The sequence below is a fragment of the Ornithorhynchus anatinus genome, chromosome 3 (assembly GCF_004115215.2).
Source record: "Ornithorhynchus anatinus isolate Pmale09 chromosome 3, mOrnAna1.pri.v4, whole genome shotgun sequence".
NCBI classification, from domain to species: domain Eukaryota; kingdom Metazoa; phylum Chordata; class Mammalia; order Monotremata; family Ornithorhynchidae; genus Ornithorhynchus; species Ornithorhynchus anatinus.
Genome location: NC_041730.1, coordinates 51755619 through 51858017, shown reverse-complemented (window position 1 = coordinate 51858017; position 102399 = coordinate 51755619). Strand labels below are relative to the sequence as shown.

Here is a 102399-nt window from a genome sequence, read left to right as displayed (position 1 = left end):
ACCAGGTTTCTTAGTCATTATGCTGAGATTTAGGAGTAAAAGAAGGTACTACGATGTGGGGATGTTTCCTCCTAAAAGGAGCTGTCTGGAAGCTAGTTTTTTCTAAACTTTTCCTGAGACATACTCTGATTCGATCTGAGAAAAATGGCCAGGGATACCAGAATTCTGCTACCTATTTCTTAGCAAAGCAATTTCCTAAATCCTGAGAGATATTTTAAGTTTCAAAATACAAACTGCAGGCTGTAAAATCATCCTGCAAACTGTAAGCTCCTTGTGGCCTGGGATTGCGTCTACCAACTCTGTTGCATTGTACTTTCCCAAGCACTTAGTACAGTGCTCAGCATACAGTAAGCACTTAATAAATACCACTGACTGATTTGAATTAAATTTAACAGGAAAGTAAAATGAAAGACACCTGAAACGGGATTACATACTTTAATTTGACCGATATGAAAGGGAAGGGGAGTTAGGAAAAAAGAAAATATGTTAAGCCTAGCTTTATGCTAAACCAATCGCTCATTTTTAAACAGCACAGCAAGACATTAAAAATCCCTTTTATCAATACAACGCTCATTTTGGTAGCTTTGTGTGTGCAAGTGCGTTATTAAACACCTGATTTGTAGAAGAGAGAAATAGTCACGGGCATTAAAAGAATAAAAAGAGGAAAAATAACCAACAACCCAGGGCTGAGGTTGTTTGAAGGTGAGTATATCTGCCAGGGCAGCTGATCACTACTGAGACATGCTAGTGTTGCCTGATGCTTGGTCCATTTCTCAGACTTTGGGAGGGTGGGGGAAGACAGGATTCCTTGGAAGAATGTCAGGACTGGTACCTCACACTCCGAGTTTGTTGGCTTGAGTGAGAACAACTTTAAGCACAGGCATGAAGGCAGAGATCTCACTGAAGTTGCTGGTGCTGACTATATGGGTGTGGGTGTTGAGTCCCTCGGGGTAGTTCCGGGTTTCAATGCTCCGGGCAATGCTGTGTAAGCCACTGATGATGGCAGGGGAAAGCTGAAATAAAGGTGACAGACATGGGAATTTAAACAAAGATGGTTTTTCCACCAAGCCTTAAAGCACACCACACCCAGACTCACAAGGATTCCAAGCCCTAAGAAAACATAACCAATTCCTTGATGTAACTATCAAGTTTAATGGATCTGGGGGCCTTGGACCCTGACCGTGAAAGACGTAGTTTGTTTGCAGCAAAGGAAGCCAGTTTGAGTGAAAAGACTAAGTTTTTCCTTGTTTTTTCTTATTCTTGTGTTTATTCCTCCTAGTTGAGTAGTCACACTCCCCAACTTTCTCTTTCCTCATCCTCTAGCTTGTTGAGGCCAAGGAACATGTACCAACTCTGTTGTACTGTACTCTCCCAAGTGCTTATTACAGTGCTTGGCACATGGCAAGGGCTCAATAAATACTATTGAAGATGATGGTGAAGATCTGTGCATCTGAAGGGAAAAGGGTCCTTTGTCCTCCCTCTTCATCCACTCTCCCAACTTGGATTTTTTTCTGCAGAATTGGGGCCAGAAAGCAGAACCTGATGGAATCTCTCCCAATGCATCTGCCTGGCCACCTGGCTGTAGGTTTCAGAGTTGATGCCCTCCAACCTTGTCCTAGAGGACTTGGAACAGAAAGGTGAAGTAAAGGGGAATGGGCAGTGTTTTCAAATCTGTTTAGAAAATTCCAAGAAGTTTCATTCTGTCTAGATTCCAGACTTCACAAGGTCAGCCTGTCTAGGGCCAGCAAAAGCACTAAAAAAATTTTAATTCCCTTGATTCATGAAATCTCAGGACTTGGACAGTGAGAGAACTATCATCATTCTATTCCCTTCTTGGTCAACAGGTTCTGTGGACAATATGCTGGTGACACTTGGGAAAGATGTTTTGGAGAGATGAATGAGATGAATGATTTTAGACTCAAATGGCAGCATATTGGAATCAGCTTGGCCTTCTTCAATACTCCACCACATACTTAGCCCACATGGGTCCTCTTCTTCCCACTTTCCCCAAGAAACTTACTGTTTGCTCCCTAAGCTTATCATAGAGAAACTCCAGGCGTTTGTTGGCATCATCTAACTTCCTCTTGGTTTGCTGCAGAAGAAAACAAAGTACTGAGCAAAACATAGAAAGTAAGTTGGCCTAGGCAATATAACTTTCGTTCCACTGGGAGCCTTTTATACACGGCTTCACCAAACCTACAATGTTCCTTTCTCTAGATAGGAAAATTAAAGTTAAATGTGTCCAAGATCTCAGAACAAGATAGTTGTAGTTGAGACATAGGACCGACAACCCCTAGAAAACAAATCCCAATACCTGAAATCCTTGACATGCAGACCATAAAGAGCTCTGAAAAGTTGTTCTACTTTCCCACAGACATCCATTCTGCATCCCTACAGAGCTGCGTTCCCACAGAAAAGAGAGGTCGAGATTCCCTCCTTGTGAACACTTCGGGTTTCCTCATGCCCGGCTGAGGAAATTTCCTGAGAAACTGCTCTAAAGAAGAATCCCAGGAAGGTGGACAGATGACATTTTAAACCATTCCTGAACTACTCAGTCACATCACTTCCCTCTTCACTGAATATATCATGGGACAGCTTGAAAACTCAGAATCTTCTAGCTTCTGGGGAAATCAGAGTGAGGAAAAGTATATTTATTTATTCATCTATCTCATCTTCCATATTCTTACTCTGCCAGAGGCATAGTATTTGCAAATCATTTTGCTTGTCTGTTTGGATGAGTTTTTTATTTCTGGTATGCTCTCCCAAGTACTCTGAACACAACAGATGCTCAGTAAATACCACCAATTCAGGTAAAATAGGTCTTTCATGCTAAAGTACTGGGCATGTGGGGAGAAAGGGGGTATTTTAAATGGAGGATAATTGTAACAAGGCAAACTGATCTGCACCCCCACAAATAAACTGGCAGAGAAAGGCATCAGTTATTCAGAAGTAACTATGTTGTAGGTCTCCACTGATATTCACAATAAATGACTGGTTCTCAACTTGAGTTCCTGGTCAAAACAAAGTCCCAAAAATTTGGCAAGGAGACAGCCATTATGACTGGTATTTCATCCTGCTTGGTGCTGACTCCACTGATGAGTTTTTGCAAGGGACAGTTTCCATGGGATCATTTAACTCCATTGCATTAAATTGGACCACCAATGAAAAACTGACCCAACTAGTTCCCCATGGTGAAAAATATCCTTTAAAACCAACAAGAGAATAGGCTAAGCTAAATAAACTGATTAGCTAGTGTTTTCCTACAGCCCTCCAGTTTGAAGTGAGTTTTCCCTGGCTGTGAACCTGCCATTTCAGGTTCATTCTCCAGGGACTTTTCTGGTACACCAAGAAAAGGACTTTTGTTCTTTCATGATAGAATTCACCACCTCATCCCTTGCAGGGACTAGGAACTCCCTAATGGTCATGATGTTCAGGTTCATTTGTGCCCAGGTAGTGGCCCTGAACAAACATTTATACTTCCCAATGGTCTGCTTCAGCGGAGTAGCAGAGAAGACACATACCGGATCAGTGGCGGAGGAGAGGCATCTCTGGATGAGGGCCTCGAATGTGGTCTTGAGAATAAGGTGCTCTTCTGGAATAGGTTTCTTGGTAATCTTCTCTGTTGGCAATGCCTGGACCTGCTGCAAGAAATAACACGGTCTTAGAGGTTCCTAATCCCACAGAGGGCTCAGATTCTGACTGCAGTATGACATTTACTTGTTTAAACAGAGGGACAAATCTAATCAGGGGAAGTCAGAATAGGGTGAACACTGAATTGTTAGTCAATAAATCCCCCCAAGACCAGGACTAGGAAGAACTTATTGAAGTTTGGAGGTGAAGGTTCAAAATGAACAAAAAGAAACCATTTTCACATCTCATTAGAGGGGAGTAAGCACCTTTATTAGAAAATTCTACACCATTTTGGTCACCATACTTTAGACAGGAGAGGTTCCAGAGAAAGAATGAAAAATCAGTTCTATGGGTAAGACTAAAGGAATTGCAGTTACCCCTAACTATAATTTATTTCAATGTCTGTCTCCCCTACTAGACTGTAAGCTCTTCAAGGGCAGGAATCATATCTACCAAATCTATTTTACTGTACTCTCCCAAGCAACGCTCTGCCCATAGTAAATGCTCAATAAATACTACTGATCAATTGAGAAAGAAGGTTAAGAACTCAGCTGGCCATTTGAGGGTATAATTATTACTATTATTATTTTTTAATGGAGAGGATATGGACAAGCCAAGATAAGGAAGAACTTCTTGTCTGTCAAGGATGACCAAGGAAGGCTACTGAGCCTCCTTCCCCAAAGGCCTTTAAGAAAAATAATAGATACTTCTATTCTTAGAGAAGCAGCGTGGCCTAGTGGATGGAGCAAGGGCCTGGGTTCTAAACCCAGCTCTGCCACTGTCTGCTGTGTGACCTTGGCATGTAACTTTATTTGTCTGTACTTCAGTTCTCCTGTTTGCCCTCCTATTTAGACTGTGAGCCCCATGAGGGAGAGAGACTGGGTCCAGCCCAATTATCTGTATTATCCCAGCGCTTAGAATAGTGACTGGCACATAGTAATCGCTGAACAAATACCACAATTATTATTATTATTATTTCTCTGTCCTGGATGTTTTAGTCATTCACCCAGTCTCCTGAGAACTCTCCCAATTCTAGGAATCTCTGATTCCTAGAACATGCTACAATCAGGTGAAATTCATAATCAGCAGAAACTGCAGAAAATATCAAAAGGCTTAACAACAATCACAGGATTAAAGACCAAACTAGGGTTAAATAGCCAAATGAATGTGGAGTCACTATAGGAAGGGTTCTATAATTTGTTCTTGGGAGTTCAGAAGAGCAACCAGGACACTATTCCTTCAAACATCTTGAATTTCCTAACCAAGACAGCCCTGGTTGGACACTCTGAGGGCCTGACCCAGCGGGGCAAGACTTATGGGTCTTAGGATGGCAAATTCAGAGCTTTTTCCTGCCCCACATCCTCAGAGTCTTTGGTCTGTGAATATGCTGCATTTCCTGAAAAAAAAAGGTCCACAAATCCTTTCCTGCTGACATAAATGAAAGTGGCTATTAGAGACATATTCTGAAGACTGGTGTGGGTGATAGGGGCCAAAAGTTCAGGTACAAAGCCTTGAGGAAAACCTCATTTGGCATTTCATAAGATCAATCAATCGAAAGCATTTAATAAGTGCTTACTGTGTACAGAGCATTATACCAAACATTTGGGAGAGTACAATTGAGTTGGCAGACATGATATATGCTCTCAGGGAGTTTACAATCTAGTGGGAGAAACAGACATTAACATCAATTGCAGTAGGGGAAGCATTTACCATCCTTTAGAAAGTAAAGTAGCAATGAAGATGCTCATTACTGCTATCATTTCAGGTTTCAGACACCCTCCAATATCATGGTGTCCACAAAACTCTCACTCCCCTACACTCTGGAAAAGCTGCAGCCACTGCAAACCAGCTCTTGGGGGGAAGATGGGTGGCAGGGTCCAGTTACATTTTTCTGAAACAGCTGGCCTAGTGGAAAGAGAGTGGCCTGGGAGTCAGAGGACCTGGATTCGTAAGCTAACAATCTCTTACCCTATTTCCCTACCTACTGTATCACCTGTGCAATTGAGTCTCTACCCCAATCAACCTAATCAATCGTATTTATTGAGCACTTACTGTGTGCAGAGCACCGTTTGGGAGAGTACTATATAATAATATAGCAAACACATTCCCTGCCCACAGTGAGCTTACAGTCTAGAGGGGGAGCAGACATTAACAGTGCAATAAATAAATAAATTATGGATACGTAGATAAATGCTGTGGGGCTGTGAGGGAGGTGGTGGTGAATAAAGGGAATATATCAGGGCAACGCAGAAGGGAATGGGAGAAAAGAAAATGAGGGTTTAGTCAGGGAAGGCCTCTCGGAGGAGATGTGCCTTCAATAAGGCTTTGAAGGTGGGGAGAGTAATTGTCTGTCAAACATGAAGTTGGAGGGCATTCCAGGCAGAGGCAGGATGTAGGTGAGGGGTTGGAGACAAGATCGAGATACAGTGAGTTGGTTGGCAGCTTGGGGGCTGTTTATTCTCAGTCTCCTTTGTGGGCTCCTCTTCCTCCTCCCATCCCCTAGCTGTAGGGGCCCCTCAAGGTTCAGTTCTTGATCCCCTTCTATTCTCCATTTACGCTCACTCCCTTGGACAACTCATTCGCTCCAACGGCTATCATTTCTATGCGAATGACACCCAAAACTATATCTCCTCCCCTGTTCTCTCTCTCTCTCTCCCTCCAGGCTCGCATCTCTTCCTGCCTTCAAGACATCTCTACTTGGATGTCCTCTTGCCACCTAAAACTCAACATATTCAAGACAGAGCTCCTTAACTTCTCTCCCAAACTCTGTCCTCTCTCTGACTTTCCTGTCACTGTGGACAGTACAACCACCCTTCCTGTGTCCCAAGCCCACAACTTTGGTGTCACCCTTGACTCCACTCTCTCATTCACCCCACACATCCAATCTGTCACCAAATCCTGCCGGTTTCACCTTCACAACACTGCCAAAATCCGCCTTTTCCTCTCCATCCAAACCGCTACCACGTTAATACAGTCATTCATCCTATTCCAATTGGATTACTGCATCAGTCTCTTTTCTGACCTCCCAACCTCCTGTCTCTCCTCACATCAGTCTATTTGTCATTCCGCTGCCCGGATCATCTTCCTTCAGAAATGTTCAGGGCATGTCACCCCCCTTCTCAAAAATCTTCAGTGGTTGCCTATCAAGCTCCGTATCAAACAAATACTCCTCACTATTGGCTTCAAAGCTCCCCATCATCTTGCCCCTTACCTCACTTCCTCTCTCTCCTTCTACATCCCAGCCCGCTCCTCTGCTCTGCTTCTCACTGTGCCTCGTTCTCACCTGTTCCACAATTGACCCCAGCCCATGTCCCACCTCTGGCCAAGAATGCCCTCTTTCCTTATATCTATCAAACAATCATTCTTCCCTCTTTCAAAGCCCTACTGAAGGCTCACCTCCTCCAAAAGGCCTTCCCAGACTAAGCCTGCCTTTTACTCAGCTCCCCCTCCCTTCCACGTTACCTCGACTCGCTCCCTTTGCTCTCCCCCCCAACGACCCACAGCACTTATGTATATATGTATATACCTCTAATTCTATTCATTTATATTGATGCCTTTTACTTGTTCTGATGTCTGTCTTCCCCCTTCTAGACTGTAAGCCTGGTGTGGGCAGGAATTGCCTCTCTTTATTGCTGAATTGTACTTTCCAAGTGCTCTGCACTGTACAGTGCTCTGCACACAGTAAGTGCTCAATAAATACTACTGATTGAATGAATGCGGGGGGTGGCCATGTATCTAACCCCCTAAGCACTTAGGTGCTCGCCATATCTCCCACCCCAGAGCACTTATATATATCTGTATACTTGGCTACTTCCTTTACCTATAATTTATTTCAAGGTCTGTCTCTCCTGAAAATTTCTTGTATGCTTCTTGAGGGCAGGAATCACGTCTAATTACTATACTGTATTCTCCCAAGTGTTTGGCACATGGCTGGGCACAGAGGAAAATGCTCAGTAATTACCACTGATTGTAAGCATGTACTCATCTACACATCCAATTTTCCATTCTATTGCTCTGTTGTAAATAATGTTGTGTCCATCATCTTCGCTTGACTCTAAGCACTTTGAATGGCTAATTTGTGTCTATTGTATTCTCCAAGTGTTTAATATGAGTCTGCACATAACACTCACCCAATAAATATGACTGAAACCTTCTTTAATGTTGTGAATTGTTAATATTAATCTTGATTGTTGACTATAATTTGCTCATTGTTCACATTTTATTCCTATTTTTCTAATGTGTGTCTTCCCCAAACTTATGAGTCCCCCAAGGGACAGGGACCAAATCAATTCCCACCCGTGTATTCTCTCCCAGGGCTTAGTACAGAGTTCTACTTAATAAATGCTTCTACTACTTGTGGGAGAGCATCCAGAACCAAGTTGCTTATTTTGTACCAAACCAGGTTTAGTACACAGCTAAGCAACCTGTAGTTATCATAACAATGATAATTCTACTGCCAATGGCATCTATTTAAAATAGGTATAAAAGGGGATTGTCCTTCCTCTTCTGACTTGGGATACCTCAGAAATCTATAATTTCTCCCTCCTTATCATGGCCCCATGGGAAGGAAAAATTTGAACTGTTATAGGAATGTCCAGATAATTAAAAAACAAAACAACTCCGACCCCCACCAACCAAAAAAAAAAACCACCAAAAACCCAAACAGGATAAAAAAATCACCATCATTTAAATCTGGCACAACAGTGAAGTTTATCTATGGATGTGAATATGAAAGCACAGTACACTGAACAGTCCAGTGTGAGATCCATTGTTCTGGATCCCACTGTCCCTAGTTGTGTTGCCATGCTTGTTGTTTGCATTCCATGATCTTTCCACTAGGCCACCTTACCACTCAAAGCTTGTGCTTAAAATAAGCTGCTCCTTTCTGGATTGTACCGAAGTTATATCTGTTCCAACAAACTTTTCTTTTGAACTACAGAGGACCAAATAGAGCAGGGATTATTTTAGCAGGGCAGGCTAACAGATCAGAAAGTCACCTTTCTGGAGCTTTTCAGGCTTGTTTGGAAAATCTTAAAGTCATTTTAGGACCCCGGGAATGAGGCTGGGGGTGTCAAACAGCAGCGAGGGTCACCACTCCCACAGAGATGGTACCCTCAGATCAAACTGTACAAGTCGCCTCAGCAGGACTCTGTAGCATCCCATCAAATTATCTCTTCCAGGACCCCATTACCTGTATGGTGTTTCCAATCGGTGCTCCTGGGGCACCTTCTGTATTAGACTTGGAGACAGACGGTGGCATGAGTGGTTGGCCCAGGGATTGCTGCATTCCATGAAAAGAGTTTTGCAGAACTGGCTCCCCTCCTGGAAGGTGGGAGGGTGGGAATGTGGCCTGGGCTGGCATTGATGCAGCTGAGGGCTGCTGTTGCTGCAGCATCTGGGAGTGTGAATCAGCCAGAGGGTTCATGATTGGCGAGGTGATGGGAACAGGTGGCAGGAAATTTTCAGGCACCTTTAAAAAACAAAGGGCAGTGATAAGGACAATGTAACACCATACCAGAAAACAAGTAGATAGCTATCAATAGCAATAGTTTAATATTGGAGCTGCATATATGTCTAAAACTGAGCTCCTTATCTTCCCTCCCAAACACTGTCCTCTCCCTGACTTCCCTGTCACTGTGGATGGCATGACCATCCTTCCCGTCTCACAAGCCCGCAACCTTGGTGTCATCCTTGACTCAGCTCTCTCATTCACCCACACATCCAATCTGTCACCAACACCTGCTGGTCTCACCTTTACAATATTGCCAACATCTCCCCTTTTCTCTCCATCCAAATAGCTATCAAGCTGATACAAGCTCTCATAATATCCAGACTGGCTTATTGTGTCAGCCTTCTCTCTGATCTCCCTTCCTCTTGTCTCTCCCCATTCCAATCTATTCTTCATTCTGCTGCCTGGATCATCTTCCTACAGAAACGCTCTGGGCATGTCACTCCCCTCCTTAAAAACCTCCAGTGGTTGCCTATCAACCTCTGCACGAAACAAAAACTCCTCATTCTTGGCTTCAAAGCTCTGCATCACCTTGCCCCCTCCTACCTCACCTCCCTTCTCTCTTTCTACTGCCCACCCTGTACACTCTGCTCCTCTACCACTCACCTCCTCACTGTCCCCCCGTTCACACCTATCCTGCCGTCGATCCCTGGCTCACGTCCTACTGCTGTCCTGCAATGCCCTCCCTCCTCACATCCGCCAAATTAACTCTCTTCCCCTCTTCAAAGCTACTGAGAGTTCACCTCCTCCAAGAGGCCTTCCCAGACTGAGCCCCCCCCTTTACCCTCTGCTCCCCCCCACCCGCTGCTCCTCCCCCTTCACCTCCCCTCAGCTGAGCCCCTTTCCCTCTGCTCTCCCTCCCCTCTCCCCACCCTCTGCTCTTCCCTCTTCCCCTCCCCTCATCACTGTGCTCATTTGTATAAATTATTTATTACCCTATTTATTTTAATGAGGTGTACATCACCTTGATTCTATTTATTGTAATAATGTTGTCTTGTTCTTGTTTTGTTCTGTTTTGCTCTGCTGTCTGTCTCCCCCGATTAGACTGTGAGCCCATCATTGGGCAGGGATTGTCTCTATCTGTTGCCGAATTGTACATTCCAAGTGCTTAGTACAGTGCTCTGCACATAGTAAATGCTCAATAAACACTATTGAATGAATGAATAAATTGTCAGCAAGAGCCTTGAATAGTCACCAACCAAATCACTCACTTGGTTAAGAATTTTGAAATGAATTCCACTTATAGCTATTGCAACATGCCTAGAGATTTTTGAGCTTTTTTAAAACTACACTGATGAAGCACTTAAATTTCTCTCCTTCCAAAAAAGACAAAACAAAAAGGGGCTATACCCAAATATTTCTTAGTGAATGCCTTATTATCTGATTTTCAGAATCAATCTGTCTTGAACTTGGTTTAGACCAAGACCATTTAACTAAGACTCTAGGACCCTAGTTAGCAAGTATTTCTCAGGTGTATGATCTCTATTGTATTTAACACTGTGAGGTCTCAAAAATGTTACAGCTGGCTACTAACAAACCAAATCAGTTCATTGCTGGTGATGGGACAGGAATCCACTGCCTCTACAAATGCAAATTCCTTATACTAGGCCCTGAGAACTGGGCTTCAGCAAATCAAGTACTGAGAAGAATGAGAGGGCAGTTCAGCCCTGACTTCAACACAAATCTCTTGGACAATAAATAACTGCGGAGTGAGCAGGTGCTAAGTTACTTTATGGGGGCCAGGGGAACTAGTCCATAGAAGCTACTTACAAACCATCAGTGACTTTTCTACAGATCCTAAACAGCCACCATAGAAACCTGGGACAGGTTCAAGATGGTTAAATTATTCATTCATTCAATCACATTTATTGAGCACTTACTGTGTGCAGAGCACTGTACTAAGCGCTTGGAAAGTGCAATATGGCAACAGATCCCTACCCAACCCTACCCTAGGCTCACAGTCTAGAAGAGGGAGACAGACAATGAAACAAAACAAGTAGATAGACATCAATAGTACCAAGATATATAAATGGAATTATAGATATATACATAATTAGGACAAGTAGGCTCCAAGTCCTGCCCCTCATATCTGCATGTGGTTCTCTCACCCCAGTATGCTAACTGCTGATATCTCAGCATCCAAATTTCTTAGGGAGACTTTGTAGTGGAATTTTAACTGGGTGTGAAATCAAGAGGTATGCAGGTAGATTGGACTAGAAAACTGGCCTGGACAAAGAGGAGTTGAGAGAAGTCAGTGTCAAGATAACCCTCATCTCTGTTCTTACCTGACACTGGTTGTCCATTGATTTAACCCCATTCACAATCTTTCCATGAACACTAACTGTTCTGGATGGACTATTTAAGGATCTGAGAGGACTATACTCTAAACTCTGAACAGAACATTTCTTCTAGAATCTTAGTCTTTCAGAAGCCTGAAAAGATTTTTTAGAAGAGGATTTCCTGCTGGGAATTTATAGCTCTTCCTGTCTTATGGTTCTTTAAGTTCAACTGTCCACTTTAACTCTCTACTCCCATCACTGGTTTTGAAGGTATGGTTTCAGCATATTATTGTCCCTAGATCTCATAAAAAACAAAGCAGGAAGAGGAGAAGAGGGCACCGCTGTATCAAAAGTGTCTTCCACTACCTTCTTCTTCTTTGGAATTCTATTCAGAGCCGGAGGATCATTCCAGCCATTCTGAGGTCCTGTAATAGAGGAAGAGAACATTCTGTAAAGGAGCTTATTTGAGAAGCTTCAAAAGAGAAGGAATAGTCTGTTCTTGTCACATAAGCCTCTAAATCCTGTCTGAACCCTACCTGAAAACTCCTAGACAACAGTCTTCTGTTTAACAGTGGAGTTGTGTAAATTGTCAGTGAGAGCCTTGAATAGTCACCAACTAAATCACGCACTTGGTCATGAACTTTGAAATGAATTCTGCTTAAAGCTATTGCGATGTGCCTAGAGTTTTTGAGCTTTTTGAAAACTACACTGATGATGTGCTTAAATTTCTCTTCTTCCAAAAAAGACAAAACAAATATCTTAAATCTTCTAAATGAGGCTTCTCATATTCCTAACTAAAAGCCTCATTTCCCAAAAGGGCAATTCAGCTTCACTAAACTCTTTGCAAAGGCCGAATGTGGTAGAATAACCATTAAGAAGTCAAATGAATGCAATGAATTGTTCTCAGATTGCTGTCACTCACTAGCAACTTCTGTATGTAGGCTAAAGTCTATCAACCCTTAAGCCCACTTGGTGAAAATAATCCTTCTTCTGTCAAGGCAGAGAGGGCAGGAAACAGGAATTAGGATGACTGGTAAATCAATCATATTTATTAAGCACTCCCAGTAGAGGGGAAAATCATCTAAGTCAACATCTGGCTAGGATATGGGTGTTGTAATCTAGAGAATGCATTAGAGAACTCCACATCAGGGTCATCCTCAGGATCTACCTCAGTATAAAAACAAAGAGTGTCTTCGGGATGAGATTGAACAATCCAGTGAGGAGGCTTTCACTAGGTTTGGCAGGGATGGATCTTCTAAGACCAAAGGAGATAATAATGTTGGTATTTGTTAAGCGCTTACTATGTGCAGAGCACTGTTCTAAGCGCTGGAGTAGATACGGGGTGATCAGGTTGTCCCACGTGGGGCTCACAGTTATAATCCCCATTTTACAGATGAGATTGATATGTGCATTGAGTCTGAATTCTAATGCTCTTGCTGAGCCATCCTTCATTTTCAAAGATGACTTGTCTAATGGAGATTCGATCTGTTCTGGGTGAGGGTGGGAATTCAGTACATTCTTGACAAATAATACATAAAACCAGTTCCTTGCAGTGCTGGTGCACTTTCCATCTGCAGAGCTTGTGTGTTTCCAGGCTGGAGCCATCTCCCCTAGCCACTAATGCTATAATAGCATGTAAAGGGCTCTATAAACAAGGAAAAAGGGAAGAGAGAATGAGGGGTCAGAAGGTGAAAGAAAGAGAGCCAATGCTTTCCTAAGGGGAAAAACAACACTGTTTCCTTTATCTGAGCCTGAGCTCTGAAGACTGTTTCCACTATACAAATTTATTGAACAGAATCTGTGTAATAGCCCATCAAAACACCTCTTCCTATTGAACCTCTGTGTTTTACTGTTGCTTTTCATATCCATGGTGCTTTAGTCTTAGGATTTGTTTCGTATGATCCTTTATTACTATTAGAATCTGCATGGCTTATTGTTTTTTGAAATTAGAGTATTTTTGTCCATTATTTTATTGTTTGTCTTTTAGGAGAAAGATGAATGGCGATTACAGACTAGACATTAAGAGGAACTCTTACAGAGGAGCAAATTACTCAACTTATCAGCACTTAGTAAATATCATCAATTAATAGGATACTAGAAAGCAATCAACACTGTATGAGGAACAAATGGCCCTTGAACAAATTTCCTTCTAGCATAGAAAAAACAGACCATGCAGATAAGGGAGAAGCAGTCAGTGCAATCTACTTAAAACACAGGACAGCATTTGATTCTGCAAAGACACTGGGCACACTAGGACAGAAAGTCCTTGACAACTATTCTGTGGGGATGTACATGACTTGGAGGGTCAGCTTCAAATGGAAGGCTAACAAAGGTGTGTCCTTTCCATTGATGGAGTATATGGGAATATGATGTATGGGATATGGTAAAGGCCACTGTTTGAGACATTCCACTAACTAAATTTCCCTTTTCTAGGGAAAATATCTATCAGCAGTGGAAAAAGGTGGACTGGAAAACAGACCTCCCAACCTTTGAGCATGTTGGTAGGGAATGGGAGGGGCAAGGCGGCTGAGGAAAAGGCTACCAGCTTGCTGGCTCCCAGTACCCCACCATTTTGCATCCCAAAGCTGACAAATGGGTCACTGCCCAGCCACTTGCAGTTCCACAAGGATCCTGTTTAAGGCATCATCCATCTTTCCATAGGTGATGAGGCATACATCATCCCTCCCCTCCCTTTCCTGCAATGATTCTATTAAAATGAGTAAAGAATAACATTTGTGGCTAAAATTTCAGATGTGATTATTCCAGCAAATTAATTTATAAATTTAATTCAATTAGATCTTAGCAAAAAGCAACCTTGATCAGTTGAAAAGTTCACATGCAGTATTGAAGATGTCTATTCATTGTTTTCATTTGGTGATTTAAAGGTTCCAAAGACTTATACTATGGCCAATTCACCTTTCAGAATAGATCCCTGGTCTTCAATAAATAGATCCTCTGCAGACAAAATGCAAAAGTAACTGAAATATTAATGCTGAAAAAAATTTTAAGGACTCAAATTCATTTTGTTCTTTCATTTCCTCCTAAAATTGTGCACAAAACTTAACTTTCCCCTTTGCAATATGAAATGTCTACAATGAAGAAATATTGCTATTAATTAATCTGAGGATCAAAAGAATGCATTTATACCACATCAGGGTGAAATGACCCTAGAGAATCACTTTCTTCTAGAGGAAATGGGAAATTGAGACCATCCCCTTGTCCGAACCTAGTCCTCAAAAATGGCGAACAGCTCTGATGGTCTGAAATTTGGTAGGGGGGAACAAGGACTTTAAGTAGCTTGAAAATAGCCATCGATATAAAGGAGAGCTTTACAAAAATGGAACCCAAACTACAGACTCTGTTCAATGACCAAGCCAAAGATGCCAGCAATTTGTTTTGGCCACGGGTGAATTTTAAAGGCACATGATACCTGTGCTCCAAGCCAGACCCCTCCATGCTGCTGAAGTCGGCATCTACTCACCCCTCCCCGCCCCAGAACCCAGCAGAGGATTCAAAGGGATCTTCACAAGACACCCCATAATGGTGAGGTCTCCACCCCAATGTATTCTCTCTTTTCCACTCTCTACCCAAATCTCCGGTATCCTCTCCTCTCACCTCCCAAGACCTTTCAGCACTTCATTCCTGCCTTCGCTTACCCACCCACCATCCCCACCCTGGTGCCCCAATCCCATAGTTCAATATCCCTGTGGTCTGTGGAGACCTTGCTTCATCATGGGCAAAATGCCATTGATTCTTGACCTGCCCCTAGCCTGCTCACTCTACCTCCTCACTATCACTGAGACTTGTCTCTCTTCTAATGATACTCTCTCCCCTGCCTCCACTTCCAACACATTTTCTCTCAGAGGGGGAGTTATCTTCTTCCACTCTCCCCGTCTCAAAGGAAAGGGAGGCACCAACCAGCTCCATTGCCTAGTTTATCACTTTCATTCTTTCTTACCTCCTCCATGTCTCTCCTCTTCCTTAGAATCATCTATCCTCCATCTATACTATCCTCTATAGCTACTACCGCCACCCTGATCCCACTTGTGCATTCCTTGCTGATTTTGATGCTTTTTACATCTTTCCACTCTCACTCCCTTCTTTTCTGATCCTTGGGGACTTCAATGCTAATCAAACTGCCCCCACTTACCTGCTTCCTAACCCCCTTGTCCCCCATTAACCTCATTCCATCCCACCTTGGCCACTCACCAGCTTGGACATATGCTTCATCTAATCATCTCTAAACAAGGCTTCACTCAACTAATCAATGCTATTTATTGAGCATTTAGCATGTGCAGAGCACTGTACTTAGAAGAATACAGAGTTAGCAGACATGTTTCCCTACCCATGACAAGCTTACGGTCTAGAAGCTTCATCTCTACTGTCACCAACTCTGATGTACTGTTTTGTGACCACAAACATCTAACTTGCCTCCTCACTCACTCCCCATCCCCATCCCCCACTCATTCATTCATTTATTCAATCAATTGTATTTGAGCACTTACTGTGTGCAGAGCACTGTACTAAGTGCTTGGGAGAGTACTCACAACAATAAACAGACTCCCTTCCATGACATCTGCACTCTAGACCTACTGCATTTATCCCAGGTCACCTCACACCTCTTAGTCTTAGTCCAAGTCAGTCCTAGTACATGCCCTAAATTCTATTCTCTCCACACCTTCATTCCCCTTATCCCTTTCACCACTCTTGCACTCCCAGTCTCCTGGCTCACTAGTATAGTCCTCCTCCACTCCAAAGCTCTGGCAGCTGAAAACAGCTGGAGGAAAACCAGGCTCATGGCTGATTTCTGCCAGGTAAATTCACATTATCAATGCTGTAACTCACTTTGCTTGACAATTCCATCATTCTGCCCTCACTGATTCACATTCTGACAACCCCTATCAATTTTCCAAACCTCCAACACTCTCCTGAAGAACCCAATCCCACCCCTATGACTTCTAACTCTAATCCCCGATGACCTTGTCAACTACTTTATTGAAGACACCAATCACCCCTCAATGCTCTACTGCTTCTTCCTCATCCTTCACCTGCTTTCCAGCTGTTTCAGAGGATGTGTGACCTGCTCTGTAAATCCACCTCTTACCTGTGCCTCTGACCCTAACCCTTCTTGTCTCCTAAAATCACATGCTCCTATTCTCTTCCCCTTCCTTGCTGCCATTTTGCCTCTCACTCACCAATAACTCTTTCCTCTATGCATTCATTCATTCAACCAGCTGTATTTATTGAGCACTTACTGTGTGCAGAACACTGTACTAAGCGCTTGAAGAGTACAATACAACAATAAACCACAGTGAGCTTACAGTCTAGATGGGGGAGACAGACATCAATACAAATAAATAAAATTATAGATATGTACATAAATGTGGGGCTCGGGGTGGGGTGGGGGCAAAGGGAGCAAGTCAGGTGATGCACAAGGGAGCGGGTGATGAAGAAACTGTTTAATGGCAGCCTATTTCAAGGTCTTACTTCTATGGGTAGAGGAAAACAAAATGAAACAAGGCCCAAAAAAAGAAAGATCACTCCTTCAACTTGCTCTTTAGCAATTTGCTTTCAAAAAAGTCTAGCTTTTTTCGAGCAAATTTTATGCAAGGAAGGAGAGATGAAGAGGCAAAAGCTAAAACAGCCCCAGGAATTGCAAACATCAGACATAATAATAATAATAATGGCATTTGTTGAGCGCTTACTATGTGCTGAGCACTGTTCTAAGCGCTGGGGTAGATACAAGGTAATTAGGTTGTCCCAAGTGGGGCTCACAGTCTTCATCCCCATTTTACAGATGAGGTAACTGAGGCACAGAGAAGTCAAGTGACTTGCCCAAAGTCACACAGCTGATCAGTGGTGGAGCCAGGATTAGAACCCTTGATCTCTGACTCCTAAGCCCCGTGCTCTTTCCACACTGAGCCACACTGCTTCTCTGTTGAACCAACAGGACTTGGTGATGGATTGAATACGTGGGTTGAATAAGAGAGAGGAGGTTAGGATAACGCCAAATTTATGGGCTTGTGAGACAGGAAGGATGGTGGTGCTGTCTACAGTGATGGGAAAATCACAGGAATGACAAGGTTTGGGAGGGAAGATAAGGAATTCTGTTTTGGATATGTTACATTTGAGATGACTGCAGGACATCCAAGCAGAGATGTCTTGAAGGCAAGGGTAAATGTGACACTGCATAGAGGGAGATAATCCTGTATCTAAGAGATTATTCCAATGTTGAAAGAGGAATTGTAAACATCACACAAAACTGAATCTACTTTGATGCTAGGAGAATATTTAAGAAAGGGAAAATATGGGGGACTTAATCTTGTAAGCCATAGTCTCAGCTATGGCAGGAAACATGTCTACCAACTCTGTTTTACTGTACTCTCCCAAGTGTTAGTATTGTGCTTTGCACACAGTAAGCACTCAGTAAATATCATTGATTGATTGATATCAATCTGTATTGATCTTTATTTATGGACTGTGTGCACTAGATAGCATACAAAGAAGCCCTGGTCAAAATTTTGATGGGAGAAGCAGTTAGCTCTCAGTATGGTGCTACAGCTTTTCACCCCCTCCACCCACTCTAATCCTCACCCCTGCCTGATCTCACTGTCTGTGGGGGAAATGTATGAAGGAGATGCAAGAGGGTGTATGCCTACTGTAGTTTCAATGGGTTCAAAGATTTCTGAACATGAATTATTTATGGCAGGATCACGGCTCCCTCACTTTCTGGGAGGATATGGTTTCAAAGAGTCTGAAACTGGGAAGCAAAGGTTAAGAAGGATTCCTAGCCCAAGACTAATCTGCCTTTCCACATCCCACTCTGGCCCGAGGGCTAAGGAGAGACTCCTCAGGCTAGACCTCAGCTCGTGTAGGTCTCTCTATGCTACCCTCATCAAAGCCTTCTTGCCCAGATAATGTCTCTTGGCCCCTGAAATTATAACCCCTGCCAGCGCCCTGACGATGCCTATCTGAAAACACTGGCCTTTAGGGCCCTGTACAGAATCACAAACTACATTTTGTGACATATTAAAGCTAATTTCACAACCAAAATTACTCATCCACTCAATTCTCCCACAAAGTATGATTTCACTGCATGCTTTGTTTAGAACACTGTTAGGGAATTAAGGAACTTTCTTCTGGCAAAACACAACTGGCTTGAACTCAATGTGGTGTCTAAGAAATGATGGGACCCATGCACATAGATACGAGGTAGTGGGGGCGGTTACAATATGTACACTGTAGTACAAGTGTTCCTTAAGGAGGGATTTATCGGGGATGTGATCCTTGTTTTAAAGAACGGACTAGATGTTCTATGTTATAATGTTTGAAGACCCCCTAAAACAGAAAAATTATTAATAAATACAGCTTGTCATGCAATAATCATTTAAGCTTAAATATGGCTTAGCCTCCTTATGAAATGAGTTACTCTGTTGCTGTAAGTATACAACATGCCTTTCCTTTCTATTTGCATGCGCGTGCACACACATATACACGCCTCTCCGATAGATATTCATGCCTAACATGCACATGCCTCCCTCAATTTTTGAGATTCCACTGGGTGGCTGTTTCTGTGGACTATACTTTATTAACTCTGGCTCACACCTGGGGACAAGTGTTCCTATGTTTTGAGGAAGGAGGCTGCTCCACAAATGGAGGAAAGATTTATCTCTGATAAATGAACCAGTTTCACCCCCTGCTCTCAGGTAACTATGCGACGAGGAGAGAGAAGGGCAGATAGGGGCAGCTCAGCTTCTGATCTTGCTAGCCTCAGCACTGGGTTCCAAAACAGAAGTTGGCAATGGTAGGAAGCTTCAGCTTAAAAATGGTGCCAGAATGGCCTGGAGGTTATTCATTTGCAAAGAATGGTGGGAGCTACATTGAGCTTCAGAGGCTAGCTCAAAAGGCCCAACGAGCAAAAAGTCATGAAGATTTGAGGGGAAAAAAAAATCTTTTCTTGTGACAATGAATTCTAGGCTTTGCGCTACTATTGTGAGTGAAGTTCATCTGCAGAACATTTTTATCTTTACTTGATCTAAGATTTTTTGATACTTTTTAGACTATTTTTTTGTCCCCAAGGACTTGATTGACTGACCTAACCAAGAATATTCTTGAAAATTTTGGGACATTTTTTTCCAAATGACTGACTGAGGAATTGCTTGACTGATCTAATCATTTTTTCCCAAAGGCCTGGGTATTACTATAGCTTTGTGACTTGTTGAACCACTAATTTAATGCACAGTATCTGGTGTCTGAAGGAAACCATTCATTCATTTAATGAGTCCCTTTGGCAAGCTGCTAATTAGCACTTTTAAGAGAGGTGTAATTTGGGGGTATTATTGTTCCACATTTATTTAGTCAAATTCTAGTTCCTCAGTAAAAGTACTGGTTTGTAATTTGCTCACAGTAGCTAATAAGAATGGAAATTTGAGGCGTAAGTGATTTTGCTCAAAAGAAGAGCAGACTTCTGCTATCTTCTCCTGAGGTCCTCTAATTCTAGACAGCCCTTGTCCTCTGTTTTGTAGAAGTGACCATCTAACTCTTGGAAACATTCCACTCTCATTTTTCTTGGGATAATTTGCTTATTTACTCTCCCACGGAGACAGAGAATGAATTAACCTTGAATAATACAAATGTTTTCATGAAGAACCCACTGTCCCCAAGATGGGAGGTTTGTGAAGGACTTTAAATATTAGCTTCAAATTTTGAGGCTAATGAACCGTAACCCTCAGCCAATTGGGTGAGATCAGTCTGTTCAAGAGGCATGTAAGTCCATCTCTCCCAGTCCCACTTCTCACCACAAACAGCAGGGGACAAGATGGAGTAAGAAAATCTATGCAGTTGGGCTGCTGATGCACTGAAGTATCAATTCCTTAGCAGAATCAGTCTCTTAGCACCCAAGGTTCCAAATGAGGGAGACTTTGCTTTTAGAGGCACTCTGGAGATTATTTTTGAAAGTCAATGTCTCTCATTCACCAAAACTAAAACAAATTTGGATATACAAACACAATCAGAGCCCAACCAAATTCCTTCCAAGCGCAGACCTGTTCTTTGGGATGCAGGCAGCTCACTGGCAGCAGGCAGTGTACCTGTTGGTCCGGAAGGCAGTGCATAAGCTGAAGATGACGGTGGAGCCCCTGGACCGCCATGCTGGAAGGATGCACCAGAAGTAGAGGAAGAAGAGAAGGAAGAAATGGGGTTGGAGGTAGCCGGAGAGGCCTGGTGCTGTCCTGCATAGAGCTGAGACTGCCCAGGATGAGAAGCAGAAGCCATGTAAGAGGTGTTAGGGTAAGTGCTGCAAGCAGGAGGAGCAACTGGTTGCTGGGGCTGATACATCGCCGGCCCCCCTGTTCCAAATTGATATGGCTGGGCTGGTGGATAATCTACATAGAGGAGGAAGAAAAGGAGACTTCATTAATAACCATTTTATATCACAAGTAATTGAACAATGAAAACAATTTCTCACCTCCTGAAATGACCGTTTACCTCCTCTTCCCTTTAGCACAGTAGTCCGGGAGTTAATACGTCAGTCAGTCAATCAGTCAATCATATTTATTGCAGACAGTATATGTCTCATGCCGGTCACCTTGGATCCAGCTCTGTTTTGAGTGCTGGGATCTAGCCTCTTTCCATTGTTTTCAGCCATTAGGGACACACCTGGAGTTAACTGATAGTTTTGGTTGGTGATATAGGCCTACCAAGACAGTCATTCTAACCTACGCCCTTTTCAGCCACTGAAGAGTACTGTGCAGACAGCAGGCTTATTAAACTTCAACTGTGGGATAAGCATTGCTTTAGCTGTTATAGAAAGTTACAAAGAAATTCAAGATTAGAGTTTCATGGACCTCCCGCATGTCCTCTTCTCTAACAACTCCAATACCCCTCAACCTATCCCATTTTTGCAGTCAAATTCACCTCCGCAAATATGCTCATAGTCCTCTTTCTTCTTCAGGCCAATGAGTATCCAGCTTGTGGGGAGGGGGAAGAAAAAATTCACTCCTAAGCACCCACCCTTGAGGTATGTTTACTTATGCCTTACATGATAGTAACTTGTTACCCTCTGGACGGTAAGCTTGTGGTGGGCAGGGAATATGTCTGTTGTATTGTTACATTGTATTCTCCCAAGCTCTAAGTACAGTGCTCTGCACACAATAAACACTCAATAAATACAACTGACTGACTGACCAATCAGAGGGAAGTAAGAAGATGGGGCCATGGAGTTGGTGAAAAGACCCTTGAGCATCATGGGTGGAGAACTAGGTGTCTGGGAGAGCAAACTACTGGGAAGGCTCATTGCTGTGACTCTGGAGGGACAGAGGACACAGCGGGGGGTCAGAGATGATTCCAGTTTATGGTAAGGATACCCAGCTTTAGGGGCCAGTGTCTAGGACTCTGGAGGAGTGGGGTTTTTGTCTCTGACAGGGAGAAATGTCACTGAAAGACCCTGGCATTTATAGAACTTGCTGAGGGTGTGACTGGGACTGGGACTGGGACACCCTGATTGAAGAGGGGAAAAGGACTAGTGGAATGTGAACTCTGGGATACCTACAGGAAAGCAGAGGGTTATGGGGGAAAAAGTGTTAGATCTAGAGTAATGTGGTTTGAGCAGGATTTCTGTTTGTAATTCTTGCAAGGGGACTTTTAAATTTTATTGATTGAAATTATAATCAAAAGATTATCAAATTCTCATTTTGGGGTGGCCTATGGTAATAATAATGTTGGCATTTGTTAAGTGCTTACTATGTGCAGAGCACTGTTCTAAGCGTTGGGGTAGACACAGGGGAATCAGGTTGTCCCACGTGGGGCTCACAGTCTTAATCCCCATTTTACAGATGAGGTAACTGAGGCACAGAGAAGTTAAGTGACTTGCCCACAGTCACACAGCTGACAAGTGGCAGAGCTGGGATTCGAACTCATGACCCCTGACTCCAAAGCCCGTGCTCTTTTCCACTGAGCCACGCTGCTTCTCATTAGCCACGCTGCTTCTCATTAAAGCAGGTAGGGCTACCTACAGTGGTAGGGCTGGAGGAGAAGCTTCAGGTGCCAGGGAGATTTGTGGATCTGGGAAACCATGGGAGTGTTTTCACAGCCATCTTCCCACAGCCAGCCCTGGAAAGTAGTAGGATAGTCCCCAGTAACTCCCTTGTCTTCAGGGAGATGATGGGGGCAGGAGGGCCCTGAAGCAATAGTGGTATAAGGATTTGGGGTACGCTATGTAGAGGTCCCCAACCTGCAGCCCCAGGAAGGGAGGAACTGGAGGGTACTAGAACTCAGCAGAGGATAACAGGGGTCTAGGTGCCTCCTGAAGTGAGAAATTTCACTTAGTAGTCCCTGGAGTCAGGGGTTATTTTGGTCAGGATTTAGGACTCAGAACTCTTGGTCATTATAAACCCTGTCCCAGAGTCTTGCCTCCACTTCCCAAAGATTCAACCGCCACTCCAGATAGAGAGGGATCACTCCTTTCTGTCAGCTAATAAAACAATGGATGATGAGTAAACAGAGTGACTGGCACTTAGCTCTATAAAATTTCTCCCACTGCGGCTAGGGAGATCACTCTCAGCAACTACATTACTAACCACTGAAGCATAGGAATCTCTCAACTTCGGGTTTGGTCCATTCAGCTATTCAAAAAAAAGTGAATTACTGCATCTACCTATTTCTTAGAAGTAATAGGAAGAAAATGGAAGTTGCCTATCTGGGAGCATTTTGACCAAACTTTCAAAAATCCCAGATTACAAAAATGCTTCACTATTGTCCCCTTCATCAAAGGGAAGTTAAATTCCTTAAAACCTGGTTCCAGACTCAACCTCAGGTCCATCTCTTCCTTTTTGGCCTTACAACTGCCCCTCCAGTTGCATTCTTTATTATTATTGTTGATCATAATGGTCATATTTAAGTGTTTATTATGTGCCAAGCGGTGTACTAAGCACTGGGGTAGAGACAACACAATCAGACTAGACACAGTCCCCATCCCACATGGTGCTCACAGTCTATGGGGGAAGAAGAACTGAGGCGCAGAAGTGATATGCCGAGGGTCCCACTGCAGGCAAGTGGTGGGCTAGGATTAGAACCCAGTTCCCCTAATGCCCAAGCCTGCGGTCTTTCCACTAGTCCATAATAGTCCAACTTGCTACTCCCCTCCAGTATCCTTTCACTCTCCTGCCTGTTGAACTTCATCCTCCTAACTTCTTGCCCTTAGCTTAGGAGTTTGGAAAAAATCACTTTTTAACTCTTAAGGATATCTGTCTGCTTGCGAGAGGTACACAGTTGGATTAACTGTGGATTCCCCACTTTCTGTTTGGCACTCAAAACAAGGGTGATCCCATATCCACAACAATATAGAAAATTACATAAATACTTCTGAAAAGGATTTTCTAGCCAAATGGGTCAGCTGCCTTGAACCGGCCCCTTGCTCATTTAAACTGTTTAAATTTGGACACCCAGGCTGAAGCATGATCTCAGTTTACTTCCCATATGATTCTGGAACTTGGAGTAGGGATGCCCCAGACTGCTTTCAACATTGCCGGTCTCATCCCAACATGATCTTGGGAAAGGGTATTGATATTCTGACTTTTGATAAAATATATTCAGCTTACCCTGAATTCCTGCAGGGAGAGGTCTGTGGGCATAACCTTCCAGGGGGTGAGGTGGGTGGGGAGACAAAGGGTCATGCTCACAGTCTATATATCTCAAGATGTGTGACTCAAAATAAAGCTGTGCCCAGGTATGAGGAAATTCAGCAACATGCTCGTGCATGCCTATCATCAGCCATGTGATGTCAAGCAGTGTGGCCCAGTGGAAAGAGTATGGACTTGGGAGTCATAGGACCTAGGTCCTAATCCCAGCTCTGCCACATGTCTGCTGTGTGATCTTGGGCAAGTCACAGCTTTTCTGTGCTTCAGTTACCTCATCTATAAAATAAGGATTTTAAATCACTCTCCCCCTTAGACTGTGAGCTCCATGTGAGGCAGGGACTGTGTCCTGATTAGCTTGTATCTACTCGAGTGCTTAGAACAGTGCCTGGCACATAAGTGCTTAAAAATTATTATTATATTATTATTAACATGACCTATAGTGTCTCCCAAGGGGAGGATCTGGACTGGGGTTCAAAGAAGATGTGGTTGGAAGTCACCTATTTGAAACACTATTCTCATAATGCTGACTTTGCTTCCAAGAATACCACCTCATTTTCTAGGACATTAAGGAAAGCTGGTTCTTCATTAAATTGGTTTTCCAAATAAGGAAACAGAGGGCTTGTGCAGAATCTTGCAGCCACCAGAGGTAAACTGTTCTCCCTGCATGATGCTGGAACTTGGAAGGAGGCAGCCATTCCCTAAATCAGAGAGGAGCCCCATGGGAAAGTGAGGAATGTGGCAATCACTGCTACTTACGCTGAGGCTGTGGATATGGTGGTCGGCCCCCAGACTGCGGGTACCCATAAGCAGAAGATGTAGACTGCTGTGGTGCTGCATTAGGATTAACATTTCCTTGCATGATGAAACCTGGAGAAGGAGGGTTGTCTCCCTGGAAATAAGAATATCAAAGATAGAAAGGTTAGTATGGATGCAGAAAATATAACTAGGAAGATTTTAGGGGGATTGTGGCATATATGCTCAACAAAACTCTGCCGTAACCACAGACCTCCCAGTCCTTCTCTGAAGCATATGGAAAAGAACCTATGCTGAAATAAAGACAACTAGAAGCACAGATTGAATACTTCTGCCACCTTATTCTAATGAAAATGCAAAAGGATGTCTGTGACATCCCTGAAAAGGCTATTAAAAAGCTACGGGATGTCAATGACATCCTCAGAAGGTTTCGGAAAACTAATACCTAACTCCAGAAACTTTCCACTGTCTCCTACCCCAGACACAGGAGCTGGGATGCTCTCAAAGACCACTGGGAAGTCATGTCTGATAGTTTTCATCAGCCCCATGTAGATGCTTCATCCCGCCATAAGTTTGGCAATTCTGGGAACTGCCAAAAGAACCTGACCCACCCTCCCCAAAGCCCTGAAGGGGAGGGGATGGCAATATAGAGAAATACAGAATTACTTTTCAAGGATTCAGGGCTCTGTCCAGAGAGGAATAATGAAGGTTATACCTGTGTGGCAGAGAGAGAGTCTGCAGGTGGATGGCTGGGAAGGGCAGTAGGAGTTTTGTTACTCCAGGTAGTGACAGTAGGGGCAACTCTAACCTGAATTGAACAAAGAAATACCAATCACAGAAAATAAAAAAAAAAAAAATGTAAACCTGAAGGGTAATAATCAGCCAGATGCAAAGCAGGAAGTGCAGGTGCACTCACAAGAGGCAGACCTCTACTACTGCTGAACTACTAAGCACACAATCGGAAAAAACAAAACAAAACAGGAAGGGTAACAGTCCAAAATGGGACTTAATCCCTGCCTTTTGGAAAATGCCCCATGAATATGCTAGAGCTTGGCAAAAGCAAAGCCAACCAAGGAAAAAACACACATTTAAAAAGAATTAATGTTGGAAAGAGAGTGACGTTTTTAAGTACTCAAGCCACTATGATCAGAGTACTGACAACATTACCAAAGATCTCTCTGGGGGGGTGTTGTTCATGCTTCACTTTGATCTTACAGCCTCACATGAGCACAACCAAGACATTGCTAGTCTTAGTTTATGTAGGCTTCTTTTCTTTTAAAATTGAAACATTTAATTTTGATGACCTTAATAGATCAATGTATTAAACTTCAGGAGGTTATTTTCCCTCCTTTATGAAGGATAAAATGAACACTTCCCTCCTCAAACTGGGCCTTTTCAGCATTCAGGGGATATGGTTAGCCAGTCAATCATATTTACTGAGCTCTTACTGTGTGCAGAACACCTAGTAAGGGCTTGGGAGAGTAATATATAACAATAAAAACAGACTCCCTTGTGGTTCACAAGGAATTTACAGTCTAGACAGGGAGACAGACATTAACATAAATAAGAAAATCACAGCTATGTGCATAAGTGTTGTGGAGCTGGGAGTAGGGGGGGTGAATAAAGGGATGAATAAAGTCAAGGTGACACAGAAGGGAGTCCTCACTTTCTCCTCTGACTCCACTAACATAGATCTGAAAGAATTTCACAAATAAATACTTAGTATTTCTCCCCTTTTATGCCTGATGGTCTGTTTGCCTTTAAGCACTAGATTAAAGATTTTCACAGTTACAAAGAAAAACTATGAAAACTAGTGATCAAATTTTGTCAATGCTTTTAGGTAATTTGTAAGTACGGGTAAATGCGTACATTAGATTACTGCAGTATTTTATGTGCTTCTTTAAACTTTTAGGATTTTTATGTCAGTATAATTGTCATCTTTAATATGTTACAGTTATACTACTCTATAATCGACTTAGTATAGGTTCTGGTTAATTTTGGTAAAATTAATAATAATAATAATGTTGGTATTTGTTAAGCGCTTACTATGTGCCGAGCACTGTTCTAAGCGCTGGGGTAGACATAGGGGAATCAGGTCGTCCCACGTGGGGCTCACAGTCTTAATCCCCATTTTACAGATGAGGGAACTGAGGCACAGAGAAGTTAAGTGACTCGCCCGCGGTCACACAGCCGACAAGTGGCAGAGCTGGGATTCGAACTCATGAGCCCTGACTCCAAAGCCCGTGCTCTTTCCACTGAGCCACGCTGCTTCCCTGAATTAGGGAAAATTAGGGTACCCAGCCTTGGTTCAGAAATGAATCTCCTCATTTAAACATTGTCGCCTATGGGAAAATTGGTCATTTCAACTTAAAATGCAGTTTTCAAGCACCAATTATGTGTCAAACCCAAGGACTTCCCTATATCAGACAATATTCTCACCCAAACCCTGTCCTCTCCTCTGACTTTCCCATCATGGTAGATAGCCCCACCATCCTCCCTGTCTCACAAGTCTGGAACCTTGGCATTTATCCTCAACTCATCTCTCCTATTCACCCATATATTCAATCTATCACCACATCATGTTGGCTCTACCTTCACAACATCCCTATAATCTGTCCTTTCCTCTCCATCCAAACTCTTACCTTATCTCGCTTGACTACAGAACCAGTCTCCGTGCTAACCTCCTTACCTCCTGACTCTCCCCACTCCAGGCAATACCTCACTCTGCTGCCAGGACTTTTCTAAATCAAATTCAGTTCATGTTTCCCTACTCCTCAAGAACCTCCAGTGGTTGCCCATCCACCTTTGCATCAAACAAACTCCTTACCATTGACTTTAAAGCACTCAGTCACCTTGTCCCATACTATCTTACCTTGCTGATTTCCTACTACAACCCAGCATGCTCACTTCGGTCCTCTAATGACAAATTACTCACTGTACCCTCTCCCTAGTCTATCTTATCGACAACCTCTCACTTATGTTCTGCCTTTTGCCTGGCACTCCCTCTCCCTTTACATTCGACAGATTATCACTCTTTCCACCTTCAAATCACATCTCAAATCTAAGAGGATTTTTTCTATCTGTTGAGTGTTTGTTTGGTGCTTACTATTATACTAGGCTCTGTACTAAGCACTGGGATAAATACACGCTAATTAGGTTGGACACAGTCTCTGTCCCACAGAGGGGCTCATGGTTTTAATCCCCATTTTATAGATGACGTAACTGAGACACAGAGAGATTTACCCAAGGTCAAACAGCAGACAAATGGCAAACCCGGGATAAGAACTCAGGTCCATCTGTGCTCCCTCTCCCTTTTGCACCACCCCTGCACTTTGATTTTTGCCCTTTAAGTATTCTCCCTGCCCTCAGCTGCACAATATTTATGTAGATATTTGTAATCTCTTTTAATGTCTGTCTCCCCTATAGATTGTAAACTCTTTGTGGGTAGGGAACATGTCTACCAACCCTGTTACTCTGCTGAATGCTTAGTACAGAGCTCTGCATACAGTAAGTGCTCAATAAATACATTTGATTGTTCACTCCACTACTTTGTCATTATCTGGCTGATATGATCCAAACACAATCCTTTCTTAAGGTCCTTCTGCCAAACTATGATTTAGTCTAAAAGAGAACAATGTTTAGATGACAGGTGCAATCTGAATGTCTTTCTTTTATTTGACAGGTGGAAGATGATATTGATGACCATGAGATAAGGCCGTCACATGCACTGAGTAACTGTGGTCATAGCCCACTATTATTCAGATCACAGGTCTCATGTGGTTTGAAATAGCAATACCCAAACCTGAAAAAACAAATAATGAATTTGGACATTGAAATCTCCCATGATAAATCAGTGAGTCAGGGTAGGGAGTCAGGGTAGGGGCACTCCTACAAGAGTCATTCTAAATCACTGTTGAAGGGTCCTTTAACTTCACTGTAGCCTATTATGTAGGGCATAGGCATGACATTTGATATTCGCCCAACCCCACAGCACTTATGCACATATCTTTAAATTATATTATAAACTATTCACATTAATGTCAGTCTTCCCCTGTAAGCTCATTATGAGAAGGTAGTGTGTTTGCTAATTCTGTTATATTGTACTCTCCCAAGTGTTTAGTACAGCACTCAATAAATGCTATCAATTGATTTAGTGATTGACATCAAAGAGGTTTTGCTTCAGAGCCTGATGTATCAGCTGGTCACTTACAACTCTCGGTAGATTTGGGAAGACCAAGATTTAGCAATAATTGAGAACTGTCATTCATAAGAGGGAAAGTCTCTCCCAAAGAAGAGAAATCTGGGAACTATGTCAATGAGGTGACATTCATCACAGAGTCTAATTTCGATTAGAGTCTTGAAGACATCTATAGCTAGCCAGTTTATGGGCAATAAGTGCTGCTTTTTTTTTAATCAATTAATAGTATTTCTTAATTTCTGGGTGATGGCTCGTCCATTTCTAGGTAGTGAGCTGACCCAAAATGTAAAGATCAGTTTGCTATCGTTACCCTTTCTGTAAATGATTAACTACACTATTACTAATTATGGTCTCCTGTTGAGTTCAGTTTGGTTTGGGTGAGGCACTCAAGTAGTTGAATTCCAAAGTATTTAGAAATTGCCCAAGAATCAAGCAATAAGAGCTTCATGAGAATACAGAAGAAAGGTTCATGCTAAAAACATGAAATTTCAGGGCCTAAGAAAGTCCTTACAAATGGGAGTTTTTCAAGGGTGCTGCTAGACTCAGGAAAGAATGATTTTGTAAGAATACCTCAAGATTTCATGGAGTACAAACCAAAACCACAGAAGAGGATCCCAGCTATCTTTTCCTTTCTACTTTCTCTGTTTCAGTATATTTCAATGGCTGAAGGTCCCATTGTCCATATTATGGATCCAAGCCCTTATAGACTTATTTCTTGTTTTCCACCTTTAACAGGTCTTCAAAGCTTGACTTTCATTTCTGGAAGCTTTTATTATAATGCTTCTAAATGATGCTGCATGATTTAGGAAGAAAAGCTGCATATAGCAAGCATGTCCCTTGAACATCTGAATAGGACAATCAGCCCCAAGTTGACTTGATTCTACTTATAAAATGTCACTGCCTTCTTGCCAGTAATTTCTTTCAGTGGATTATCCCTCTCTTCCTCTGGGGAAGGGCATGAGGGCAAGGGAACCAATACAAGATGGATGTACAAGTAACTGAGGAAAGCCCAATCTTGAGGGCCTTTTGTTTTTACATTTGAAAATCTAAACTCTTTGTGCAAATCTGGGGAATGTTTACCAAAAAAAACCAAACAGCAAAAAAAACCCTCCACATCTCCAAAAAGCATAAGGATAGAGATGGTAAAGGTAACTCAGTCAGTCAAGTGCACTGCTGTTTTTCTGTAATTTAGTGCTTTTGAGTTCTTTAACTGAATCTTCCTGGTTTTCTTTCCAAGTGTGCATGCCTTTCCCCAACCTTTCAGACTGGAAGCTTCCTGGGGGCCAGGGACTGTGCCTGATTCAACGTCCTTGGACCTTTCCTCAGTGCTCAGCACAGAGCTTATCATAAAATGCAACCAATTCAAAAATAATCAAAATATTAGCCATAAGACTCTCTGCTAAAAAGAAGGTCCTCGTCCCTCCAAGGCTACAATGATGGAAACAGGCCGCCTTGAACATCCACTTTTAGATTTTTTTCGGTTTTTTTACGGTATTTGTTAAGTACTTACTATGTGCCAGTCAATGTACTAGCAGTAGGGAAGTTACAAGATAATCACATTGGACAAATATCCAATCCCAATATCTAAGTAGTAAGGAGTAGGATTTAATCCCCATTTTACAGATGAGGTAACTGAGGTACAGCGAAGTTAAGTGACCTGCTCAAGGTTACACAGCAGACACTTCTAAGACACTTAGTAAGAAATTTCTGCAAGCAAGCCTCCACTGCTGGACCATGTCATTTACCTGGTGATAATATTGTGCAGCCGGAACTTGGGGTGTTTGGACTTGACCAAGAGTTGATCCCGATCTTCCTTTGGGTAAAAATTGAGTCTCATAAGTGTTTCTGGGTGCTTCCTGGGTCAGCGATGGCTTCTCTTGGGCTCTACATAGACGATCTCGCAGTTGTACAATATCTGGCTGCAAAGAAACAATGAAATGAATAGGTTCTCCAACAGAAAACGTGGCAGTCGATTTATATTACTACATAATGGTTTTTCAAAAGAAACTTCGTGATTAGAAGCCTAGAAAATTGTTTTGGTTCACAAAAATACTGTATGTTTTGGAGGTTTAGAAAGTTGGTGAGAGGAAGGAAGGACCCCCAAACTTGTGCATATGGGTCAGATATTATGTCCAGAGAAAAACATGAACATGAGGCTGGAAACTAGGCTGAAAATTAGGGCTTCACAACTGCAGGACACGGCTATTACAATGCAAATATAACAACCAGCCATAACTTGAGATGCTAGAATACTCCAAGTTTCAAAGATATCAGCATGACTTTTGATTCTTTATCAAATAATACTTTCAAAACTACTCAAGTGCTTAGAACAGTGCTTGACACACAATAAGCACTTAACAAGTACTATTATTATTATTACTACCTGCATTTAATTATATGAAAAGAGAAGAAAAATGAGTGAAATTTCTTTACCTGATCAGTGTTTGCAGGAAGGAATGCCAAAGCAGCGGTAATACTACCCTGGGCTGCCAGCAAATTAGCATACTGACTCATCTTCTCTGCCAAAAGTGCCCCTATGGCATTGGTATCCTTATCTTGGGAGAGCTGTACGGCCTTCCGTAGAATGACCACCTTTTCAATCAGATCCTGAAGGAGTAAGTATAATGAAAGGGTGAGATAAGGTTAGGAAAGAGAATATGTTTACCAGACAAAAAAAAAACTGTTAATGTATTCAGTATCAGTAAAGAACTTTGCTCTAGCTTGGTTTAAATGAAAGGTGACAATAATTTATGCATTACTGCACTACTGTGAACCCCAGGCAGGACCGGGACTATCCCTGAATCTGTCCCAATGCTTAGCACAATGCTTGGTATATACAAAGACTTAGTAAATACCACAACTCTAATAGAGCAAGTCTTTAGGCTGTCAGCTCGCTGTGGGCGGGGAACATCTACCAACTCTGTTATACTGTACTCATTCAAACTCTGTACTGCATTCTGCACACAGTAAGCACTCAAATACCATTGGTTGATTAACATTATTTTAATAATGATATTATTAACAATAATAGCTTTGATAATAATAATAATAATAATAATGGTATTTGTTAGGCATAGTAAGGCATAGTTAGGCACTGTACTAAGTGCTGGGGTGGATACAAGCAAACAGGTTGGATACAGTTCCTATCTCACGTTCGGCTCACAGTCTCAACCCTCATAATACAGATGAAGAAACTGAGGCACAGAGAAGTGAAGTGACTTGCCCAAGGTCACAAAACACTTAAGTGGCAGAGCTGGGAGTAGAACCCATGACCTTCTGACTCCCATGCCTATGCTTTATATCCACTACCCCATGCTGCTTCTCACTAGATCAAGCAAAAATCTGTTCCTTAAGTATATAGGTGCTGTGTTCAGGTTTGACTATGAGGTTGAAAATAGCTGTAGTGCAATCTAATTTTCATGTCCAAAATTGGCAACCCCAGCCTCATCTGAGTGGCCATGATGAAGGATGTCAGGAGTTAGAGGCAACTAGACCTGAGAGGTAGGAGAAAGTGGAGAGGGAGAGCCAAAAAAAAAAGAAGCAGCACGGCCTAGTGGAAAGAGCATGGGCTGGGAGTCAGAGGACTTGAGTTCTCAACCTGGCTCCACCTTATCTGTTGTGTGACCTTAGGCAGTCACTTAACTTCTCTGTGCCTCAGTCCCCTCATTTGCAAAATGGGGATTCAATACCTGTGCTCCCTCCTACTTAGAATGTGAGCCCCACATGGGATCTGTTTATCTTATATCTACCATGGCACATGGTAAGCGCTTAAACAAATACCACAATTATTATTATTTATTATTTAAAAGACATGCTGTGTGTTGGGGCACCACCTAGAGGTGGCCAGAAAAAATTGACAAAACAGTCCAATTCAGTTAAACCTAGTACCAAATGAGGAAGAAAACAAGTCTACAAACCACAACTTCCTTCTGTGTGTAGGAGGGAAGGGGAGTAGGAGTCACTACCAATTCTACCTTTAAAAGAGTCCACTATAATTAATTAATGCTACATTGGCACTCCAGGGATGAGTCAGTCTTTGTAGAATCTTTCTTTGACACCATTTGTACTTATGATAATGGCCAAATGCTTTGGTTTCTGAGCATTATCACATAGCATTTCACATGGCATTATCACAGTTACATCTCCGGGCAGATTTGAAAGGCCCGAGTGTATTGACTGTCTAATTGCAAATCCATTGGCTTGACTCAGGACAGGGGAACCCCTGGAAAAGTACTGTCCCTGGCCCTTAACCTACCATCATGAAATAGAGTTTTGTCTACATTGGCATTGGGCTTGTCAGCAGGTCTCACTGGAGAGAGAGAGGTGTGGTTTAAGAGGAGGGCTTGAATACAAAAGGGACAAGAGGCCTTCTTTGGTACTAGATCAAGATCCACACAGCAAGAAGGCAGCAAACAAGTCATTCCTGTTTTAATATTTTATTTTTCCATCCCACTACTTCACAATTCCCAACTAGCACTTCCCCACCTAGCCCACTTTGGTCTCTAACACTGTCAACAAGATGGCTGTAGCCCAATAGGGCCTGCTACAGAGAAAGTGAGCAGAGATATTCTGTTTCATAATCCTGTTTCACATCGAAGACCTCAATCATTGGTTCAGCAGATGTGAGTGTCCAATCAACAATGATGTCCAATCCGGCTGCAAGGATGGCAGTCTGTTGCCTGGAGAGTGCATGGTGATGCTGGCTTCATGGCCACAAATGGCACTCATACCCTTACCAACCATCACTAAATACATGCTGCCCATCATTAAAAACATGCTGCTGGCTACAGGACTGTGGGGGTGGCTCAGTGAAACTGTGTTACTGTGTTACTCACCCCAGCCCAACAATACTTACAGAAATATTCTTATACTCTACAATCCCTAATCTACTGTAATGTTTGTCTCCCCATGTAGACTGTAAGCTCCTTGTGGGCAGGGATCACATCTATCACCTCTGTTGTAGTGTACTTTCCCAAACACTAATACAGGGCTTTGCGCACAGTAAGTGCTCAGTAAATACCATTGTTTCACTGACTGATTACCACTACTGAAGAACAACTCAACTGCATACTCTGCACTCAGAAGAGCTCAGCACAAGGTGGTTCAGGATACCGGTTACTGAAGAAGCAAACAGCACCACTTAGCAGTTCCCTGAATGTCTGAGCAGTCCTATTTAGGGCCTAATGAGGAACGCTCACCCTAAATGGGAAAAGGAACTAGAAAAGTGTCCTTAAAATTCACTCGCCTCACCTAAACTGGCCCACCAGTAGACTGTGACTGGTGAAGCGTACATTTGGGGCATAAAAATAAATAGCATCCGTATACACAAGTACACACACATACACACAGACACACACATCTTCTGCTAAACAAAACCACAAACTATTATGGAATAACAGAACACTACGTGACGATGAAAATTGTCATTAGCCTTGTGGAAGCACAGTGGTCGGATCTTACATTTACCCTGTCTCTTCAGACCATCCCCTCTGAGTTGTTTTGCTTCTAGGCCCACTAGATTGCCTCATAACCATCTAAGTGAAAAGAGTAACTCTGGTGACTAAAGTCACTAGAAGTGGTATAATGCCAAAGGATGGAATGTGATGGGCCTTTAGGCCTGGACTCCATTTTGTCTGGCCAAGCGGCTATTTACTCAACGTGGACACTTACGTATTCTCTCCTCCTTCGTTTATCATGACCAGGTGCCTGCCTTAAAGGGAAGCTTGATATGTCAAGGTCTTGAGACAGGATGGAACTGTTCCACCCTTAGCAAGCTCAGGACCCCTGGTCAGCTTACCAGTGTATTTGCCCACCTGACTTCTATAATGTGGAGAACCAGGCAGAGTTGAGCAATTACCCTGAGTAGAAATTTCCTGCTGCTTGTCTTGGAGTATCTTGTATCTTGTCTTGTATCGTCCTCTTCGATCACATGCAAAGCTCAGATGCTGAACCATATAAAGAAACTCTGTTTTGCTCAGAGCTGAGCTGGCCTTGACTAGTAGAGGAAACTCTGCCCATCGACCACTGCTACCTACTAGCCCTAGTAGAAATAAACTTGAATGCAACGCAAAACCTGTGCAGTTTTCCCTGATAGCCTATAAGAACAACAACTGTTACAGCACACAACTGGCCAGCAACAGAGTCGATATCGCAGCACTAAATAAGAGTCTGAACTTTCTAAATGTATATACTGCTGTGCACTGCGCACAGTGAGCACTTAATAAAAGCTACTATTACTCTATTGGAAGAAGGGCAGCTCACACAAACAGGTACCAAGGACACTTTTTTCAGAGATTCTTTCCAATTTCAGAACAGTTCTTCTGCAGTATTTGTGCTTTCATTATATAGTTCAGATAGAATGCTATTTTTCCAGCAACATTCTTCTATCAATGCATGTTCATCTGGATAGACTATACCATGATTCCAGAAACACATATACTGTAGTACACGTTTTGCTTAAAGCAGAATTCATCTAGAAAATCCATCCCCATGTTTGAGAATTTAGCATATTTCACCTAAGTTTTAGTTTCCAATTAGTGAATCAATGGCATTTACTGAATATTTCTACTGTGCTAAGCACTGTACTAAATGCTTCAAGAACTAAGAGAATAAATAGACGTGATCCCTGCCTTCAAGGAATTTACAATCTAGACGGGGAGACAGGCATTAAAGTCAATTACAGGTAAGGGAGGAAACCAAGTATACAGATAAGTACATAAGCCCTATGGAGGTGGGGGAGAGCACTTAGGTGATTAGGAGGTAAGGATTCAAGTGAATGGGTGATGCAGTAGGGTGGGAAGTAGGGTGGAGAGATTAATCAGGGAAGGCTTCCTGGAGATGGGGTTTTAGGAGGACTTTGAAGATGGGGAGAGTAGTGGTCTGCTGAATGTGAATTGGGAGGCAGCAAGAAAGCAAAGGGTCGCTGGCAAGAGAGACAAGAATGAGAAACACTGGGTAGGTTGATATTGCAGAAGCACACTATGTGGGTTGGGTTGCCTGAGAGCAAGGATAAGTGGGGAGGAGAGTGTTTACTGAGTGCTTTGAAGCCTATGGAGAGGCTGATGCAAAGATGGATCAACCAATCGTGGTATTTACTGAGCGTTTACTTTGTGCAGAGTACCTCTATTAAACACTTGGGAGAGTACAATACAGAGTTGGTAGACATACTTCCTGCCTACAAGGAGCTCACAGACTAGAGAGGGAGACAGATATTAAAATAAATAACTCTGTACATAAGTGCTGTGGGGAAAATTGAGTTGAGTTTTGGTCTTGGTTGATTTTAAGGTATTGGCGGGACATCTAAGTAAAGATGTCTTCAAGACAAGAGGAAATGTTAGATTGCACAGAGGGAGAGTTGAAGCTTGGGAGCAAATGCATTCCCCAGGGGAGTAGACATTGAAGGAAAGTAGAAGGGGACCCGGAATTGAGCCTTGATTGTGGGGTAGAAGGCAGATGAGAAGGCTGTGAAAGAAGGAGCTATCAGAGGGAAAACCAGTAGATAACAATTTCACATACAACAAGGTTAGAGAGTGTCTCCCCATCTAAGACTGAGAGCTCTTTGTGAGCAGAAAATGTGTCTATCATCTCTGCTGTCCTGTACTCTACCAAATGCTTAGCACAGTGGTCTGAACACAACAGGTGCTCAATATATATGACTGATTGATTTGCAGGAGAAGGCACTTGTCCAGGGTTAATGGCTGATGATGAGTCAACGAGGATTAGGGATGGAAGAGTCCATTATATTCAGTAACGAGGAGGTCACTGGTAACTTTGGAGAGAGCAGTCTTACCAAAGAGGAGAGTGCGAGCGCTAAATTATTGGTTGAGGAGGAAGTTGGAGAAGAGGAAAATGGCAGCAAAGGGAGTAAATAACTTGCTCAGGAGTTTGGACAGAAACAGGAGGGAGATAGGGCGATAGCTGGAAGGTGCCAAGGGATCCAAGGAGAGGTTTTCTTTAACTGGATGTGGGACATGTTTGAAAGTGGAGAGGAAGGAGCAGTTAAAGGTTGCAGTCAGAAAGGGAAAAAGAGTGGGTGCAAGTGTTTTAATAAGGTGTGAAGGAATGGAGTAGGAGGAGCAGGTGAAGAGAATAGACTCTGAAAGGAAGTGGAAGACAGCTTTCATTCATTCATTCATTCAATAGTATTTATTGAGCGCTTACTATGTGCAGAGCACTGTACTAAGCGCTTGGGATGAACAAGTCGGCAACAGATAGAGACAGTCCCTGCCGTTTGACGGGCTTACAGTCTAATCGGGGGAGACGGACAGACAAGAACAATGGCACTAAACAGCGTCAAGGGGAAGAACATCTCATAAAAACAATGGCAACTAAATAGAATCAAGGCGATGTACAATTCATTAACAAAATAAATAGGGTAACGAAAATAGCTTCTTAGTAGATGGCTGGGAATGATGAGAGAACAGAGGGAGGAGTTGGAGAGGAAGTGAGGAGGAGATCTGGGTTCAAATCTTGACTGTGACTTCCTTGTTGTGTGACCTTGGATAAGTCATTTAACTTCTCTGTGCCTCAGTTTCCTCATCTGTAAAATGGCAACTTAAGACTGAGCCCCAAGAGGGGAAGCGAGTGTGTTCTACATGATTATCTTCTATCTACCCAGCACTTAGTACAGTTCTTGGCACATAGTAAGTGCTTAACAAATACCATAAAAAAAACCCAAAACAAAACAAAAGAACAGGGCATTTTCGAGGAAATGAGTTGGCATGGACAATGGGTGCCATAAATCAATCATATTTACTGAGAACTCACTATATGCAGACCACTTGGGAGAGTACAATATAACAGAGTTGGCAGACATGATAATAATTCATTCCATAAACCCTTGAGTTCTTTGTTTAATTTGGTAGACATCCTAAGCCAAGCAAAAAACCAGGCTTGATGGCACATGCCTGAGTCCAGTTACTCAACAGATATTTCACTCAGCATAATCTCTCACCCAAGAACTAACCTGCAGGGCCAAGGAGCTACTTCCATCCTGAGCTTTAGTCCAACATGCAACCAGCTTTTCCACATTTCCAGCACAAATGTAACACAGGCACGCTTGAGGCTGCAGGAGGCCATCCCCCTCATTTTCCAGTCTGGAGCCCAACAGATCTGTAGATCAAGGAAAACAGAGATGGAATCTGTTTATGATAAACCAAAAGCTTGGAGAGATATACACATCCAAATGGAAGGCGATTTGACTAGAATCTTCTCCTAAGTAGGCAGGAAAAGTCAGTATTATAGAGCACTTGAAGGACTGTCTTTTATGGGGGAGCTAAGAGGGGACCAGAGGTGCCACACAAGGATTACGTACTGTAATCCAACCTCTCCAAAGATGCATAGCCACACCAGATGATCACTCTGGTAGTCACTCCTAGATACTCTCTGGGCTTGTCCTCGAAAACCTTGAGGTCCTGCCTCCCTAAAGTGGATAGCCCAACCAGAGGAAGGCCAGGCTCCACTCTTTTTGTGGTCTTAAAAAGGTCAGCCCCTCTTCCCTCTAATTTCCTGACTGCTGGAACCCTGCTGTACAGAGAGAAAAACACCACTCGAGAGAGAACAAGGAGGGCAGATGAGATTATCCAGCATACTTATTCCTCTTTGGAGAACTCAGGCTACCATAACTGGCTCTTGTTTCTCCAAAAGACCCCTCTGGTAGATTCTGTAGCTGGTCTGAAGGCAATGGGATTGAGGCTGCTGAATCATGTCCTACAGAATGGATGTTCGTAACCAACCTCTTTCCTAGAGATCATACCCTGGCAATAGCAGTAAGTGGTAAGTCATAAATGGAGTACATCACATAGCAACCTGAATATTTCCTGTTAGGATATTGCTAAGGGCTTGCTAAGGCAGCGGTCGGCAGCCTACTGATGGGAGTGTGCCAAAAGCGATACCTTGAGGGAAAGTCCCAGTCCTTTCTGAGATGAATGCAACAGGCAAGCTATTTCTCCAGCACCTTCTTTGGGGTAGCCCGTCTGATGTAGGCAAAGTCCCAGGTGAAAAAACATCGTATATTAACCCTGAACATTTTAGATCAATTTAGATAGTAAATGGACCAGTCTCCTTACAGTTTGGGTAAGCACGGCTGCCTCACAAGAGATAAAAGATTCAGATAGCAAGATGATCTCCTGGTTGATGTAAAAACTGGAGGCCATCTTTGGAAGGAAGTGGTGGGTTCACAGTATTATCTTATTATCAAAGGTCCTGGGAAAGGGCAGGACTGGCCAAACACGAGGACAGACAAATTGGACAGAGGTAATGGCTACCAGTAACAGAACCTTACATGGGAAGGATTTCTGACCATAGCTATGCAGAGCTTGAACAAACACTTGTTCACCTGGTTGAAAACAATATTCACATCCTGAAGAGCTAGTGGGGTATTAAGAGGTGGGGTTCATCTTGAATGGATCCCAAAGGAACCAGATCATGGCAAGGGGGGCGGAGGGAAGAGAAGGCTTCCCTCCAGTCAATTAAAACATGAAGATGGCTGCCATGATCAACTTGATGGATGTCACATTAGGGCCCACCTGGTCCAGGTGAGCTAAATATTCCACGGCATTAAAATGTACCAATGTTCCAAGTTCAGCACAGAGAATCACATCCACTTCTGTGAATAAGCTGAGCCTGGCAATTGGCTTCCTAACTCCCAACAAAGCTCTGAATGGATGTACAGTCTGTCCATATCTACTGTCTCAGGATTCTGTTGCTGGGAAATGTTTGCAGATTTGGATTAGGAGGATCCCACCCAGTAAGGTGAGCTTGGTATTCATAGGGAGATGTTTTCAGTTGAGCTAAGAGGGGCTCATTTCTCATTCATTCATTCAGTAGTATTTATTGAGTGCTTACTATGTGCAGAGCACTGTACTAAGTGCTTGGAATGTACATTTTGGTAATCGATTGAGACAATCCCTGCCCCATAACGGGCTCACAGTCTAAACAAAACAAAAGCAAAACAAAACAAAAGAGAACAAAACAAAACAATTAGTCTGGCGTAAATATCAAGATAAATAGAATCACAGATATATACACATCATTAACAAAATAGAGTAATAAATAATACATACAAATATGCACAGTGCTGTGGGGAGGGGAAGGGGCAAGAGCAGAGGATGGAAGAAGGAGGAATGGGGAGGGGAGAAGGAGCAGAAGGAAAAGTAGGGCCCCATCTGGGAAGGCCTCCTGGAGGAGGTGAGCCTCAGAAGGGCTTTGAAGAGGGGAAGAGAGTTAGTTTGGCGTATGTGAGGAGGGAGGGCATTTCAGGACAGTGGTAGGACATGGGCCAGGGGTTGATGGCGGGACAGAAGCAAACGAGGGACCATGAGGAGGTGAGCAGCAGAGGAGCGAGTATATGGGGGGGGGCAGTAGAAAGAGAGAAGGGAGGTGAGGCAGGAGGGAGCCAGGTGATGGAGAGCTTTGAAGCTAAGAGTGAGGACTTTGTGTTTCATGTGAAGGTTGATAGGCAACCACTGGAGGTTTTTGAAGAGGGGACTGACATGCCTAGAGCATTTCTGTAGGAAGATAATCCAGGCAGCGGAATGAAGGATAGACTGGAGCAGGGAGAGACAGGAGGATTCAGAGAGGAGGCTGACATAATAATCCAGTCAGGATATTATGAGAGCTTGTACTAGCATGATAGCAGTTTGGATGGAGAGGAAAGGGCAGATCTAGGTGATATTGTGAAGGTGAGACTGGCAGGTGTTGGTGTGGGATTGGATGTGTGGGGTGAATGAGAGAGCAGAGTCAAGGACAATAATAATAATGTTGGTATTTGTTAAGTGTTTACTATGTGCCAAGCACTGTTCTACGAGCTGGGGTAGACACAAGGTAATCAGGTTGTCCCATGTAGGGCTCACAGTCTTCCTCCCCGTTTTACAGATGAGGTGACTGAGGCACAGAGAAGTGAAGTGACTTGCCCAAGGTCACACAGGTGATAAGCGGCAGAGCCGGGATTAGAACCCATGACCTCTGACTCCCAAGCCTAGGCTATTTCCACTAAGCCACGCTGATGTCACCAAGGTTGAGGGCCTGTGAGACGGGAAGGATGTTAGTGCCATCCACAGTGATGGGGAAGTCAGGGAGAGGACAGGGTTTGGGAGGGAAGATAAGGAGCTCAGTCTTGGACATGTTGAGTTTTAGGTGGCAGACAGACATCCAGGTGGAGATGTCCTGAAGGCAGGAGGAGATACGAGCCTGGAGGGAGGGGGATAGAACAGAGGAGGAGATGTAGACTTGGGGGTCATCTGCATAGAGATGATACTTGAAGATGTGGGAGCAAATGACTTCACCAAAAGAGTGAGTCTAGATGGGGAACAGAAGAGGGCCAAGAACTGACCCTTAAGGAACCCCTATGTTTAGTGGATGGGAGGGAGAGGAAGAGCCCGTGAAGGAGAATGAGAATGAATGGCCAGAGAGACAAGAGGAGAACCAGGAGAGGACAGAGTCCCTGAAGCCAAAGTTGGATAAAGTGTGGAGGAGAAGGGGATGGTCGACAGTGTCCAAGGCAGCTGAGAGGTCAAGGAGGATTAGGACAGAGTAGGAGCCACTGGATTTGGCAAGAAGGAGGTTGGTGACCTTTGAGAGGGCAGTTTCGTTGGAGTGGAGAGGATGGAAGCCAGATTGGAGGGGGTCCAGGAGAGAGTTGGAATTAAGGAATTCAAGGCAGTGAGTGTAGATGACACGTTCCAGGAGTTTGGAAAGGAAGGGCAGGAGGGAGATAGGACAATAACTGGAAGGGGAAGTGAGGTCAAGAGAGAATTTTTTTAGGATGGGGGAGACATGGGTATGTTTGTAGGCAGAGGGGAAGAAGCCGTAGGAGAGCGAGTGGTTAAAGATGGAAGTTAAGGAGGGGAGGAGGGAAGAGGCGATAGTTTTTATAAGGTGAGCGGGAATGGGGTCCGAAGCACAGGGGGAGGTGGTAGCACTTGCGAGGAGGGAGGAGATCTCCTCTGAGGATACTGCTGGGAAGGATGGAAAAGTAGGGGAGAGGGTTGAGAGCGGGGGGGTAGGGGGGAAGAGGGGTGGGAATGGAGAAGGGGGAGGGGTGACTTTGGAGGCTCAGACCTGACAGTGTTAATTTTTGTAATGAAGTAGGTGGCCAGATCATTGGGGGTGAGGGATGGAGGAGGGGGAGGAACACAGGGCCTGAGGAGAGAGTTAAAAGTCTGGAACAATTGGCAGGGGTGATGGGCATGGGTGTCAATGAGGGAAGAAAAATAGTTTTGCTTGGCAGAGGAGAGGGCAGAGTTAAGGCAAGAAAGGATAAATTTAAAGTGAACAAGGTTTCTCATTATCACAGCTTTGCTAGGGCCTTGGACATTAGGGAAGGAGTACACAAACTGATCTACTCCCCACAATCCATCAGACTGTTGGCCTGTTTTTTCCATGCCGGTCCTGAAGCAGAGGATGGCTAACTACGACTTCTCCAGAGAAACAAAATGTGTCAACTTCTAATGCTTTCCAGGGGTCTAACAGTAACTCCTTTACAAATTGAAGATCAAGGGACCACTGAATTGAAATGAAGGCTTCTAAGCTGTATTTAATCATGCTAATGGCTGAGTAAGGAAAGCATGGACCATTTATCAACCCTCACCAAAGCAGTTTGCTTGAGTGAGTTTCTCAGATTTCCACAAGGCATAACAAGGGTAACTATAGCAGAGACGAATGGAGCTCCCAGTCAAGCATCCACCAGAGAGGCAGCCCTTTCTCTCTAGCAGGATGAGCCCAGAGGGGATCTAGAAGCAGCTCCCACTAGGACCACCTGGTGGTTTCCCTTACCCACCTGTGTAGGACCCTAAACAGGAAACTATACTTCAGGTTAAGACAAAAGGCACATATACTTCTAAATTTCCACCTTTTCCCCATTTTACAATGCACTGTTTTTAATTTTATGACACTAGCTTCCTTTACAGTAATAGCTCCCTAGATGCAAGCAGTGGGAGAGGGAGAAAGTAGATAATGGGTAGAGAAAAGAGGGTGGGGAGGGTGAAGCAAGGTCAGTGTGTGTGCGCATGTGTGGTGGGGTTGGTCTATCTGACTCCCAAGTGGAATCACCAGGGAAGGCCTGCTTATTCATTTTACTTCCAATGAAGTAAATGTCAACTATGCTATCATGGAATTTCTCTGATTCAATCAATATAAATATGCTATTGATGCCTACTTGTTTTGTTTTGTTGTCTGTCACCCCCTTATGGACTGTGAGCCTGTAGTTGGGTAAGAACTCTCACTCTGTTGCCAAATTGTACTTTCCAAGCGCTTAGTACACTGCTCTGCACGCAGTAAACACTCAATAAATATGACTGAACGAATGAATGAATGAATTCATCTATAGTTAGTTGTTTGAGAACTACATTCTAGGTAACCCTGATAAAAATATGGTATGGTATTCTGGAACCAATACCTCATACATAGTATTATTTTTAGGAGATGACTGGTTCCAACATGAAATAATAATAATAATTATGGTATTTAAGTGCTTACAATGTGCTAGGCACTGTACTAAGTGCTGGGGTGGATACAAGCAAAATAGTTCAAACTTCAGACAAGGTTTTCAGGAATCAATTGTACATCTGAAGACTTTCTACAATTGGCCCTCATCCATTATAATTTTCTCACCTATTAATCAGTACTTCCTCCTTCGCTCATCTGGTGCTAACTGTGCCTCAATCTCCCCTGCCTCGCCGACCCGGCCCACCCACGTCCAACCTCTCGCCTGCAAAGCCCTCCCTCCTCAAATCCATCCCATAATTACTATCCCCGCCTTCAAAGCCTTCCCAAACTAAGGTCCACTTTTCCTAAACTCCCACCCCGTTCCACATCGCCCTGATTGCTCCCTCCTGCCTCAGCCCCACAGCACTTAGGTATATTTCTGTAATTTTAATTATTTGTATTGATGTCTGTCTCCCTGACTTTAGACTGTGAGCTCATTGTGGGCAGGGACTGTCACTCTTTATTGTTGTACTGTACTTTCCCAAACACTTACACACTAAGCGCTTAATAAATATAATTGAATCAATTAAACTAACCCATACACAGAGACAGGAGGGAAATACCTTATAAATTGCTACAGTGGGTAGAAGCCCCTCCCTGAGGGAAAGCTAATTAAATACCAGGTACTTAGTAGGCGACTCCACCTTGAACACAGATAATCAAGCGAGTACTGGATAAAGTGGAGGGGGCTGGTGAATAGGGGAGAAGTCCTTCCATCATTTTAACTGAGTTGGGACTGAGCAATCCTGGAGGACAGGAGGCAGAAAATGGGGTCTGTGACCTTTATGACCCTTGAGACCCTTATGTGGGGTCTCAGAACTTAGAATCCTTGAGAAGCGTGGCTCCTAACCTTTGATTGGGGAAATAACTGTTATATCCTGGCAGCTAAAAAAACCTGAGGGGAGAATCTGAAACCTGGGATTTCCCAAGTAGAAAGAACCTTGGGCAAGGTAAAGGTATTAGAAGAAAGGGAAATGAATTTTTCAATTGGAATTCTTTTGTATTTGTTACCTAATTAACTCTGTAAGATTCTTTTCAATATGTCTATCGATAAACATAAGAGAATTTTAATCTCCATGTCTGTATCTGGAAAGGGGTCAGAGTGGTCCCTGCAGCCTGGAGAGAGAGGGAAGATTTTTCCAGGGAAGATAATGTTAATGTTGGTATTTGTTAAGCGCTTACTATGTGCAGAGCACTGTTCTAAGCGCTGGGGTAGACACAGGGGAATCAGGTTGCCCCACGTGGGGCTCACAGTCTTAATCCCCATTTTACAGAAGATGAGGAAGAAGGGGTGGGAGATAGGATGGAAAGGAGGATGGCTGACCGCCTGCTGCTCAGGCACACTTAGTTGAAGACTGAGAGATGATAGTGGTGGGCTAAGGAGTAGAGGTATTGGGGATCACCTGTCAGGGCCTCCGATTCTCACCCACGCCTAGAAGGGAAAATCAGAAGGCTAGAGGCCCTGCCAAACATTATTGGATGTCCATTCATTCAATAGTATTTATTGAGCGCTTACTATGTGCAGAGCACTGTACTAAGCGCTTGGAATGAACAAGTCGGCAACAGATAGAGACAGTCCCTGCCGTTTGACGGGCTTACAGTCTAATCGGGGGAGACAGACAAGAACAATGGCAATAAATAGAGTCAAGGGGAAGAACATCTCATAAAAACAATGGCAACTAAATAGAATCAAGGCTATGTACATTTCATTAACAAAATAAATAGGGTAATGAAAATATATACAGTTGAGCGGATGAGTACAGTGCTGAGGGGATGGGAAGGGAGGAGCAGAGGGAAATGGGGGGAAAAGAGGGTTAAGCTGCGGAGAGGTGAAGGGGGGGTGGTAGAGGGAGTAGAGGGAGAAGGGGAGCTCAGTCTGGGAAGGCCTCTTGGAGGAGGTGAGTTTTAAGTAGGGTTTTGAAGAGGGGAAGAGAATTAGTTTGGCGGAGGTGAGGAGGGAGGGCATTCCAGGACCGTGGGAAGACGTGGCCCAGGGGTCAACGGCGAGATAGGCGAGACCGAGGGACGGTGAGGAGGTGGGCGGCAGAGGAGCGGAGCGTGCGGGGTGGGCAGTAGAAAGAGAGAAGGGAGGAGAGGTAGGAGGGGGCAAGGTGATGGACAGCCTTGAAGCCTAGAGTGAGGAGTTTTTGTTTGGAGCGGAGGTTGATAGGCAACCACTGGAGGTGTTTAAGAAGGGGAGTGACATGCCCAGATCGTTACTGCAGGAAGATGAGCTGGGCAGCGGAGTGAAGAATAGACTGGAGCAGGGACTGCTTTTTGAAAAAGTTTTTTATGGTATTTGTTAAGTGCTTACTATGTGCCAAGAACTGTACTCAGTGCTAGGACAGTTACAATCAGGTTGGAACGGTCTATGCCCCACATGGGGTTCACAGTCTTAATTGCCATTTTATAGATGAGGTAACTGAGGCATAGAGGGGTTAAATGACTTGCCCAAGGTCAGGCAAAAGGCACATAGCAGAGTCACGATTAGAACCTAAGCCCTTCTGACTCCCAGGCTCGTGCTTTATTCACTAGGCCATGCTGCTCATTCTAAAAGGGATTTGTTTTTGACAAGAGAAGAGCTGAGGTGAATCTGGTCCCCCACAGCCTACATTTTAAAACAGGCATAAAAGACAGACATGATGTTTGAGTAGTGCTAGCTGAATGATAGACAGGACCCACATGAATCTTTTAATAGTAAATTTGGGCACTATATTTTTATTTATTATTTCATTAAACATAATGCAAAGGGCTAAAAAATTTCTTTTTTATTAAATATTCCTTATAGCAAGACTATCAGAAGGGACATTATTAATACCTTCATTTTAGTAATGAGCAAATTGTCAGAGAGGGTAAAGGGCTTTTTTTAAGTTTATAGAAAGCTAATAGAAATGGCCAAATTGTCACACTGTAACTTTTCAAGCTATGGCAATGAATTATGGGATTTAACCAAGTTGCTAACCGAACAGTTAGAGTGGAGTAGGTTTCATAACTAGAAAGTAGAATAAGGTAAAGCTCCTAGAATTTGACTTGTTTTCTGTATTGGTTAAGGGGGACTGGTGGTGGTGGGTGTTGGGAGAGAGGTTAAATGATAGTGGTACCAGTGAAGGTCTGAGAAATGTTTTAAAAACAATTCAACACTGAGCTTGTTATCATAGGGCTCCACCATACAACAGAGCATCATTTCTTACCACAGAGAGGGGCAAATTCATCTGGGCTAGCATAAGTTAATACTGCAGCCAAAGCTTCTCTCCAGTTCTTTAGGGCACAGGATTGCACAATTTCCTTCCAGTTCTTCAACACCACTGCAGTGATCAGCTTGGAAAGAAAAGGGAAAGAATTAAGTGCCTCCTTATTTTAAGGATCCTGACCTTATTAGAACGAAACCTCTGGAGTATGTACCACTCTTTGAAGCATGCACCATTCCAGGGAGAATGAAATAGCAAAAGCACTGAACAAATGAACTAAAGCAACTACAAGATTTTCTCCTTTGCCATTCCATAGAAAGCTGAAGGAAAATGTGATCCTTACATATTACATATTTCTTCCTAGTAACTAGAAAGGTCAGAGAAAAACATGAAAAATTAGAAACTGAACTCAACCACAGTACCATGACACCTTCAATTATGTTAAACAGTATCACTGGCAGCCCTCCTCTGGTATCTCATCCCATCAACCTATGATACCACTACAGCATGGATCGTTTTCTTAAAGTCACAAATCTCCTCTCCTTAAAAACCTTCCCATTTCCCTCCTCTTTAAGCAAAAACTCCTTATAATTGGCTTCAAATCCAGTGCTTAGTACAGTGCTTGGCACATATTAAGCACCTAGCAAATACCATTAAAAAAGTCTAAGAGAGGTAGGATGGCCAAGTGGAAAGATCGTATAACTTGGAAGTCAAAAGGGTTCTAGTCCCAGCTCCACTGCTTGCCTGCTTGATTTATTGAACAAATCCAATCATCACTACTCCAACCTACTCCTTGACCATTCTGCTGCTTTCAACACTGTGAATTACCACAGCTTTGTCCTGGAAAACTTATCTGTCCTTGGCTTCACCAAAACTGTCCTCTCCTGGTTCTCTTCTTGTCTCTCTGACTGTTTCTGCTCAGGCTCTTTTGCAGGCTCCTCCACTATCTCCCACTCTCTAACAGCAGGAATTTCTCAGGGCTCATTCCCTTGATCCCCTTCTATTCTCTATCCACATCCACCCAAGGCTTTAACTACCATTTCAATGCAGATGATTCCCAAATTCCTACCTTCTTTCAAAATCCACCCTCTCCAACCTGCGCATCTGACTTTGTGCCTTTGCACCTTATCAAAGAACTTGCCCCCTCCTTTCTTCCCTCCCTGACCACCATTTTCAACTGTTCCTTCTCCAATGGCTTCTTCCGACTGTTTTCCAACATGCTCGTGGCTCCCTATCCTAAAAAAACCCCACACATGACCCTATAGCATCCTCTAGTTACCACCCCACCTCCCTCCTACCATTCCTCTCTGAACTCCTTAAGTGAGTTGTGTACACATTCTATCTCAAGTTTCTCTCCTCCAATTCTTTAACTCCCTCCAATTCGGCTTCTGTACCCTTCACGCCATAGAAACTGCCCTCCCAATGTTCACAAATGATCTTTTTGCCATACCAAATGGTTTCTACCCCATCCTAATCCTCCTCAACCTCTCAGCTGCCTACAACACTGCTGACCACCCGCTTCTCCTGGAAACATTATCCAATCCTGGCTTCCGTGACACTGTCCTCTCTTGGTTCTCCTGTCTCTCTGGCCGCTCATTCTCCCTCTCTTTTGTGGGATCCTCCTTTTCCTCCCACCCTCTAACTATGGGACTCCCTCAAGGTTCAGTTTCTGGATCCCGTTCTGTTCTCCATCCACACCTACTCTCTTGGAGAAGTCATTCACTCCCAACGGATTCAACTATGACCTCTGCAGATGATTTCCAAATCTACAACACTAACCCTGATCTCTCTCCTTCTCTGTAGTCTTGCATTTCCTTCTGCCTTTTAAGACATTTCTATCTGGATGTCCTGCCGACATCTCAAATTTAACATGTCCAAACAGAGTTCATCTTCCCTCTCAAACCCTGTCCTCCCACTGAGTTTCTCATCACTGTAGACTGCACCACCATCCTTTCTGACTCACAAGCCCGTAACCTGGGTGTTATCCTCAACTCCTCTCACTCTCTCTCATTCAACCCAGATATTCAATCTGTCACTAAATTCTGTCAGTTCAATCTTCACAACGTCGCTAAAATCCACCCTTTCCTCTCCATTCAAATTGTTACCACTTTAATCCAAACACTTATCCTATCCTGGCTTGGTTATTATATCAGCCTCCTTGCTGATCTCCCTGCCTCTTGTTTCTCCCCACTCTAGTCCATAGTTCACTCTGCTGCCCAGATCATTTTCTATAAAAACTTCAGTCCAATGTTTCCCCACTCCTCAAGAACCTCCAGTTATTGCCCACCTACCTCCACATCAAATAGAAACTCCTTACCATCAGCTTTAAAGGATTCAATCACCTTGCCCCCTTCTACCTTACCTCACTGCTCTCCTACTACAACTCAGCTTACACACTTCGCTCCTCTAATGACAACATACTCACTGTACCTGGAGCTTATTTATCTTGCTGCTAACGTCTCATCCATGATGATCATCTCATCATCAGACCTCTGGCCTGGAACAGCCTCCTTCTTCATATCCAGCAATTACTCTCCCCACCTTTAAAGACTTATTGTAGGCCCATCTCCCGCAAGAAGCCTTCCCCAACTAGGCCCTCATCCATCCACACCTACTCTCTGTGTCAACCTTGCACTTGAACTTTCTCCCTTTATTCACCCCTCTCTCACTCCCCAGAATTTATATACATATCTGTAATTTATTTATTTCTATTAACACCTGTCTACTCCTCTAGACTGAAAACTCATTGTGGACAGGCTACATGACTCCCAAATGCTTAGTACAGTGCTCTGCACACAGTAAGTGCTCAATAAACACGACCGATTGATTGATTGATAATCTATATCGCCAGCCCTGATCGCTCTCCTCCTCTGGTATCTTGCATTTCCCTCCTGCCCCCAGGACATCTCTACTTGAAGGTGGGTGAGAGGTTGGGGGTGAGATAGATGAGACTGAGGCAGAGTGAGAAGGTTAGCTTTAGAGGAGTGAAGTGTGTGGGCTGGGTTGCAGTAGGAGAGTATCAAGGTGAGGTAGGAGGGGGGTAGGTGACTGAGTAAGAAGTTTCTGTTTGATGTAAAGGTGGTATGGTCCTTCTTCCACTGATCTCTCCTCAGGCTACGGGTTTGGTTTCCTGGGGCTGACTGTTGGCATTGACTGAGCTCCTACTAGGATCTCATCACCTCTCCCTGTCACAGAAGTGTAAGTTAAGGGAAAAAAAGTCACTTTACTTCTCTGTGCCTCAGTTACATAATAATAATTATGGTACTTGTTTAGCCCTTAATATGTGCCAAGCACTGCTCCATATAAGTCAGTCATGTTGGACACAGTCCCTGTCATTCATTCATTCACTTAATCATATTTACTGAGCGCTTACTGTATGCAGAGCACTGTACTAAGCACTTGGGAGAGTTCAACAATAGACACATTCCCGAGCTTAGAGTCTAGAGCAGGGTTAGACAGACATTAATATAAATCACAAATATCCTGTCTCACAAGTCTGTAACATCGACATTATCCTCAACTCATCTCTCTGATTCAGCCCCATACCAATGTGTCACAAATCATGTCAGTTTTACCTTCAGAATCCGCCCATTCCTCTCCTTCTGAACCACTATTCCACTGATGCAAGAACTCATTTTGTGCCTTAACTACTGCATCAGCCTCCTGCATCCTGCCTCTCATAGTTCTGTCTGTTGTCTGGAGATTTTTTCTAAACAATGCTGTGTGTATATCTCCCACTCCGCAAGAACCTCCAGTGGTTGTCCATTCACCTCTGCATCAAATAGAAATCAAAAATCAATGGCCTTAAGGCATTGAATCAGCTCTCCCCCTCCCATTCCACATTCCACTCTAACAACAACCTAGTCTAGAGCTGTACCTCAATCTCGCCTTATCCCACCACCAATGCCTTGCCCATATAATCCCTCTGGCCTGGAATTTCCCTGGCCCTTCACACCCAACAGTCCATCACTCTACCCACTTTCAAAAGCCTCCTAAAATTACATCTCCTCCAAAAGGCCTTCTCACCTGTGCTGGGCAGCAGCGGTATGGGAGAGACTGGCAGTTGGAGACTCAAGTTTACTGCGTGGAAGGCAATGGTAAACCACTTCTGTTTTTTTTACCAAGAAAACTCTATGGATACACTACCAGAAGGATGGCACATGGAGGTGGGGTTTTCTGGGACAGATGTGTAAATGGAGTCTCTATGGGTTGGAGATGACTCAACACCATAAGACAAGAGGTCTTCCTGGAGTAAGCGCTAGATTTTCCCTATCTGCCCTCCCCTCTGCATTGACTGTGAATTTGGCTGCATACCCCTTAAGCACTTTGATACTCCGAGTCCCACAGCACTTATGTAAATATTCTTATACTCTTATTATTTACCCTATCTCAAATCTACTTCTGTCTCCCCCTGGACTGTAAGCATCTTGTGGGCAGGGGTCACATCTACCAACTCTGTTGTACTGTACCTTCCCTGCATACAAATAATGTTCAATAAATACCACTGATTGAGGTGACTCAGTTTCCTCAACTGTGAATTAGGGATAATATGCCTCTTGTTTCTTCCTCAGATGTGAGCTCTGAATGGGACAAGAACCTTCTCCAATATGATTATTGTCTCAATCTTAGGGCTCAACCCAGTCCCCAGTACAAAGCAAGCATTTAATACATATCATAATTTTTACATGTTTGCTTTCTTCATCCACTACTGCCTCAATGGATAGAGCCCAGGCCTGGGAGTTAGAGGTGATGGGTTCTAATCCTGGCTCCACCACTTGTCTGCTGTGTGACCTTGGGCAAGTCACAACTTCTCTGGGCCTCAGTTACCTCATCTGTAAAATGTGGAATGAGACTGTGGGCTCCATGTGGGATAGGGACTGTGTCCAACCCAATTTGCTTGTATCCACCTCAGCACTTAGAAGAGTGCTTGGCACATAGTAAACGCTTACCAAATACCATTATTACTATTATCACTCCCCAGCTATCCTTCTAACTACACCTGGTTCCTGATCCTCTCACCTTCATCCCCTCGCTCAAGCTGTTCTGGCATTAAATTCTTCCTGTCCTTAAATCTGTCACACCACTGCTCTCTCCATATTCAGTCCTCCTAAAAAATCTCACTTCCTCCTCCATGCCTTCCCCATTTAATCCCCAATAGCTCATAATAATAATAATAATAATAATAATAATAATGTTGGTATTTGTTAAGTGCTTACTTTGTGCCGAGCACTGTTCTAAGCGCTGGGGTAGACACAGGGGAATCAGGTTGTCCCACGTGGGGCTCACAGTCTTAATCCCCATTTTACAGATGAGGTAACTGAGGCACAGAGAAGTTAAGTGACTTGCCCAAAGTCACACAGCTGACAAGTGGCTGAGCTGGGATTCGAACCCATGACCTCTGACTCCAAAGCCCGTGCTCTTTCCACTGAGCCACACTGCTTCTCTAATGCACAAAGCTTCCAGTTATTTGCAGCAAATGTGGATATGCTTCTTCTTTATTGCATTCAATTATTTATTTTGATTATTTTGATGACTCTGTAAACATCATCCAAAATCTTAATAATATACAAATCATGGATTTGAGACTCTTTTCTGATGCAAGAAGAACCCTAAGACTATTGTTGTAGGTGACTCATGTGGGTGCCAGTAAGAACTACCAGTCGTTACTTGAGGAAACACCAAACTCTTTGCAAATGGAGAGGAATGAAATATCACAGGAAAAAAATTACGGTGCATTTTCAAATGACCAAAGCTTCCAGATGTCTAATGTCATAATTCTGACTAAATTGACTTGTTAGCAGTGACAGAATTAGGATGGACTGGTCAGTGACAAGTTTGTTTTTTGCACTTAAATCTTCAATGCCAAAATAGGCTTTTAATGGAAAAAATATATACATTCTGGCATTTTGTTATCAACAAAATTGATGCCTATTGATGCCTGTCTACTTGTTTTGTTTTGTTGTCTGTCTCCCCCTTCTAGACTGTGAGCCCGCTGTTGGGTAGGGACTGTCTCTCTATCTGCTGCTGAATTGTACTTTCCAAGAGGTTAGTACAGTGCTCTGCACACAGAAAGTGCTCAATAAATATGACTGAAGGAATGAATGACCATAATTTTGAAAAAAAAAAGAAAAAAGAAGTATGGAATGGAAATCAGGTAGAGTCATTAAACTCTATCCTCTAATTAGCCTGTTATTAGGATCACCCACAGCTCTCTAGGAGTGGGAGGGCGGAAATAAAGGAAAAGTGCTAGAAATTCTGGGAGAAATGGAATTGAGAAGATTTCTGAAGAAGTAAAAATTAACCATTAACTATTGAGAAATTAACATTTTAAAGGGGTCTGGCCTGGCTTTCCAGGTGAAACAACATACATACCCTGGTCATTTTGCTTTGAGTTCTTGCAAAGTACTTTTCCTGGGTCTGAGCAAGGAGCTCTTGTCCTCCTGCTATAGCCAATATAATGGCATCAGCCATACGATTATCCCGTAAACAAAGGTCAACCGCACTTTCAAAATTTCCAGTCAACAAAGCTTGGGTAATTAAGCCATCTAAATCTGGAACAGAAAAAAAAACAACAGCCAGTTTAAAAATCAATTTATTCTTTGTCATTTCTGTACACTGAAAAGTATGAAAACTGATCCCTGAATTTTATTACTCTATCAATGTATTCAAGTGTTGGGGTCCGTCTGTCTCAGAATAGAGTTCATCCCAACACTTTAAAAAAAAAAAATAGAAAAGAAGATTTATATTTTGTACGTTTGCTTTCCTAACAATTTAGCATATTTTTCAAATATTTCATTTTATTTCTCTGTAATTTACTTGACCATATACTGTATGCTCCTTGAAGGCAGGGATCATGTCTACCAACTCTACTGTACACTTCCAAGCACTTAATACAATGGTCTGCACATAGTAAATGCTCAGTAAAATCATGATTGAAATGATTTTAGTAAATCTGCAGTTTTCTATTCCAATTTATGAAGATCTTAAATCCACTCACTGGGAAATGAGTCTCATGCATGCCAAGAATAGAGAGTTTCCTTCTAAAAGCAATCATCTGTGGAAAACTAATTTTTTGAAATCAATTTTTCAGTTCTAGCCAAAATCCAAATAGATATTTACCTTCATTGATAGAGATACTAAAGGTTCCTTCTGCCACGGGTGGACTTTCAGTCTCTTTCTCCCTTTCTCTGCAGCTCTAAGAGATTAGTAAGAAAGGTTAGCAAAAGTTTAGTGGGAAACAGTAGCGAAAACAAACTGACAGGTAGATGTGGGCAATACTGGTTGACCTGGCAAATTCTCCTGGGGGCATTTTGCTGCAACCCCACACTACTAATGTTAACAGGTATAATTCATTCATTCCAAAGCTGGCATACTGGGAATTCCTCTCATTCTGCAAATGCAGCTTTTGCATTTACTGACTCAATCCTGGGAACCCAGACATCCTACAAGGACCCAGACAGACATCCTATAACAAGTGGATCAAGCTTTGAGGAAACCCCCAAATAAACCAAATTTATAAGAATAGAAAACCTTAGTCAGGGTGGCATCCCTCTTCAGTAATGAATAGAAATTTTAGAATAGTATGATAATTACTAAACTGTAATAGAAATTTTAGAATTTTAGAATAGTATGATAATTACTAAACTATAATTATATTTTCTTTTTTTAGTGGAATACACCCAAAGTCTTACTTGCATTCTGGACCTGCACTTCTCCCTTCCCCATTCCAAACCCTGCCCTCCAGCGTTTCCCTATCAGAAGCAGTATGGCGTAGCGGATAGAGCACGGGCCTGGGAGTCGGGTCATGGGTTCTAATCCCGGCTCTGCCATTCATCTGCTATGTGACCTTGGGCAAGTCACTTTGCTTCTCTGGGCCTCAGTTTCCTCATCTGTATAATGGAGATTGCGATTGTGAGCCCCTCATGGGACAGGGACTGTGTCCAACTCAATTTGCTTGTATCCACCCCAGTGCGTAGTACAGTGCCTGGCACATAGTAGCCACTTAACAAATGCCATCATCATTATTAGTATTATAAATCTGAGTTTGACTACTGCAAATCAAGAAATATGACAGTCTATCTTGGGTAATTATCAGACTTTAGAAGTTTGGGGAATTAATGTACATGAATGCCAATTAGCCATCACATCTGGCACTCTTCAAATATTTCCATGCGGTTTTTATTTCTTGTCCTTACAAAGTGGATCTGACAATTACCCCTGGGACATTTTTCTAACTAACATATTTTTCAGGAGACATGTATTTGAAAAGAAAATCCTAACGAGTTTTTCTGACTCTCTTTCAAATGTTTTATATTTTAATGAGCAAGTTTCATGACCGACAGTCTATGAGGTCTCTTATCTTTTAACTAAAACAAGCAAGAAGTCACCACATTCTCTATCCCTCACAAAAACACCAGAAGCCCAAACTGTTCTGGGTCTGTGGTTCCATTTTCAAAATCACCACTTGCATTTTCCTAAACCACTACAGGCAACTTGTGAGTGTAACTAGTATCTTTTATATTCTTTGGAATAACAAAGACATCCAAAATCATCTGGACACTCCCCACCCCCAACATCCTCTTCTCCCTCTGATAGGGGTGAATGGGGGTGTACTCATAGATTATTCCTCATGTCTTAAAATAAAAATGGTTAAAAGGTCCTGGCATAGAAGTATGGCCTATTGAGAAGTAGTGTGGCCTACTGGAAAGAGCACAGGCCAGGGAGTCAGAGGACCTGGATTCCAATCCCAGCTCTGCCAGATGTCTGCTGGGTGACCTTGGGTAAGTCAATTAACATCTCTGTGCCTCAGTTTCCTCATCTGTAAAATGGGGTTCAATACCTGCTTTCCTTCCTACTTAGACTGCAAGTCCCAGGTGGGACAGAAACCTTGCCTAATCTGATTAACTTGAATTTTACTCCAGCTTTAACAGTGGTGCTTGACAAATATCATAATAATAATTACTATTATGATAAACTGTGGTCAGGTTTTTGAGAAATAATTCTTCCTTGAAAAAGCAAGGAAAGTCCTTACTTCAAGAACTCAAATTCATGTCACTAGATCAAGCACAAAAGAAAGAAAAAATTACATTAGATGCAAGTTAGAGGAAAGGTATGGGTTTAAGTTAATAACGTTCTTTTCACAAAGTACATCTGCTCTGATATAGCACAATCCACAAATAGGTCCAGGTAGGTCTGGTTTGAAAAGAAATGGTTGTGCATGTGTGTGTGTTATTGGTTAAAGCAAATTGCTGCTTTCCAGACTCTGCCTCAGCCTCACTTTTTAGAACATTATATTTAGAAACACTGTTTCTTTGTGTTTTTACCGCCTTACAAAATTTGATCTAGTAAAAACACGATGTGGTAAGGATATATAGCATTCTGTCAATGGTGGCTCTAAACAAGTATTTAGAAACATATAAAATGTCAGTCATGATGATTTCTTAGTACTATCTACAACTTGACCCATGAATTCTCATTGAATCAATGATTACTATATCATGACTTTCCCAAAGAGTGAGGTTCTCCAAGAATACAACCCCTGAATGGTACGAGAATTCTAAGGTCTTGCTGATTTTAGGGCAAGGGAACTGAGAGGCATCCACTAATGGCAAATGCTAAGGACCATCTGAAAGAAGAAGGGACAAAGGGAAGACATGAGGGAGAGTTAGGGAAAGAAGAAAAGGGGAAAAGAGATGAAGAAAGAAGAGCAGAGTGGATAGCTCACCAAGAGAGGAAAACCTCCACTAGTAAGAAAAAGAAAGCCCTCTGACTCCCAGAAAGGGTACTCAGTGCTATGACATCCCAAAAAGGAGCAGGAGAGTAGCAATTCAGGAGGGATGAGATTGAATGATGAAAGGGAAACCAAGCTACGAAAAGAAGAATGAAAAGAGCAGGGCTATAACCTACAGAGGAATACCCACGGCTGTGACCCAGAGAGAGAGAGAGTAGAAAACAGAACATCAAGAAAGCAGAAAAGGGGAAAGAGAGAGGAGAAAAGGGAGAAGAGTGAACCATCTCAAAAGGAGAACTGACCCAACAGTGCAACCAAATAGAGAAGTAGAGAAAGAACTGTTGCACATATTGTTTCGGTAAGACTATATCTACATCATCCTATATAAGTCTATCCAGTTTGTAATGTCCAACAAATAGAGATTCCACCACCAGATTTATCAAATCTCCTCTAGTCTCCCCAAACCTTTCCAGTCAGAAGCATTTTCCTTAGGTCTCAGTTCAGCAGCTACACGTTGCAGTGAGTTAGTTGCCAGAGTTTTTCCCAACAGAGTTAGTAAAGATTTTTGAAAAGTACCTGCTCTTCCATAGGAAGGCTGTCTTCCCCATCATTTTGCTCAGAATCTTTGTGACTCTGGGACACAAAACAGGTCAGCAACAGATGAAAGAGTTCCATGGAAAAATTATTAGTGTACAGTGAAAAGAATAGGCCCAATACCAAGACCAATTCAGAGCTAATTTCAAATGGAAATGGAATATTTTTGCTTATGAGCAAACATCAATATAGAAAAATGGAAATCAATGAAAGCAAATCTCTGCTTCTCTCCTTCTCCTCTCCCATACCTTAAGCATCAAATAGGATTAGTTGGTATTTAAAAGTTTTTTGTATCAAATCAAACCCCAATGTGTTCATTTCAAAAAGGAGGAAGAATTTGAAGGCTAAATTGTTCTCTTTTACAATAAGAATGATCAATTCTTATGAAACTACCTGTAATTTAGAGGGTTTTTTTTAACAACAAAAAAATGAAATACATATGTGTAATAAGAAAAGGCTGGGTTATACAATTTAGTGTTATTTGTGATTTTACCTCCACAGATGCATCTTCTTTATCCAGAACTGAGGCAATCTGAAATAAAATAAACTATTAATCTTCTAAGTGGGATTTTTATTTCAGGATAAACTGTACCATTTTCACCTTTCTTACTGCAATCTTATAGGCAAAATCCAAGAGGCACTCTATGTTCAACAAGGGAAAGTCTTTGTTGCTCTTAAAGAAAGGAATGACACTATTTTCACTAAATTACATGGAGTTAGCCTGCTTTTCTTATATTTCCAATTAGAAAACTGGCCTCAATAAGTTTAACAGGGAGGAAAGCAGCAGAACCTAATAGAAAGAGCATGAGCCTGGAAGTCAAGAGGACTTGGGTTCCAATTCTGGTTTTGCTACTTGCCTATGTGACCTTAGGAAAGTCATTTGAATTCTCATGCCTCATTTTCCTCATCTGTAAAAATGGGGATTACCTGTTCTCCTTCCCCCTTGGACTGAGCACCCCACGTGGGACAGGAAAGGTGTCCAATCTTATGGGCTTGTATCTATCCCATGCTTAGCATATAGCTTGTCATAGAGTAGGCCTCTAACAAGCACCACAGTTCTTCCTATTATTATTAGAGAAAGCAAGTATTTAATCCTCTTTTACAGAGGAGGAATCTGAGGTAAAGAGAAGTGACTTGCCGAGAATCACACAGCAGGCAAGAACCGGAGGCAAGATTGGAACCCAGGCCCCTTAATTCGCAGGACTGTGCCTTTTCCATTTCCCCACTGCTTCTCTACAATTTGACCATCTGTTAATTGTAAAATTAAAAACCTCTCCATCTTTTACTACAGGTAAAATGGATATACAAAGACAGAAAGTGATTTCCCCAAGATTACATGAGTTAAATACCCTAGGGAGAACAATTATGAGCAACTTCAATCAATCATATCCATTGAAGGCTTACTATGTGCAAAGCACTGTACTAAGCACTTGGGAAAGTACAATATAACAATAACAGACACAATCCCTGTCCACAACAAGCAGTTTAGAGGGGGAGACAGACATTAATATAAATAAATTACATATATGTACATAACTGCTGTGGGACTGGGGCAGGGATAAATCATAGGAGCAAATCAGGGAGATGCAGAAGGGAGTGGGAAAAAAGGAAAGAGTGCTTAGTCTCGGAAAGCTTCTTGGAGGAGCTGTGCATTCAATATGGCTTTGATGGTGGGGAGAGTAATTTTCTGTCAGATATGAAAAGGCATAATATCCTGGCAGTTATCCTAACCAGCCATGATTACTGTATTAGCCTCCCTGCTGACTTCAATAAGAGCTCAATAAATATGACTGGCTGACTGATATAAGATAATTGGGATGGAAACAGTCCTTGTCCCACAGTCTTAATCCCTATTTAACAGATGAGGTAACTGAGGCACAAAGAAGTTAAGTGCCTTGTCTGAAGTCACCCAACAGACAAGTGGTGGATCCAGGAATAGAACCAGTCCTCTGACTCGGTCTTTCCACTAGGCGATGTTACTTCACAATTCTGTGATTCTGTTCTGGAACAGGAGCCCAGTCTTTGGAATTCTGGTTTCTAGCTACCACTTTCTGTACCCTCATGTGTCTCTGGTTGCCTTAATAGTTTGAGATACTTGATATACCTATATTAAGGCACTCATTTAATTTAATGCTTTATATTGAATTCTCACTTTGATGATGTGACAAGAGCAGGTTGGCATTTTACAAATGAAATATTGCTTAATATTCCTAGTTACCCTTTCCCAGCATCTGTACCAGAGAGGGGAGTGAACTAACAGAGGCAGGACGTGGGCGAGAGGTCAGCGGTAAGTTAGATGAGCCCAAAGTACAGTAAGAAGGTTGGCATTTGAGGAGCAAAATGTGTGGGCTAAGTGGTTAGAGTTGTAATATCTACCCCATTGCTTAGTGTGTTGCCTGGCACATAGTAAGCACTTAAAAAATACCATTAAAAACATGTAACAACAACAAAAAAAAACCTCAGTGGATGCAGTGTCATATAGCTTTATAGAAAAGCAGTGTGGCTCAGTGGAAAGAGAGTGTGGCTTGAGAGTCAGAGGACTGGGTTCAAATCCCAGCACAGTCGCTATTCAGCTGTGACTTTGGGCAAGTCACTTAACTTCTCTGTGCCTCAGTTACCTCATCTGTAAAATGGGGATTAAGACTGTGAGCCCCACGTGGGACAACCTGATCACCTTGTATCCTGTCCAGAGCTTAGAACAGTGCTTTGCACATAGTAAGCGCTTAACAAATGCCATTATTATTATTATTATTATTATTATTAAATAGCTTAGAGCTGGCAACTACAGCAGTGAGCAATGGGACCCAGAATGCTAGTCCCTTCTAATTCAACCAAGATTCCTGGAAACTTTTAAGAAAATGGTGTTCAGAACTTGGTTCTGAAATAGGCTGTACTGTCCCAACTTTTTAAATGCTTCTCTCTCTCTCTCTCTCTCTCTCTCTCTCTCTCTCTCTCTCTCTCTTTGCTTACCTTCTGTCCTAGGTCACCTTTTCTGTATCCCAGAAGTTCAAGGTATTTGTGGCGGCAATCATCTTCAAAATTCACCTTTTGAAACACAAAAACCAAGCCCCAGATTAAAAATGACATCCTTACAATTGTTTCTGTTTCCTCATATTTGATTCAACCACATAAAGTTTGTTTCAGTTAATTTTTAAGTGTCAAAATTTTGCTATCCAGCTGAGAAAGTGTCACAAAGGCAATGCCTGAGGGACAAGCAGCCGATGAGAAGCAGATTTGGGGAAGGGAAGTCCAATGGGAAAACAATTCTGCTGTCACAGCCCACAACCAGCTGGGAGCCTGATGGAATAAATCTGAGGCAACAAGAAAACAGTAGGTACAAAAAAGGGTTATAGTCAAGTAATAGGTATTAGAACAATCCCCTTTAAAATCTTCCAACTCTGTTGTACTATCTCAGGTACTTAATACAGTGTTCTGCACACAGTATGCATTTAATAAATACCAAGGATTGACTGATTGATTGATAGTGATACCCATATTCTGGCACAGGAATTCAAATAGCCCAAGACTAGGGACTTTGAAAATATTGAAAAATTGCAAGTTCCAGGTTCTGGTGGCAGGGGATACTTGAATGCCAGGGCTGTCTCTTCTGCAGGTCTGGGACACAGAGGCTGAGCCCTACCTGCTGCAGAAACTGCTGAACAAGAGTAACAACGTTGGGAAGGCTATGACAGGTCTTTTTGCCTGGAAGAGCAAGGTACCTGAAAAATACTCCTCCCAAGGGGTTTAACATGCATTTTATCAATCATTCATTCAATCAACAGTAGTTAGTGAGTGCTTCCTTTGCATACAGTATTTACTAAGCATTTGGGAGAGAACAACAGAATTAGCAGATAGAGTCCCTGACCTCAACAAGCTACCAATCCAAAGATTAGACACTTTTAACATTTTTTAAAAAGTTAAATTTTTACTTGTTTTTTGTTATTCTTTAGATTGTATCCCTTACTATATATGGATCTATCTTCCCCCTATTTATACTGTAAGCTCTTTTGGAACCAAAGAGAGTAGCTGAGTTGATTTGCATATAATTCCCTCAGCTTTTTTAGACAGTGTTATGCAAAGTGTGCTTTATAAATATTACTAATAAAGATTCAAAGTCCTAGAATTTTATTTGCTCCTTGCATGCTTCAATAAAATTTAGAAATTGCTTGCCCCAAAACCTCCTGCAAAATATCACATTTCTAAGCTATCTGCAGGTTAACAAAACTTATTAGTAAAGATTTTCTTTTTAAACAATGCTTGCTGAACAGTCTCTCGGCAGCAGAAGTTCTCAGTTGCCCAAATATTTCAGAGAGGATAAAAACACTGAGAACCAGCATGGCCTAGTGGATATAGCACGGGCCAGAGTCAGAAGGACCTGGGTTCTAATCCCATCTCTGCCACTTCTCTGCTGGGAGACCTTGGGCAAGTCATTTAACTTCTTTGTGCTTCAGTTACCTCTTCTGTAAAATGAGCTAACTTCTTTGTGCTTCAATTACGTCTTCAGTAAAATGGGCATTTATGCTATGAGCACCATGTGGGACATGGTCTATGTCCCATCTGATTAGCTTATATCTTCCCCAGTACAGTACCCCAGCACATAGTAAGTACTTAATAACTACCATTAAAATTGTTTTGAAAAACCCACAGGTTTTTTAATGTAGGCCTTACCTTCAAAAAAGACCACACATTTTTCTCAAAATCTGTTTGGGAACTTTCAATTTTTTTCTGACAGTAACTGACAAACCCTAAGGTCTGAACAGCTTGTTGCAGTTGATTTGAACGACTGAGGAACTCTTTTTCTGTGACAACTTGACTGATGTAGACATGGTGCTGCTGCTGCTGCTGCTGTTGCTGCTCAACTCCCTGATGCTGCTGCAATTTGAGGTTCTCAAATGTAACCAACTTGCCTCCAAACTAGAAAATAAAACACAAAGGTCAATTGGCAGGAAAACACAGAACGTGACAACAAGCACTTCCTGAGGCTGCCAGGAAAATGATCCTAATACAGATGCACACAGATCCAGTTTCAACAAGCTATCTTAGGGCCAATGCACTTCGGCAACTTCTGGAAAATCCACTGCATCTTTCCTTGATATGCAAAATTAGCTACAAGGAGCGCTAGGGGCCTGGCAGTGATTGAAAGGAAAAGCAAGAAGCTCCACCTTTTGATTGGCTGAAAATGTCAAGCCTTATGCCTGCCTAACTGATATAAAGTTTCCGAATCACCCTTACTAAGAAGGTGAGGGATAGTATTATAATAATAATGATATAATAATTGTGATATCTACTATGTTCCAAGCACTGTACTAAGCACTGGGATAGATAGAAGAAAATCAAGTCAGACCCAATCCCCATCCCACGTGGGGCTCACGGGAAAAATGTGTACTGAAACCCTTTTTTACAGATGAGAAAAAATGAAACACAGAGAAGGTAAATGACTTGCCAAAGGTCACACAGAAGGCAAGTGGTAGAGCTGGGATTTGAAGCACATGGGTTCCTCTAGGCCATGAAGCAAAGAGGTAGGCAGAAGGGCAGGGATACAGAAGGAAAAAACAGTCTAGAATCCTTTTCTTTGCCTAAGAAGCAGTGTGGCCTAGTGGAAGGAACAAAGGCTCAAGAGTCAGAGGATCTAGGTTCTAATTTGCCAGTTGCCTGCTGTGTGACCTTGGCAACTCACAAAACTTCTCAATCCCTCAGTTTCCTCATCTGTCAAATGGAGATTATCTGTTCTACTGCTCCATTAGACTGCAAGTCCAATGTGGGACAGGGACTCTGTCCAGTCTGATTGCTCTTGTACTTACCCCAGTGCTTAGTACAATGTTTGGTACAAATAGTACATATTTAACAAAGTCCACAATACCAATTATTACTATTACTAGATATTATTGGGTTCCATTCACCCAGTTCCTGGAGATAAACCAAGTTCTCACTTCCCTTTGCATCCAGCCTCTCCTTCCTTCTTCCTCCTTCTGATCTCCCACTGATTTGGGCCAGAATACAGGCTCCTGCCTAGTCCTGTTGTTTCTGACGAGGAAACCTCATTCCACCCCACCTTGTTCCGAATGCCCTACTCAAGATCACAAACCGAGCCTGATCCACAGACCAAAGCAATCATTCTCCAGGTTGTGGCCTGTGGACCCTCAGAGATTTCAAGCAGTTCTTGCATCCCATATCTCCAGCCCCTTCTAATGGCTTTGTGATGCTTCCCACGTCTTCTTGTTCAGTTCATAAAAGCAGTGGCAGAGCAGATGCTACTTTGGCACTGTCATGTCAAAAAAGGAAAGACTGACAAAGACCCACGCCATCTTTGCAAAACCCACCTTCAGGTAACAATGCACTGTGAAAAGGCCAGGCAGGGCCAAGGACTTCCATTTATTCATTCATCTATTCATTCATTCAATCATATCGCACAGAGTAAGCACTCAATAAATATGATGAATGAAAAGGCCATGCAGGACCAAGAACTCCCAGAGTCAAAGCCACTTAAGCCACGTCCACTTACTGAAAAGGAAGCTCCAAGAGGCCTGCGGATCCATTTGGGAGGCTTCTTCAATGGCAGAAGTGTGCTCGGTGAGGTTGTCTGCTGTGGTAGCTGCAGCGGGGGGAGGGGCTGTCCTGTGCCAAAGGGATCAAGACTTCCAAAAGATGATGAAAGCTGAACAAAACAAAACAAGAGAGCATACAATTTTTGCAACTTACTGCAAATGCATGAAGTATTTCACAAACTCTAGCCCTGGTTTGGCCTCACGAACTGAAGGTGCATAAACCAAAAACACAATATGGCGGTGAGCTGCAAGTCAAAAACACTCCTTTATCTGGAATTGGGTGGGAAGCAGGAATTCCTAGGGGTGGGGGGGTAGCAAGCAAGGCACAGCCAGTACAGGGTCACTGCCTCTAAAATGGATGCAGCAGCAGCAGCACACAGATGCTGCTGCTCCTCTGTATTTACCCCAGTGCTTCAAACAGTGCTTAGCACATAGTAAGCGCTCAAAATGCCATCATTATAATTATTTCCTTCAATCTACCACAGCGCTTAGAACTGCCTGACACACAGTAATAACAATAATAATAATAATAATGGCATTTGTTAAATGCTCACTATATGCTAAACACTGTTCTAAGTGCTGGGGTAAATACAGAGTAATCAGTGGGACTCACACTTTTAATCCCCATTTTACAGATGAGGTGACTGAGGCACAGAGAAGTTAAGTGACTTGCCCAAGGTCACACAGCAGACAAATGGCAGAGCTGGGATTAAAACCCATGTCTTCTGACTCCCAAGTCTGTGCCCTTTCCACTGAGCCATGCTGCTTCTCTGATAAGTAAGCACAGTAAGCACTTAATATCATAAATAAATAAATAAAAACCATGGACACAGGACTGGCACAGGAGGGAAGTGTAGACCTGCAAACAGGGCTCAACCCTGCCACAGCAAGAGATGGCAAGGCAGGACAGGGAGTCCAAAAAATCCTGAGGTCAAAACTAATGGTTTTGTTCCCACAGTTCCAATCTTGAAAGGAGCGGTGGTTCCCATCTCCCCATTCCCATGAGCTGAAGACCCAAATTAGCATTCTTAGCTGATTCATTCATTTAATTGTAGTTGAGCGTTTACTGTGTGCAGAACTCTGTACTAACGCACTTGGGAAAGTACAATACAACGATAAACAGTGACATTCTTGTCCACAATGAGTTTAAAGGGAGGGGAGACTGACATCAATACAAATAAATAAATTTACAAATATATACATAAGTGCTTTAGGGCTGGGAGGGAGGAAAGAGCAAAGGAAGCAAGTCAGGGCGACATGGAAGGGAGTGGGAGATGAGGAAAAGTGGGGCTTAGTCTGGAAGGGCTCTTGAAGATGTGCCTTCAATAAGGTTCTGATTGGAGGGGGTGGCGTGAGGGGGAAGTGTGGAGAGTAATTGTCTGTCGGATTTGAGGTGGGAGGGTATTCCAGGCCAGAGGCAGAGGCAGGACATGGGCTAGGGGTCAGTTGCAAGACAGATGAGATCTAGGCACAGTGAGAAGGTTAGCAATAGAAGAGTGAAGAGTGTGGGCTGGACTGTAGAAGGAGAGAAGCGAGGATGGGGCAAGGGGACTGAGTGCTATAAAACCAATGGTGAGGAATTTTGTTTGATATGGAGGTGGATGAGCAACCATTGGAGTTTTTTGAAGAATGGGGTGACATATCATGAACGTTTTTGTAGCTGGGCAGCAGAGTGAAGTATGGACTGGAATGGGGAGAGTCAGAATAAAACACAACATCCCTTCCCTCTAGGTGAAGGGAAAAAACTTCCTTATCCCCATCACAACTTTACAAATTGATTACTTTTCTAATACCTTGTCAGCCTGTTTCTGCCGTAAGCCATCTGTGCTCCCTCCCATAATGGAATAAATGCTAATATGTCCATCAAAGGAAGCAGCCGAGAGGACAGCCGGGTTTCTGGGGCACCACTGAATATCAAAACACCACTGTGTATGTGTAGGAAGCTCATACAGCATCTAGACAGAAAATAATTCAACAAAAAATAATGTTACCACCAACCAAAATACAATCATATATGTCACTGACCTCTGAGAAGATGAACATTTATGGATTGATTGATTTTTAAAACTGAATTAATCCTCACTCTGTGTTGGGTGGCTGGGCAGAGTGCTTCTCTTTACCCTAAACAGCCGAGAAGACTGAGGTAGAGTGGCTGTAATCGCACCGTCACAATTGTGTTTATGTGGTACTCCACTCCCAGATGTTTTACGGGTAGAGAGAAACTTAGAGATGGGTACTTAAACATTTAAGCCCTGTCTTCAAGAAAACAATATTCTGAGACACATACAGTCTGTGTTAGGCTCTGCCATGAACAATTTTTTAATCTCAGGTTCGATGAGAACGACTTTCACAGAGATTCAGAGAATTGATGGTGATAAAGGTGGTCTAAAACAGGATTAAACGTAATTTGTATATATTCACCTCTCCTGTGTTTGGGTTGCAGCAGAGAATTTTAGCATCTTTTCCACAGCTCAGCAGCAGCTCAGGATCTGCCATGCTCCAAGCAATGGCCAAAATGCCCCTGAATGAAGAGTCACAGGACAAGATGAATGATACCTTAATTTGCCAAAGCAAGTCTTTGCACACAAAAACTCGAATGATTTTTAAATTGTTTCTGAACCGAAGAGTCTACAGTCTTTTCCCCTCTTTCCTGAATTCTTCCTCAGAGGGCACTATTACTGAACCAATCTTCTTTTGGAAAGGGAGGGGAAAAAATTCAGGAGAGGAGCAAGAAAACTGCTATATACTTTAAGGAATCCCTTTGAGAAAAAAAGAACTCTGGGACTCAGAGCAGACAAAACAAAGCAGGTTGCTGCAGTCCTAAGGGGAGAGGACAAATACCTTGCATGATTCTCCAGGACACGAAGAGGAGAAGAAGCAAACCGAAGGTCCCACATCTGGATCACGGGCAGCCTGTCATCTTCAGAAGCAAGAACCATCTGAGTGGCAACATCAGGGTGCCAGGCCAGTCCTGAACAATGCATCTGCCGGTATTTAATTATTAAGATTTAGCCATTATCTCAAACTAAAGCTAGGTGACTGCTTCTTTGTATGAACACAAAAAACAAAGAGTCTCTAGCTTACACCCAAATGCATCCCTGCAGGACCTGATTCAGGTTCTGATGGACATGGTGGCCTGGTCAATCTTATCTCTTTGGTGTCCTCAAGGTCCCCCACTCAGCACAAACCCTCCCGTCTCCAGCCCTGCTTGAGCTATTTTTAAACTGCAAAGGCAGCATTGTTGAAGGTAAAGGAAGGAGACGGACAGGAGTAGAATTCAATTTTTTTGAAGTAAGCTTTTAGTGCTTTGGACTTGTGCTCTTTCCATTAGGCTACACTGCTTCTCAACTTGCAGTGGGAGCCAAGGAAATGGCTAATTTGTATAACGAATAAAGTGGACCTGCCTGTCAAAGATCAAAGAGATCACTGTGGGACTATAGTTGACTTAAAATAAAACTCAATTTTTTGGAAAAACTCTACCAATCCTAAACTTGGAGAGTTGAAGAGTAATCTTCTGTTTTCTCTGCACCCACATCACACTTTCTTCTTCTAGATGTGTGCAGAACAAATTTTTAGAAAAATTATCTGGGCATCTGGACTGGGAGTGGGAGAAGTTGGAGGTAAGGAGGTCAGAGAGGAGACTGATGCTGTGGATGAGAGAGAATATGACAAGTGCTTGGGCCAGAATTGTACCAGTTTGAATGAAGAAGGGGCAGATTTGAGAGACACTGTGAAGGAAGAATTAACAGGGTTTTGTGACAGGCAGCATATGTGGATTGAATGGGCAAGAGTATTGCCAAGGTTCCAGGTTTGTGAGACAGTGAGGGTGGTGGTGGTGATGACTACAGTGTTGGAAAAGTCAGGGAGGAGAAGAGGGCTTGTGTGGGAAGTCAGAGTTCTGTTTAGGACAAGTCAAGTTTAAGGTGTGGGTGGAACAACCAATCAATTAATCACTCAATCAGTTGTATTTAATTTAGCCCTTACTTTAGGCAGAGGACTGTACTAAGTGCTTGAGAAATATGAAAATAGACACGATCTTGGCTGCTTCCAGACTAGAGGAATGTCCAAGTAGAAATATCCTGAAGGTAGCAAGAAATGCAATGCTGCAGAGGAGAGAGGTCGGGGCTGAAGAGGTTGATTTGAGAATCATCTGTGTAGAAACGATAGTTGGAAGTGTGACAGCAAATGAGTCCTCCAAGTTAGGAGGTGAGAGGCAAAGGAGGAGTTGGGCAAAGTGACTGAGAAGTGACCCGAAAGGCAGGAGGTGAACCAGGAGGACAGTGTCAGTGAAGCCAAAGCTTGACAACGTTACCAGGAGGAGGGGTGATCCCCAGTGCCTAAGGCAGATGAGAGGTCTTGGAAGATTAGGATGGAGTCCTTTGAATCTGGCAAGAATTTTAGTGATCTTGGGGAGGGCAGTTTCCATGGAGTGGAGGATGTGGAAGCTAGATTGCAGGGAGTCATGAAGAAAACTGGAAAATGGGAGCAGCGGATGTGAACAACTTGCTCAAGTAGTTTGGAAACGAATGGTGGGAGGAAGATGGGCCCAAACTGTAGGGTACAGTGAGGACAGGAGAGAGTTGTTTTTTGGGGGTTTTTTTAGGTTAGAATATATTTAAATGCAGTGGGGAAGGAGCCATTGGATAGTGAGTAGTTGAAGATGGCGGTCAGGAAGGAGAGAAAGGACGGAGCAAGTGTTTCATATGATGTGAAGGAATGGAGTCAGAGGTGCAGGTGGAGGGGTTAAGATATTGAGGAGGCAGGAGATCTCTTCAGATATTGCTAGGAAGGAGAGTCAGTGAGGGGGCCAGAGGACAGTGGGACTGTAGAATTGCAGAGGAGATTTTAGGGAGTTCATGTCTGGTGGCTTCAATTCCACTGATGAAATAGATGGCAAGATCATTAAGGACAAGAGATGGGGAAAGTGAGAACTGGGGTTTAGGGAGGGAATTAAAAATATGAAACAGCTAGCATAGACAATGAACATGAGAGTCAAAAATAGTGGAGAAATATTGTTGCTGAGCTAAGGAGAGGGCAGAGTTATAGCAGGTGAGGATGAATTATAGATGTATGATGTTGACTTGATGCCTGAATTCCCAGCAACGCTTCACAGCTCCAGCACAAGAGTGGAGGTGAAACAGAGTTTTCATAACTGTATGAGATTGATGGAAGGTCTTGGAAGTGAGGAAGTTGAGTTCAGTGGAGGATGCAGAGTTGAGGGGAAGGATTTGTGCATCAAGAAAATATAGGTATGCAGGGAGAACAATCAAAATGTACTCTGTAACATTTGTAGATGGTTTGGTCATTTTAAAACACATGAGAAATATTTCTCTTCTAAAAGACTCCCTTCTATGTGCTCTCTAAAGACCCTGGATAACTGGCATCCATGGTCAGATTTTGGCTCTTTTGGGTGAATTTCAACATCTCTACTCCAAAGCAGAGCACCCACCTCAAAAATCAAGATTCGACACTGTTAAACTTTAAACTAATGCAGACCAATACCCTAAATTAAGCATTACTCAATCTTATAATAAGCAGCATGGCCTAATGAAAAGAGAATGAGCCTGGGAGTTAGAGGATCTGGGTTCTATTCTCAGGTCCGCCACATGTCAGCTGTGTGACTTTGGGCACGTCACAACTTCTCTGTGTCTCAGTTACCTCATCTGTAAAATGGAACAAGGACTGTGTCCAACCTTATTAGCTTGTATCTCCCCCTGCGCTTAAAACAGTGCTTGGCACATAGTAAACAATAATGTTGGTATTTGTTAAGCGCTTACTATGTGCTGAGCACTGTTCTAAGCGCTGGGGTAGACATAGGGGAATCAGGTTGTCCCACGTGGGGCTCACAGTCTTAATCCCCATTTTACAGATGAGGGAACTGAGGCACAGAGAAGTTAAGTGACTTGCCCACAGTCACACAGCTGACAAGTGGCAGAGCTGGGATTCGAACTCATGAGCCCTGACTCCAAAGCCCGTGCTCTTTCCACTGAGCCACGCAAATACCATCGTTATTATTATTATTATTACTATCTGCTCAGACAGAGTTTAAGTTAGGGGCCAGATAGATTTTATTAACTATGACAGGTACACAAACAAAAATTTGACTAAGACCCAAAAGGAATTATGGAGGGCCCAATGCAAATCAGATAACAGACGAGAAAGAAAGTGAACTTAGTTAATTCTGCTTCTCCTTTATTTATCTACGTGGTTGTCAAGACACATCATCATCATCATCACATATTTATTGAACATCTACAGTGAATGAAATGCAATACTGAGAGTGGGGGAAAATACAAAGAAAAATAGCACTTAGTAAAGTGCCTGGCACATAATACACGTTTCTCAAATATCATTTAAAATGAAAAATCCCTGACACAAGGAGTCCTCAACTGTATTTATTGAGCACTTACAGTGCGCAGAGTACTGTACTAAGAGCTCGGGAGAGTGCAATACAATAATGTAACATAAAACATTTTAGATACCAAAATAAAGTACTGGTTGGCAATACTGCTGCAGAAAAACAAACTTTCCTCTCTCCCCTTTAAAAATAGCAAACAATTACCAGTATCCCAAAACTCTGATGGGCATGCCTTCTCCTACTCCCTCCTAGTTAAGACTACGAGCCCTCATGTGGGACACGGACTCTTCTAGACTGTAAGCTAGATGTGGGCAGGGAATAAGTCTGTTTACTCTTACACTGTACCCTCCCAAGTACTCTGTACACAATAAGTGCTCAATAAATACTAATGAATTAATTTGTCCAACTTAGGTATCTGTCTCAGGGCTTAGTACAGTGTTTGACACACAATAAGCACTTATACATGACATACTAATGATGAATATTATCGTTATTCCTATCATACATTGGTCTTCCAACCCTGAAAAGGGCAAGGCTCTTAGCTGTGAAGGCAGGTGGCAAACTTGAGCCAGGCATGGCTTGAGGTCTGGGCCCTAAAGAAGGACTGGCCCTGATGGGTGTCTGTGCTTGTGGGGACCCTATTAGTCCAGATGGCACACGCTATCCCTTTGATGAAGAGAGTCAAGGCACACCCTGACTCCATCCTGTAAATCACAACCTCAAATACCTGCAGGTTTCAGTTAATTGGATTCATGACCAAACAGCTGATACAGCAGACAGATGTTTGTCTGCTTTCAAACTCATAGTATGGGGAAAAGGAGAGAATGAGAATAGTGCTTTGCATCCAATAAGCGCTCAATAAATACCACAGATCCACAGATTATTATGGATGGACAGGAGAGAGAGAGAGCGAGAAATCTGGTTAACAAGGTGATGGAATGAATGATGTCTAAAAAAATACTTGCAATGGCAAAACTATTAACTATTATTGCAATGGTAGACCATTAACAAATATTAAGAAGGAAAAAGCCATTTTTGGAGTTCAGCTATTCCCATATATGTCCATGGAAGAAATTGGCCAGAAATTTTTGAGAATTTTTCAAATGAGAGATACTTATAAGAAATTCCACATCCTATTAATTTCTAGAGAACATGTCCTTTAAAGTTTTGAACTAAATCTCCTGGTTCAGTTGGCAGAGGTCCTAAGGAAATGACTGATCTGATATTTCCATGGAAAAAATACTCTGTTTTGTATTAAATGATGACAATGAACTTTTTAAAGAAACGCACATACTCTTAAAAGTATACTCACCCTATTACTATGGTCACTAACTTTGATGATGGGTTCATTCTTTCTAAGGTCCCACACGGTTGCACGGCCACTAGGACTGGCTGACGCTAAAATATGCTGAACTTGCCGGTTCCATGCAATGCAGCTAATATCTTCTGGAGGCTAAAACAAATATAAAAAGCATTCACTCCAAGAACATAAGCAGTGACTTACTGGGTCAACCTAATGAGCCACCCCTCCTATTGCTTTGCCTCTGTTAGGGGTGACTAAGGATACTTGGATGGCAGTCCTCCTAGACATCTATTTTCATTGTTTTTATTGTATTTCTTTAAGCACTTACTTTGGGCAAAGCATAGAACTAAGCACTAGGAAAAGGCGCAAGGAAAAATTCATTCATTCATTCAGTCGTGTTTACTAAGCGCCTACTGTGTGCCACTACAGTCGCTGAATTACAAGGGATTCACAATCCCTCCCTCCTGCCTTACCTTGTTGATTTGCTACTGCAGCCCAGCCCACACACTTCGCTTCTCTAGAACCAGCTTACTTAATCAGTCTCATTTTTCTCACCGCCAACCCCTTTTCCACATCCTCCCCCTAGCCTGAAAGTCCCTCCCTTTTGGTTATGTGCCAGACCACCACTCTCCCCACCTTCAAAGTTTTATTAAAATCACATCTCCTCCAAGAGGCCTTTCCCATTTAAGTCCTCTTTTCCCCTTATCCTTCTCCCATCTGCATTGCCTATTCGCTTGGATCTGTACCTTCCAAGCACTTGATATTCACATCACCCTCAGACTCAAGGCACTTAAGTACATATCTGTAATTTAGTTTCTCTCTGCTCCTCTAGATGGTAAATGCCTTGTGAGCAGGAAACATGTCCACCAACTCTGTTGTACTAGACCCTTCCAAATGCTTAGTTCAGTGCTCTGCACATGGAAGCACTCAATAAATGTCATTAACAGACTGAAAGAATTTAAGGGGGAGCCGGGAGAGAATTGGTGACAAAAATATAGAAATAACTTTATAAATGAAAAAAATTAAGAACAGAAAAAGCTGTTAAAAGGAAGTTTCCAACCTCTTCACCACTCCCTGCACCTCTAATAGTTCTAATTTTTCCATCCAATATCCCATCATGCTCCTTTCTTCATGTATCTATTTAATCCTTCTTGCCTACTAGCAACCTTAACTTTTCCCCTTTAGACCTAATTTAAATTTCACAGGTTGTAGAAGAAAGTATGCCCTAGTCACAAGAGCATGGGCCTAGGAGTCAGAGGAACCTAGGTTTTAATCCTGGCTCCACCACTTGTCTGCAGTATGACAGTGGGCAATCATAGCTTCTCTGTGCCTCGATTATCTCATCTGTAAAATGGGAATTAAGACTGTGAAACCCATGTGAGAAATGGACTGTGTCCAACCCGATTAGCACCCGATTTATCCCAGGACTTTATACAGTGCCTGACCCATATTAAGCAGTTAAATACCATTTCCAAAAAAAAGGTCAATTATACAAATTAACTAGAATTGAAGTTTGTTCAGATATTCAAATTTTAATAACAGAACCAAACTGCCTTTAGCTATCTAGATAAAATAGCTTCCCCATTATTTCCCCAATTAACCTAGCATTCCTTTTCTTTAGTCAGATTCAGATAATTGGCCAGTTTGGAGTATAGATTTTTTTTTACTACAGTATTTATTAAACTGCTAGCTCCGTGTCTACCAACTCTGTTGTACTGTACTCTCCCAAGCACTTAGTACAGTGCTCTGAATACAAAGTGTTTTATAAATACCACTGACAGACTAATTAACTAAGCACTTCCTAAACTCTGGGCTGATTCAAGATAATCAGTCAGGTCCTGCCAAAGCAACTGACCCTTGGGGGTCCCAATCTAAGAACAGGTATTTTATCCACAATTTAGAAAAGGTACAACTGAGAAACAGGGTAAATGCCTTGCCCACAGTCACAGAGTAGGTCAATGGCAGAACTGGGATTAGGGACAAAGCCTTCTTAATCCCTCCTCTTTCCCCATGGCTACAGTTGGATCACTGACGGGGCAAGGGGGAGATGGGGTGAGTTAGCAACGGATATCCCTCCAGGCCCTTGTCAGCAACACGCAGCCTAACCAAGGGCACCAACCGCTAGATCAGAGGTGTCACCGCAGAGGCTCTGGGGGATTTAAGGTCCTAGAGGGAGGTTCTGGATGGGGCCAAACCCATACCCATGTAATTTCAGACTGCCCCTCTGCACCATTTGGTCAGGGGCGTCCCCAAGCTCATTGAGGAAAGAAGCTGGGTTCCTGCCCCTCTGGAGAAATGAATTCCCACCCATCCTGCAAGCTCGGCAGCTCACTGGAGCCAGAAGGGAAGAAGGGGAACAAGGGGCTGTGGACTGGAGCAGTCCACAGCAGTCCACAGCAGGCTTTTAACACCTTTCCCAGGAAACCCTTGCCTCCATTCCTACACCCAATCAGTACACAGGAAAGCCTTCACCAGCTATGGGGTGAGGAGGGGACGATGTCCTGCTCCGAGCTGAGACCAGGACCCTTCTGCCCTTCTGTCCCTAGTGGACTTGCCTCCATGTGAGGGAGGGAGGAAGAAGGTGTTGGGGGATGAGGATTTTCTGTCCTCCGCTCATGGGTCCAGATGGTAAAGGAGAGGTCACACTGTTGTTGCCCAGGCAGGGTTGTGTGGGCACTGCCCCTTCACACACTTGAGGCATGAGGATGAGAGGGAAGGGGTTTAATTGTAGTATTTGTTAAGTACTTACTATATGCCAAGCACTGTACTAACGAAATGCTGCAGCACAGAGAAGGTATTAAGATCAGATACAGTCCCTGCCCAAACAGGGCTCCCAGTCTAAGTTAGAGGGAGAACAGGTATTGAGTCCTCATTTTACAGATCAGGAAACTAAGGCACCGTCCCAAGATGACCCTGGGGTACCGACCATCTTAAGGTCAAATGCTATCTCGTGACTTCCTGGGCCAGCAGGCGGAACTCGGAAGTGAGGTTGGAATACCACTCCCACAATCAAAACTGCCAGATTGACAGCCCAAGCTGGGAATACAGAAGGCGCCCCTCGCTCCTGTGCCAATCAAATTGGGAATGGAGGAGGGGGGGAGGGCAGAGTTTAGATAAACTGAGGCCAGAAGCTGGAATGGCCTAAGGGCACAGGTGATAAATACCTGCCGCCTCTAACCTTTTGTGCAGAGGAACTGGACTTACAGCAGCCGGCTGCAGGCTGCAGGTCGCCTCCGTCCAGAGTGTGAGAAGGCTGCTCTGACTGCACCAAGTAAGGAGCCGTGGGATGGGTGAGTGTCCCGTTCTGCTGAACGCTCATGGGGTTGGAAGTCAGACGTTTTGCCATGGGTATGTAACATTTAAGTGGATTTGATGCCTAAGTGGGTGCCTCCCGAGTGGGATGTGAACTTGGTGGAAGCTAGCCACCTTACCAAGTGCGAGTAGCACATAAGTGGGTAACGCATAACTGGGTTTATCGCATAGTGTATGTAACTCGTAAGTGTTTAACGCATAAGTGCATGTAACGCATAAGTGTATTTAACTCAAAGGTGGATTTCTCCTGAGTGGGGCGTGCACATGGTAGGAGCTAGGTGCCTCACCACGTGTGAGTAAATCATAAGTGAGTTCTGCCTAGGTGGGCCCGGGTGTCCGGCCACACGCGAGTAACATACCAGTGTATTCCTCCCATTAGAGAAGCTCTAACACCATATTCCTCCCATTAGGGAAGCTCTAACACCATATTTCTCCCAAAAGGGAAGGCCGATTTGTCGCGTCTAAATAAATGATTAATTCAATTCGCCCCGCAGAATAAATTTTATACAAACTCAGGCTTTCTGTCCCCCGCCTCTCTCTCTCACCATGCCGATTCCAAACGAACCGGTCCCCGGCGACGGGTGACAGGCACAGAGAAGTGAAATGACTTGCCATGGGTCAGACAGGAGGCAAGTGGCAGAGATGAGATTAAATCCAGGTTCTCTGATTCTGACCTGTGACCTCTTTCCATCAGGCCACCCCACTTCTCGATGCCAGTGCCAGCCTGTTACACTATCCCTTCCTTCCCCTCTGCTCTCCCACTGGCAGCAACATCTGTTGATATGAAGCAGCTGGGTGGTGCACTGACATTCTATTAAGCCACCCAAAGCATTATAACACGATGTTGTAAGGGGCCTCCTAAGAGAGAGTGGCTCTCAGTCTTTTTTGGGGAGAAGGTTAATCTGGTCCAGCCAGTCCAGCCACCACCAAGGGGGGTGGGAGGTCATTTAAAACAGAGTCACAATTATTCATTCAATAGTATTTATTGAGCGCTTACTATGTGCAGAGCACTGTACTAAGCGCTTGGAATGAACAAGTCGGCAACAGATTAAGTAAGTAACCGTATTAATCTGTGTTTAAATTGTATCATTGGCCCTTTGGGCATCAGTGGCCCAAAGGCTTCGTCTTGTTTGGTGCTTCTGCTAGAAAAGATTGCCGATCTCTTTTCTCCTGCATATTCTTTTCTTAAATGTAAATGGTAGTTATCCTTCAGTTTGAAGATGATACTGCTGACAGCAAAACTGTACTCTTGTGAATGTCATTGAAAATTAGTGCCATTTGACAGCATTGCACGAATTTCACTTGAAAAATGACCTGATTTCAAAATAGATCATTTAAAATTTGATCCTTACATCCATATCGATAAAAATGAACACTTATAAAATTTTTCTGGTGTATTTGACCTTTACACTTTACAGCAGCAACTTAGAAAATTGCTTGTGAACTTCTAAAAGAAGTCACCCTCAGGCAAATTGAGAGCCTTAACTCATTTGAACCACCAGGACACAGTTAGGCTGCATGGTCCTTCTCTTTAAAATGCATGTATCTGAAGCATATCTAATCAAGTTCCAAAGGTCTCCCAGTCAACAGGACCATTTTCAAAGTCAAAAAAGAACTGTATTCCCCTTGTCGTGTTATATTAATTGTAGCACCACTTTTGTTCCAAAAAGCCAATTGGGAAGTAGAAATTGGCATGTTATGTTCAACCCACAGCTGAAAACATAGTAGGTCCAGGTAGATTGGCACTGATGTTGCAACAGATGAACATCATTTGATCTAATTAAAGATGGATTCATGCCTCTCCATTTGTGGTAAAAAATAATAGTATGTAATTACTATGTGCAGAGCACTGTACTAAACACTGGGAGAGTATGCATGTGGGAATTTGTACTCAAGAAGCAATCTTTTCTTTTTATTTTACTTCACTCTTGACAACGACGAGCAAAGGAAAAAACAATCAGCTTACATTGAGCAGAACTGGTATAAGCAAGTGGTTGTTTATTTTAAAAAACCCAGTCACATCTGGTTATATTTGACTTTACTGTCGAAATGGCTTATGAATTTGGACACTTGAGACATTGGGGAATCCGATAGTGACTACATTAGTTAATAGGCCCCTCCTAATCCATGAGTGAAGTGCTGGGGGAAAATTGATTATGCAATGAGAGAAAAAAACTTTTCCAGTGAGATTAGTAGAGGAGCTGATTGTACTTGATGCTTAGTTAACTGGGCAATTAGAAAAGAATGGTTTAAAGCCCTGAAAGAGGTGATATCCCCTGCTAGGTTTAATCAGGGCAACTAAGACTGGAAAATGTGGCAGGCAAACCATAAGGACTGTAAATGAATAAACCTGGAAGAAAAGTTAAGGAGTGGTACAATCTGTCCAGGAACACCAGGTCCTGAACACCTGGACAGAAAGAATGAAATATAAACCGAAAGACCCTTGGGGCCTATAACAGAAACATCATGGGCCTGAGTAATGGTCCTCAGAGTCTTATGAAGACATAAAGTGTTCAGATGTGAGAGGCTATGACAGACATCAGCCAACTTTCTGACCTCCCAACCCTCCTGCCTCTCCCCACTTCAGTCCATACTTCACTCTGCTGCCCAGATTATCATTCTACAGAAACATTCAGGGCATGTCAACTTCCTCCTCAAAAATCTTCAGTGGTTGTCTATCAATCTCCATATCAAACAAAAACTCCTCACTATTGGGTTCAAAGCTCTCCATCACCTTATCCCTTACCTCACCTCCTTTCTCTCCTTCTATATCCTAACCCGCACACTCTGCTCTTCTGGTGCTAACCTTCTCACTGTCCCCCAACCTCGCTTGTCCCGCTGTCGATCCACGGCCCACGGCCCACCTCTGGCCTGGAATGTCTTCCCTCTTCAAATCTACCAATCCACTCTTTGCCCCATCAAAGCCCTAATGAAGGCTCACCTCCTCCAAGAGGCCTTCTTAGACTAAGCCCCCCCCTTTCCTCAGCTCTCCCCCCTTCCCCGTCACTTCAACTCACTCCCCCTGCTCTTCCCCCCATCCCCGCCCCACAGCATTTATGCACTTATGTATATATCTATAATTCTATTTATTTACATTGATGCTTGTTTTGATGTTTGTCTCTCCCTTTCTAGACTGTAAACCCAGTGTGGGCAGGGACTGTCTCTGTTGCTGAATTATACTTTCCAAGCACTTAGTACAGTGCTCTGCGAATAGTAAGCACTCAATAAATACGACTGAATGAATAAAGACCCCTTAGAGTCAAATCAGGGTCCAGGGAGGGAATATTGCAAACTGTGGGTGGATTGGGGTTTTGTTGGGATTGTCAAGGAGAGACAGTTGGGAGATTGATCTGGACACTCAGCACTGCACGTTGCTACACAGCACTTGCTCACACTTCCCTTGGTAGTGACATCTCTTTATAATTTGTTGAAAAATCATGGAGAGTGGTCCTTTTGAGACATCTTATTGGATCTTGCAACAGGCCATAATCTAATCAAGACATTCCTTGACTTCTAATCCCAGCTCTACTACTTGCCTGCTGTGTGTCTTTGGACAAGTCACTTCAATTCTCTGTGCCTCAGCTTCCATCTAGAAAACTGGTATTATATAGTTGTTCTCCTTCCCCCAGAAACTATGAACCCCATCTGGGACAAAGATTGTGTGCCAGCTGCATATACTGCATCTACCCCAGTGCTAGGATATAGTAAGTGCTTAACAAATACACTGTTTTATTAGAAGCTTAATCCTTTCCTAATACACTTTTCATGAAACTGCATCTGGAACATTTTTGATGCTAGGCACATCAGGATTTTGAACACATTATCCCTATCTCCATTTCTTCCCTATTTGGATTAATTCAGAACTCTGGATTAACTCTCAGAAGTTTCAAAACTTCTCAGAGATTGTTGGTTACTGCCTTTATCTCATTTAAAGAATCACGTAGTACCTGTGTCTTGGCTCCAGGTGTCATTGGAGTCCCAAAATTGTTTAAATCCCAAATGTAGATTTCAGACTCATTGGCACCAGAGGCTACAAGATTAGTCTGCAATAAAAGTCAATTAATAATTAGAACTAGAATAACTGGCATACGGTTTCACTTTGCAACATCAAGGTCAGGTCAAAAGTCCTTTGCAAGCCTAACATTTGTGTTCTGTGAGTGCTCAAGGAGATATCCACATTCTGAAGCTTTAAATATAGTGTGCTCTCTCAAGTGCTTAGTACAGTGCTCTGCACACAGTAAGGACTCAGATACCACTGATTGATTGATCTGGAGTCCTTTTCTTAAAATAAAAATACATTAGTGCCCTAAAATACTCATTTAACTTCCTTGACCATGACATACTAGGGGATAATAAAAGACAAGAGGCTTTGACAATAAGAAATGAGGAGACGGATAGCCAAGGGGTGGAGGCAACATCTGAAAAAATATAGGACTATTCAAGCAGTAAAATCAATTGTGTTGTCTTAATCGGACTCTAGCAGAAGTGGAAATAGCAACTGTGAAATTCCACTAATCCAATTAAAGAGATAAAGTAAAAGGCACATCTATGAGCCCAGATACCAGGAAGGCCAAGTGTTAAATTTCCAGACAGATGTCAAATGTTAGACATTAAATACATGCACTTGATTCAGGAGAATGAACACATATTCCTTGAATTAGAAAAGCAATTCCAAAAGTCCTACCTGGAAAATATTCACATCCAGAGCTCTCACTGGTCCAGTGTGCTTGTCTTTCTGGGCCATCACAACCTCACCGTCTCCAGCTAGGATTTTAGCAGTATCATACAGAATGATATTGCCATTTTCACCACCTGCAATTAGAACTCCTGAAAGATTTCCATCTGAATCCATCTTATGAGGCCCCCAAATCAGCTTGTGATACCTTTTGGAAAAAAAAGGGAAATGAGCTGTACGAGAGTGCTTACTAATAACTAAAACTCTAAATACATTTGAGGTTACAGAATGGGGTTTGAAATAATGTTGTTTCCTTAGTGGCCAAAGCACAGAGCTTGTTTCTGGATAAATACCATAACCCTCAGGCCCATTCTCTTGGCTTTCCAATCATCCACAAATTTTGGCATAATGAGCTCCAAGAAAAAATCAAGTTCTAGCAGAGTAGCCTATAAATTTAATGTGGGACTTCATACCTGTGGGAGGAGGAGTGAATGGCACAGGACTTCATATCCAACGATGGATCTGATAAGTCTAACTCAAATATCTCCAGTGAAGCATTAGTACTAAAAGTGGCATCCAACTGCTGAGCAGATGTACCTGTAGAGAACAATGTTAACTCCAACTAAAATTAAATCCACATAGAAAAACCAGAAACAAAACAAAAGGGCATTGCCTCTCCTTTCAACTGTCGTTATCCTTCCATTTTCAAAAAAATTACATTACCGGGGGGGGAGGTCATCTGGCAATGAACCATGGCTTGGGTAGGTCCCATAAGGCCAGTCAAGGAATGGCAATGGTAGCATGGGTGGAGCTGGGTCAAACTAAGGCTCTACTGGGCAGAGGAAATCAGGAAACCCATTTCTAACTCCTCAGTGATGCCAGCTCCAGTAAGACCAAGTTGCAGAGTGCAGTGTTCATTCTAACTAAACCCCACACAAGACAGGGAAGAGGAACTGATGGGATATATTCCTAAGTGGGCCTCCTGAAGGGAAGTTAATTAATGTTTTATTTGGTATTGGGTCGGAATGGAGCCAATCAGAGGGAAGGATTGGAAAGGATCTGGGGGGAGGTGGGTAGGTGGGGAAGGAGACCCTCAGCCTTTCTGAGAGAAGAAAGTTTGGAGTCCTGTTCCTTGTAAGGGCAGGACATGTGGAAGCCTGGAAGTCATGTTCCTGGAAGTGCAAGACAGGGAAGGCTCAGAGCCACACTCCTGGAAGGGCAGAGGGTTCAGAGAGGGATCAGAGATGTGACCTCAGAAGCTCCTGCCTCTGATGGGGAGAAACAGTACAGAATTACCCTGGCATCCTAAGACCTCAGAAAGGGTGAGATGAACCTGGACACTCTGAGAGAAGAGGGGGAATGGATCATAGGAACATGAGCTCTGGGACACATACAGAAATATACAAAGCGACCCGGGGGGAAAAGGATTCTATCTAAAGAAAAAGCAGCTTGGACCAAAATTCTGATTAAGAATACTGCTAAGACTACTAAATGTTATTATCAGATCTTGGTGACTACCTGCGGTAGGGGCTGGGGGAGAAGCTCCGATGATTGGCTGAGGAGTCACCTGGGTCTGGGATGCTGAAGGAGGGAACACATTCTCCCCAAACTTCCTGTAGCCAGTCCAGGGGGTGGGAGAGGGTACAGTAGTGCCCAGATGATACCCTTGCCTTCAGGGAGACACCTAAATGTGAGATGAGGGGATGTGGAAACGATAGGGATTCTGTCCCGGGTTGGGAAGAACAGGGCTTTAGGACCCAATGGAGGCTAATAGGGTTCCAGGGTTACTCCTAAAATGACTTTGGAGGCTATGTCAGTTGCAATTTAGGGATGAGGCCCCCAGAAATGACCCACTAGGTATTGTTTGGGATAGCTGCAGATGGCTTTAGCAGATCCCTTTGAGGCACCTGCACCGAGAAATCTATAGCCCAAAGTGAAACTGGTAATAATTATCAGGCTAAAATGATTTTTGAATTGACCTACAAAGCTGACCTACACTTTGTGAGTTACTGTTTAAATCCACAAGGAAATAATTCACCATCCAAACTCACTTTGTTTTCATGCCTAGAAAGTCTTCTTTAGTTACATACCTGTAGCCAGGTAAATGGGATGATGCTGGGCAGGACTCCATGCCTGCATAGCAGTACGATCAATTTCTTTCAACTTCATCCTATTGAAAGGGAACACTGGAGTCATTAAAAACAATAAGGATGGCTGATCATGATTTCCCTTAATGGGGTTGGCGGAAATAGTTATGTTAGTAAATTCTGTTAAAGTGCTATACGAGGCATTGCTCCGTACAATCTCAGCGGAAGACAAATACAGAGAATGTCATCTAGTGTATTTCAATCCAGACAATTTAAGAGTTCAGAACAATGGAAGGCAACAGTGACGAAGAACCAGAAGAAACAAAATGTCCAAACGAGAAAACAATGCTTCAGGACCTCTTGGCCCTACCCTGGGTCCTCCAAATAAGTGTATTTCTGGAAGGAGCTTAAAGAAAGACTGAACTTTGAAAACAGAAAGACTCAAAAGGCATTTTTTAAAATGGTAATTGGTAAGCGCTATGCACCAGACAGTGTTCAAAGCACTCGGATAATTACCACGTCATCAGGTGGCACCCAGTCCATGTCCCACAGTCTTACTCCCCATTTTAAAGATGAGGGAACTGAGAGGCACTGAGAAGTGAAGTGACTTGCCCAAGATCACACAGCAGACAAGAGGCAGATCCAGAATAAGAATCCAGGTCCTCCCAGGCCCGTGCTCTAGCCACTAGGTCACGTTGATTCTCCGCAGCCAGAGGACACTGAGCTGGAGGAGCTGAGGGAGGCACAGGTTCTGGGGCAACACTCCAGTGGGGGCCCATTGCAGAACTTGCTACCTCCTCTGGGGCCCCCAGGGAACTGAGGTAAGAAACCCCAAGGAAGAAGCTTCATCCAGAGCCAATCATTCAATCAATAGAATTCATTGAGCTATCTATCCAGGGTGGAGAAAGTCTTCTGGAGGAATTCAGAAAGGCTTGGAGGAAGAGGCAGGGAGTGGCCTGTAGGATATGAAAGGGGAGGGGACTTCCAGGATGCAGGAGGAAGAGGTCTTACAGCTAAAATCCGGGACGTCTCCACCTGGATGTCGGCCCGCCACCTAAAATTCAACACAAGCAAGACTGAGCTCCTCATCTTCCCTCCCAAACCCGGTCCTCTCCCAGACTTCTCTATCACCGTGGATGGCACGACCATCCTTCCCGTCTCTCAGGCCCGCGATCTCGGTGTCACCCTTGACTCGTCTCTCGTTCACCCCACACATCCTATCCGTTACCGAGACCTGCCGGTTTCACCTCTACAATATCGCCAAGATCCGCCCTTTCCTCTCCACCCAAACGGCTACCTTACTGCAACAGGCTCTCGTTATATCCCGGCTAGACTACTGTGTCAGCCTTCTCTCTGACCTCCCTTCCTCCTCTCTCGCCCCGCTCCAGTCTATTCTTCACTCCGCTGCCCGGCTCATCTTCCTGCAGAAACGATCTGGGCATGTCACTCCCCTTCTTAAACAACTCCAGTGGTTGCCTATCAACCTCTGCTCCAAACAAAAACTCCTCACTCTAGGCTTCAAGGCTCTACATCACCTTGTCCCTTCCTACCTCTCCTCCCTTCTCTCTTTCTACCACCCACCCCGCACGCTCCGCTCCTCCGCCGCCCACCTCCTCACCGTCCCTCGGTCTCGCCTATCCTGCCGTCGACCCCTGGGCCACGTCCTCCCGCAGTCCTGGAACGCCCTCCCTCCTCACCTCTGCCAAACTGATTCTCTTCCCCTCTTCAAAACCCTACTTAAAACTCACCTCCTCCAAGAGGCCTTCCCAGACTGAGCTCCTCTTCTCCCTCTACTCCCTCTGCCACCCCCCTTTACCTCTCCGCAGCTAAACCCTCTTTTCCCCCTTTCCCTCTGCTCCTCCACCTCTCCCTTCCCATCCCCTCAGCACTGTACTCGTCCGCTCAACTGTATATATTTCCATTACCCTATTTATTTTGTTAATGAATTGTACATCGCCTTGATTCTATTTAGTTGCCATTGTTTTTACGAGATGTTCTTCCTCTTGACTCTATTTATTGCCATTGTTCTTGTCTGTCTGTCTCCCCCGATTAGACTGTAAGCCCGTCAAACGGCAGAGACTGTCTCTATCTGTTGCCGACTTGTTCATTCCAAGCGCTTAGTACAGTGCTCTGCACATAGTAAGCGCTCAATAAATACTATTGAATGAATGAATGAATAAAATCCACCTTTTCCTCTCCATCCAAACTGCTACCACATTAATACAATCACCCATCCTATCTCACCTAGATTACCTAGATTATTGCATCAGCCTCCCTGCTGTCCTCCCAGCCTCCTGTCACTCCCCACTTCAGTTCATACTTCACTCTGCTGCCCAGATCATTATTCTACAAAAATGTTCACGACATGTCACCCAGCTCCTCAAAAACCTCTAGTGGTTGCCCATCCACCTCCACATCACACAAAAACTCCTCACCATTGGTTTTAAAAACTCCACCACCTTGCCCCCTCCTACCTCACCTCACTTCTCTTCTTCTACAACCCAGCCCGCACACTTCGCTCCTCTAGTGCTAACCTTCTCACTGTGCCTCAATCTCACTTATCCCACTGCTGACCCAAGCCCACATCCTGGAATGCCAAATCCTCAAATCAGAGAATTACTCCCCCCAACCCCGCTTTCAAAACCTTATTGAAGGCACAGTTCCTCCAAGAGGCCTTCCCAGACTAAGCCTCACTTTTCCTCATCTCCCACTCCCTTCTGTGTCACCCTGACTTGCTCTCTTTGCTCTCCCCCACATTCCCAGCCCCAAAGCACTTACGAACATATCTGTAATTTTATTTATTGGTACTGATGTCTGTCTCCTGCACTCCAGACTGTGAGGCCATTGTGGGTAGGGAGTGTGACTGTTTACTGCTATAGTGCTTTCCCAAGTGTTCAGTACAGTGCTCTGTACACAGTAAGTGCTCAATATGACTGAAAGAATGAATGAATGTGGGACAGGGACTGTGTTCAACCTGATTAGCTTTGTAGCTACCCCAGGGCTTAGCAGAGTGCCTGGTAACAATTATGGTATTTGTTAAAAGCTTACCAGTGCCAGGCACTCTACTAAGCACTGGGGTGGATATATGCAAAATGGGTTAGACACAGTCCCGGTACCACATAGGGCCCACAGTATCAATCCCCATTTTATAGATGAGGTAACTGAGGCATAGAGAAGCCAAGTGACTTGCCCAAGATCTCCCAGCAGACAAGTGGCAGAGCCAGAAGAGAGAAAACATTTAAGTAACATAAAAAACGAGGGTTATAACCTAATGGACCACAGGATAGCAACATGGCCTAATGGAAAAAACACAGTCCTGGGAATTAGAGGACCTGAGCTCTAATCCTGACTCTCCTGATCGCTGTATGACTTTGGGAAAGTCACTTAACTTCTCTGTGCCTCAGTTAACTCAACTGGAAAATGGGGATTCAATACCTGTTCTCCTTCCTACTAAGACTGTAAGCCACATGTGGAATAGGGACTGTGTCCAACCTTATGAACTTGTATCTACCTAGTGCCTACAACAGTGTTTAGAAAGCACTTAAATACTATTAATATTAGTATTATTAGAGATAAGAACTAGGCACAGGGAATCAGTTGGCTTGAAATGAACTAAGCCTGCAAGATGGGGCGGGGAATGGGGGGGCGGGGGCGGCCGCTGGAGAGGAGGAAGGATTATTATTATTGTTGTTGTTATTAATAGTGATAATATGTTGAGCACTTACTAAGTACCAAGCACTGTACTAAGCCCTGGGATAAATAAAAGATAATTAGATCACATGCAATCCCTGTCCCAGATGGGACTCCCAGGAAGCAGGGTGGCTCAGGGGAAGCAGTGTGGCTCAGTGGAAAAGAGCCTGGGCTTGGGAGTCAGAAGTCATGGGTTCGAATCCTGACCCTGCCACTTGTCAGCTGTGTGACTGTGGGCAGGTCACTTAACTTCTCTGTGCCTCAGTTACCTCATCTGTAAAATGGGGATTAAGACTGTGAGCCTCACGTGGGACAACCTGATTACACTGTATCTCCCCCAGCGCTTAGAACAGTGCTCTGCACATAGTAAGCACTTAACAAATACCAACAATTATTATTAATAATGATAAAAATACTAATAATGATTGTATTTGCTAAGCACTTACTATATGCCAAGCACTGTTCTAAGCGCTGGGGTAGATACAAGTAATCAGGATGTCCCAAGTGAGGCTCAGTCTTAATCCCCATTTCACAGATGGAGTAACTGAGGCACAGAGAAGTTAAGTGACTTGCCCAAAGTCACACAGCTAAGTGGCAGAGCTGGAATTAGAACTCAAGACAGGGGATAGAGCCAACTAAAGGCCTTAAAGACAATGGCCAATTTTCAGATGGCTCTTTAATTGACTAAAAGCACTTAACACATGATAAAAATCAATCCTATTTGCTGAGTGCCTATTGTGTGCAGAGCACCGTACTTGGGAAAATCCAGAAGAGTCAGAACAGCTTGCAGTCTAGCAAAAAGACAACAGAATGGCAGGGGTCTGGGGAGTCAGAGAACCTGGGTTCTAATCCCAGCTCTGCCACTTGTCTGCAGTGACCTTGGGCAAATCATTAAATTATCTGTGCCTCAATTGCCTCATCTGTAAAATGAGGATTACAGTTGTGAGTCCCATGTGGAAAATGGACTGTGCTCCATTTGATTAGTTTGTATCTACCCAGGCACTTAGTAATAAAGTGCCTAGCACATAGTAAGTGCTCAACAAATACCATAAAAAACCATAAAATAATTTCAGATGGGAATATTACACCATTATATTACGCTGCATGCACACAGACACAGTATACTGTGCATATTGTATACTGAACCCAGGGTGCTTCTCTAGAAGGATCTCTGATCTCCCTCCTTCCCCACAGGAGGAGCCATTATGATCTCCGTTCACTCAAGCAGATACTTTCAAATTTTGAAAAACTGCAGCCTCTCTGAGGATGCAGCAAAGTTGGTCCTGAGCTGGAGAGGAGGGAATTAAAGCATTCTCAGATGGTACCCTATTTCCAGTGGATTTCTTAGGGCTCCCTTGCACCTTCTATACTATTCTAAGGCAGAAATAATTGGCAGTATGGAGTAACTCAATCACGCAGTACAGAGAGTCTGCGTTTGTGATAACTGGGGAAACTGATGGTTGTTGACCTTGAAAGATGTGAAGATAGGCTACTGTCAGGGAGAGATCATGAGACATGTTGATACCAATTATATTATAAAGGAAGGGAGCAGGAGATCTTGGAGGCTAAATTTAGGCTGTTTGACAGGAAGGTGAAATTGGGGCCTTCTGACAGAACATTCTTTGTCTTCTACAAAGTCCCAGAAAAAAATAGAGCTTCAGGTTCTCAACATGGGGATAAAATGATGATGATGATGATGATGCAGAGTGGAAGCACCATGGCCTAATGGAAGGAGCCTAGGCCTAGGAGTCAGTGGACCTGCGTTCTAACTCCGACTGCCACATACTTGCTGTGTGATCTTGGGCAAGTCACAACTAGGACTAAGTTCTGTAAAATGGGGATTCAATACCTGTTCTTCTTAATAAGACTGTGAGCCCCACTTGGAACCTAATTATCTTGTATCTACCCCACGACTTAACAGAGTGCTTAGCACATAGGAAGTGCTTAACAAATATCACATGATGATTATTATTGTTAAAAATTAGGTGTTTCAAATTTGTCTTGGTCCTTACCAATAATATGCAATGGGGATGACCACTTTCTTTCACATTCTCTGAAGAAACATAACATCATTTTAGGCGAAACTAATGACTCAGCGAGTCCAGGATACTGTCATCAAAATCAGGACCAAAGGAGAAACAGAGCAACAGTTCCCCTTCTTCCTGGATCAGCATCACTAATAATGGCAAAATAAGGAAGTGGTGCCTGGAGCAGCTGGCCCCAGAGCAGCAAAGAGACACTGACAAAAGCCTGGAGACTTGAACAATTTGAACAAATCTAAATTTCCTTTACTTGCACAAGCTGTTTCTCCTGCCACTGTTGTTCTTGCTTGGAGTCAGGGAACAGCCTGCAGTAGCATTTTCCAGTTGCCCTTTTCAACTGACTCCAAGGGAAAGCTGGGGCAGAGACAGGGTCAGCTGACGACACCATGTTGGAATTCCCCATATCTTTCATCTGCTCCTCCTTAATGCTCTACCCCTGGGAATGGCTGAAGGTTTGTGACAGCGAGAGAGTGGGAGAGGGCCAGAGGAAAGCAATACAACACCTCTAGCTCCCAGTCAGTCAGTCAATTGTATTTATTGAGCGCTTACTGTGTGCAGAGCACTGAACCACCCCCTACAATAGTACAGTATAACAGACATATTCCCTGCCTTCAATGAGCTTACAGTCTAAAGGGGGAGACAGGCATTAATATAAATAAATAAATTACAGATATGTACATAAGTGCTGTGGAGTTGGGGTGAGGGGATGAATAAAGGGAAGAATTCAGGGCAACACAGAGAGGAGTGGGAGAAGAAGGAAGAATGACTTAGTAAGGGAAGGCCTCTTGGAGGAGATTTGCCTTCAGTAAGGCTTCAAAGTTGGGGAGAGCATTTTTAATTGTCTGTTCGATGTGAAGAGGGAGGCCATTCGAGGCCAGAAGGAGGATGTGAATGAGAGGTCAGCGGCATGAGAAGGTTACCATTAGAGGAGTGAAGTGTGCTGGCTGAGTTGTTGTAGGAGAGTAGCTAGGTGAGGGAGGAGGGGGTGAGGTGATTGAGTGCTTTAAGGCTTATGGTAACGTATTTCTGCTTGATGTGGGGGAGGATGGGCAACCACTGAAGGTTCTTGAAGAGTAGGGAAACGTAGGTGGAACGTCTTTGTAGAAAAATGAGCCGGGCAGGAGAGTGAAGTATGAACTGGAGTGGGGAGAGACAGGAGGCAGGGAGACCAGAAAGGAGGCTGATACAGAAATCAGGACGGGATAGGATAAGGGCTTGGACTAATGTGGTAGCAATTTGTGTGGAGAGGAAAGAGTGGATTTTAGCAGTCTTGTAAAGGTCCGGTTTCACCTCTACAATATCGCCAAGATCCGCCCTTTCCTCTCCACCCAAACGGCTACCTTACTATTACGGGCTCTCGTTATATCCCGGCTAGACTACTGTGTCAGCCTTCTCTCTGACCTCCCTTCCTCCTCTCTCGCCCCGCTCCGGTCTATTCTTCACTCCGCTGCCCGGCTCATCTTCCTGCAGAAACGATCTGGGCATGTCACTCCCCTTCTTAAACAACTCCAGTGGTTGCCTATCGACCTCCGCTCCAAACAAAAACTCCTCACTCTAGGCTTCAAGGCTCTCCATCACCTTGCCCCTTCCTACCTCTCCTCCCTTCTCTCTTTCTACCGCCCACCCCGCACGCTCCGCTCCTCTGCCGCCCACCTCCTCGCCGTCCCTCGGTCTCGCCTATCCCGCCGTCGACCCCTGGGTCACGTCCTCCCGCGGTCCCGGAACGCCCTCCCTCCTCACCTCCGCCAAACTGATTCTCTTTCCCTCTTCAAAACCTTACTTAAAAATCACCTCCTCCAAGAGGCCTTCCCAGACTGAGCTCCTCTTCCCCCTCTACTCCCTCTGCCATCCCCCCTTTACCTCTCCGCAGCTAAAGCCTCATTTTCCCCTTTTCCCTCTGCTCCTCCACCTCTCCCTTCCCATCCCCACAGCACTGTACCCGTCCGCTCAACTGTATATATTTTCGTTACCCTATTTATTTTGTTAATGAATTGTACATCGCCTTGATTCTATTTAGTTGCCATTGTTTTTACGAGATGTTCTTCCCCTTGACGCTGTTTAGTGCCATTGTTCTTGTCTGTCCGTCTCCCCCGATTAGACTGTAAGCCCGTCAAACGGCAGGGACTGTCTCTATCTGTTGCCGACTTGTTCATCCCAAGCGCTTAGTACAGTGCTCTGCACATAGTAAGCGCTCAATAAATACTATTGAATGAATGAATGAAAAGGTCGAACCAAGAAGACTTAGTGATAGATTGAAAATGTGGGTTGGATAACACCAAGGTTATGGGCTTGTGAGACAGGAAGGATGGTGATGCCGTCTCCAGTGATTGGAAAGTCAGGGGAAGGATAAGGTTTGGGTGGGAAGATAAGGAGCACTGTTTTAGACATGTTAAATTTGAGGTGACTGGGACATCCAAGTAGAGATGATTACAGCTGGAGATTGCTTGATTTGTGAATAATCAGCATAGAGGTAGTAGTTGAAGCCATCTGAGCAAATGAGTTCGCCAAGGGAGTGATGGTAGATGGAGAGTAGAAGAGGACCCAGGACTGAACCTTGAGAGACACCCGTAGCTGGGGTTGGGAGGCAAAGGAGGAGCTTGAGAAAGAGACTGAGAATGAGTGGCCAAAGATAAGACCATTTCCAATATTCCTGGACCCCTCACCTTCCCTTTCCCACAAGGATTCGCCCTTGCTAGAGCAGCATCAGCCATGGAGACACATGGCACAATGTTAGGGCAAGAAGAGTAACTGAATCTCCAGGTATCAAGGTTGGATCGGGTGAATGGGGCAGGAGAGAATCCCACTGCTGAATGGGTGCCCCAAGTCAGGCTGGGATGGGTGGAGGAAGAACTAATCAATTAATCAACTGTATGTATTCAGCGCTTACTGCGTGCAGTACAACACATTCCCTGCCCACAAGGAGCTAACAGACTAGTGGTGGGTTTTATTTGATGTGAAAGATGATGGGCATTAGATCCTTTCTTTCTATACTGACAGGAGCCAGTAGGAAAGAAATTGGGAAGTGGGGGAAGGGGAAGCCCCCACTCTCAAAAATTCTCTATGACCAATTATACACAAATAGACCAGTCTAACCTAATTCTCTCTACCTCCCTCTGTTTCCACAGGTTTGGTTCATCCTTCATTACATTATATGTAAAACAGCAGGGCCTACTGGAAAGAGCCCAGAGCTGGAAGTCAGAGGACTAGGACTGTAATCCCAGCTCAGTCAGCTGGACAAGTCATTTAATTTCTCATTGACTCAGTTTCACCAGTAAAATGGGGATGCAATTCCTGTTGTCCCTCGTACTTTGACTGTGAGCCTCATGAGGCACTGGGACTGTGTCCCCTCTGATTGACTTGTCCCTTTACCAGCTCTTAGAAAGTTGCTGGGCAAATGGTACACGCTTAACAAATACCATAAAAAAACATTAAAGATACATCAAGGAGCAGAAATTATTTTGCATATTTGCGACTGGGCAGTGTGTGCAAGATGATGAATGTAAGAATTCTTTGTTTTCATGAAGAAAACCACTAAGGCTCCTCAAGGAGTCAACTGTCAGCCAAGAGACTGCCACTGGATAAAGTGTGGGCCAGCCCAATTATTAGTCACATTTATTGGCTGCGGAGTCTTTAGCTCCCAGTCTGAATTGTAGTCTCCATCCCAGTGGCCAGGGCTAGCAAGGAAGGATTTAGATGAAGGTTGATCTTTTGAAATACGAAACCTTCTCCTTCCATCCTCTCTTGCCCTCAAGGATGTGGGAAAAATTGTGAAGGGAGAAGTATAACACCAAACACACAGAGATCAGTTGGAAAAACCTGCCCTCCAAGCCATATCTAGTTATATCTCCATTCCTGAATAATCTTTTATGGAAAGTCATACATGATTATCTAAACCAAGCTCAACTTTTCCAAATGGAAACTCCTCACTACTGGCTTCAAAGCTCTACATCCATCACCTTACTCACTCTTACCTCATCTCTGTTCTCTCCTTCTACAGCCCAGCCCACACACTCCGCTCCTCTGCCACCGCTAACCTCCTCACTGGGCCTTGTTCTCATCTGTCCCGCCGTCGACTGGCCCAAGTCCTACCTCTGGCTTGGAATGCCCTCCTTCCTCACATCTGCCAAACCAGCACATTTCCCCCCTTCGAAGTCCTATGGAAAGCTCACCTCCTCCGAGAGGCCTTCCCAGACTCTCCCTCTGCGCCTCCTCCCCTCCCCATCGCCCCGATTCCCTCCCTCTGCTCTACCCCTCTCCCCTCCCCACAGAACTTGGGTATATATGTACATATTTATTATTCTATTTATTTTCATTCATTCATTCAAAAGTATTTATTGAGCACTTACTATGTGCAGAGCACTGTACTAAGTGCTTGGAATGTACAATTTTGCAACAGATAGAGACAATCCCTGCCCAATGACAGGCACACAGTCTAATTGGGGGAGACCCATGGCAGAGCAAAACGGAACGCAACAGAAACAAGACAACATTATCACGATTAATAGAATCAAGGGGATATACACCTCAATAACAAAATAAATAGGGTAATAAAAAATATATACAAATGAGCACAGTGCTGAGGGGAGGGGAGGAGGGAGGGGGAGGAGCAGAGGAAAAGAGGGGCTCAGCTGAGGGGAGGTGAAGGGGGAAGGGGGAGAAGCAGAGGGTGGTGGGGAGCAGAGGGAAAAGGGGGGGCTCAGTCTGGGAAGGCCTCTTGGAGGAAGTGAGTTGTCAGTAGGGCTTTGAAGAGGGGAAGAGAGTTACTTTGGCGGACGTGAGGAGGGAGGGCATTCCAGGACAGCAGTATGACGTGGGCCAGGGGTCGATGGCAGGATATGTGAACGGGGGACAGTGAGGAGGTGAGCGGCAGAGGAGCAGAATGTACGGGCTGGGCAGTAGAAAGAGACAAGGGAGGTGAGGTAGGAGGGGGCAAGGTGATGCAGAGCTTTGAAGCCAAGAGTGAGGAGTTTTTGTTTCGTGCGGAGGTCGATAGGAAACCACTGGAGGTTTTTAAGAAGGGGAGTGACATGCCCAGAGTGTTTCTGTAGGAAGATGATCTGGGCAGTGGAATGAAGTGGGAATGGACTGGAATGGACTAGAGTGGGAAAGACAGGAGGAAGGGAGATCAGAGAGAAGGCTGACACAATATCCAGTCGGGATATTATGACAGCTTGTACCAGCATGGTAGCCGTTTGGATGGAGAGGAAAGGGAGGATCGTGGCGATATTGTAAAGGTGAGACCGACTTGTAAAGGTGAGACCGACAGGTGTTGGTGATGGATTGGATGTGTGGGATGAATGAGAGAGCTGAGTCAAGGATGACACCAAGGTTGCGGGCCTGTGAGACGGAAGGATGGTCGTGCCATCCACAGTGACAGAGAAGTTAGGGAGAGGACAGGGTTTGGGAGGGAAGATAAGGAGCTCAGTTCTGGACATGTTGAGATTTAGGTGGCGGGCAGACATCCAGGTGGAGATGTCCTGGAGGCAGGAGGAGATACGAGCCTGAAGGGAGGAGGAGAGAACTGGGGGGAAATGTAGATTTGGGTGTCATCTGCATAGAGATGAGAGTTGAAGCCATGGGAGTAAATGAGTTCACCAAGGGAGTGAGTATAGATGTAGAAGAGAAGAGGGCCAAGAACTGACCCTTGAGGAAACCCTATAGTCAGTGGATGGGAGGGGGAGGAGGAGCCCGCGAAAGAGACCGAGAATGAATGGCCAGAAAGATAAGAGGAGAACCAGGAAAGGACAGAGTCCGTGAAACCAAGGTGAGATAAGGTATGGAGGAGAAGGGGATGGTCAACAGTGCCAAAGGCAGCTGAGAGGTCGAGGAGGATTAGGATAGAGTAGGAGCCATTGGATTTGGCAAGAAGGAGGTCATGGGTGACCTTTGAGAGGGCAATCTCGGTAGAGTGGAGGTCGGAAGCCAGACTGGAGGGGTCCAGGAGAGAGTTGGAGTTGAGGAATTCAAGGCAGCGAGTGTAGATGACTCATTTGTATATATCTATGATTCTATTTATCTTGATGATATATATGCCAGACTACTTGTTTTGTTCTGTTTTGTTTTGTTGTCTGTCTCCCCTGTTTAGACTGTGAGCTCGTTATTGGGCAGGGATTGTCTGTATCTGTTGCCGAATTGTACATTCCAAGCGCTTAGTACTGCGGTCTGCACATAGTAAGCTCTCAATAAATATGAATGAATAAATTTTTATGCATCCTTCATTTGTAATATAATTCTCTTTAAATTTATTTCTATTACTTGAAAACTCATATCTGTCAGAGAGCACACCTTTATCTATCAACTCAAAGCCAAGGTGAAAGAAGTCTTAGAATTTGCAGTCTTCTCAATCCTAATTATTCTTTATCTTTTGTCTACACCATGCATACAATAACTCCTTATGAGTAGGCTAATTAAATTATCATTTCACATTTCTTAAACACCCAGAGTGGTAGGTTCAAAGAAGCATGTTTCTTTGCAGTTGATTCTGCTGAAGACTTTTAGCAGAATCCTCTTTCCAAAACACAAAAATAGAGTCCACCGGCTAAACCCCAAGCAGGCCAAAACCCTAGGGCTTCTACCTAGCCTGGCCTAAGCTGGGACCCAAGGTTGGAAGCCTATTTTGAAGGTGCACAAACATATTCTAGCTTACTCTTGGGTAAGAGCTGGACCATGAATGTGTAAGTGCCTGCCAGCCTTGCCAAGAACTACCAATTCCCACCCAGAAGAAGATGTGAACCAGGGCTGTGCAAGCCAAATCAAACCTCACTACTGAGACCCAGAACAGAGTCAGAACAGCAATACGTCTTGTGGATACAGCACGTGCCTGGTAGTCTGAAGAACCATGAAGGAGTCAGAAGGACCTGGCTTCTAATTCCAGCTCTGCTATTTGCCTGCTGTGTGACCCTGGGCAAGTTACTACACTTCTCTGAGTCTCAGTTACCTTCTCTGTAAAATGGGGATTAAGACTGCGAACCCCATGTAGGACATCAACCATATGCCTGTCGGATATGACGAGGGATGGCATTCCAGGCCAGAGGCATGACGTAGGCAAGAGTCGGGGTGAGATAGATAAGAGCGAAGTACAGTGAGAAGGTTGGCATTAGAGGTGCCAAGTGTGCAGACTGGATTATAGTAGGAGACGTAGGAGAGGGCAAGGTGATCAAGTGCTTTAGAGCCAATGGGAAGGAAATTCTGTTTGACGCAGAGGTGGATGGGCAACCACTGAAGGTTCTTAACTAATCTGTGTCTACCCCAGTACCTACCCATGCTGGGCAGCTGCGGCACAGGATAGAGTCGAGGGAGGAGGCTCAAGTTTACTGCCTGGAAGGAGGCAGTGGTAAACCTCTTCTGTATTTTTACCAAGAAAACTCTATGGATACACTACCAGGACGACTGCAGGTGGAGAGCGGGGCGGGGCGATCTAGGAGAGATGTGCCTGTGGTGTCGCTATAGGTCGGAAACAACTCGACGGCATAGGATGAGACCCCAGTACTTAGTACCTGGACCACAGTAAGCCCTTAACAAATACCCATCTTAAGTCATCCACTTTCCTACTGATTATCAATCAAAAGTATTTAGTGACCACATACTGTGTACAGAGCACGTACTAAGTGTTATGTCAGCACTATATTATATGAAGTTTACAAAGGAAAAGGCAAATACAGAATTGCTGTGCAGCCAGAAAATATCAGGAAGTTCAAGAAGGGGTTAAATATACTCATGGAGAAAGGGCCCAAACTTACAAAGTGAAATTTGAGACATGTTAAGAGTAAATAAATAAATGATTGATGGGTCATTCTGCCACCTGGACAGAAATAACAAAACTTGTCAGAATGCTGGGCCAGATGGACCACTGGTCTGACACAATATGGTTCTACTTTAGCTTAGTTCTGGGAAAGTTGGTCAGTTTCCGATATATTTATTAAGCATCCACTTTGTACAGGGAACTGTACTGGGCACTTGGGAAAGTAAATAAAAAAAGGCCTGGTCCCAATTCTCCAGTTTTCAATCTAATGGGAAGAATAAATTGAACAGAAAGAGCAAAAGCAATACACAGAGAAATAAACATTGCTCACAGCAAATGTGAAAAAAATTGAGAGGATATGAACTTATAAATCTATACATCTATACCTACACACACAGGTGCTATGGAAGTCTAAGGCTGCAGAAATAATTTAGATCCAATTTCTAGCCTTAGGGTAGAGGCTGGGGAGTGCTGGACTCCACTACAGTTTGAATATATTGAACTGCCTTCAATATATGAGTAACGAGTAATGAGTAACGAACTAGAGAGTAATGGAGGAACTACATCATCTCCCAATTATCTATGACAGCAGAGGCAGAAAGAGCACAGAAAAATGAAATTCAAATAATCCCAAAACCTAATTTATACAACGGTCTCAAACTTGTTTCCTCACTGTATCTTTTTTCTGAGGGTTAAGAACCGGAAAATCAAACTGAACTTTCATGTCCTTTCTCTTAGGTAGCCCATACTTGACAGACGTTAAGGTGCCCATGCCTAAGCAATCAATGGTACTTATTGAGCACTTACTCTGCATAGAGCACTTGGGAGAGTACAGTACAACAGAGTTGATACACACAATCTCTGCCCACAGAGAGTCTGCAATCTAGTGGGGGAGATATGTTAAAACAAATTACAGATAGGGGAAATGGCAGAAGGTAAGGATATGCACGCAAGTGCTGTAGAGTGAATATCCAGTGTCTGTAGGAGATGTGATTTTAGTAGGGCTTTGAATATGGGGAGAGTGATGGAATGTCAGGTACAAAGGAGAAGGGAATTCTAGCCCAGAGGAAGGACATGGGTAAGGGGCTGACTGTGATAAAGATGAAACTCCATTTAAGGCCCTCAATCAGCTCTCCCCCTCCTACCTTACCTCGCTGCTCTTCTACTACAACCCAGCCTGTACATATCACTCTAATGCTAACCTGACCCAAACACTTAGTACAGTGCTCAAGAAATACAATTGATAAACTTACTGTACCCAGATCTCCTATGTTTCACCACCTAAAGAGGGCGGGGGGAGGAGGGTTTTGGAGACCCAAGCAAGGGTGGCTGGGTGAAAGAGAATTAACTGAATCTGCACAACATAGTTTGAAGGGATGACTGTAACAAAGGGTACCGTTAATAGAAAATATCTTTACTCCGAGTTTGGTAACTAATAAAGAAGCTTTGAAGCACAAATCTGAATTTGTTCCCCATTTTCTTCTACAGGCTCTGAGATGCTTGCCTGACAAACAGGGATACTTCTGGATTTTCATTTGTTTTTCGATTACATCTCAACTTAAAACAAAGATTTAAAGGAGGAAACACACAGGAGCTTTTCTTACATTGGAAGTTGAAGTTTGGGGCCAGTTCCAAAGGGCTCTGGATAAGCAGCAACAAAAGGCCAAAAGGGCAAAGGGCCTTCGCACACCCAACAGGGTGTGAGGCTGTGCACCGCCAGTCGCTCAATCGTATTTATTAAGTGCTTCCTGTGTGCACAGCACTGCACTAAGCGCTTGGGAGAGTACAATATAGCACATTCCCTGCTCACATTCCCACCCCTAGAGGGGGAGGCATTCATTCAATCGTATTTATTGAGTGCTCACTGTGTGCAGAGCAGAGGCAGACATTAATATAAATAGAATTGCTGATGTGTACCTAAGCGCTGTGGGGCTGGGAGGGGAGAAGAATAAAGTGAGCAAGTCAAGGGGATGCACAAAGGAGTGGGAGAAGAGGAAAGGAGAATTGAGTCGGGAAAGGCCTTTGGGAGGCTTGGAAGGATGGGAGAGTGACTGTCTGTCAGATGGGAAGGGGTAGGGCATTCCGGGTCAGAGGGAGGACGGGGGAGAAAGGTCGGCGTGGCGATGGACGAGGTCGAGGTCCAGTGGGTAGGTTGGCAGTAGAGGAGCGAAGTGTGCGGGTTGGGTTGCAGTAGGAGAGCAGCGAGGTGAGGTAGGAAGGGGGCAAGGTGACTGAGAGCTTTAAAGCTGACAGAACGGAGTTTCTGCTTGACGCGGAGGTGGATGGGCAACCTCTTCAGACACCGCCAGGGCAGGTTGACATAATCAAACACGAGCCCTTCTAGACCAAAGATTTCTTTTGTTTTTAAGCGGCCATTTCCCCGTGTGTCGGAATCCGCAGCCCCCAGTCCCAGGCGGCACTCCCCGGCCCGCTGGTGGCTTGCGGGGTGGTGGATGCTGTAGGAGGGGGGTCGAGGGGGCTGGCGACCTGATGGAGGGGGAGGCATTTGCACTCTCCGGCTCAGCTCCGAGAGGAAGGGCCGGGCCGCTGGCCCCCAAGCCAAAGACAGGCCGGCAGGACGGGCAGGACGGGCAGGCAGGGAGGGACCTGACCGCCGGACGCAGGCCGCGCCCGCCGGGGAAGGAGGGGAAAGGGGGATCGCCCCCCGGGAGGGGCTAGTCCTTCATTCAGTCGTACTGATGGAGCGCCTACTGTGTGCAGAGCACTGGACGGAGCGCTTGGAATAGACAATTCGGCTACAGAGAGACGATCCCTACCCCACAACGGGCTCACAGTCTACGAGGGGGAGACAGCCAAACAAACAGGCAGGCATCAACACCATCAAAACAGATCAACAGAATCACAGCTACCCACACACCATTAACAGACGAGAGAAATAAAATACGCAAATATACACAAGTGCGAGGGGGAGGGAGTCGGGGCAGAGAAGGAAGGCCTCCTGGAGGAGGGCTTGGAAGAGAGGTAGTTTGGCGGATGCGAGGAGGGAGGGCATTCCAGGGCAGAGGGAGGACGGGGGTCGACGGTGGGACAGAAGAGAAGGAGACACGCCTACCTGGGCTGGGGGGCTGGGCACCCGCTTCCTCCTCTTCCTCCTCTTCCTCGTCCCGCTGCCGCAGCCGCTGCTCCCCGAGCGCCCCGGGCCTGTCTGCACTCGGTCCAACGTGGCAGCCGCCCCCTCCGCCTCCGCCGCCGCGGCCCGCCCAGCGCAGCCACTTCCGGGAGCAGGGACCGCCTCCCTCGGCGGCCATCCCTTCCCCCACGCCACGCCGCCACTTCCCGTGACAGGAGCCGGGGGGGGGGGAGGGTGGGGCGGAGCCGGAGCGACCCTGGAGGAGTCATTCATTATTTATTCATTCATTCAAAAGTATTTATTGAGCGCTTAGTATGTGCGGAGCACTGTACTAAGCGCTTGGAATGGACAGATCGGTAACAGAGGCAGTGTCTGCCCCTTGACGGGCTTACAGTCTCAGCGAGGGAGACATCTGTTTCCGTTTTACCAGCATCATTTTTATTTGAAGGGATGAGAATGTAGGATTAAATAATTACTGGGTTGGAAGATTTTCCTCAGGAGTTAAATCTTCTCCCCAAACTGAGTGAAGATGTGTTTGGTGGCCAGTACAGGGAACACATGCACATGATGCCTATCAACCTCCGCTCCAAACAAAAACTCCTCACTCTAGGCTTCAAGGCTGTCCATCACCTTGCCCCCTCCTACCTCTCCTCCCTTCTCTCTTTCTACTGCCCACCCCGCACGCTCTGCTCCTCTGCCGCCCACCTCCTCACCGTCCCTCGGTCTCGCCTATCCCACCGTCGACCCCCGGGCCACGTCCTCCCGCAGTCCTGGAACGCCCTCCCTCCTCACCTTAGACTATCTAATTCTCTTCCCCTCTTCAAATCCCTCCTTAAAGCTCACCTCCTCCAAGAGGCCTTCCCAGACTGAGCTGCCCCCTTTTTCCCTCTGCTCCCTGTACCCCCCACCCTTCACCTCCCCGCAGCTAAACCCTCTTCTCCCCACTTTCCCTCTGCTTCTCCCCCTCTCCCTTCCCACCCCCTCAGCACTGTACTGGTCCGCTCAACTGTGTATATTTTCATTACCCTATTTATTTTGTTAATGAAATGTTCATCGCCTTGATTCTATTTAGTTGCCATTGTTTTTACGAGATGTTCTTCCCCTTGACTCTATTTATTGCCACTGTTCTTGTCTGCCTGTCTCCCCCGATTAGACTGTAAGCCCGTCAAAGGGCAGGGACTGTCTCTATCTGTTGCTGATTTGTACATTCCAAGTGTACAAATTTGTACAGTGCTCTGCACATAGTAAGCACTCAATAAATACTATTGAATGAATGAATGATGCTCTTCTTCTCTAATTACTCACTACTTCACTTGTATGGAACATGTCTACCAACTCTGTTGTACTGAACTCTCCCAAGCGCTTAGTACAGTGCTGTACACACTGAAAGCTCTCAATAAATACCACTGATCGACTGATTTTAAGACTAACAAAGAGTCACAAATTAAACGACAGACAAGAACAGTGGCAATAAATAGAATCAAGGGGGAGAACATCTCATTAAAACAATAGCAAATAAATAGAATCAAGGTGATGTACATCTCATTAATAAAATAAATAGGGCAATAATATATACAAATGAGCAGATGAGCACAGTGTTGAGGGGAGGGGAAGAAAGATGGGGAGGAGCAGAGGGAAATGGGGGGAAAAGGGGGCTTAGCTGAGGGGAGGTGAGGGAGGCAGAAAGGCAGCAGAGGGAAAAGGGGAAGCTCAGTCTGGGAAGGCCTCTTGGAGGAGGTGAGCTCTGTAGGGCTTTGAAGAGGGGCAGAGAGTTAGTTTGGCAGAGGTGAGGAGGGAGGGCATTCCAGGACAGCGGCCCAGGGGTCGATGGCGGGATAGGCGAGAATGGAGGACAGTGAGGAGGTGGGCGGCAGAGGAGCGGAGAGTGCGGGGTGGGCAGTGGAAAGAGAGAAGGGAGGAGAGGTAGGAGGGGGCAAGGTGATGGGGAGCCTCGAAGCCCAGAGTGAGAAGGTTTTGTTTCGTGCGGAGGTCGATAGGCAGCCACTGGAGGTTTTTAAGAAGGGGAGTGACATGCCCAGAGCATTTCTGCAGGAAGATGAGCCGGGCAGCAGAATGAAGAAAAGACTGGAGTGGGGAGAGACAGGAGGAAGGGAGACCAGAGAGAAGGCTGACACAATAATCCAGCGGGGATATTATGAGAGCCACGGCCCCGCCTGCTTCCAGACGAACCTACCAGCTGCCATCCAGACTGTCATTCATTCAATCGTAGTTTTCGAGCGCTTATGGTGTGCAGAGCACTGGACTAAGTGCTTGGAATGGACAATTGGGCAACAGAGAGACGATCCCTGCCCAACGACGGGCTCACAGTCTTGAATTGTATTGACTGAGCGCCGACTCTGTGCAGCGCCCTGGACTAAGCGCTTGGAAAGCACAATTCGACAGCAGATAGAGATGATCTCCACCCGCCAACGGGCTCACAGTCTAGGAAGGAGGGAAACGGACAACAAAACAAAACAAGTAATAATAATAATGATGTTGGTATTTGTTAAGCGCTTACTCTGTGCCAAGCATTGTTCTAAGCACTGGGGTAGATACAGGGTGATCAGGTTGTCTCACCTGAGGCTCACAGTCTTCAACCTCATTTTGCATATGAGGGAACTGAGGCACAGAGAAGGGAAGTGACTTGCCCAAAGTCACACAGCTGACAGGTGGTGGGGTCGGGATTAATATTAATGATAATAATGGTGGTATTTGTTAAGTGTTTACTATGTGCAAAGCACTGTTCTAAGCACTAGGGGGATACAAGGTGAGAAGGTTGTCTCACGTGGGCTCAGTCTTCATCCCCATTTTACAGATGAGGTTACTGAGGCACAGAGAAGTTAAGTGACTTGACCAAAGTCACACAGCTGACAAGTGGTGGAGCCAGGATTAGAACCCATGACCTCTGACTCCTAAGCCTGTACTCTTTCCACTGAGCCACACTGCTTCTCTAAATAAAGAAGCATCAATATTCATTCAATAGTATTTATTAAGCGCTTACTATGTGCAGAGCACTGTACTAAGTGCTTGGGATGAACAAGTCGGCAACAGATAGAGACAGTCCCTGCCATTTGACGGGCTTACAGTCTAATCGGGGGAGACGGACAGACGAGAATGATGGCAATAAATAGAGTCAAAGGGAAGAACATCTCGTAAAAACAATGGCAACTAAATAGAATCGAGGCGATGAACATTTCATTAACAAAATAAATAGGGTGATGAAAATATACACAGTCGAGCGGACGAGTACAGTGCTGAGGGGATGGGAAGGGAGAGGGGGAGGAGCAGAGGGAAATGGGGGGAAAAGAGGGTTAAGCTGCGGAGAGGTGAAGGGGGGGTGGTAGAGGGAGTAGAGGGAGAAAAGGAGCTCAGGCTGGGAAGGCCTCTCGGAGGAGGTGAGTTTTAAGTAGGGTTTTGAAGAGGGGAAGAGAATCAGTTTGGCGGAGGTGAGGAGGGAGGGCGTTCCAGGACCGCAGGAGGACGTGGCCCAGGGGTCGACGGTGGGATAGGCGAGACCGAGGGACGGTGAGGAGGTGGGCGGCAGAGGAGCGGAGCGTGCGGGGTGGCAGTAGAAAGAGAGAAGGGAGGAGAGGTAGGAAGGGGCAAGGTGATGTAGAGCCTCGAAGCCTAAAGTGAGGAGTTTTTGTTTGGAGCAGAGGTTGATAGGCAACCACTGGAGTTGTTTAAGAAGGGGAGTGACGTGCCCAGATCATTTCTGCAGGAAGATGAGCCGGGCAGCGGAGTGAAGACTAGACCGGAGCGGGGCGAGAGAGGAGGAAGGGAGGTCAGAGAGAAGGCTGACACGGTAGTCTAGCCGGGATATAACGAGAGCCCGTAGCAGTAAGGTAGCCATCTGGGTGGAGAGGAAAGGGTGGATCTTGGCGATATTGTAGAGGTGAAACCGGCAGGTCTCGGTAACGGATAGGATATGTGGGGTGAACGAGAGAGACGAGTCAAGGATGACACCGAGATCGCGGGCCTGAGAGACGGGAAGGATGGTCGTGCCATCCACGGTGATAGGGAAGTCTGGGAGAGGGCCGGGTTTGGGAGGGAAGATGAGGAGCTCAGTCTTGCTCATGTTGAGTTTTAGGTGGCGGGCCGACATCCAGGGGGAGACTTCCCGGAGGCAGAAGGAGATGCGAGCCTGAAGGGAGGGGGAGAGGACAGGGGTGGAGATGTAGATCTGCATGTCATCTGCGTAGAGATGGTAGTCAAAGCCGTGAGACAGCGAATGAGTTCACCAAGGGAGTGAGTGTAAATGGAGAACAGAAGAGGGCCAAGAACTGACCCTTGAGGAATTCCAACAGTTAAAGGATGGGAGGGGGAGGAGGCGCCAGCGAAGGAGACCGAGAATGACCGGCCAGAGAGGTGAGAGGAGAACCAGGAGAGGACGGAGTCCATGAAGCCAAGGTGAGATAAGGTATGGAGGAGGAGGGGATGGTCGACAGTGTCAAAGGCAGCAGAGAGGTCAAGGAGGATTAGAATGGAGTAGGAGCCATTGGATTTGGCAAGAAGGAGGTCATGGGTGACCTTCGAGAGAGCAGTCTCGGTAGAG

At 44.1% G+C, this 102399-nt stretch overlaps 1 protein-coding gene across 11 annotated transcripts; it reads right to left on the bottom strand.

Moving 5' to 3' along the window:
- Positions 1 to 419: 419 nt before the first annotated feature.
- On the bottom strand, positions 420 to 97965 carry SEC31A (SEC31 homolog A, COPII coat complex component). 11 transcript variants are annotated; one of them, XM_029058986.2, is made up of 29 exons: positions 97827 to 97965; positions 81284 to 81363; positions 79667 to 79790; positions 79203 to 79401; positions 78466 to 78561; positions 71216 to 71356; positions 66387 to 66529; positions 65967 to 66066; positions 65339 to 65500; positions 63503 to 63655; positions 61669 to 61914; positions 59971 to 60045; positions 57494 to 57532; positions 56983 to 57039; positions 53796 to 53871; positions 53049 to 53227; positions 46680 to 46806; positions 37970 to 38115; positions 31438 to 31611; positions 30750 to 30923; positions 25522 to 25614; positions 24810 to 24942; positions 20463 to 20801; positions 14335 to 14373; positions 11785 to 11843; positions 8822 to 9100; positions 3522 to 3641; positions 2021 to 2092; positions 420 to 1013 (listed from the first exon to the last, which is right to left on the bottom strand). In XM_029058986.2, the coding sequence occupies exons 2-29, from the start codon at positions 81360 to 81362 to the stop codon at positions 834 to 836; spliced, it is 3804 nt and encodes a 1267-aa protein (XP_028914819.1). In that variant the 5' UTR covers position 81363; positions 97827 to 97965; the 3' UTR covers positions 420 to 833. The 11 variants fall into 11 exon arrangements, with proteins under 11 accessions (XP_028914819.1, XP_028914820.1, XP_028914823.1 ...); XM_029058987.2 differs by having other exon boundaries at positions 3522 to 3638; XM_029058990.2 differs by having other exon boundaries at positions 20508 to 20801.
- Between the last annotated feature and the right edge of the window lie 4434 nt (positions 97966 to 102399).

Coding starts and splice junctions, on each gene's coding strand:
- SEC31A (XM_029058986.2), bottom strand. CDS start 81,362: ATGAAGTTGAAAGAAATTGATCGTACTGCTATGCAGGCATGGAGTCCT. Junction 53,228..53,795: donor TAGTATCTCTATCAATGAAG/GTAAATATCTAT, acceptor TTTCTGTTCCAG/ATTTAGATGGCTTAATTACC. Junction 31,612..37,969: donor GTAGCTCCTTGGCCCTGCAG/GTTAGTTCTTGG, acceptor TTACTCCTTCAG/GATCTGATTGAAAAGGTGGT.